General features: G+C 44.3%; 1 protein-coding gene and 1 long non-coding RNA gene across 6 annotated transcripts; one reads left to right on the top strand and one right to left on the bottom strand.

Annotated features, from left to right (window-relative positions):
* Positions 1–49983: 49983 nt before the first annotated feature.
* LOC132326911 (uncharacterized) lies at positions 49984–57218 on the bottom strand. Its single transcript, XR_009486363.1, has 3 exons — positions 57050–57218; positions 51272–51656; positions 49984–50443 (listed from the first exon to the last, which is right to left on the bottom strand). It is a non-coding gene; the product is annotated as an uncharacterized LOC132326911 (long non-coding RNA).
* Positions 57219–69175: 11957 nt separating this feature from the next.
* Positions 69176–140140, top strand: LEF1 (lymphoid enhancer binding factor 1). Of its 5 annotated transcripts, none has more exons than XM_059844239.1 (12): positions 69176–69199; positions 69718–69946; positions 70771–70834; positions 72315–72448; positions 110221–110353; positions 114310–114400; positions 116604–116687; positions 118545–118667; positions 119368–119530; positions 122224–122331; positions 125958–126006; positions 139031–140140. In XM_059844239.1, exons 2-12 carry the CDS (start codon positions 69737–69739, stop codon positions 139108–139110), a joined length of 1239 nt encoding a protein of 412 aa, XP_059700222.1. In that variant the 5' UTR covers positions 69176–69199; positions 69718–69736; the 3' UTR covers positions 139111–140140. The 5 variants fall into 5 exon arrangements, with proteins under 5 accessions (XP_059700222.1, XP_059700223.1, XP_059700226.1 ...); XM_059844240.1 differs by lacking the exon at positions 69176–69199 and adding an exon at positions 126668–126708 and having other exon boundaries at positions 69715–69946; XM_059844243.1 differs by lacking the exons at positions 69176–69199; positions 116604–116687 and adding an exon at positions 126668–126708 and having other exon boundaries at positions 69715–69946.
* Positions 140141–143676: the final 3536 nt, after the last annotated feature.

Raw genomic sequence — 143676 nt, 5'->3', positions numbered from 1 at the left:
ATTATGAAAGAGACTGGAAAGTCCAGCAGCCCACAAATGGCTTGAAAGAAGCTTGCAGCATTAGACACGGTTTAAGTAATATTGTTGAAAACATACAGTAGAGTTGAAATAAAAAACAAACTCAAATGTGCTTAAAAACTTGAACAGGAAGCAGACTGAAAAACAACTGCAAGCGAGGAGGGAAATGAACAAGTCTATTTGATCTTTCCAGTTGACTTAAATATGAACACTAAAAAAAAAAAATAGTGACAACTAATTTGTGATGTAAAATTATTCCTGGTTTAATTAAATTAAAATAAATGAATATAATTAATTATCTAGGTTGGGAGATGTATCTACCCAGACAGAATTCCTCTCTCAGACCCATTACGGGGAAGCAGGTGGATCAGAATGACCTAAATTTCATCCAGTGATCCAGTGCTGGAAATCAAGGGTCAGATTTTCAAAGCTTTTCAAAAGGTTTCAGCTACATACTGCATTCCTGGCTTCCTGACTGCACCCTCTGGAGCATTGCTGTGCCTTTTCTTCCATCCTCACTATTTTTTCCTGCTGCAATAGAGCAGGGAAATCCATACAATGTATTTTTTTTATTGTCTGCTTTTCTCGTAAACATAAAACATTTTTACAGAATAAGAAATTATAGAAATTGATCTTATGTTACTTCCCACCACACCAATCTGAGTCTATCCTCAGCATCCTTTTGAAAGTTCACAAAATGGGAACAGGACAGCTTTCATTCCTCCTGTGTATATTCCCTCCCCTGTATTAAAAATTCTGATACCAAGCTGCTGCCCTGGTTATGGAAGAATAGCATTTCTGATTTATTAAACAAAGACAGCAGATTTTCCAAGATTTTTTTTTTTTTTTACATAATCTCCTGGCCTGCCAAGTGGCCCAGCACATGGTGTATACAGATGCACTAGAAGACAGACAACTTTCATACCATAAATTCCTTTGCTACTCTTCTGCTGTGAATGACAACAAAACTTTCTGCTCATTTCAGTGGCAATGATTCCAGCCATATCAAAGATTGCCAGGCTAGTTATCCAGGCATAACAGTAGTTTGTATTTTAGAATCAAATTTTTCTGACCCTCTTTTTCATTTTAGTTCTTCACTCCCCCCACAGCATTTTTTTTTTCCAAGAAGCAATTTGCTTTCTACCATTTGCTTTCTCAGCAGGGCTGTTATCAGCACTAGTCACTAAAAGAGGACAGCTGGTAAGGAAGAGGCAAAAGTCAGATCCTTAAGAACGTAACCATGGATTTAAGCATACGAGCCTGCACTGTAAATTGTTTTGTTACGCAATTTGTATCAAACTCACTCCATAAGTCAGGAGCATACCCTGCAGCATGTAAAGTTCATAGAAAAAGTGAAGTTGGACCAAAAAGCACACGTTTGAACAGATAAAGCAAACTAGGAGACCATTTGTTGCAGAGCAGCCTTTGTAATTCTGAGAACTGGTCCCACATTCTGAAGCGGATAAAGTTGTTTGTAAAAAAAAAAAAAGATGAGACTCACAGCTGGAGGAAACACAGGTGTCAAAGTCTGTTGTTACTGCTTTTGTTGTGGCTCCTAACAGACAGCCATACTTGATATGCAAGAAAGAACAAAAAAAGAGAGATAATTGAGCAAGTTCAGCCCAGGACTAAATGGGTGCAGGAGCCAGGTGGGTCATGTTTTCCTCTAGCTTATCTTTTCCATAATTCAATCTTTCCTGGTGAAGACAACCAGGTCACTCAATTCAAGGCAAAGACCTGGACTGCTGGTGTGAACCCATCTTCAGCAGCAGCTTCAGAACTGACTTTAGAAGGAATTGCACTTACAATGGAGCTGAATTTGGCTCACTGCAAGGAAACATTTTTAAACCCTTCTGCTGGTGAAGCTTCCTGGATATCACGCTGTTAGTTCTCTCTGACATATTCAGCAGCAAGGTTTCAAACTGAAGACAGTAGTCTAAAGAGAAGCTGGAGAATGCTGAAATCACTGCCTAAAACTCAGTGTGTCCCCCTCACAAACCATCTGATACCATTACTGATTTTTCCCTTTGGTTCAAACCTGAACTGACTAGCAGACCTTGACAGCTGCCTCTGCTCTTCTCTATTAAAAAGCTCAAACATGGCATTGGTTTTAGAGAAAGTGGCAGGGAATCAGACTCTGCACTGGCATTCCAACGGTTTAATTGAAGATGAACACTTTGTTCAACTCTTGCCCCTTTCCCCGGGGTGGCCAGCATTGCTTCAAACGCCTGCTGACTTAAACGGAGACAGCTGCAGGACACAGACTCATGTATCACAAGCTGCGTGCAACAGGAGATAGCTGAAGGGCAGAACTTCAAAGCTGAGCGCTGCAACCACCCGGGCTGCACGGGGCTGCTGCCACTGCCAGCTGGGAGCTCCAAGCTCAAACGTGGGGACGTGGCCTCACAAGCAACTTGACATTTGCCATATCTTGGAGGTGCTGTATATCCATCCCAGAGAGGCCGGAAGGCAGCGGCGAGGAGAGTGCTGATCGCATCAACATTTTTTTCCAGCTAGTCAGGCTTCTCCAAGAGCTGACAGCAGTAGATCAGTGTGTGGGGTTTCCTTCCCTTTCAATGAAAGAGCTACATTTAAAGTGAGGAAGAATTGAGAGGATTTTAGCTTTCTTCCTCCAGCACACCGGCTTTGAATATTGTTTTAAAGCTGATATGGAATAAAAAAAAAAATTCAAAAATTGTTTCTTGATACTTGAAGAGCATCTTGCAATTTTTCCACAAGAAATTATCTACACCCTGATCAGCACTAAAAGACTCAAGGCAGTATTAGCTGGGGAAGACAATGGCCCCTAATACTAATTTGAATGCATGATTTTTTTCAGCCTCGTGCAGGAGAAACTAGCATAGAAGACAACTCAGTGAATTCAGATGAGATGGTCTTTCAATACAGGGATGGGTGGGCACAACCTGTGCCTTATTCCTGCTGCCAATATCTGACACAGCACTGGCTGAGCCTCTCAGAGTGGCTACACCTTGGAATCAATGGGTCAGTTTTAAACATGCCAAAACTTGGACCCATGTGTTAATAACTTCAGAAAGCACCAGAGCCAGTGAAATCCACCATTTCAGCCAAGCTCTACCAAATGCATGAATGAAGTTAAAGAGGAAAAGACTAAGAAAACCTGGGGCATTTTTCTCACCCTTTCACATTAGAATAGACTTGCTAACTTAAACTAGATCTAAGAGGGTCTCCAGTAACCAGAAAGAGTGCAAGGCACTGTAGATTACTGGTTGTGTGGTGGCAGCACCAAAAAAGGACAGTAGACTGGCAGATCATGCTCAGAAGATGCCTTCATGGGGCTTGCCCAGATCACTTTACATGTTTCAGTTGTTGTACAACATTCAGGTCTCCTAATCCACATTCATGTTATGTTTCTAGAAGCTGACACCAAGCCTCTCTCTTGCTCCGTGCATGATCTCTTGTGCTAGCTTCACCTAAAAGGGCCACGAGAAAGGAGACAACGGTGCTCTGTGAGGAGAATTAGTTGGGTGCTACCTCAAAGGAGATGGGTTGGAAGGAGCACATTCCCTGACTACAGCCTCATGTTCAAATCATCACACCCCAAAACCAAGCCCAGGAGAATAACACTAAGCAGCCTTCATCCTCACTGCTTCACCCTCACAAAAAGACTACAGCAGGATGGAGAACAGCCATCACAAATGCATTTTAACTGGAGAGACACAATTTTATGTTCTTAATTCCTTTCTGGCTTCTCTTTCTAGGCTCACACCATTAACAAACACTCACTGTTCAAAAATAAGAGCAAATGAAAAGTATAACCACTACAGCTGATGGCTTAGTGTTGTTGAATGTTCTGCTTAACTTATTAACCCTCTTCCACTTCCCCTGCTGAAAGGGAAAGGCAAATTCACTCAACTACATTGGGCCTGTAGTGTTGTGGTTCAGATGAAAGAAGTTCTCAGGACTCTTCCACAGACCCTTCACCTTACAAACTATTTAGGCACAATTTCTTCAGGAAGTCTTCACACTTTTATTGCAGAGGTACTACATAACAATGGCCATACACTGATGCATGTTTTTTTCCAAGAGAAACAGGGATGCTCTGGCTATGCACCCATATGTTGTTATTCCTGTCACACCACACATCAACCACTTCTTATCCACGCAACACACCGAGCAACTTTCTTTACCTATGATATTTAGACTCAGTGAAATATTTCTCAGTGAGTGTAGCTGTCATAACAAATTAATGGATGGTTTACAACAGATCTGTTGATAGAAAACAAAATCCTTTCACTGTTTCTGTTTGGATAGGAAGACTTCTTTATTCAGGTAGGAAAGGACTATGATTGAAGCACGGACATGAGGAGTCCCCATTATAAAACCAGCATAAGTGATTTTGTTGACTGACACGTTACTAGTGGAGCCTGAAGAACATGGATCTGCTGCTCAGTACAAGGCCCAGCAGACTTAATTTATCTGTTGCAGGGTAAAACTTTGCCTCCAATTACATCCAAAAAATGCTATTTATTTAGACAACACCTGTCCCACTAGCCTTATGTTAACTGTTCAGGAACTGTAGAGTGAAAAATCTCAAGGTGTTGAAAGCACCACACATGTTGAGCCATCGAAAGGGCACTACTCTACAGTAAGAGAAAGTCATGCAAAGATTTCTCAGGACAAGGCAAGTTATCAGGGAGGAAAACATCCCTGAGCCACTTTTGCCTTTTCTAAGAAGTTTCCTACTGTCAGCTGTCTGCCAATTCCACAAGGCTGGAAACAAGCTGACAACTGCACCACTACTACAACACTTGAGGGAAGACCCTACTCAAAACCTGACTACGGTAAAGGAAATCCATCTACCATTATTGATCACCAGTACACTCCTATTCTCAGTGTGAACAGCATAAATTTGAAGGCATACCAGAAATTCTAATAAATGCTTGCTTCTAATTATGCAATGGGGAATAGTAAAAGAATTACTTTTGTAACTGCAAATATTTCTCTGTCTCTTAAATTTACCTTTCATTCAACTGATGAAGAGTAATTTTGGCCCCAGAAATGAAGTACTATGACGCTGGAAATTTTTCTTTTTTTAAAAAAGTGAGCATTAGAGACCTAAATTTCAGGAAGCAAACTACAAAAAAACACCAAAAAAATCAAAATAAACAAAAAAAAAAACCCCAAAAAAACTTTCTACCATGATTCTAAGGCAACTTATAATTTGGAACAACTGGAGCTGGTCATACTGCAACCTGCTGTAAGTATGTACCATTCTGTATTCAGTCCTCAGGCAGCTGTATCAGTAGGGAGGCATGGTACAGCCTTTATTTATTCTTATCTGCTTTGTTGTTCTCTGTAGCACAGAGATCATTAAGAAGTTTTTCAGATACAAAAAAACATAACCCAATTTTTTAATGACCTCTATCTCAGTTCCCCCCTGCACGTGCTGCTGATTATTTTTTGGTTGCACATTTGCTGGGCCTTCCTTTATTCTGGTCAGTCAAGAACATCTAAGAGCTACTAATAAAAGGTGCCCACTTCTCTAAATATTCTGGTACCACGGGAGAAGACATACTATGAATCCAACCTTCTTCTGATCTTAACCTTTAGAATTTTTGAAGGCAGTGGAACAGAGACGGCATGTCCTCTAAAATCAGACTTTCCTGATTGAATTTGGATTCCAAATCAAGGCAGGAAGACCAGAAGCAACTGCTCCTGGGATTTCCAAGCTGCACCTGGCTATTTATCTCCTTCGGCATTCATACCATACACACAAATGAGGAGGACAGAACATGAGAAAGAAGAGGCTCTTTCAGAGCAGAGGGGAATTTTGCAAGGGTTTGGGGGAATAAAAGTCATGAGCACTATAACTCTGTCAATAATGCATTATACTTGAAAGGGTCTGGGTATATCTATCACTTAGCAAGTTACAGTCTACCTTCTAGGGGAGTTTCTGAATATAAACCCCTTACCTGATTTGATGGACCAGCGCTTTCAAGCCAGTCAGCACCTGCTCTCCAACTTGATATACTCTCAAACTGTTTTAAGTGAAGCCAAGGGATCAAAACTTAATTAGCAGTGAAATACTTCTTATACCGATGGGTTTGCACCAGATCTCCTGAGGGACATAGATTTGTCTCTATCTGGAATCCCCACCCTACCCTCAGCTGCTCGTTAGCAGCTCTGTGTTCTGTCACTTGGCAGACGCTCACCTGCCGCACGGCTGAGACGGAAGAGCGCTTTTGGCAGCCGAGGCTGCGTGGCTCTGGGAGCAGGGGAGGCAAGTCCTAGCAGCTTCACCTCTTATGAGCACTCTGGCTCTGCCAAGCCAAACAAGACAAGGTGACATACTTTTCTTGCTGTTCCTCTGTAGAAAGACTCATGAGTTATTTGTTGGTCCCGTGAGAGGGGTTCTATTTCTTTTTCCTGCGGGGATAACAGTCATTCAGGTGTAACACTTTGATAAAAAGGCTTTCCTTCTCTGAAGCCACAGCAGTGAGAATCACACCTCTGCTTAGGAAAAGGGCTTTGCTTCCAGCAGAAGTGCAGAGGTGAAGCCATCGCAGGTGGGATTTTCACAGGTGGTGCCAGATGCCAGGTTCAGTCTCTCATGGGGCCTAAGCAAATGCTTTAGCAGCTCAGGGAATACAAAGGTATAATGAGTTGCTGTAAAGTAATGACACTGGCAAGAATTCAGGTCAAAAGGGTCTCAAAACCTCTGTTGAACAGAGATGTCACTATCAGAAAGAAGAAAAACTCCATCACAGCCTAGAATAGCTGGGCCTTGATGACTTCCTCACTTGCTGTGGTAATGACTGGGGTTTTTGGTCACTTATACAATACAAAACTAACCTTGTCATTCCCTTAATTTTTGCAAATCACTGAACACATCTGTCTAAATATCCATGACCTAGAGGGGAAAAATAATATATTTAAAATACGAAATTGGTGCCAAATCTAACTCATCAGTCTCTGCTAGGATTCCTGAAAGTCTTGGGAGGTGGGACCTCAAGCAGTTTATTTTGGCATCCTTCTCAGCTAGGGAATCTTTTGATTGCAGTCACTCTGGAAAGGACCTGTGCTGCGGAAGAAAGCAGGGTAAGTACTAACATGAGAGCAGAAGAAAGTCTTACAGTGCAACAGCAGGGAAAAAATGATAAAATTGACCTGACTCAGTGTTTTTCATTCAGGGAGGATAAGAAGGCAAGAAGAGGAATAAAACAGTTTAAAGTTGCAAGAAAGTCCTTTTCATCTAGATAATCCCTTTGACCACACAGGATTGCTCTTCCCACAATTCAGGTGTTTTGTCCCTCCTTCCCTTCAGACTTCAAGGGGAAGGAAACAGTAACAATTTATTGGTGCTGTCTCTGAGGTACATCTCTGATATTGGCAATGGAAGCATTTTTAACCATGCTACTTGCACTGACTCCTCTAGCTGTCCCCCAAGATTCAGCCCCAGACACAAGAAACAAGGAAAAGAAATACAAATGTCCTCCTGTAAGTGGAAAGCTTGGTTACCTTTCTGTATTGTCTTCTGTATTAATTTCACAATCCCAAAGTTTTTTCCATACACTGTCTGATCTGACAAGAAGTCCAAAGTCTTACTGAAGTTCAGTTTTTCCTTTCTTAAGCACACAACCAAGCAATCAAGGTAACTATTCATTACCTTTTTCAAGTTGCAGTTCTGACTAGGATGTCAAAAAAAGAACCAGGCTAAGGTTTTTTTTGGCTAACTGTGGTTTCTTGTCTTCCCACAGCTATTTTGAACAACACACCACTATTTTTAGCTTTGTCTAGTGAAAATAAAAAGGAGAAATAAAAAGTTGTTGCTACATTTTTAAGTCTTCTAGGGTAGCTGCAGAGCTGTCCCTCAAGCTGACCTGGGTACCTTTCTCTCCTTTGCCTGGACAGAGTTTGAGCCATTCTGCAGGTGTTAACCCACCTGCCAGGCTGCCTGTCTGTGCTCACACAGTCTCAGTCCCTCCTGCTCAGTCTGTGTGTTTTACATAGAATAAAACCCTCCTCCTCAGGGCCCAGTGAGCAAAACAACTTCACTAAAAATTTTGATGAGTCATGGTGAAAAAGAAGAACAGGATTGCAGTCCCTGCTCCAGGAGACGTTTACACTCTTAAATTAAGTAGCTGGTGCAATGCAGCCAGGAGCACAGATCTTATTCCTCCCAGGTGAGTGCACTAAGCCCCAAAATGATTCTTTCCATGGCCTCCAAAATATTTCAGGTATTTTCTCAATAAAATTACTGCAATAAGAGGAGTTAAGACCTCTCTCCTCCACTAAAATAATGCCCCATATATGAGTGATATCAATTCAAATGTCCTCAAGGTGAGGAAAAAATGTAATCCTAGTCTCCCACACACAAAATAAGGGCCCTAATCACCAAGTTCTTGGATGAAAGAGATTGCATTTACTTTGTCATTTCCTCTCCTTGAAAGGGCCATTAAACAAAATGTTACATTTGACACTATTTTGTCCTGAATAAGAAAAATCCATTTACATCCTTGTTGAAAAAAAAATTATTCTGCAGGAGTAAAACTTTTGTTTAAGTTTTCAGTTAACCTGAGCTAAATTTCTTTTCTAATTCTTCCTCATTTAATAGCCAGCCCAGCTGGAAATAGCTGTCATTCACAGAGGCAGGGACCAAATTGCTGCTAGTCAATGAGATGATTTAACTAAAACCTTCTGTAAACAACCTGTTTGAAAAACTAACACTTTTCTGTGTGGAACATCCAGCCCTCCTTTCTTCGGGACTTCTGTTAGAACACGGGAATTGGAAAAAAAAAAAAAAAAAAAAAAAAAAAAAAAAAAAAAAAGGCAGCTATTGAGTGAATCTTGTCTTGTGCAGTCTCAGCTCATAAGGAATTTTGTTTAATTAATTGGCTAGAAATATATATATAAATACATATCTACATGTTGCTTTAAAAGAGAGATAGCTAGGAGCCTACCTGCTTTCCCTGCTTTCCCACTGCAGGAATCAGACTTTCATTATTGTCCAGACCCTCTATGGACTGCTTACACCTGTTTCACCAGGGAAATGGGCTAAAAACCTCTCCCACCAGCCAACTGGACTTGTACCATCAACTGTACTACTTCCAGCAGGAAAATTCATTTTTTTCAAGAGATGTGGGTTACACCCCTTCACGTTTTTTCTCTCATGGTTAACACTTTCATCACTGTCTCTCAGCTCTTCAGAGACCCTGCCTGGGATCTGTCTCAATTGTCCTCTGCTACTGACCCATCCAGCAAGGCATGGAAATCATAAATTCTTCCAGGCTGGAAAAGGCCTTTAAGATCCAGGGCCTCAGCTCCCACTCCTAGAGTTATCCACTGGAATGGCATCTTCAGAAAGATCATTACTAATTCACAACAAGACCACAGGCTCTTACTGTAGATATTGACATTGTCCACTTCATTGGAAATTTTGTACTTGGATACTGGAAGTTGCTAAAAACATTCCCAGTTATTAAGTCAAGAGGGAATAAGGGCTGGGACAATCGATACCAGTAGAAATATCTGGGGAAATTTGCCTTTTTATGGCTTGTTTTATATTCCCTCTCCTTTACTAGGCGTAAAGAGAATCTGGAAAGTCTTGAAAAAGTTGTGTTCTTTCCCAAAAACAAAGGAGGGTTTCGGAAAGAGGACTGGTATTTTTCTTGCTGTCCTTGGGAAGCCAAAACTAAACTGAGTTATTCAGCATTTAAACAAAACAATTGGCATAGTTCACAACCACTAAAAAGAAAGAACTCAAGCTTGCTGAAAATGGAACTTCCATTCAAAAACTCTTTTGTATTTTAAATTATGAAAAGAGAAAGAAAAAAATTAAAAAGTTTCCTACTCTTCCAGGTTGGTCAGAGTTCCAGGCAGGGACCTGACACCACCAGGGGCAAGATGCTGGGAATCTGGGATGCCAGACTGGCAGGAGCAAGCCTTCCTCCCCCATCCATCTGTGAACAAAACAGGTTCTTGAAAAACCCAGCTAGCCTGTCCTCACAGCAAAATGTTACGTTTGAACATTTGGGCTGAATTGTTGAACCATCCTTGCTTCACAAATGCAGAGTTCTACATTCCCTCTACAGCTGGTTTCTCATGGCCAAACAAGGCACTGCTTGGGGCTGGTAGAGGCAATTCTGCATGCTACCTCTACCTTACAGTACAAATGGGGCTCAAGAGGATGCAAGGTAGTTCATGCAGAGTATTTTAGTGGCAGAAAAAGAATTAGAAATGTTATTGCATACCTAGTCAATGAATTATATCTTTTCCTGGAAGGAATTATCTTGTATTTGTCTAGAGACCTCAGTCAATATCTGATTCAGGCTGTGCTTAACACAACAAGCAGTGTGTGTGCAAGCAGATACAGACTTGTTTGTGTGCAAACAGAGCTGCAGCCTCTGCCCCAAAGAGCCTACATTGCTTCAGTGCTTTTAACATCCTTCATCACACCTATCACATAACTCACCCTCTTAGCATCCTTCTGACATCTGTAAACTCACAAGAGCTGGTCTGCTTCTTCACAGCTGTTTGTTGTGACAATTTCTCCTTCTAGGACTGTGGTGCCAGGCACAGATGAGGATGGTATGACACAGAGATCAGAAGTGCAAAGACACCAGTGAGCTTGTGGGTTTATCAGAGAGGCCTTTGAAACCCAAAGACAAATCTGCAAAGCCCCCTTTTTCCAGCCATGTGTTCCTGTGGCCTATGGTTATTCCCCATTTAGGCCCTTTCATCAGCAGAACTAAAATACAGACACAGTAAATCCCACTGCCATCATCTCCACATACAACACACTTTATTATAACAGAATAAGGGGTTCTGCTCTGCTGGACCAAATCAAGTTGGTCAGTGTTAAGTATCACATTTTAGATTCAAATCCCTGCTAAACCCTCTGCTTGTGCTCGTGGCTAACATTATTTTTATATCTGTCTTCAGAAGTGAAAGACAGCAGCAGCTCACACACAGCAGCAACAGCATCAGCAGCTTTTAAAGGCCAACTCCATAGATTAAAGGGTGATACACTGAGCACCAAAATCCCACCATCCCAGTGTCTACTGATTAGGTTGGGAGAAAAGCTGAGTGACAAACATGTTTCCAATCTGCCTAGCCCATGCAGCGAAATGGAGCAATCTGGCCTGAAAAGGGATTTAGACTTTTGTTGCGCACAAGGGGAGAAAAAGCTGATTTAAATCCATCAACAATGCCCTCCCTCTTGGTGATCTCAGAGATAAGGAACAGAGTCTGGACACAGTTCATATCCTACCTCTCACCAGGCCCCACACTTCCACTCAAAGACAAAAGCTGGCAGATGAGGGCAAACGATGCTGCCTTGTTACTGAGCCGCCTGCTCACATAAAAACATGTTGTACAATGCATGGAACCTGCCCAGAGCATTTGATCTAGCAAATTTTAAAGAGAGAATAAATCCCCAAGCCTGTAGGAAGAGAAATATACAGCCTTGTAGTTCATCAAGACCATTGCTATTAATATTTGTTTAGCACTGCTGTGTGAAAAGGATATTTACAGACACAAAGGTCTTGCTCTAACCTGTTTACAGCCTAAACCAAGCAGGCATTTACATCAGAGAACAGAGAATAACAACATCCTATAGCTGATACAAGTGGGGTAGGCAAAGAAGAGACAAGGCAAAAAAAAAGAAAAAAGGAAAAGGAAACAAGGTTTCTAAAAGAGAGCTATTAGATCCCCTTACAAGGAGAGCAGATCACATGGTTGCCTTTATCCTGGTTATTTAATATATGCCATCCCTGTGCATTTCACTGTGACTGCCATAAGGAGTGAGTCATTACATTCTCTCTTTATCCCTTGTCATAAGGACTGAGAATGAGGTGATAACCCATTTTTCTGAAACCTTTCCAGACCCTTGGGAAAAAAAAAAACCCAAAAATTTTGCCTTGTTTTATCTGAAAAAGATGAAAATGTAAAACAAAACCAACAATACTGGTTGCCTATAAGTAAATCTGCTCTTTGCACACCTTTTTTAAAATAAAAGTGAAATGGAACAGCCATGCAGGGATGCAGGTGGGAAAAGTCAATCTGTGCAAAAAGCAGAGTCTTGTTTTCATGTGACGAAAATGTGCCTGACAACAGTTGTGAAGAAACCAACAAAATGGTTGCTGGAAAACAGCAGCAGCAACAGCAGCAGCCATCACCTCCATCACTCTACGGATGCCCCTCATGATAGGCATAAGTGCAGAGCTTCCTCCTTTTCAATGATTAAAACAGACTTCAGCAAGCCCTTATTGCCACCATCTTTGGAGAGCAGCATTCAGATGCAGATTGCCTTAAATCCCATCAACCCATTCAGGCGTTCGTATGCAAGTGTGTCTGCCCTGAGTGTGTATGTGTGCCAGTGTTTAGATGCATTAATACACACACACACACACACACACACAAAATTCTCCCTCTGCACACACCTTTTCTCCACCCTCTCATTCACAGGGAAAGAGCTAAAATTGCCAAAGATGAGAATGCGTATTTTCCAGGCTACTTTGTCAGATGTTCATGTGTGCATCTTATAAATATTTCATACCAAATATTTAACATTATTCCTTCCCCAATCGGATCAGCTTTGAAATGCTCCTCAAAGTGAATTCTCCCCTAACAATGGCTTGACGCAAAAGCCTTTTTTCTCTCTTAAGAAGAGAAGGCTGCACATGGTCTGCTACCATAGCAGCATGAATAGTTCTTATTTAATGGAAAATAAAAGATACTTTACATTAATTCAGTGGGGGATGGAAAGCTGGGCACATGCGTACCTTGTGCTTCAAACATGGAGGAGCATCATACCTTGACCTCCCCTCTCCTGGTCCCATGATTATTACCCAGCTTGCATTAGAACCGTAATGGGAAGTGACAAGTTTATGTAAATGATCCACACAAGGATTTTGCTCTTGTAAAACAGAGCAGTTACTCTGGGCTTTCTAATTATTTCATGCCTTGTGGTTCTGTGATGGGGCAGAGATGACTATTACTTGAAAAGTATATTGTGATTGACAAGCCACTGTCCCCCTGGAACTCATTAAGGCCTGTGCTTTGCGAGAGCGGGTAAAAAAACCCTACCAGGCACACCACACACACAGCCTCACCCCAGAGCCGGCTGCTCCTTCAGATCATTTGCTGGGATTTCTGCACTGATACAGAAAAGCACAATCTGCATGTATCTCAAACAAGTACCACCTCCTGGCTACAAATTGACCAATTATCCTCTGCTTTCACTTTTTCAGTTTTAAATCTGTAAGATTAGCAGCAACATACCTGTCAAACGTGCAGGGGTGTTTGGATTTCAGCACACTGGATGAAAAAGTCAGTGTTTTACAAGACCCTATTCTACAGAACAGGGAGGAGAGAGGCTGGGACAGGGAATGAGGGCTACCCTAAAGGCTGCCACCAGTGCATTTCTGCTACTCTGATTTGTGCCAGGTGCTTTCCAGGACATCTGAAAGGCCTTTCTGCTGCCTGTGCACGACCTGTTTGTTTTTCTTTCTTAATTGATTTTTCTGGCCTTTAAACTTGGAAAGAAAAATGACCATTTGGCAAAACAGAGCCCCTCTCTTTTGAAACATACACTATTCTGCAAATAGAGCCCCTGTCTTTCGAAACATACACTATTCTGCAACCAGGGAGGGAGGAAGAATCCTATTCAGGCAGCTGCATTGTTTCCCAGTATAGCAGCGGGTTTGAATTCTGCTGCTGGTTAGGGATGTAACACAGTTTGGCATGAAATCCACTCATTGTTAACTCCATTGTGGTTGGATCTTATGGGCATGCAGCATTTCTTACTTTTAGTTATGTTTGATTTGTGATTGAAAGAAATCTTCTGGAGATACTTATGAAAGGCACTTGGCCCACTTCAATTCTTCCAATAGAAACATTGGCACTTTGGTTACTTCCATCAACCCCAATCTTTGCAAACAATTAACAAAACCAATGACCAATCAACTTTTGAGGGCTTCAGTTTCAATTTGACCACTTCAGTACTTCAATCGCAATCTTTCCAGTAACCCACCTGACTGTGTCTGCAAGTATCCAACAGGGGAAAATTGTACCTTTAGTGTCAAACTCTGTAATAGCATTGCATTGAAGTAACAGTACTCATAATCTGTAATACTTTATCATGCCTAATTTATCAGTAGACTTCCCCCAAAACCATATGAGTCACAGATATTCAATAAGCAAGACAAATCCTCAGGATCCAACTTATCAAGCTTAGGCCAAAAACTCTATATTACGGATGATCAATCAGCATAATATAGGAACACATGGAGAGAAGAATAATAAAAACAGCAAATAAAAAAGGTGGGGAGGAAGACATCGAAGTGTTTCTGTGTTAGCTACATTTTGGAGCAGTGGAAAGTGAATACACTGAGGATTAGGGAGGACTTTGAAACACACTCAGCATTGATTTGATTTGCCTCCCTGAGGGGGACTCCATGTTATGAGCACAGACATAGGTTAAGGTAAGGATTGTTGGGCTCTGCCTTTTGAGTATGTGCAGTTTGCAGGCAGCTCAAACACCCCCTCAGGCTGAGGATGAATCCTATGTCCAGGGACACTGCTGGCCATCATAAATCCTGTGCCAGTCCAAAATGGCATTTGCAGTGGGACATCAGCAGGTCAGCAGGGAGGACACAGGCCAGTATTGCCAAGTTTCTCTGACATGAGTTTTTATGCCCTCCATTCCTGAGAGGTCACAGTCATGATCATCTAGTAAACTGCATCCACTGCTTCCCCTTCCTTGGGTCTCCAAGACAGTAGGTTGAATGGCTCTCAGCCATTTGACAAATTTGGTATGCAGCTCATCAGAAGAGAAAAGTTACTTCATTTTTTTTTTTAAGTGCACTCACCTGGTGCATATCTCCATTCAACTGAAGAGTTCTTGAGAATGACAGGAGGAGTGTCATTTGGCATCTGAAAGCAGGAAAATACAGTTTTACATGTAAGCTGAGCAAGTACAAACTGAGGGACTCATTTCATGTAAAGTAAAACTGTCCACTAATCATTTAGCACCAGCACAGTACTTTTCCTACCCAGCAATTATTATCTTATCATTGTTCAACCCATTCAAGTTAACACCCCAGCAGTATCTCAGCTCTCTCCTTGAGTGTCCTTCTGAGGCAGCACTGAGGAACTAGTGCTTTTCATGGAAGCATTTGTATAATAACTGAGCATCAACTGCTTATGCATCTTCAATAGTAAAAAATACACAGGATGCAGATATGCCAGCTGGGTTGCACTGCAATTCTTGTAAACACCTATTCTGAGTCTCAAACTCCTTGGGGGAAAACTCCTCAAAACTGCACTTTTGTTTCAGGAACTTGGACCCTTCTGGCTCCAGGTCATAAGCAGACACTCATCCAGTTTTATTGAGAATGGTTTGTCACCTCTGTGACCATTAGCCTCTGACCACAGAGATGTAGAAAGAGTGAGAAGTACCTTCAACAGATGTTTCTGTAGACAAGAGCACTGTGGTCACTTCTAGACACCACCAGAAATTCAACAGGTAGAAAAAGAGCTGAAAAACAATATGAGGAATCACAGAACCAGCAAAACATGAGGAGTTGGAAGTCAATGGTCCACAAGGACCATTGACTCCAGCTCCTGGCCCTGCACAGGATCATTCCCAAGAATCACACCATGTGCCTTAGAGCATTATCCAAATGCATCTTGAGCTCTTTAGACTTGGTGCTGTGATCGCTTCCCTGGGGAGCCTGTTCCAGTGCCCAAGCACTGGTGCAGAACCTTTTTCTGATATCCAACCTAAAACTTCTCATGCCACAACTTCAGGCCATTCCCCCAGAAAAGAGAGAGAGAAAAAAAACCCCATCAACTAAATTCACCAAATTATTTTGAACTACAGGTAATTTACACAAAAAAGGCCAAAATCTACCAATTATGTTTATATTCATCTGGCCTTTATTTTAACACCCTCTTGGCTATGAGGTTTTATTATCATTTGGAAAAAATGTTGTGATCGTGGAATCCAAGCTCTGGGAGCTCTTGATCATGAACACATAGCATCAGCCACAGCACTAAGTGTGTAGAAAAGGGAACAAAAACTAGCAGTTTACTCAGGAAACATCTTGGAGAGTTGTAAAGAGACTCAAAGAGGCTAAAGCATTTCCTTCAGTGCTGGTGGCAATCAGGCCTGCTAAGCTACACAGGAGCACTGTTGTCAGTGAAAGGCATGGCACAAGTGCCTACAGCCCAGAGCTTACTGAGTTTATGTGACTATCTGTGGAAGAAGTTAAGATGGCTCTGTTCATAAAAGTACACTAGTACAAATATTTATGTAAACTGGGCTTGTAACATCTCAGTTGAAATGCAAGCAATTATACTTCTGGCATGTTTATCTAGTCTCAGTGGAAGTGCCTGACCTTTATGTGGCTTGAAGTGGATAATGCAATCTGCTGTTAATGACATATTTTAAGTTAAATTCTGCTTATTTTGGAATGGAGCAAACCATATGGGGGAAGTTACATATTACATCTTTTCACACTGGTCAAGCCTAACCCCTGCCTTTCACTAGAAAACAGCATACTGCTTATTAAGTGCATCTTCATATGCATCTATTTTTATATAATACAACTATTTTTGTATATTAAACTTTGCAGGCATAGCTATATATTTTAGAGGTGTTCATGGTTTTGAGACATTGCTACTTTGAGTCATGCAAGCTGGGTGATCTTCTACAAATTGTGGAGCTTGGGGGGCTGACTTCTGCTTTTCAATATTTTAGCTAATCCAAGGACTTATTACACAGGGAAAATCTCATTCTCTCAATTCCATAAAACTAGATTGAAAGCCTCCCCATGCCATCTCTACTTGCATTTTTCTCAAGTAGTTTTTCTGCTTTCTGTATTCCAAAAGGAAGAATCAGAGTGTAGGCAAAGAAAAGCTGAAGGGAGCAGAGCAAATTTTGGTTTCAGCTTGGAAGATCTGCCCCCTCCACAAGCCACAGAGAACATGGCAGTGCTGTGAAGCTCATGTGGTCAAAGCCTTTGCCTCTTATGGAAAAAGCTAAACTTATTCAGAGAGCTCAATCCACACAGCACCAGGGAACACAGCCAGAGGAACAGCTTTAAGCTTGAACTATCCAATTAGTTTAAATACATTATTAACAGCAGAGGCCGCAGCTAAATGCATCAATAACCTAAACCTTACCTAGACACAACAAGAGAAATGCTGTCACCTTCAACTGCTGAAGGTTAGATGAATTCAGTATGAGTTACAACTGCATCCTGAAGGTCTCAGTAAAGAACACCCACAAAATACCGGTCTCAAGCACTTGGAAGCACAACAGAGACTGTCCAGAACAAAAATCATGCAAAGTGTCAAACCTAGCTGCAACTAAATAATTTGGATCTAAAATCCATAGCTGTCTTTTCCCTATACATCTCTGGTCTTTACCTTGCCCCCATCCTGCTGTGAAATGTGCAATAATTGCACAGCAGATGACTTTTGTTTTCTAAGAACATGACATGGCCATCATTAATGTGGCCTGGTATTAGTCTGTTTTTCTTTTCATCTTTATCAGACATCTATATCTCTCTGAGAGGTCTTGTTTACATAAAACAGTGCACTTGGATGCATGGTGCTTAATGAGTTTCTGTATAATCAGAAAAGAGTGAGTAAAGTACACTACTCTTTCTAATTATGAATCATTTGACTGTGTTAAGAGAAAGAGTACTTCAGCAAATGGTGCCTGAAAGCTTCTTTCCTATTTTTGTTGTTGTTGTTGCTGTAAAGAACAGCCATAAATTAAAATTTAGGACAATGTTGCTTTGGCTCCAAGCAGAAGCAGCAGGAAGAGAAAAACCCCCGGCTGTGCTCATATTTCATGCTCCCTAATCAGTGAGCGGTTCCTTCCTACACTCACAAGACTCTGCTGAGGATGGTATAATGAAGCCGACCAAACACTGGTCTCAGTGGGTCTGGCTACTCTCAGGGCTCTCTAAGAGCACTTCCCACTTCAGATTCACATTTTCCCTGGGATGCTGATGAGCCTCAAGTGCACTGTCCACCTGACACCTCCCGCTTTCTATCAAAAGGAAACCTGGGTGAAGGGCAGTGATGGAGCTGTGGTGGGCAGGGCTCTGACCTGCAGCCCAGCACAGAGCTTGCTGGTCTCACACACAGAGGCACACAGGCAACCTGTGACATTTGAATGGCCCTTGGCAATTTATTGCACACACCAAAAACTGAAGGTTTGGTGTGAGAGCTTGAATTCTCACTGTCATCCACACACCTAGGAAAGCAGCAAAGCTGACTGGCTCTGTGTCCTTCATGAAAAACAATTTCCACAAAAACCTACATCAGAGGACATGATTTTTAATCACCTTGGCAAAATTTTGCCAATCTAGGTATGAGTGAGTGAGTTCTTCCCAGAGGTAAGGCAAGCAGGGCAATGTCTGACAGTGCAGGTGCCCTTGAATGAGCCCTGCACAGCACAGCCACGCGTTGTGCACCTGCGAGCTCCCGTGAAGCCCCACAGGCTGCAGGGCAGAAACAAGGTCCACAGTGCATGCTCCCAAAGACTGCTCTGGGCCAGCTCACTGGGACACAAAGCATCATGAGATGCCATCAGACTGGCAGGAGCAGCTGGCAAACAGAAGGCATGAAGCTGCTTTCAAGGCTACCTTTATCACCCTCCACCTGTCCTTCCCTTCCCCTACCCTGGGCTGCATCCACAGGAGAGCCAGCTTGGTTCTGCTGGATCTCTGATGGAGTCCAGCACTACTGGGGTGGCCAGGGGCATACTTTTAAAGTATATTTTGCAATACAGTAAAAGGAATGTGTCAGATTAGTTAAAATTGGCACCCTCAGCCCAGAAGCCCAAATTGGATTTAACAGTGAATAAGAATAGCGATATCATCCAGTAAATAATGGAAAGCCAACTTGCCTGAACCAGAAAATTATTCCAGAGTATTATGCTGATACTTACTTTGGGGTAACAGAAAGCTGCCATTGCAAATCAGCAATAAACTTTGCTTTTGTCATCAAAATAAAGAAGGAAGTTTCTCACATTTTGAATTTTTACATGACTGGTAGGTAAAATATTCCTTCCAGCAGAAATTCCTGTTAAAAATCAAAGCCTTGGCTAGATGTGAGAACAAGGTAGATAAACTATCCTGAATTCCTACTTAATTTGCAGAGCATCATGCCCTTGTTAGGAGGTCAGACAGTTGGGAATATCATAGGTCATGCTACATCTAAGCACTCTGGAGTAAGAGACATATTAAAAGATGTCAGAACAAATAAGGGCCAATAGCAGAGAAGGAGTTAACTCAGTCATCTGTGAGAGAATTAAAATGCTCAGTGCTTTAGGAAATCTCTTTGGATCTGCTTATAAGTGTAATTTGGCTAGGACATTGTCATTCCCAGGTTAGAGCTGTATCTTTAATGCTAGTTATTTTGGTTTATTTCTACATGTACCATTTTTTCAGATTAAAAAGTTAATTGTTTTAATTTAACAATACCCAAGTTTTTGCCTGTCTGAAAACTAATACTTTGTAAACATTCAGGATCACAAGGCATGATAAATTCTTGATAAAATAAGAACATGTATGCTTTTTATGTATGTTTTTCTATTATCAAGATATTTTATCAATTCCAGATAGTCACAAAACATTAAAATTGAACCCTATGAGCGCATTTAAAAGACTCGCCTTGCAACCAGGAGTGTCAGCACAGTGAAGATAATTCTTGATGTTCTAACTGAGCAAGGAAGACAAAACTGGCAGTTTTCTGCAGAAAAGTATTTAGAAGGGTTGGAGCTCTCAATCCAAAAGCATGGGAGAAAAAATGCCTGTAATTGCCAACAAAAGTTAGAGGAAAAAAACCTGATGTAGGAAAAGAAGAAGCAAGGCAGCAAAGGATTCAGAGGAAAAAAAGTCTTTCAAAAATCAGAAGATTTTTCAGAAATCTAAATTAGTACAGGAAACATACTAAATAATAAAAATACACAATAAAATGGTCCATTTTTTTAACCCACAGAAATACTTATTTTGAGTATGAGCTGATGTTTGTGGGATAGGGTAAGGCAGGGTTTTTATTTAGCTAATGGTTAATTCAAAAGCAACCAGGCGAGAAAATCCAAAAGCAACTAGAAGAGAAAATCCAAGTGTATTAGATGCTTCACATGTTCATTTTAGATTCAAATGCTCCTGAGCAGTGCACTGCCCATTTCAGTACAGAAAAAGAAAATAAAAATCTTAGGCTTTCTAGTCCAATAGGATATTTATTTCTGCAGCACACAGTCTGATTATTATGGATCTGCTCCCACAGGCTTCATGCAACCCCTTCCTTAAAACTATTTCCTACAGCTCCATAATCTGAGAGACAGCATTCCACAGGCCATCATATAAATGAGAATAAAAGGCAAGGGAAAAGTTTTTCACAGCCTTCCTCAGCATTTTTTCCACATTTCCAATTAAGTCTTTGAGCTACAAATGTAAGTTTCTGATCATATAGGTATATATCAGTAACTCAGCTCTCAACTCCTTTATGAAACTAAAACTGTAAGTCCTGGTTCTGCAGAGGTTAATTACTGCCACAGAGGTTTTGGGTCCAAGTGACATAGGACTCTCACAACAGGTTGCCACCATGAACTCTGTCATTAAAGCTACTAATATTCTCACACTGGACTTGGCACCTCTTGGCACCTTCCTGTACATCATTAGGCTCTGTAGGATACCCACATTTATCTGATAAAATTATACATTATGTTACAGGAACTACTAAAAGCCCAAATTTTACCAGGGTCTTCAAAGAGTTGTGGCAGGGGAAAATAAACTGAAGCAAGGGATTGTAATCCAAGCATTGAGATCCTAAGGAGGAGGAAGTTAGTTGCAGTCCTGCATCACCATGTGCTACCTCAGTGCCCAACCACATGAAATCAGGTTCAGGTGAAGAGGAAGAGTAAAACGAGTTCATTCCATCTTAAACAAAAAATTTGATTGGGGAAAAAAAAATACATTCTGCAGTGTCCATATACTCCTGTTTTACCCATAATGCAAGAAAAAACTTACTCTAGTAACTCAAGAGGGCATAAGAGCAAAACAAAAATTACAAAAGTTAGTTTTGAGAGATTTGTGCAATTTGCAAGTCAAGTTTTCCCTTTGATCAGCTTTATCCAAATTTTTTTCCCTGGTGTTAAACAAAGGTGACATTTGGGGATGAGCCTCACTGATCCAGAGCAACAAGCAGTGGGGACTGCAGCTGTGGCAGGAGTTGAAGCCCACTGGTCCCTTTGCATCAGCTTAACTGAGCTTCTGAACAGGATTTTGCTCTCTGGGAATGAAATGCAAGGATGAGGTCAGGAGTCCTGCCCCTGGCTTTTCTTTGCTCTTCAGTCACAGTTAGGGCGTCATCCACCCACACCCCAAACATGAGTCACAGTGCAAATACAGCCATTGTTTTAAGCTGTCCTAAGGTCTTGAATTGCAAAGTCCAGATTTGGCTCTGAATATTTTTTCCCAAAAATCAGAGCTGTTCTGACATGGACTTTAATTTTGTTTGAGGCCTGTGTAGAAGAACTCAGTCCTGGTACACCACAAAGACCTCACGTCTCCCTAGGGAGAATCCCACCCTTCAGACTGTAATAGCCAGGAAATCAGGAGAAGAGAACTGAGACAAGCCATGTCTTGTGAGGTTGGACATATGCAAACTGCTCGGTCCTTGCTGTGCCTTGAACTGCTTCCATATGGGAGCCCAGTTTCCCCGAATTTTTACTGCCATGCCAAAAACAAGCAGTAGAGTAACAGAAAGAGAACCTGGATTGAGTAATTTGCATCCTTCTGCTGCAGCACAAGTGACTTTATCAATAAAGTGTGTTCTAGGTTCAGCCCTTTGTCTTGGGCAGTTCTGCTTTACACAGTCTGATCACACATAAGCCATTTCTCACCAAAATGCAGTTAGGCTTATCAGCATATGCTGTACAGATACAGATCTAATAATCCTTGTATAACAGGGTGTCCAACTCCTAGATTCCTTGCTGTGAGACGGAAGCTCACCCCAAACACATGCAAGTATTCCAGTACAAAGAGCTCTCTTATTACTAGTGGAATATGTGCACTACAGTACCTTGGTAACTTGCTATATGCTTGGGGTCTGCACTTTGAGATAACCCACAACTATCTGCTATTTTTTCTTCTTTGCTTTCTGAAACTGTCATGGATATTTGGATATTTAATGATGCCCCTAAAAGACAAACAGTGGCCACGGAATTCATCTTAGATAGCAGGCCCCTAGAAAGGGGTGCATGTAAATGGTACTCAAAGAGGCGAGTTCTGACATTCAGCCCCATAACCCTGCAAGGAGCTGCAATTTTGATCCGCTCCGAAGAGCCGATACGGTGCCTGGCTGTCTCTTTGTTGTAAGAGGCTGGGAATTTCCTGCAAAGCATGTAATATGCTTGAGGCATCAAGTTTTTTACATTTATTTGCCAAAAAAAGGGTGTATTATTTGGCATTTTTCCATGGTGACTTAATTCAAGGGCTATGAACAAAATGGAAATGCAAATGGAAAACACCTTTCAGTTACAAAGTGCCACTTGCACGCACTCTGAATCTTGATTGTGTAAACCACAATAAGCACCAAAAGAACCAAGATAAAACACCAAAGAGATTCCTATCTGCAGCAGCAGGTAACTAAAAGCATCATTCAGCTAAGCACAGCAGATCCTTTAGTTCAATAGCCAATGCAACAGGGTCAGGGTGGAAATATTGGGGTTTGTCCCCATAGTGTTATCCTGAGAGGAACAACGCAACTGTGCCTTGTCTCAGCTTCTCTGTCACAGGCAGATGAAATATACCTGCCTTGCTTTGACCACAGTGTAGAATATAATACAGCAGTACTGCAAAATTTATCAAAATTTATTACTTTATCTCAAGTCCTGCACATAAAGTTTCTTATGGCTTTTTCTGAAGTTAAAAGATTCTTTGAAGGACCTCCCAACTAAGAAAGGTCTCAGTCCTCCTTTGTTATAAAGGGTGATGCCATGAGCCTTGAATTTGAGAGGCGGCCACATTATCTATGAACTAATCTGATTTAAGAGCTTGCCTCACTTTGAACACGGAGATTACAATATCACATACAGGAGAAGTAGTTTTGAGATCCCTAAATCAAACCAGGTCTTCCAGCTTTTTTTTTTTTTTTTTTACTTTACCTGTGATTTTTTTGTGATAAACTTGAGATACCTGTAAGCATTAAAAAGCACAGCATCTGAGTGTTTAGCTTTTTTTCCCCTTCCATCATTCTCCTTTAAACAGACCCTATAAAAGGAGAGGCATTGTTATTGCTAGCAGTTTCAAGAAAAGTCTTGGTCACAACTTCAATTCATGTTTTAACAGGCCTAAACATTGCAAATCCAAATCTTATCTACTAGGATTACATGTAGAATGCCTCCAGTTTGTCAGAGACTCACCTGTCCTCAGCAGGCCAAATACAAAAGACTCAGTTCTTGAAGCCCTTCAAAGCCCCACTTCCTTCACATTTTTAATTTTACAAGCAGGGGAAGTTCATTTCTCTCCTTAGAAGGGCTAGTCTTCTTAGACCACCCCCAAAAATTGCTTTTGATTTTTTAGCATCCTTGAGGCTGAGACTGAGATATTTCACAGAAGGGTCTGTGAATATGAGCAAGGTAAAGCCAAACAGATAGTGTCCATCTGCAGGGATAAGACTGCATCACTCTTTGTGAAGTACACACAAAAAGCAATGTAATGAAAACGAGATGCATCTTCAGGCTCCTGGGACCTGATTGTTTGATCTTTAAACTTCAGCCTAGCTCCTATGCTGACAATCACTGCATGGTCAGAACCACTTACTGGATCTTCATGAAGTAACATTAATGTAATTAGGATTTTTTTAAAAATCCTGTGCAGTGTAAGGAATAGGGTGGTCTCACAATATTCCTTCACCCTGGAGAACCTGAACTCTCTTATCTATTCCAATCTTGTTTCTCAGACTGGAATTTCCTGCCTGGGATAGTGAAACCTGCTCAAGTCACCTACATGGTCTGGTGACGTTTTTGTAGCCAAATTTTTGTTTCTGAAACCACAAGCTATGCTCAATGACTTTGAGTGTCTTAAGAAAGATACAATGCCAGTGGGGCAATCAGAAGCAGACAACAATCAAGCTTTTGGAAAGCCAAGATTTATCACATTGTTAATGCCAGAATTTGTTTAAAAGTGATCCTTTAATGCAAATGTTGAGTGCAGATTTCCTTGAGGAGACGTAATATTAAGAGTTCAAATGTGGCAATAGCTAGACTGATCATTAGACAGCAAAGGAGGGAATAGCATCCTCAGACTCCTTACAAATTAGTGCTCTTCCAGTTGCTATTTTTGTTGTGTTACCTTCCTATGGGATGTGCTGTAGTACCTCATCATACACACAGGTGTTTCAGAACCTTGACCAATATGCAGTTTTGTAGCAAAATGCTACAGATTTTTAGGAAAACTATTGAATTGCTGTTGTCGTTGTCTTGACTTTTGTTGTCTTGTATTTCATACAGCCAGCTGATGTTCAAATGTGTTTTGTGATTGTAATCTTCTCCCCTAGGCTTTCCCACAAAACTCTGCCATGTACTTATTCAGCAAATTAACTAAATTATTTCCTTCCCAAAGAAAAGCTTAGATCTGCATGGGGAAGGCTGATGGGTTTTAGCAGAAAAGTCTGAAATTGTAAAGTAACTGACTAACTGCAAATCAGCTACAACTATGGATTGAGGAAGTGTGGACTTAAAGAAGACCATAGTAAGACAAATTCTGATTTTTTTTTAATTATCTGTAGCTTCACTGACATAAGCTGAACTGCAGTCAGGCTCCTCTAGTTGCTCATGTCCCCAGTACACTTAGCCATACACATGCAGCACTGGCTATTTTCACCACAACCAACCCATTAGGTAAACTTCTTCCCTTTTCTAGCTATAAGAGGTAGAGATTATAAGCAATATACATTTTAAAGAAAATGCACAACTTTATGCTTCCTTAGAAGCCACTGATAAAACATCAACACGAGCACCTATTCAGTCCTCCAGAACCAACACTGACCCACACCACCCTCAGGCCAAACCAGAACCTCTCAAGCTAAGAGAACCCTTCCCCTGAGGTTCCCCTTCCCCTTTTCCTCAGGGAGCCAACAGCTCTGGGTAGACCCTGCGGGGCTTGATGGGGCCCATCTGACTGAGTGGGGATCACCCTTCTTTAGCAGTGGCAGGAGGCACTTCCTCACTGCCCCTCATCCATCACAGACAATCAAGGGAAGAGGGAAAGTTGGAGAGCTGGTGTCACAGAGCTCACATGACCCCACTCAGTGCTCATCTCAGTGATGTTCCAGGTGCTCTTGGATGCAGGCTTGTTCCTTAACCAAAATTTTCAGTGCCTATTGCTCTTCAATCCTACACAACTACTGGGTGGCCTTTTAGGCAGTTGCTGGAGAATATCCCCCATCACTTATCCCAGAGGAGAGATTGCCTTCCAGGGCAGGCTGTCTGCACCAGTGCCAGGGATGATGATGGAAAGGGTCTCTGTTTTCTTCATTCTTAATGTAGGGATTTGAGTGGGAGCTGAATCCTGTCAAGTGTTTCCTGTCCTGCACACACCCTTGTCAAAGAGCTCTTTGGAGAATACAGAAAGAGGATTAATGCTAATAGCTATGTGCCTGTCATTTGAAAATCTCAAGCAGCACTTGCTGGATTTTCCTCATGAATCTCTAACACATGATACTGCACGGACACCTGAAAGGAAACTTTGCAGGGAGTGCTCTCACACCAAGCAGCAAGGTGGACAAATGGCCCTGCAGGGTGTGAGTGTGGATCATAGCTCACACACCAGATGTGCAGAAGCCTTTGGAGCAGGAAGAAAGCCTGCATTTGAAGCCATTTTGCCATCAAAGTAGCTTTACCCAACTCGTTCCATTCAATCACGTGCTACAATTCATTCCACTGTGTGTTTTAGACACAGTCCCCCAGGACTGCTCTCATGTGGCATTGTTAGTAACACTGCTACCCAGATAGCCCTCCTCAGACAGCACCACCACTGTGTACCAGAGAGTAAACAAACTTTTTGGATCAGGCTAACAGCTTCATTGGTCAGACCCTAACGAAGGATTCAATCTTTATCCCATTGGAACCCCCAATAGGTGTGACTTTTGTGTTTTTCTTAAATAAGTAAAAAAACCAGATCATAGCTGTTGAGAAGAGCTGGGACCTTTGCTCCCCTGACTGAGGGAAAAGCTGAGGGTCTTTCACCTTGCTGGTGACTGGGGGTGGGGTGGTGTGATGCTCACACTGGCTGTCCTGGACAGAAGGGCAGCTGGCAGCAGCACCCTGCATGCTTTGGTGTGTTAGCCCTCAGCTGGGCTGTGCTTGCCACATCTGCTGTGATACAGCCCTTTGACCAAGTCATTTCATGCCTCCACTCCACTGCCATACCCTCAGCTCTTGCCTGAGATGACATGACACATTTTCCATCCCCTTTAGCTTCCTTTGTCTTTTCCCTCTGCTTTTATAGTTTGTTTTTGACTTTGGTTTTCTTTTTCCAAAGTAGGCAAAACAAGAATTGTTTTATGATGTTTCTCAGCATCACAAGAACGCACAAATGAAGTATTCAACAAGCCAGAGTTACCAATTCCCACACACCTCTGTGTTTCTCTGTAGTTCACAGCTCTTTTGCTTAGAGGCACAGCTTTGTGTGCTCACTCCAGAGAAAGAAGTCATGCAGAACAAGAAGCTCTTTCCCTGGTTGTCAACTTCTTGACTCTCTTGCCTCTAACTCAGCCATCCAGGTTCTTCTGGAGCCCCCAAAATCCAGGTATGACTGGCTCACACATCTGTTGAAGGGCCTGCAGTTCACAGCACTCTGGTGACACAGACCCATTTTTTTGACTAAAGATAGCCCAAGTGAGGTGCAATGACCTGCTCAAGGGACAGCAGCACAGACAGCAAATGACTGCCATAAGGAAAAGGCAACCTTCCTTCTCTTCTGTGTTACTCTTTGTTTTTAAAGAAAAATTTGAACAAGCTATAATCTAAAAAGCACTCAATGTTGTGAGACTACCATGCCATACTTGAGTTTATAATCCTACCAGTGGTGTTTTCAGGTTTTTACGTGCAGTTTAAAAGTGAGCTGTCAGTTTTGCTCACTCATTTTTTGCACCTGCAAGTGTTCACTTTGTGTAAATCAGGCATTTAAATGTCAACACCCCCAATACAATGATGTCTTTGGTTCATCTTCTCTGTGCTGAGGTAACTACAGGGGCCTCTGATTATTAAGTAACGGGAATTAGCAAGACAAATGTAAACATTTGTTCAAAGGGATTGTATTTGGAGACCTTAATTAGAGGGCATGGAGCCATTAAAGAGTAAAAGCCAGCTGGCCTGGGGCTGGTGGGGAAGGCTGGCCTTCACAGCTATAAGACCAGCCAGTTTCTCCACTCTCTGCCATTTTATTTGTTTTTACAGAGACACAGCTGGAATATTCTAGTTTTTTCACAGTTGAGGCTCAGACACTTTTTTTCACTTCATACACAATTGATTACTTTATGCAATGTTTGCTTTCAGCTGTGTCCTAGAAATACATCCACACGCTTCTTTCTGGTACCTAGTTTGGCTGGCACTGAGATGCAAATTTTGTAAAACTTTTTTTTCATTTCTTTGTTAAAATTCATGCAGGTAAATAAAGCAAAAGCCATGGAAATTTTTACTTGTGTTGGAATAGCACTGAAGTTCAGTGGCTGGTGACTTCTCTATTTTAAAACACACATCCTAAGGAATGTTAAGCAGAATATCTTACATTTCTTTTTCTTGATTTTAAAGAGCATGAAAAAAGGGGAAAGAAAAAAAGTCATATGTTTTGCAGGTTGAAAAACACCCAACCCACAAACAACAAAAAAATCCCCAAACATTACAACCCCCCCCATCAAAACTCAGTAAATAAATTCCAAATGAAATGAAGAGGAACTCTTCATTTCACTTGGAAGTTCTTGCTGTTAGTATAATGCAAATTTTAGTTTTGTGGTTCAAAAAGGATGTTTATTGGGCTTGGATGGTCTAGAGTTAGCTGGCTTTGTAGAAGATTGTGTGGGGCTATATTTTGGATCAGTGAGCTCTTAGTCATCATAACAATTCTTTTTGCCTTGTGTTTTCTTCTGCTTCCTTGTTACAAGAATTCATATGCGACAAAGGCATACATTTATTTCCAGTCCACTAGTAGGGCCAAGCCACAATCTTTTCTTCAAAATCATGATGCCCACTTTTAACCTAAGTTGTAATGGGTATTTGAATTTTTCCTTCCTCCTATCTTACACATCACATACCTGCCTAGAGCAAGATTTTATGTTCAAGTATAAAATTCGGATAATGAAGGTTTATTGTAAAAATGCTGGCACATTGTTGCGAACACGGGACAAGCTGGCGCCGCCATAATTGAGCAGACATTTAAATGGGCACTAGCTAATTCAGAAGGGTGGACATTTGGGTGCACAACACCTAAGCCATTTCTCAAAACCTCCTTATCCAGCCACTTCCACAAACTAAGAGCAACAACTGCTTGTTGTAGTAGCAAAAATGAACTACTAGCACTCTCACACTCTGCTCACACGCTCTGTGCCAGGAGCCACATGCTGGCCTTTACTAGGAACAGCCTGACACAATGGCTGTCAGTCCTTGAATCACAACATTTAAGAGTCCTTCCTCTAACTGAAACTTATGTTGTGACTGTGGCAAGCTGGGCCACCTTCTTCTCTGCTCTTTTCCCAAGGGTGTTGTTTATATCTGTTCAGGGCAATAGTCCTCAATTCTGCTGCTTTCAGCAGTGCCTACACCAGCACAGCTCTGCCAGCTAGGACACACTAGCAGCAATACCAAACTACTCCAGATCCAAACTCATGGAGATCAAGGTGGGCTGCTACAGGTCTGCCAAGAAATCCCACTTTTATGTGCACAGCAGGGGCCACAGCTCCTGGTATATCAGGAAGCCAAGCAGCTTGCAGCCCAGTTCTGGCAGCTTGGGGAACATGCATTATTCTGGTGCACTTGCTGTGCTGGCTGAAAACCCCTATTAAAGCCTCTGCTCTCATTTAGCAGGTCTAGGTCCCAGGTCTTTCACTGAAGTCAGACCACACCTAGCCAGTGATCAGTCTGACAGTCTTTTCAAAACAAAAACTATGGCAGCTTTTTGAGGAGGCAGCTTCTAAAGTAATAAACCAGCTATTAACAGCTGTACAAACTGCTTGCCTGCTAGAAGAACCAAGAGACCTTGCACTGCATAAATCCCCTTATTTTTATTACCAAAGTGAAAAGCAAAGGCAAGGAAAAAAATTTACTTGCCTGAAACAATGTCTTGCTCGACTTACATTTTTCTTAAGCCTTTTGATACAAAATGGCAATGTTTTAAAATGGTATTAGAAGAGAACATTCTTTTACAAATTTTTTTTAAACAGCCAAACAGGACAAAATTAAACTCCTATAATATTAATTGGCATCACTGAATGCCATTTTAATGCACACTGTGAAGTACACCCAGCCCTGCAGAGCTGATTTGTTCACTATCTGCCTACATGCTCATTTCCTGCAGACACTAACATAGGCAAGCTCAGTTTGTTCAGACACTGATATTCAATCTTTTTCCAGATAGGTGCTCCAGGGGTTCAAAGAGCCAGCCATCCCTCTGTCTTGAGATGCTGGACCTTTTTTTCTCAAAATCCACTCTTGCATTTGCTTGCTTATTCTTGAGGAGCTCTGCCTCTTTCTCCTTTTGGCATTGGCCCTTACCGCATCTTTTTCTATCACCTATTTCCCTCCATCCCTCTGTATTGAATTAAACAATATCATTATGCAGTAAACAGCCCAATAATCCAGGTCGGCATATGGCATTCATAACTTTTTATTGTGCAGCTCCAAATCTGCGACTGCCTTTGTTGGAATGGCCTGAACTTTGCAAAGGTCTGAACCATGTGATAAAGACAGGACCTCAACAGCAGTAGAAAATCCATCTTGTTGGAGCTGAATAGCCAGCCAACAGAGACAAACTGTGAGGGGCAGGCAGGAAAGGGGATGTCCAGCTTCACTGGGTCAACTCTATGTGTGTAAATCAAGTCATACCCTGCACACGCTCCAAGTCTACTCACACTGCACAGAAAGCAGCCATAAAGCACAACCAGCTTCTGGCTGGCAGGTCACAGCTCATCAGTCCCCCAGCCAGAACATCTGGGCACAGCTGCTGCAGAGCACTGGGCAAGTGGGACAGCAGCATAACACTGCCTGCACACCAGGATCACTGTGATCATGGGAGAAATCCTTACTTGTCTCTCTTCACTCACCATTAATGAAGGAGGAATATTTTCAACCCACCCATAAGAATTATGCAAAGCATTTTGTTATTGATCATTAGATGAAAAAATCCTCTCTTTAATGTGGCCATTGAGTCTGACAGCTAATTTAGTTGTAAACATGCAGAAAGTGGCAAAAAGAACAAGCAAGAGAAGCAAGGCACAATCAATTCCTGTGTTATGCTTGGTGGTGCTACACAGGTTACACTGGGAGCTGTATTAGCATATGACCTACATTTTTAAATTAATTTTGTTCTCAAGTTAGGTGTTCAGGGTTTTTTCCTCCTGCAGGCAATTGGTGTTATTGTATGTGTATTAATATATCAGCTCCACCATGTGTTTCCCCTCCCCTCCAGTGTTTGCAAGGGAAGCTTTAAGTAGCAGGGGGAGGGCCTTCTCATAATCAAGGTCCAAGCATTGCTGACTCTCCTGTTTTGCACACTGCAACACTCATGTCAGCAAAGCAGCAGTAACAACGGATGAGTGTTCACATGGGACCACTCAAAGCTCCAAGGACAAAGAATAATCTGTATTGGAAATAGAGGAGGAGGAAGAAACTAAATGAGAAGGAAGAACCAGTTAAGGTTGGCAAGATAAAAAAAACACCCAAAAAAACCCACCAAACTATAAAGAAATCAAAAGGAGTAAAGATGAGAGTAGGAGGAGGGTTAGAAGAAAGGTTTCAGCAAATCTTTGAAAGAGGTGAAGCACAAATTTTGAGAGTAAGTTGATATGAATAGCTAAAATTATTACCATAATAGATGTCTTTTTGAAATGCTCTAATGAGAAACAAACTTTGCATAAGTGGGAAGTAGTATTTGATTTCTGTTCAGCTATTTTACAGGCAAGGCTACATATGGAAGTGTTAAAAGCTAGGATGACATTTCTTTTCATAAATAAATGGTTTGGGGGATTATGACACAGAGAGAATTAGACAACCTCTGAGAAGCACTTTAAAAGACCCCTTGGGAAGAACAAAAATACCAGGAAGAAAACACTGATACACTAATTTTGAAACATACAAGAACAAGTGATTATAGGAATTGTCACCCAGCAAAGCACTTAAAAATTACTTTAATTTTAGACTCTAAGAAAATAATGACAGGAATTAATGCTGGTGACCAATCCTCAGAGACCACACCATACTCACTGAATCACCACTTCACAGGGCAGTAGAGGAGCTAATACAAACTGAATTAGGACCCGTCCACAGCAAGTCTTTTCTCTGAAGAAGAAAGCCTTTCTTTCTCTCTCTGGGGAACTTTGCTCCACCTACTGTGTTTCGTGGTGCCTTGTGGTACTTGCGTTACCTGTAACCAGCTCTAGGAATTTCCAGTTCCTCATGTTAGGGAATTACTACCTCAGGTGTTAAATAGATGTTAAAATTTTGTCACTGGCCCACAAGATATCCTTGCCACTAAACTGGAGACACATGGATTTAACAGATGGACCGCCCAATGGATAAGAAATTGGCTGTGTGGCAGTTGTGATCAATGGCTCAAGGTCCAAGTGGAGAGCAGTGACTAGTGGCATCCCACAGGGGTTGGTTTCTTGCAATGATTTTTATTTTGCATTTGTAAATTTACACTGCAATTTTTCTCTCCATGGAGGAAATAATAAAATTAATTCAGCATTAGCATAAATACTGAATTTAGTGGCAAAGCTATATTCAAAGTGGATAATTTGTTCATACACACTGGCCATCATATTTATGGGGTCTACAGCAGGACACATCCCTTATGATGTGACCAGAGGTACTACCCAATTAGAGATATTCCCTGGTCCCACCCCAATCATTCCTTAGTCAAAGACTATAAGGACTGTCAGGCAATTCAGATCAGGCAACCTATCACAGAAGGTTCATCATCATATCATCCATTACATGGCACCACACGTGCTCCTCATTTGAGCACTGCTGTCATCCTGTTCAAAGAGCAGGAGCAGATCCCCTTGGTCATGTGACAGGAAGGGATTTGCACAGTTCTAATGTTGGGGAATAGATAAGCATGACCAGGGGACTGCTCAGCAGGGAGCTCCAGCAAGTCATACCCACCACCCCACAGGCACCGGGATGATTTTTCCACTCTGTACAATATTCTCTAAGATGGGATGCCCTCTTGCTCTGCATGGATAGAATTATTTATCTGCTTCATTCTTCCCTTGTCTTTTTTTTTCCCTCCCAATAAAGCTTGAATAATCTCTATACCTTTTGTGGGAACTATGAGTCCTCTTTAATTTTCTTTTCTCAGTTTCATAACTCCAAGATAAATTTAGCAGGAAACTCCTTCTGTAATACCCTCAGGACAAAAAGAAGAAAAGTGAGATTTAAAAGTAAATGGAAGATGACAGCCAAATCTTTAAAATCATAGAAACACTAATCCCTGTTAACTACAGCATCTCCAAATCACATGAGTTCACTGATCAGAGCACACAATTTGTCCTTCTAGGTAGAGAGATGTATTTTGAAAAGATCCAGGGTGAGCCAGTAGTATTGTACTTAGAGGAAATAATTAAAATAACTGTAATCACTACCCAGAAATACTTACAATTTAATTAAAGGCAAGGATTCTTTGTCAGTGTCTAGCTGCAGCTCTCTGTGGATGTGATTTTCAGAAGCACTGAAATTTCAGAGGGAATAAAGTAATTTTGGTTGTCATCTTTGCGAAGCTTCCAATTCACAAGAAACGCTGACTATATACAAGTGTATCTTGTTCTCAGATGGTTTTTTAGGTCATTAAATCCTGTCCCTTGTTCCAGAAGTCAAACACATAGTTCAACATTTTCCCAGATTTGTCCTGAAACCAGTGCCAGCTACAGAGGTGTCCTTCAGCTGCAGCAGAGGAGCTGCCTGCAGCCAGGTGGTGATGCTGGGTCACTCTTGCTCAGCTCTGTGAGCACCTAGTGCCACAGAAGTGAGAAGGCGAAGCTGGACTCTGAAAATGCTCCTTGAAAGGCTTAAAACAAATGTTTTTGTCTGCTTTTAAATGTCATGCTTGGCAACACAAACCAGCGCAAGCAATGCTCCTGCACTCGCCCATTATCACAGCTGTTCTTGTCAAAAGATGATCATTATCTTTGTATATGGGAAGCCAAATGAGCATTAAACAAATTCAAGCTTAGGGCTCTCTTTTTTGCAAGATAGCATCAGATATTAGCCACCATTTCTTGCCTCATCACATGCTGATCTACCCAGTAATCAGGATTTTAATTACAGAAATCTGTCTCTGGGTATTTTCTTGCATAACTACTAAAAGGCATGAGCACACTGAACTTGACTAGAGTAGAGATGTGTTTTAGACAAAATCCAAATCTGTATAAGGTTTTCAAACTCTCCAAAGTTCACCTGTGCTGAGATCCATGGGTTTACATCAAGCTGCTTAAAAATACAGATTTGTGGCTTTATTTTTACTCTGTCCCTGGAAGGTTTTTTAGTAATTGGAGACACAAGCATACATCTGCATACACATACACCTGCCAGCATTATATGAAAGGAGATGTTTATGCTGGCCGTTTGCAAAGTGCTGGCTCTCACCTTTGAAAGCTTGTTGCAGGGAAAGCTGGTGAAGGATCTGACCTGTGACCTTCAACTCCTCACAGAACAACTTCCAGCAGTTCAGAAGTCTGCTTATTTCTGATAAATACTCTCCAATTTGATGGCTTAACTTCTGTCTGGGGAGCCTTCAGCCTGAACCAGGCAACCCCTTGGGTTAAGGCCTTCTCATAGGTTTCAGCATTTTCCCAACCACCCATCCAGTCCCAAAGAGAACCAAAAAGAGCCTGACACTATAAAGATTAGAAACACAGATAAACTCAGTTCTCTTGCAGCTAGGAGCAGAGGCAGTGCTTTAATCCTTGATCAAGCATAAGGATCTTGCAAATCCCTCTACAGTGGCCACGTTCCTATCTCTCCAAGTTATTGGTTTTTACAGTGATACATGGGCAGCAACTACTTAGTTTTCAGCAGGGTACCCAAAATCTGAACTTGACTTTGGCTTTTGAGAGATTAAATTCTTTACCTGATATTTTAACATTTTGTGTGAGGATGGCTGCCTATATGGAAACACTACTGCTTCCATGCTTCAGAACCAGTTAAAGTTATGCTGCCAAATTGCTTCTTTTTTTCTGTTCCATAAGTAGATGCCATACTAAGTAATTTCCTCTCACATTATGTAACCTGTTAATTTACATTAATTTTTGCACAGGTTTAAGTGACAATGGAAAATAATTAAATACTATTTGCTAAGACTGGAGCCAAAATAGTTTCAGTCCTTGAATTGCATGAGGCTCACTAGCATAGCACAAGAGCAGCTGACAGCACCCTAATCTAGGAAAAGCTTGGAACAGAGCTAGACTCTGAATGACCCTGCCCAAGAAAACATGATGAGACACAAACACCAGGCCCTTCCCACTGCAGGAAAATCAGTTCAGTTTAACTTCTTCATTAGCCAGCTTTTACTACCAAATACAATATACAGATTAAATTAAGATCTTTAACAAGATGATTAAAAGATAGATTCAAAGGAAAAAGCAGGCAGTAATGATTAATAGACATAAACACCCATGGAGGCAACAGAGGAACAGTATTTGTGATATAGCATGGTGAGTTTGGAAGGCAGAATGTTGTGACCCAGGGAAAATGGAAGTTCCCAAGCTAACTATTCCTTGACATTTGCAATCTTTTACACTTTACTAGCTTCCATTATTTCTCTCAGTCCCAGCTCCCATCTCTTCCAGTAGTTTCACAAACAGGAGTTTTCCAGGTCTTAACATATTCAGGAGGGCTGTTCCAGATGATGTAATTCAAAACTCAAGAAAAATTTGCAAGAGATAGCCCTCTGTTTTAGACTCTCTGAGTCTGTCTCTGCATCCACTACAAGGGAGATGAAGCTTCTAGCCAACACAATTCCAGAGCCTGAAGCCAGATGATGCAAAGCCTCCCTGCTCCAGCACAACTCCCGCTCTCTTTGGTGCATCCTGCACGCAGCTCTGCACAGGCCAGCTTGGAAGGTCACAAGGAAGACTTTCAGTTCACATCCAAAGACATGGCTTAGAGCAATGCTGAGCACTTGCCAGCCTAAATCTCTGAGGGCAAGGCAGAGGGATTGTTGGAGATAATTCAAAGACAATTTTAACAGCAATGCCGCGCTGCTGAAACTGCATCTTTCAAAACTGAATGACATCCCCACTTCCACACTGAGAGAGCCAAGCAGCAAGCAAGGCAGAAAACACAACTCCCATCAAAACCAACTCCTCTGCAGTGGAGCAGAGCTCAGAGAAAAAGTTGGCTTGCTTTTAATTTTTATAATGTACAGCATGCCCTAGTTTATACATGCTGCAGCATTAGACAATTAGACATGCTGAAGTGTCATTATTCTCCTGACTCACAACTGAACATCCTCTGTCTTTGCTCCCCTTCCCTCCCCTGAGTGTGGACCGTCATCCTCATTTTTGCAATTCTCACAGAACAGCTGCCCCACAGTGATAATTGTTTCACTGTTTAATAGCTGTATTTTCTAAATCAATAATGGCACTATTTCTCAATCTTATTTGCAAATTTTTGCCTAGCACATTTCTTTCAATCAGTCTTCTATTTTCCCTCTTTGTAGGGAAAGGAGTGAATCTTAACTTACTTGAAGTTAAGATCACCAAATTTTAACCTCACAAGCTAAATATATTGTAGAACTATGGTGTTTCTTGAAAATTACTAACCTTTTGAAGAAAGTGTCAAAAAACAGAAGAAAAAGGGGTTGGATAAAAATCAACAGCTGCAAGTACTTTATAAAGCAATCCTATTATAAGGTTTACAGCTTTTTCCCAAGGCATGGAAACAATGGTTCCCCTGTGACCTTGAGTAAGATTAATATATCAGAAGGATCAGAAACCACCCGATACTTGTAAAATGTCTGACTCTTGATGAACTTTGCCAGAAAGACTGGACTTGTAAAGCCTGCACAATATCTAGCAAAACACTGAAAGGCAGCACATACAGAATACTTGAGAATGGACATTGGAAAACCTTTTTCTTTAAATTATTTTGAATTATATGCTACTTGAAGGCAGCATGAGTACCCCACAGTCATGCCGATGAATCAGGTCATGTGATCGTGTGTTCCTATTTATTTACAGTATCAGATAATGTTGGAGAGACTTTGAAAATTGCTTTGCTGTGACTACTTTTTGTCTAAACCTGCACTGCATTAGTTACCATTAATACTGCTCTGTAGCACCAAATGGCAAGAAAAATAGCCACTTATTTTGAAAAATGCCTAAAAATGATGGTACTTTAACATCCATCATCTTGCTCCTTGAAGCCCTAAGGAGTTCTTAGCCTGCTTTGGGTGGCTTAGAAAAGCTGTCACTAATAGCAGACATACCCTAGTTTTAGATCTACCTGCTTGTGACATATAGCTTCCTAAAACTAGTTTCAGTTTATGCTTAAATTTTTTTTCTTTTTCAACACCAGGCATTTGTAGTAGAGGGGCAGGTAGGAGAAAGAAGAAATCACTCAGGCTACAATTTCTCAGCTAGGTACTTGGGTTCTTTTTCTTAAAATTGAACAGGTAAGTTTTGGAGACTTCATTAATGCAATTGCAAAAGCAAAACAAGTGAAAAGAAACCAAAGTGTAATTTACCACATGAAGTTTATTATGCCAAACACTGCAATCTGTGGAGCATTAAAACAGAGCAAATTTGGTATCTTTTAGCCTGCAAATTTAGTATCTTTTCCTATACATTAAATAATGCTAACTGGCAACTAGCTAATGAGCAACCCCCGTGCTAGGAGGAACACAATCATGGTACACCTTTTCTGACAGCACCTAAGGCTCTATCACTTCTGAGGATCAGTATTCCTGAAACTGGACACACGTGTTTCCAAGGTGTCCAGACAGAAAGAGTGAAGAGGAGCTCAGCACATCCAGCCCAGACAACTTCAAGTTCTGCTCAGGGCCCTTGCAATTACTCCAGGACTGGATTAGAGTATGGATTTATCTGGAAAGTTCAGAGCTTTCCTGTCTCAAGGAAAGAGCTCATGTTTACTGTACAGCTCCAGAAGCAGTATCTTCTCAGGCAAAAGCTGGTGAGTTTGCTGCAGCTGAGCTTAGCATTGCAGAGCCTCCTAATTTCTTTATTCCATCCACCCAGACATGGCACAGCAGTACTTGGAGTTGAAATCTGCAGGGATTTCTTCTCCAGGTTGAAGAATTATGTTGCTTTGAATATCAACTGTATTTTTATTCACATTTGTTCAGTAGAATAATCACATTTGAGCAGAGATACTGTCCCAAGAGACCTATTTTTCTCCAAAAAACCCGTAAAATTTTCAGACCATGTGTTAAAATGGGCAACTTCAGAAAACTGCAGCAATTAGTTAAAAAAGTCAGTCAAGTGCATCACCATTCCAATTACCCACAAAGCATCAGGAGTTACATGGAAATCTGTGCTGTCATTCCTACTTTCTGGAAGCTCAGCACAGTGCTGCCACTTGCAGATTCTGAAGGGTAGAGAGCCCAGCAGGCTGCCCTTGCCTCTCCTGTGTGGACTTCCTGCAGCATGAGGGAACAGGATGTTCATCATTAGTCAGCCACCATCTGTAGCCAAAACATCAGATGGCAATGAAAAAGGAGAGGGGAGTCACTCTTCTCTTCCACCCCTATTTTTTCAACAAGATGGAGGCAATGTTCGAGGCATGAGATGAGAGAAAAAGATGACCATGGCAGAATGAAATTCCTATCTACAGATTCAGGTGGCCAAATGTTGCCAAAGATCGTAGATGGACAGACTCAGGGATTCTCTACGTCCTATTCTTGAACACTCCTTGAGAGTCAAATATCAGAAAAGCTACATTTGACAGCAACAGAGGTCAGTGTTTGAGGCAAAATAAATTGTAATAAAGACACATCCCAGAATAAAAATATGCAGACAAGCAAGGCATATTATGCAGGACAGAAACAGCCCACAAAACTGCAACTGTTTCAAAGTCCCACATCACTGAGGATCACAATTTGACAAAAATAAGCCTGCTCTGATTCAACTAGTGCAGATTTTTTTCCATAAGGATCTCAGTAGCCAGTTCATGAAACTGCCACAGGGGGTTAGTAAGATTTTAACTTAGGGACTATTTTACAAGAAAACTTGGTGCAAACGACCAAGACCAAAGAACCTAGGGAAGAGAAAATCTGATTTTGTATATGCCACTCACAGCCTTTTTAGAGGATGCAACACGATGTGTGATTGCAATCCGACTCAAAACCTCAAGTGAACATGCACCAGTATTAACAGAATTCTTCAGGCCCAAAATTAGCCTTTGGGCAGATAACCAAGCATTCAGCAGCTTCAGACCCAAGTTCCCCAACACTACACAAGTGCTCAAGGAATTTAACATGATTTGTATGAGTACTTTTCCAATCTCCACCTGTTGGATGATAGACCAGCCTTTTTTCCAGGTTCACAGACCTCTGGAGGAGAGCAGCCTTGATGGCCTGTTTACCTGACACCATAACCTACTTCACAGAAATGGGCTGGCCCTAATTAGTAAGACATAATAAAAAAAAAAAAAAGATTTGGAAGAATTATGTCAGCTCCAGGTTTACACTGGACTGGGCCACAGAGAGGAGTCCACTAACAGAGACAAGAGATCTTTGAGTACCTAGTTCAGTCTCTTACACCTTTCCTATCTTTAAGTGTTACTCTTAGCCCAATTCTAGGTCTCCCAGACTGTCTCCTGCACTTCTGGAATTCAATCCATCTTATTTAGAGCTAATCTCCAGCATGTGTGTCCCACACAGCAGTGTAAGCAAACCTGGAGTCAATGGGACTTCTCCACGTTCTTGGGCAGGTGGAAGCAACTTTGGATGCTTTTAGGAATCCTTTTATGAAATTCATCCCACAAACACGGAGCAAGAGTTCAGGAAGTCAATGTAGTGCTCTCAGTTGTGCCATTTTGCCCATATTCTTCAATTGATATTGCAGGTTTATCAAGCATTAAAGGAATAGTTATTAGACTTCCAGTATATTAGAATTCCATGTATATGCAAAAGTACATATTAACGAAACAGAAAAATCAACACTTAGCAGAGACTATACATAGCATCTAAAAATATATCACTTCTGAATTGCAATGGAGATGGACAGAGATAGAGCTTTATACAGTATTTAGTCATGGATAAATAATGCAATTAATCATGTGCATGTGAATTTGCAGAAGAGAGAAAGAATATTATCCCTTCATGTTCTGTTACACTGGCAGCCTTAGGTTAAATATAATTTCAAAGTGTTTCCTAGCAGAATCTAGAATTCCACTCTTTTGAGGAAAGTGGTTGGATCCCGCTTAAAAGACCAATAATCCTGCAAAAAGGAAGACCACACTGCCACAAGCTACTAAGAAGCATTCCAACAATCAATTATTAGAAAACATTTACCAACAGGCCTGGCATGATCTGAAATAATTTAACATTATTTTATAGTTTAATATTATTTTATAGTAGTTGCAGGATATGTTGCTGTTTAAAGCATGAGAGAACAGCTCCCAGAAAGAAAAGTCTCCTGAGAGAAGCTCCAAAGCCCTCACCACAATAAGACACTTCAGAATATGTCCCTTACACTTGACTGGCACCCAGATTACAGGAGTAGCTGATTTTTTGGGTTGGCAACAAAACAGGGGGGACAGAGGAGCATCTTGACTGCAACCCCACAAAAACTTGCATTTTTCTTCCAACAGCAAAAGCAAGCCATTGGGCACAAAAGGTTCTCAGCTTCATTTGCAGGTGCTTGGAGGAGAATCAAGTGAAAAAAAGGGCCAGATGCACAGAGCTGCAGAAGGCAGTCCCACTGCATTTCCCACTTCCTCAAAAGTGGATAGAGCACTCAGCCTGTCCCAGGCCTCCTCTGCCTGAGAATGAATGAATGAATAGACACTCATCATCTACACAGCACTAGGATGGCTTAGAAGCCCTTAGTGCTATGCTGGCACTACAGGAGATGGACCCCCAGGAAGGTGGTGCTGCAGGTTACTCACACTCCAATAAAGGAACAAATTCATGGAGGCAGAGACCAGCTCTGCCTTAGCAGTCTCACAGTGGTGGGAGTGGCTGCCTCTGAAATTTTTAGCTTGCAGCCTTCCCCAGATTACAAGTTTCACACATAAAATACTTAGAGAGCAGAAGTAATCAGTGGAATCTGATTTTTCCCTCAGTTCCCCCAGAGATAGAAACTCTCAACTCTAGATATCACTACATCCTATTAGCATCAGGAAGGAGGACTGAGCAGAGTGCCCTTGCTTATCTTCTCAACTCCTCCTGCCCACATCTAGCAGGGTGCTGGAAGGCAGCAGCTGTAGGTTGGCATTTCCACAGCACCATCTCCTACACCAAACAAGATGAACAAAATTAACCCTTTGAGAGCAGCCCCTTAGCACTGACCCCCACTGCCACCCCGACCACCTCTTCCTCCTACCTAAAAAGTCCATTATAAGCTAGATAACAAACTTTGCCTAGGCTATCAAAACCTCCTAACCTGGGTGAAATAGGACCTTTCCTCTGCATTTCCTCCAGTCTGCTTTTGTTGCTCCCTTCTCTGAAGGGGCAGCTAATTTGGAGGCAAACAGAGGGCAGGGGGCCTGCAGGCTTGCCCTGAAGAAAGGGATGCTCACACTTCAACAAGTGATCTAGCTGGGGACTCTCCTGCTTGTGCAGCACCCCAGCCTCCTGAGGCCTTCTGCTTCTGTTCTCATGGGAGAGGAGAGGGGTCAGACTCCCCTTTCTACACTTGGGAGATCAAACCTCAAGGACAAACTGTGTTATTGAAAATATCAGCCTTCCAACTACCACAGACAACAGTAACTTGTTCCTGCTTTGCCTTTCCTAAAAGGCTTCTGTGACCCTCCCTCAGCACGTTCTGCACCCCAGTACTCTGTCCCCTAATGAAAACAAGCCCTTCCTTTTCCTGGCTGTGGGGCAGGCACTGTGACTCAGCACAAGCCACTGTGTCAATAAGCACGCTGGGCCAGGTCCACCTTGACACAGCCAAGCCTTTGGCACCCCTCTGGTGATGCCAGAGAACACTGATGGGATCTCAAGTGCTCCTTATGCCCGATTGATGGTATTTTTGTGGTGCCAGGGACACGCAAAGTAGCCTCGGAATAAATGAAACCAGGCTGAGCAAGGACAGAAATGCTACCATGGTATTTCTGTGGGAACTTTCCCAAAAGCCATCTCCCACTGAAACTTTACTCTAGGCTGATGCTCGCTCTGCTGGTCACATGTGGCTCCCAGATCTTTTCAGCTCATCAGCCTCTGAACATATGTGACGGCGTCTCTGTGTGGTAGAAAAAAATAAAATAAAGGAAAAAAGAAAAAAGGTGACTCCACTTCCAACTCCACAAAGGATATGAGCAAGCTGTGTATGCTTCTGCAGCCCATGTCAGTCAGGAAAATTGGATCCTTACATCCCTCTCTCTCGAAGACAAGGAACTAGCTACACATCAGGCTGTACAGGTCTCTGTGAGAGGCACGAGTCAGGCAGGGAAGAAGAAAGCTGGCTTGGTTCTGCCATTGCCAAGGTCTTTCCAACAGCTGGTCATCTTGGAGAGCAGCAGTGAACAGTCTGCAAGGGCTCTTTGCAGATATGACGGGCACTTCTCAAATTATTACGGTATAAACACACACACATATATATATAGAGAGAGAGAGAGTGTGTGCTCTCTTATAATTGTGACTCTAATGAGCTTTTTTCCCAGTAAACCGCAGGAATAAAATACCTGCACAATTGTGATTGGTTTAAATTATAAATTTATTTTTGTTTGCTTTTATTTGTTTTTGATGAAAGGAAACAGCCCAAGGTTATCCTGAAGAGGATCTAGGCACGCGAAGCTTTTGTTAATTCCACCTACAGGGAACAGGTAAACTTCAAACTTTTTAAAGGATGTTTCATACCATAATAAATGCAACTGATTGATTGCTAGAGAAGGGTCAGATGGGCTAATTTTCCATAGATATGGCCAGTACTGTCTCTGGTGTCTATACTGAAGGTTATATTCACAAGCCTTTTACAGAACTGCTACCATTCTTTTGCAAGTTCTTAGGCAAACTGTGTTAGAAATATTTACTGTGATCTTTTGTCCCTGTGTCCCCAGTAAGAGGGAAGTTGACTGAAAATGCAGAGACCAATGAGCACTTCTATAGAATATAATCTGAGGAGGCCCCAAAGATTATGTCAATCATTTGCTGACCTTTTTCCCCCCCTTTTAAATTAAGTCAAGGGCATTAAAGAAAAAACACAGTAAAAATCCTCCTGAAAGGGTTAAATTTTTCCCTAACAGCTTCTCTAAGCGGAATTTATATTCTTAGTCTGACTTAAGGATATGGAATAGAAAGGCTGCCAACATCTGTTGTGGTCAGAGACAGATAAAAGAGACTAATTCAGGGCTGGAAGAACCCATGTACAGCACTCTGTGCTGCATTCCCCTCTCCATAGAGGCCCACGAAACAGCGTTCTGTAGAATGGGAGATGGGTGCTCGCCTGAACTTCCTCCCTGCAGAGACCCAGGAGCTCCACGTGTTCACAGGCACCCCCATCATCTGACAGAGAGCCCAACGTGAAACCTTTAACTCCTAACTGGAACACCAGGCTGAGAACACTTCAGAAACACTGAGTGTGTCACCACACTGCTACATACGGGGGGTGAATGAAAGAAAGGAGAGAGACAGGTGATTGATGAGCCTGCCAAGCACTGGAAAGGTTGGCAGAGAACAGATTAATGCGCTAAGTAACTTTGGATGTGGATTAGCCCAATCTTTGTTAAGGTGGCCTGGTAAAGAGTATCCTCACAGAGACATGAAGGAATGCTAATGCAGTTTCATTCACACTCTCAGTTATTAAACACACTTCATGCAGACAAGCCTACAACTTACTGAGACCAGCAACCTTTCACAAAGAAGCCCGCTGCATTGTGACAGCATATGATGGGCACACAGTCAGAGCCAGCTCAACAGACTGCAGAACTCCTGTGCCTGTCTCTACTTTTGCCAGAACTGATTTGACTATTGTGAGGGAACATCAGCATCTGAAGTGGATTTCAAACAACAGCTCTTTTACGAAAGGAAGGGGAATTACAGGCAGGTAACTTGGTTACATTACAAGTGAGACTGAAGCCCACTGTTTAGTACCTAAAGGTTGTTTGGTGCATGCTCTGCTGTCTTTATTCCAAGGAAGCAGCCAGTAAAGCAAGTGGAAGCTCTGCCCAAGAAAGGGCAGCCAGCCCACCTCTAGTATCATAAAACAAGATCTATACCTCACCTTTTGTTTGCATCACTAGGGAAGATTCAGGCATAGAACTGAAATTCCCTGGGGCAAAGAGACAAAGGGATGCAACCAGTCAAAGCCTCAGCAGTTGAGATAAAGTCTCCTCTAGATACCACCAGACACTTTAAATTTCACTTTGCACTTCTTGATCTCAACAGCCTGCAGAACTTCATTGAAGATTTATCCTTTGATACAGAAAACTCAGTTGGAATGGATGTGCCACTATCCTCCAGCCCAAGTGCCTGACCAAAAGTTAACACACACGAAGAGCATTGTGCAAATACCCCTCATCACTGACAGGCTTGGGACACAAATCACCTCTCTGGAAAGCTGATTATAGTGTCTGGCCACCCTCTCAGCTCCCTAATGCTAAGTCTGAATGCTCCCAACACAGCTTTATCAGATTATAAAGCACTGTTGGCACCCAGCACTGGATGAATAATTAGGAATCCTTAATAAACACCAATTTCTTCCCATTTGCTGTTAATTGTGCATGCCTTTCACTAAACAGGTGTCAGTTTAAAGGCTGGCTTTTCTAGCTCCTCCACCACATTGTCAAACTTTTTATTAAAATTAATTTTTTTCTACTCAGTAGCACAATTATGTATTAAATACAAAGAACTGTTAGATCATATTCATTGAGGTTTTACCACTGTTGAGAGACATATTTTGCAACACTAAAAGCCTCAAAATATGTTTTAAATTATTTATAAGTATTTGTTTTGTCATATTGTTTGGTTTTGGTTTTTTTTTTTCCAAATATAAATGTGTTTTGAATAACTGATCTTTACTTTAGATGCATGGAAATCAATTATTTAAAACATATTTTGAGGTTTAAACAACTATACCATGTCTACCTCTTCCATAATCTCAGCCTGCATGTATTAAAATCAAGATGAATCTGCCACTTAAAGAGAACTTGCTACAGCTAAATGAAGTATCTGATGCAGCTCTTAGATCCCACTGCCTGTATCCCAGTTAGGTGATAAGCCCAGGAGGCTGATAGCAGCCTTTGTGCAAAACATGATCCTGGAGGGTTTTGCCATCCCAAACCTGCCAGACTCAAGATCTGTATTCCTGGGACTGCCATAGCAGCTCCTGGCAAAAAGGCAGGGTCTGAGCAAGAAATAGGAGACTTTAGCACACCACACGAGCTCTCCACGTTCCAGAGTCCAAGCCAGATTTATCTGGAGGCAATTTCCCACGTGTAATTTAGAGCAGACCCCCGCTGGAACGACTCGCGCCCTTGCGGCGCTTCAGATGTGCATCCAAGAGCGAGCTGCCGCTCCATGGGGGTGTTAGTGCACAGCTCCAAGCATAAAATCCAGCACCCAGACACACCACGGGGCTCTTCAGCTCTCCTTGAGAGAAGCTGGGCTACACATACCCATGGATGGGCCAGAATGCATCACCCCCTACTTCTGACAGGTATAATACAGGTTATTTTCTTCTTTTTAAGATCTGACAGTGTTTCTTCAATAAATAATGAGGTCAAATAGTTGTAATGAGGTTTTCAGCCTGAGAAATTTGGAGTTTTAACTCTTAACCTGGTCCTTAGAGATGCTGAGCATTGGATCCACGTAATAGAAGAAATGCATGAGGAATGTACAACTTATGAATCTGTGAGACCCCAGTAGCATTTCACAGAGTTTATGATCATGGAATTCAGAAGGCACTATCTAATAGTCTTTTATGCGTCTCATACCCAATCTATAAGTTGCATACCTGAGCCACAGCCTATGAAGCAATAGCATCCACCCAGGAATATCTGCCATATTGAGGGAGGGAGAAGTGCTTTGGAAATCACACACTGAAGGCGTGTCCCCAGTGCACCCTGCATTGCAGGGCAGATACCCAGCCTTCAGCAAATCACCTCCCAGAGAAGCAGCCCAGACTAGACAACATCAAGCTCAGCAGATGACCTCTCTATCAACACTGGAAGAGACCCAAAATAAGCATAATTTAGATAATTTTATTGAAATTACAGCATCAGAAGTCCTTAACTATAAAAACAACCTGAAGTAACATTCTTGGTACTTTTTCTTCAGAATGGTAGGAGCAGCTTTTGTTCAACCCAGTGCTGATCTTTCCAGATAATAATATACACAAGGTAGACTAAATTCCTCTGCAAGTACCTCTTAGACCTGTAACACCACTGTACTGTTAAAAAGCAACCTTTAGCAATCTCACACCACCCCTGTATCCTCACTATTTTCAACAGGGAAGCAAAGCCTAACACTGCATAGGCAGGGAGCAGACTGGTGACCATAAAGCTGCCATGCCCTAAAATCACCACCCTAAAATCTAGAACATAATTTTGGCTTGACCAGAGGGAAGGAGCTCCCTCACACTGCATGGGCAGCAGTGCCTGAGCTGCCAAGCAAGACAGCACACCACACTTGCAGGACAACACAAGCCTCACCAAAACTGAAACAAGTAGATAGTCATTAGCCAAGTATGCAAATGCATTATGCCAACAACATACCACATTCTCAGTTATTCATTTTAATGTGCCCACTCCCCTCTGGGAAAGGGCTACAGACCCTTCCTGGATATTTTTTGCTGAAGTAGCAGAAATTGTTACAGCATCAAGTAAAGCATCAGTGTTTAACATTCTCATATTGCAAACACTCTGCCACACACAGCAGTCTCACCAGCTTTGATATTTATCAGTGATAAGAAAGTTCTTTTAAATCCTCACAGCAGTCAAAACATCCCACCAGAGAAAGCCTAGAGGATACCAAGGAGAAAGGACAAGGCTGGATTCATTATTATTTTAACAGCAGCCCACTCTTTCAAACCAGTTGATACTTCTGAAGGCTGTTTGAGTGGTGGAACTGTTCCTAGGCTATTAATTTGGTGTAAGTATTTACTCTGAATAATATTTTTGTGATTCAGCTGCCAGATCTCTTTTATCTGCAGCAATTTCCAGTTAGTAGGTGTCATTTGCACATTGCTTTACATATATTTAAGGTTTTATGGATTAGCCGTGTGTTTCCCAGCTTTGTAACAGATTTCCAAGCCTCTTGCAAGAGCTGATTCAGCAATAGGACACCACAGGCTACAATATCATCAAATATATCTTGGGCAACAGATACATATTTTGACTTTATCCCTCAAACTGCATCAGAAGTATAAAGTATTAGGAATAGCAGCTTTAGGAAAACAGCAGATGTTTTTGCTCCCACAAGGCCACATATTAAAACATGAGTTAGTAATGGAGAACATGCCTACAGCTTTCCATGGACTGTCAGCATTTTAAGTGTCTAAAATAAAGGAATGTCTTTCCACTCTTTAGCCTGTGCATCCATGGATTTTAGGGCACTTTTCACAGTCTGCCTCTAACACCACCTGTGCTTGGCACCAGCAGTCACCCAAGACAAGAACCAAGCCTCACAAGGTTTACAGTTAAAAACAAAAGAAAAAAATTACCTCAGGGAAAAAAACATTGTAAGATCAATAAATATGATGCTCCCATTTCATAGATGCATAGAGAGATCTCTCTGTGCTAAATTTAATATACATAGCCTGCAAAGCAACACAGCACAGGCTTTATCCAGGCTGGGGATCAACACAAGTAAGAAAATACAGAACTGACTCAGGTCCTCAAGCAAGCATTTTTAAAAAGTCCCAAACTTCCAGTTATAACAGACTTACACCAGTTTAGATATTGCTTACCCCCCTCCTCCTTTTTCAAAGGCTCAGCTTTCTCCCTTATGTCTCGAGGAGGGCAGCAATCACCCACAGCAATCCCTGCCCACAGCCCAGCAGGGAAGAAGGGAACCCACTTCCCCAGCCCCTCAGCCCTTTATAGTTTGTTTTGCCACCTGGTGTGAGACCCAGCTGGGATGAATCCTCTGGAACTGCACCACCCACAACACCAGGCTGTGTAATTCATGCAGCCTCATGGCTGTCAGAGCAGAAAAGGAGCCAATCCATCTCCCACTGCAGGAGCAATTCTGTCTGCTAACCAGGGCAGCAGCAACTTCTGCAGCAGGCCCAGAAGAAAAGCGTTGTGAGCTCCTTGCAAAGTTCCTGCAGAAATCTTTCCAACATTCTTCATTTACAAAAAAAAAAAAAAAAGCTACTCCCTCTCCTCCATGAATAACACCTTCCCAAAGAAGTCCTGCTTGCAGTCAAAAGGACACTGGCACTTTGTTGGCACAGACCTTTCACAAAGACCACAAAAAGAGTTGAAAGTTGTCAAATTATAGGGAAGCACCAACGTTTCCCCATGGAAAAGAAAAGGCTATCAGCAGCAGCCTAAAAACAAAAGGGTTGGCTTTTGTTTATGATACTTGACTGTGAGAGCAAACTGGGCCACCCATTTAGAGCTGGATCCTGCTCCCTGACTGTGCAGCTATTTTTAACTTCTGTCTTTTTATAACAAGTCTGGCTATGAACTTTGCTACAGCTCCTCACACAAAGAGAATTCACAGACTTTCAGCAAGACTGCCATGTTTTAGATTAGATGGCAATTTTGGCTGAAAAAATGGCAAGGAAAAAAGTGGCTTCTCTTACTCAGCAGATCTGTGCCTGTGTGTGTTAGGCTATAATGTTTTCATGCTGGTGATGAAACACAGTGCCCTTGTTCTCAGTCATTCAGCCTGCAGAGCTCAGAGAGAGACCATCCATATCCTATGGCTTTCCAGAGCACATCTGTATGAAACTTGAAGGGTTTGTTGTCCAGTTTGGGTTTTTTTTCCTCGGGGAGTGGTTGGGGGGGTGGGGGGGGTGTTGCTGTTTGTTGGGGTTTTTTGTGGGTTTTTTTTATATTTCTGTATATAAGAAGCACAGGTGGGTCTGCCCTACAGCTGCCTAACCGCACTCTGTGTGCCCAGAATCTTGTCCCATCCAGGGCCCTCAAGATCTGTTCAGCTACCAGTAGGTAAAACATCATGGGACTCACATTGAAGTTAAATTCACGGCATTCTCACATGAATCCCCTGCCTCCAACAGCTAGGACTTTGAACAAAACTTGTGAGATTTGCCATAAAAATCACCAGGCATGTGAAAGCGCCACCGAGGTTAAGCAAAAGCTTCTCAAGAGGCAGGTCTGCAAAGCAAGGGTGCCTTTTGGCCACAGCACAGCCTCTGCCCTGTGGGCCTGTGGCCACAAGAGCTTTGCCTGCCCCTGGCAGTGAAGCCCAGTGCAAGCAAAGATGTCCCAAAAGCCATGCTGCTGACTGCCACAAAGCACACTGACTCTAAGGAAACCTGCAAGAGGTGGTGCAACGTCCAGGTCCCCGCAAAAAAAAGCAGGAGAGGACAGGGGAGGAGCAGCCCTCCCTGTCCAGGGATGTGGGGGACAGCCTGGTCTTGAAGACAAGCAGCACTCAGCACTCCTACAGCCTTTGTTCCATGTGGAATTCCTCAAAGCTGGCCACAACAGAGATGACATAGGTGCAGCTGAAAACTCTGCTCCTTCCCAGTGGCTCCCTCCAGAGTCTAGCTTTTATCTTCCTGAACTTTAGGGGAAAGCTTTATTTGGGGGATGGCGAAGGTGTTGATGGCTTGGGGTTTTTTAAATATCTACGTGATTTCATTAGATTCCCTAAGATAGAAAAATTTAGAAATAAAGCAGCCAAATACATAAATAAAAGTAGAGAAAAAAAAAAGAAAAAAATGATGTCACCCTCAAGCAGTTCCATCAAGGGATGACATTTTAAATCACATCATGTCTCACACCCATTTCTTAGTGCAAAATAAATCACTCGAACAGAGTGCAAGCCAATTTTTACTTTAAAAAATGTTGTGTCCTAAGGCTCTCTTCTTGAACTTCAAAAGCATACTTCATAATTACTCTACCTATCAAAGGAAACTCAATATTTCACCTCCAACCTTGCTCTGCTTGTGTTACAATTTTTAATTGTTAATAAATTATATTAATTTTAAACTGGTTATTCTCTCTTGAAATTACATCTTTCAAATGGCTATGCAAACTTATTTTAAATTAACATATTTACCTTAAAATTATATATCAGTAATTTGTTTATGACTTTCCTTGCCTCTTAATTCTTATATTAGGATTTCAGTCTTTGGTTACCTCATTTAATTTTATTTGAAAACTGTTGTCTCAATTTAAGAGTCCAAACCTATTTCATAGAACTTGACATCTCTGGCAAGCAAAAACTTTTATTTATCTGGCATATTTATATGTTTTTGTTTGGACTCATCGTTATGCCCTGCAAGGTCTTTTGTCACAGCTGGAAAATGTGGAGGTCTTGTTAGCAATCTAAAATCTGCTCTTACAGGTGCATGCATTCACTCTTAAAGAATACAACACATTGGTGCTTTTAGAGGGGCCACATTGCTTTATTTAGATCACAGGTGTTTTACTTAATGCACAGTCCTTGCAAATGCATTCAAGAAAGTCAGGCATGGCAGGTAGGGTGTTTTCTGTGGAGGAGAGGGTGCCTCTGGACAGGGAAGCAAGGTTCAGTGTATATCCAAGTGTGATAATGAAGGCATCATTCTTCACAGATTCCCACAGTCAGCATTTAAGAGTCCTCGCTGATTTATCAAGGCTGGTCACACGCTTAAATGGATGAATAACAGTTGCAAAATGGTAGAAAAATTTCAACATGTTGTTGCCAAAATGACATAAATCAACACTCTTAAAAATTCCAGCATGCAGAAAACACCTCCATGGCAGGACCAACCAAAATAGCTTGCAGGATCTTGTGCCTGAGAGGAACCTGTGCAGGGAAGCAGGCAGGGAAGTTCACACCCAAGCAATGCTCAGCTGGATTCTGAGGCTCTCATCTGGACCAAGGCATCCTGGAGCACACTGCAAAGGGAAGAACACACCCAGTTGGTGAACTCGTCTACATGGCTGAGCAAAACATTTCCCCATTGAAAGAAAAATCTTCCCAGAGATGCCTTTGGGATTTCTGGGCAGAACACAGGAAAGAAAAGCAAAGCAGAGATTGTCCCTGGAGAATAAGTTGTCCGTGTTATGTAAAGATCAGTGCCTACAAGATGCTATTCAGTGCCAGGTAGGTACTCTTTAGTCTGCAGGGTGATTTTTAAATAAAAATGATAAGATGAGGACTCTCTCACCATTCCAGTAAATTACATATCTGCATTCAATTTTATTTTTTTTTCCAAGTATCAGTAGATGACTACTTTTTTTTTTTTTGCCAATTCTAGATGAACTCTGGCCACCGAATCTATGAGACAAACAGCCTGTATCTCAGACGGCTGCTCCCCAAACATGACACATTTTATCATCTAGCCCTCACTACTCTTTATGCGCAACAATCTTCCTCTAGGAAAGAAACCTGGTCTTGCTCTTCCTTCAGCCAAGCTCTCTGCTCACAATGAAACCCACAGAGTCAATCACTTTTCTGAGTTCTGGTGACACCCATCACAGGAAGATGGACTAAATCACAGGAAGATGGAAGAAGTACAAGGGCACCAACAAAGAACAGTTTCAAACCAGATTCATGGTCTTGAATAAATCTCAAGGCAGGCTCCCAAATCCCAGCTCATGAAGATGAAAATGCAGCTCCTAATTCTCCCCATGTGTTTCAAACAAAATTTTATGAATGAAAGATGGATCCTCTTCCCAGTTGCTCCCTTCTAGCGCAACCCACCCAGTTCCAGATTAACCCACCTCCTTCTAGTTCCATCTCCTCTGTGTGGTCGAAAATAAAGCAGGGAGCTGCACCAACAGAGACACTGGATTTCTCCTTGCCAAAGGAGCAGGCACATGAGGTAGGAGGCAACATTTGCTGGAAGTCCAGATGTTGAAACACGTGTTTTTCTCCAGAAAAATGAAAGAGGAAAGAATCATGTGGAATGAGGCAGTGCAGTTCCTCTCTTTTATGTTGCGAGAACTTCCAAAAGAGAAGCTTCTTTCAAACAAAAGTGAGGCATGGGTAGTTTTCCAAATGTTCTCGTTTATTTATGATAGTTGTCTTCATTTAATGAGCAACGTGTTTTCTCTCAAGTCTGGCATAGCCACTGGCTGAAGCAACAGATGTGCCACACTGATGATCCTGAAGAACAAAAACACATCTGTCTGCAGTAGTTCCTTGGGACTCTGAGGACCAAGTGTGCAAGCCTGTGGGAACTTCACAGAGACTTGAAGTCCTAATTTATTCATTGTTGATTTATTTATATACCTTTATGCAAGAGCTTTTGTGCTACACGATACTCCATATAGAAAATTTTAAGACACAAATTACATTTTTTCCTTATTTTAGGATATCAAGCAAAAAACAAAATAAAGAAGCTTTAGTCATCTGTGAAGTGGCATGTTGTTAGATCTTTGTGTATTGAGGCAGGCACTGGACATTTTATAATGTAAACAGTTGGCACACCTGGGAGAAAATACATTCACTGCTAGCTGAAATGCCTAATCTCTTCTTTAGCACATTTACGGTTTAATTACAAAACCTACTGAACAATTAAAATTCAGGTCAGCACACTGCAGCAATATCAGGCTTTGATGTGGGGTCAGTATTGGTCACAGTCCTGTACTCATTACATAGGTTAATCAATTTGGTGGAGTAAATATGACAGGACTGGCCAAAAATCGATGTAATTACCATTGCTCTGGGAGCACAGGCAAGCACGGCTGGTTTCTGTGTTTGTAGGTGGTATTTTTGTCTAACAAGCAGAGACCCAGAGCTGTTGGTGTAAAACAGATTTGTTTCTTCTGTGAGCAGAAGAAACTGCCTGTGTGACAGGCAGCAGGGTGTGCACCCCCATGCCAGCACCCTCACACACACACAGTCAAATTGTACAAATGGACTGGTACGGCTGAAATGGGCTGGGAATGTGTGTTTATGACTGCCCCAATGTCACTGTCATATTTTTTCTGAAAAATCCCCTTGCCCAGGATTCTTCTCCCGGGAAGCTGAGAAGCCTCAGAGAAAAACAATATTATCTCATTTCCTTCTTCTGTGTGTTGATGCTTTGGAATGGGGTTGGAGAGTGTTTATCCAACATGTGAATTGTTTTGGCTTAATGGCCAATCACCATCCAGCTGTGTCGGGACTCTGGAGAGAGTCACGGGTTTTTCATTAGTATCTTGTTAAGCCTTCTGTAAGTATCCTTTCTCTATTCTTTAGGATAGTTTTAGTATAGTATTCTTTAATATAATATCATAAAATGATAAATTAGCCTTCTAAGAACATGGAGTCAGATTCATCATTTCCTTCCTACCACATGGGACCCCAAAAATACCACAGCCCCAGCCCTAGCCCAGCTCATGAGACCTCCTGGCTTTGGACACCTTTCAAACAGTAACTACTTAACAGAAATGGATCACTACAGCCAGATCAAGGATTGCTTTCTCTTGCCCAGACATGGATTCCTCTCAATCCCCAAATAACAGAAACCCATCACAATCTGATCACCATAAGGCTCAATGATCGGGTCATTATTTGTCCAGCATGAGGGACGTAAAAGGCAAAAAGTGTCAAACCCCTCTGAACTGGAGAAGAGAGATTGCTGCTGGTTTTGGGTAGGATGCACAGAGTTTGCTTCATGCCCTGAAAGCCAGGAGCTATCGGGTTGTTCAGCCTGGGATTTTTGCAATAGTCACTGAATTTCTGCTGAAAAGAGAGTGACAGTGAGGAGGTTTGAGCTGGGATTTTTGCAACAGTCACCAGCCTCCCAGGGAAATTCAGAGAGAGCTGAAGAGTTTTGATCCCTCGCATGGAAGTTGATAGCAAATTAATATGCATTTCCATGGGGGCAGGAGTAGGTCTGGGTGCCACAATCCCATAAGCTCTTTTGAAAATCACAGCCTTAAATGGTAATATTCTGATATTCCAAATATGTGGGGTTAGGTAATTTTTTCTAATTCTTAAAAATATATTAGTCATAATTTTCTTCTGCCTTTCAGTTCCTATGAGATAAAAGGAGTCTAGCTTTAAAAGCAGCAAGATTTACCAAAGTAGCTCCAGAGAAGTTTTAAACCATTTTCTACAGCATTTCTGAATTTTTTCCCCAATTTTCCTTCCTGTAAAATGTGTGCCCTGCAGGGTGTAGGACCGACCGAGGGCACTGTCCTGGCTGAGCATTTGCCTGGGCTGACTCTGGGGCGTTTGCAGTGGGTGCCACCCGATCCCCGCTGCTCACCCTGGTGGCACCGTCCCCAGGAGCAGCTAGCCAGCCCCACGGGACAAGCGACCAAGGGAGGGGCTGCAGGGACAGCCGGAGGGCACTGCCTGACAACGGGGCTTGGCACCGCAGCGGCCTGCTGGGCTTTCACCAGCGTGTGTCAAAATATTCACACAGGGCAGTAAAGAAGAAAATGCTTTTTTAATAAACCATGGGTCGTCCCTTTGTAAACCAGAAGTTTAGCTGCTGTAGAGACAAGGTCTGTGTCTCCTTGTGCTTCTTCGCTGGTGCCTACTTCATCAGCCCCTTTCTAGACTATAGGAACAACAATAACAGGAGCCTGTAAGTGTTGCCACGGTGCTGATGCTTAGTACTAGGAAAAGGCGTTGATGAACAGATCTCTGCTGCTCATTTTATGTTTGAGTCCTGCTCCCTACAACACTCTGCTCTCTCATGCTCCCCACCCACTGTATTTAAAAGAACAAACCACGTTTTCTTCATGTCATCTCCAGCCATCCCAAGAGCTTTGATCACCAAAGGAAACATGTCAGAGCTGGCAGTGTTCTCATTCTGGGGAAAATCTTGATATTTTGGACTTATTTTTCTTGTGCATCAGAATGACAGCAAGTATTTTCAGCTGGTTTAGTTTTCCAAGGAAGAAAAGCACTCTGGTCAGGATAGCTTATTTCACTTAGCTTTCACATATCACTTATAGGCTGACTTTATTTATTTTTCTTAAACTACTTTATAACTGCCTCCTAGAAAAAAAAAAAAACAAACCACCAAAAAACATTAAAAAAACATCAACAAACAAACAAAAAAAACCTGAAAGGAAGAAATTGCTTGGGGAAAAAAGCACTGAAGCTGCTTATTGTAGCAGTAATCAAAAAGGACGTATTAATATCTTGCTTTTATATTTTCAAATAAAATTCACTAAAATGACCATAAATCATTATACATTCTTTTTCAAAAAAAAAAAAAAAAAAAAAAAAAAAAAAAAAAACGGAATTTTGTGTGGAAAAGCACTGTGAGCTATTTTTCATGGACAAAGTGAAGACATTGTGTTGTCTCCTGATACCAGGGACAAACACAATGTCTTTTTGCTCTCTGTCACCTCCTTATTACCAGGTTTTACTCCCAGCTGTTCTGTGGACCTCAGCTGGGTCACTGCGGACATGTGGGAGCGGACAGTGTGTTAGCCCTGAACCGAGTTAGGGGAGTACCAACACCCCACTAGGAACTGTAGAAATATGTGTCTGTAGCAGACTGGGAAGTGTCAGTCACTGGAGCCCTCCCTCTCACCCTTCACAGCAGCAGAACTGGCCCCACGATGACCTGTCCATTTTCCTCTATCTCCAGAAACCCCACGTGGCTCCCTTTTTTATTCCCAAGTCCGGGAAACAGGGCAGTGCAAGGGCAGCGCAGTGCAGGGCCAGCAGGAGGTGCTCCTATAGCAAGGAAATCTGTCCAGCAGAGTCGGACCTACATCTGTGGCACCAAATTTCCCTTCTGCTATAATACAAAACACGTTTGGCATACTCGAAAAAGAACCTTCGGCATAGCAAGGGAGACAGTTTGGGCTCTCCTACTGCAGAAATCTAGATGGATGAAATATTTATCTATGAATTATTAATATGTAATCAAACATATTGCAAAGGAGAAAAAAAAAAGTGAAAAAATGTTGTTAGGTTCTAGTAGACTTGCAATTTCTGAATTTCTTCTACAAATGCCCATAGAGTATTCCATCTTTATCCTCCCAAGTCACTGAGAAGAACACATCAAAGAGCATGTTTGCATTTCTATAATAGATAACAGCATTGACATAAGCTTCAGGGTTCATACAAACTATAAACTGAATTACCAATCGCCTGTCTCACATATTTATAAACTGTAAGTCGAGCCTGGAGAAAAAAAATTCTAACTACAGGTGAAAGAATTATTCCAAAGCTTTTAAAGAGTCACTTCTGAGGTGCACACTGACTTCTGGTGGATGTGAATTATCTGTTTGGTTTGTACTAGCCTCTGCTTGCATAGCAGGAGTCAAAAGGTAACCTGGGCTCTGCTGATCACTGCCATGGCAAGGTTGACATCACTGTTTGAACAAGAGATTTTGTAAGTCTGCAGGTCTCTGTCTCCCCTGGCTGAGGAAGGAAGGGATTTCCTCCTGTCACGCTCTTGCATTGCCTCCAAAGCTCAGGAAAGCTGGCACTCCCACAGCTCTCTGAGACAGAACAGAGCGAGCCCTGATGGCCCAGAGCTACTGCTTACAAACCTAAAACTATTACAGACTAGGACATTTCTCCTCATGCCTTAAGATGGAAGAAGAAAATTCTCCTGATTTCTGTAAAGCTCACACAGGGAGTGCCCATTTTGGGAGAAACCCGAGTTCTCAGGTGAGGATGTGTGTCAGTGGAACACGATGCCTGCAGACAGCTTGAGTCATTCATGCCACAGCTCTCTGCACAACCACTTCGAGGGGTTTGTGCTCTACTGTCAGAAAGGAAGACAAAGTGAAGAGGAAAAAGGGTTATAGTGTTGCCTCATGCAAATGTGTTGGAAGATAAATTGAAATCCCCAGGTCAATACCACTTCTGGAACTCCGATACTGGTCTGAGCTATCAGCTCCTCACCAGAACTACCCAAAGCAACTCTTCTGCTGCAGCTGCTGCTCAGCATGTCCAAAAGGAGAAGTAACAGCAGGAGCCAGAGGAAATAATGGCATAGGATTTGAGGTGGGATGTTCTTTTTCTGGGTAGTTTGACAAAGACCAACTGGATTCTAAGTTGGACATGTTTGCCTCTAGATCTTACACAAAAAAGAGCAGACCCAATATTTTATATTAACTTCTCAGTAATATGTGGTTCTGGAATATACAACAGCATGCAGGCATTTCAGACATGCAAAATTAGGAGACTTTAGTTATTACAGTTCTGTTTTTAAAATTCAGACCTCTCCTGATCAGGACTTAAGAAACTATCTTGTCTGAAATTACTCAAATTTTTCATCTTAGAGACTTTATATTGCATCAGCCCCAAGTTCTTCTCCACAATACAGATAGGAAGAATCCATTTCCTTGTGGATCCCCTATTGCATTATGCAAACACTGGAGATCCATTAAATCCAATATTATTAACGACCCTGTAACTGAAATGATTACCTGGGGGCTTTTAGCCATATGACAAGAGCTTTTCTTGAATGTGTTGAGCACTTACTTTTTCAAAAAAACCTTTTCTGACAGACAGGAGTGATTCCAAACAAGACCAGATGTAACATATCCAAAGTTTTGCCACGTGGTGACAAAACCAGCCTATAAAATTACCTTTAGGAGAGCCTCTTAGTCCCGTCAACGTGATCGATTCTTATTCACTTTGACTGCACCACAGTTGGCATCAGGATTTGGGGTCAGACCAGCAAAAGGGATTCTGGTGACAATAGCAGCATTCACGAGCTCTGTCAATGCAGCATGGTTTATTTAATTCAGCAAACACTTAGCTTTGGCGGCAGAGAGCGGCACAGCAATGCAGACAGAAATATTAAGGGAAAAGTGCAGAGAAAAAAAAAAAATTCTCCTGGTTAGACCATGTCTAGATTCAAAGGAAAATTGAGGGGGGAGCAAGGGAGTGGGTTTTTTTAAATTTATTTTGTTCCTGGGTTGTTATTTTTCTGAAATAGAGTCCTGCTGTTGTGCTGCAAGAAACATGAGGTGAGGATCATTCAGTGATGAAGGCTCTGCAGCTGACAGATTACAGGACAGATTCAGCTCCCTCTCTTCAGCTGTGCTTCTCTGCAAACTGAAACACTCTCTCCTTTTTCTCTTCGGATACATTATCCAAGAGGATCGATACACAGGAGTGAAGACAGCTCAGCCTTCTCAGAAACAGACGCAGCACTGAAAAGACACTCCAAAGGGCCTTAAAAAGTACTCGACTCAAGAATAGGTTAGTATTTAAAACATTGAACTGTATAAGTGAAAAATGAAAAACTGTTCCAGTAGAATATGCACCAACACTTTAAAATGGAAGTTTACCAACAAGGGACCCTTTGTTCAGTGGCACCATTTCCTTTGGTGTTTGGAGGCTTTTTTGTTCCTTTCTGGCTCCAAACTGCCTCAAAGAAACTGAAAATAAATCTTGCTCCAAAATCTTGCTGAAAAAAAAATACTTCTAGGTTGAAACACAGAAAAATCCACAAAAACTTGATGGGATGGTGTACTTCACCAAATCCTGTCAAACAACTTAAGAATTTGGTAGCAATGGAGAAGTGGGGCAGATCCTGATGCACATAAAGAAAAAGGCCAACACAACCCCAAAACGTGCCTGATAATTGACATGCAGGTGCAATTACTGTTGAATGCCCCTGATATTTCCATGTGACATCATATCCTCAGGTGCCTTACTTTTTCTTTGCTCCAAATGCTCCCAGCTTTTCTGCATGCACTACTCCATAGCCATCACATCTGACAGAGCTGCTTGTGCCAGATGCTATGAAATTTGAAGAAGCAAAGGCTCCAGGGTACTGTAGTTGTTGTGAGGCTCCTTCAGCTTTAAGGAGAGTTCTTCTCACCTTCCCCAGGACAGCATCATGGACTAAACCATGTGTTTCTAGGCTGCATCCAGCAGAGGTGGGTTCTGAGGGAGGAGCTGGGCTGACAGAATTCAGTGAGCAGGTTTGTGGTGTTCTAGCCATTTCACTTGGTTTAAGCTTTTAAAGCCTTACAAACTTAGAGAGCTGTCCTTATAGTTTCTATGTCAATTAAATAAATCAGTATTCCTGAAAAATGCCTACTGACAACACCTTCTGGTGATACTGGTTGGCCAGACCTACTCACCTTTACAAAAGAGATGGTGGACTGTTTACAGAGATGGTGAACTGTTTAGCCCTCCTGGGATAAGCACTTTGGTTCCTGGCACAGCCCAGCACAATAAGTTACACAGTGGAAAACCCTTCATTGCTGAGGGAAAATGCAGCCACCACACCAGCCCAGCTAGGTGTGCTCACACTGTCCCACAGCTACGTGGTCTGAACTCAGGCAGGGCAAGCAGGCAACAACAAATAAAATGTCCTGGTTTGGCTGCCTCTTGCCTTTCCACTTCCAACAATCCTGCTGGGCACAGACTCTTCCTTCCTTGGCCTGACAGCAGCCCGTGTCTCTCTCTGGGATCCTCCTGCCCACAGCAATTTTGAAGGAAGCTCAGCCCTCGGGTCAATCAAAAGCCATGCATTTTCCACATCACCCAGGTGATGGCTGGCATTTAGGCTCTTGATGGGAGAAAAGGGGCAGAGAAGTAAAATGTTAACTATTTCACACTTACCAAGTAACATTACACTAATGTCTGTTATCAGGGAATTTGGATACTGGAATAGCCTGTGTGTGGAGGCGGTGGAGTCACTGTCCCTGGAGGTGTTTAAGAAAAGATTGGACGTGGCACTTGGTGGCATGGCTTAGTTGATGTGGTGGTGCTCAGTCATAGGCTGGACTCAATCATTTCAGAGGCCTTTTCCAATGTCATTGATTCTGTGGCTCTGTGGTAGGGATGGATCTCAGAATCAGTGTGAAGAGTGTTGCTGCTGCTGCCATTTCCTCCTCTACCATAGAGTAAGTGGGTATTTGTGCTTTTGATGGGAGTAAGGCACGAAGGATCCTCTCCTTGCATGACAGATGACAGCCACCACAGGCAGAGACCCTCAGCCTGGTGGGAGGATGCCCAGTGGGAGCTCTTGCATTTGTGCAGAGCCCCACAGAACTGACAAGCAGGCACTGGCCCAAGCACGATGGTTACAGGCATCGCTGCACACTGGGTTATATTTAACACAGGAGCCTAAATTACACAGCAGATCAGGAGAGCTCCCTTTGAAAAGGCTAATAAGGTGCCACCTGTTTCCCAGGTCAGAGCCAGGGCTTTTGAAGGCACATATGTTTGACAAGCCCCAGATCAACCGAACAAAGTGACATTAAGAGGGCCCCCTCCCCTGCTCGGGCACTGGGCAGCTGCCCTGGTGCCTGGCGGGAAATCAGGAGCAGCCCCAGGGGATCTTGCAGGCTTCCCCAGCTGTGGGAAGAGTCCACAGGGAGGATGTGCAGCAGCAGCAAGGGAGACAAAATTCTGACTGAGGGGACAAGGAGCTTCTGAGAGATGAGAATGAGCTAAAGGAATTCATTTCCCCAGATGAGGATAATTCAAATAAGTTCAAAAACATGAACTTCCTCCAGAGCATAAGCTTCTCTGGGGCAGAGACCTGTTAATTTGGAGAGCATACCATGTGTAACAGGGGCTGTGTGAGCAGCTCCACAAACCATGGAGAGGAGCAAGAGGGGAGACCTTCCTGCCCGAACCAGACATTCATTCACCCAACATCAAATCCACAGCCCAGGTCAGGGTGTGGATGAAGTAAGCCCATCTTATTGCAGCCCTTTGCAAGAGTTTGCATAAAGCAATGTACCTGGACATCTCCAAGAGCTGCCCTGCGCCCTCCCTCTGGATCCACCTCTGCATCTGCTGCAGCTGTTTTTCTCAAAACATCCGTAGTAGTTTCACCTTTTTAATATCTACCTGCAAAACCTCCCCATGCTTTGGGTTTCAGTGAACCACAAACTACCTTAAAAAATGCAACATTAAATTAAAGAATTCACTGTTCATAGCTCCAAGTAGGGAACCAAGTAATTAATATACAGCTTAATCTACAGCTTCTGCTATCCTTATGCAGCTCCAGTGCTTTGGCCTGCAGCCCCTTTGCCTTAATTGCTCTCACTAAAGATAGCACTCTTCTAATGCAAAATAATCTGGTGAATCCTATGCCCATATCAGGGCTAAATGCACAGTGTTTAAGAGGAAGAGAACTCAAAATAACAAGGTGTTTGTTTGCATTCAAGGAAAAACTTTACTGAAATTCAAAATAATCTATCCTACATGAAATTAAATCCCATTAAAAGCTGATTTTTCTAGTTATCTAATATTATTCTGGCTATGGCTAATATCTCATGGATGATCCTTTGCTAACTTATAATGGTGAGCCACAGCCTGTCTGCATGCCAAAGATACCCTCTTTAAAGAAAAATAAATACCACAGAACGCTTCTGATCTTTCTTGTATAAAGATTTTTTTTAATGAAACACTATTTAGATGCTTCACAGCCAGCAAACATAAATAAATGTAATAAAAAGTAGCCTTGGCTGTGAGAGAGGTCTGAAAAACTGAATTCCTCAAGGGACAGACAAATAAAGCAGGGAAAGTTTTATTTCATTATCAACATAAGTAGCAGCATGCATACATCAGCTGGTATCAATCTTGGTTATAGCTCGAGGCCAGTGACTGATGGCATGCTGCAAATTCAGATTCTGGCTTTTCCATCACAGCATGCATTTGAGTAATTTTCTGCAGTTTTTGATTTTCCAATCTGCACTCCTGTGCTGCATCACCTTCTGTGTGCCCAGAATGACTGCCTGCAGTTGGAGGTCCAGGGAGTTTTTAGGCTGAAAGTTGTATCCAGCCAGTTGTTTCATAGACAAAATGAATTTGCTCAATCCTCTTCTGAATCCATTCATCCTGTCAGATCCCATAACGTCTTGCAGCAAGAAACTTCATAATTTAATTACACATTGTTTAAAAAGGTGCTGAAGTTAGTAAAAGTTATTAAAGTCTTTTAGGCAGGAAGAGTATTTTCATCTGGAGTCTCTTGTTTTGTTGAAAAGCTTTGCTGCGTGGGCAAGGGCTGTCGGCTCAGCTGACGACTGAGGCTCACCCAGACGTGCAAGTTTTGCAGCTGCTCCTTCCTTCTGACCAGCACAAAGCAGCAGAGGAGGCAAGGTAGAAACAGGAGAGAAAGCAAAGATTTCTGTGGAGATGAACAGGCCAGAAGCTGACTGATCAATCATGGTGTAACCTGACAGATTGGCAGCAAGGGCCACAATCCAAACCCTTGCTTCCACCTTCTGCAATAGCCCAGCCAGCCTAAAGGGTCCCTCTCTCTCATTACTCTTCTCCAGCAGGGCAGAAACCATTCTCCTCCTCAGGCAGGGCTTACTTGAAGACAGCCTGAGCATCCATGCTCTGGCTGAGCTCAGCAGTAACCACAAGTGGTCTGGGAGACTCAGAGCAGCACCACACAGGGAATTTTGGAGTTTTAAGTGGCACCATTCACTTACAGTTTTCTCCTCTATCCCACACTGTCCTTAGTGCCACCCCCATCAGCTCTTTTTCAGCACGGAGTCTCATCTGCAGGTCTCTGCTCCAGCACAATTGTGAGTCAGTTTCTGCAGGATTTGACTGAAATCTCCTTGCATGGGATGTTCTCTTTTGACAACTTGCAGAACTTTTGCTCACAATAATTTACTTCCCTTGGTCTCAGAGAGTCTTTCTGAAACTCTTAATTCCAAGCCAAAACTGCCTGTTTCTCCTGGACATGGACACAAGTAGTCCATGAGACCCACTCAAAGGAAAATGGAGTGAATGTGAAATGACCAGCTGCAACTCAGACTGATCTTGCTCTTCATCAAAAGGTGAGCCCTAACTGCTGTCCCTACAGGTTGTGCCTCTCTGCCTTCTAGTCACCATGAAGACTTGTATTTTCAGACCATTACCAGACCTGAAACTGTGAAGCTGTGATGAAGCTAAGATCACAAAGCTCTGAACAACACACAGACTCCTGCACACTCCTCTTTCTCTGGCACTTCCCTATCAAACAGTGCTGCCTTTGACTGGTATTCAGCTGTTACAGTTTAATACCTCTGTCAGGCAAATTAATGGCACTTACTTCCATGGGAAGTGAGAGATGGTACAGTAAAATAGGACCCAACTCCAAATAACTTTCTCAGCAAGAAGGAAAACTCACCACCTTGTTACTAGCCTTAAACATTTTTCCTGGGGGAGTTCGGCGTGTTCCACCGAGCGCAGCAGGATCCTTGGTACAGCCTGGCTGCTGCTCCCCTCCCCATCCAGCTGCGTTTCGGCAAAGGATTTGGTCAGACAAAGGTCAGGGAATTTAAAAAAAGTAAATAGGAGTAATGTACTGCAAGCACACATTCACTGCATTGCTGAACTGTCTTACTAACCCGGGAGTACCCTCCCACACTCCCATGCCGTTAGTGCACAGCTGCTGCTGGAAAGTTGCCTGCAGAGCCTCTCTCCCCTCCCACCACTTTCAAAGGACCTTGTCTGGAGCTACCAGGCTTCTGCTGGCAATATTTGCCAGGGAACAGAGGACTACTGTCACTTAAAAACAAGCAAAGGATTACAAGATGCTTTGATTTCGTTGGGAGCACAGAAAGGCAACGATTGCCATTTCAAAAGCCAGAAGGAAACACTGGTGCTCAGTCAGCTCAGCATGGTCATTATATATTGGGCACAATATATCAATTGGTGTATGCTGAATTCCAAAACAGGTCTAGCTACAGCCAAGCCGAGGGCTGTTGTAAAAGGGTGACTGCTTTACAAAGCACCTCATATACTTACGGGGCTCCAGAAACTAATTTTGCACTGTACAATCAAGTACAAATAGAAATAAACATTTTCAGCATAAGGCTTCTAAAGACACGTGCACAAAACCCCAGCAAAAGGCCCTTGGGGGCTTTCCCTGGTGCATCCGAGAAGTTGCAGCGTGAGACACTCACCAGCACTTCTGAGTCCAAGCTAGAGATGCAGAAGCAGGACTCGGTTGGAGGGGCCTTTGAAAGCCTGCCCACAGACACTGCCCCTGGGTGTGGCATCCTGGCTCCAGGGGATGGAGAAAATCTCATCCGTTCTGGGACACGTATAACATTTATTTATTCAGGAGCTGAACTTCCCCCTCCAAGAAAGTAGGAAATGTTGACGTAAATGGGCAAAACTGCTACTCTGAAATTAAAACACATTTCTTCAGCTAGAATCTCACATTAATGTGGCGTCCCACAAAACTACTAAAGTTTGGATTTTCAAAGGCCCCTTCAGGGATATTTTACTCCACTCCCTTTGAACATCTCTTTGGTCCTTTCAAAAATGCCAGGCTAAAAATCCCTGCTGGGGGGCAGCATGTTGCCGTGCTCTTCTCAGGTCTTACCTTTAATACAACATTAACCTCAGATTTTGCATTTTTCCAAGCGTGGCTTTCTGGGTTTAGTTCTGAGTCCTGCGTCCCCTTTTATCCACATGCTGTGGATTATCTGATTTGATGAGTCATCAGAAATAATCCTGCAATGGCACTGCTCAATGTAAGGGTTAGTTTGCAAGCTACTCTGTGTCATCATTTATTTCAATAAATCATGCCACTTGCCCTGTATTCTATCTTGCACTTAAAAAAAAAAAAAAAAGAAAAAAAAAAGAAGAAAGTAGACACTAACTACTAACTATTTTTATCTCAAAATAAGATAACAACACATTCATGAGATCTGAGCCACCAATGCCTTCCTCTAAACAAAAGCTCTTACAGTAAAAATGCACTGGTAAGATTTGCCCACTCAAATCTCATAAAGCCCATGTTGTTGCAAGAGCTAAGAAAACCTAGCTCTTTAAATAGAGTAATTCTGGGCTAAGAACATTAATGGCATCCCAGAACTGGAAAGCTGGATGTGTAAATTAAAAAGCAAAAAGCACATATACACTCTTAATATCCTAATACCTATTACATGTGATCTCTTTCAAAGTAGCTTTAAATGAGAAGTGCAGTTACTCTTTGATATAGCTGCTAGAAACATAGCCAGGATGCCCTTTGTTATAAATTTGAAAAATGAGTCCGTATTTCATAAAGGCTCATAATAAATGAGTCTTCAAAACCAGAATATATCATTCCCTTTTTGGTTTTTTTTCTCCATTTAAAATATAAATCTGCACCAAATACAGAATAGTTCCCTTCACTTGGCAGAATGCTCTTGACTGTTGGAAAGAATCCCTTTCAGCCACCATGACAGGAATGATCATAAGTGCAATGAGAAATCCCCTCCACACCACACCCAAGTTCCCTCAAGGCTACCAGGAACTTGCCTCAGCACCATCTGGAGGCCACGACAGGTGACCCACCCCGATAAACAGCTGGATACAGGCCATGGAGTGTGAGCCACAGTGCCTGCAATCCAAACCTGGACCCAAATCCAAAGGTATGCCAGATATCTGGACACTGTGCTTGTAAAAGGAACTGCATCACCAAAGGGACTGTGCCTGGTACAACATAAGAGTGAGGGAGGACACTGGGTTTTCTCCCCCCAAAATCCCAATCTGTTATTTACAGCTTTCCCTATGGCGTTCATCAGAAGACAAGAGTCTCTTTAAACACAACAATGCATTTATTCTCACAGTGTAAAAAAATGCCTTAGATGTATTATCCTTGTTTTAGAGGCACAGGACAGGTCCATATTTCCAAACACATCCATACAACCTGAGGCAGCCTGGGGCTGGCTCCCCAGTGATGCTCTGCAGCAGCGGGATAATTCTGCAGAGCCAGGGATAATCATCACATCCCTGCTCTGGCCCTGTTCACCCCATGTCCTCGGGGAGGAGGATTTTTTAGCTTCAGAAGGAATTTGGGAATTCAGCCTATATATTCAACTTGCACATAAATCACGGGTGTTATCTAAATGGGGTAGCAAACGCAGACCCGAGGAACACCCATAATTCAGTCGCATTGCCTTGAAAAGGCACCGAGAAGGCTCGATTGGAGAAATTTTAAAAGCTAACATTCTTTGTTGTGCTTTGCAGTCCTGAAGGAGCAGCGAGAGCCGAGTGCCCATCGCCGCCGGCCCGGGGCGGGCAGGGCGCGCAGGGCGGCAGCGGGGCCCGGGCATTCCCGTGGCGCAGCCCGGCTGTGCCAGCCCAGCTCGGGAAGAAGCGCCGCTGTCCCTCGGCAGCGCGGTGTCCGCCGGGGAGCCGCGGGGAGCAGCGTGGGCTGCCGCAAAGGGCGCCTGGCCCCCGGGGCACCCACCCCTCGTGGGACCACACTCGGCACCGCTTCCAAGGGGGAGAAAAAACCGCGGAGGGTTTGCCTAGAAAGACTCCCTCGGAACCTCGGAACGGACCTCGCGGGCGGGAGAAGGGGGGTATTTGCCGCTGGTTGCCCAGCGTTTCTCAGGTAGTACGTGGGAGTTCTGACCCGCGGCCGCGCAGCCCTGGCCCGGCCGCGCTCCAGGACGCGCTGTCGGGCGGCTCTTCCCGACGGAGCCCGCTTGGCTCCACAGCCCGGCGGCTTTAAACAAAAGGCTTGGTCTGTTGGTTCGTTGGTTGTTTTTTATTCTTTTTTTTTTTTTCTTTTCAGAAAACAACTGCAACCCCCTTCTCCGAGAATATTTTTTCCCTCCTCCCTCCCGCCGATCCCCCCGACCACTGTGTGCTCCCCCTGCTCCCCCTTGCCTCTGACTGGCAGGCGTCCAGGACGGAGGAATTTTCCCCCCCTCCCCTTTTCTATTATTTATTTATTTATTTATTTAATTTCACTTTATTTCCACTGCACATTTCGGCTCCAGCTCCCCAAACTCTTTGATCTCCCCCGCTGTCTCCTTACCCGGAAGAAAACCCCGGCTCTCTCAGCTGGGAGCTCGGCGCACACGTGGGCGCCCTGGCGCGCCTCCATGCTCCTGCCAAATTTAGTCACACAAAGAGCTCGGGGGGGGAACCGAGGGGGGATGAAAGGGGCCGCCGGCGGGACATCAAAGGCGCCGCCGCCCCGCCCTACTCCCGCCTTTCCCCTATATAGGGGCGCCGCCGGCGGACGCCGCTTCGCACGCGAGTGTCCTGTGTCCCCCCGGCCCGCTTACTGCGCACGGAGGGGTCGGCATCGGCACCCCGGGTCCCCCCTCTCAGCGCCCCTGATGCTCCACAGGCTCGTCCCGCTGCCCCGAGCGCTGGAGCCCAGCCCGCCCCGGGACCGGTTTGCCCTCCCCGGTCGCGTCCCCCACCCCGCCCTAAGCTCGGGCAAGTCGGGCTGGCCGTCGGGAGTGCTTGAGGTGGGGGTCCCTTCAACGCTGCAAATGCAAAACAAACCCAACAAACAAAAACTCCTCAGCTCCCTCTGAAACGCTAAAACCCACTCAAACGACCAAAAAAAAAAAAAAAACCCAGCAAAACCTGTCCAAAATGAAACAACAAAGCAAGCAAACAAACAAACAAAACCGCGAAAATACAAACTCACGCTTATAGCAAAAGAGAAAAAAAGAAGAAACACCTAAAACGCAAAAATCACCCCTGCGAAAGTGCCAAGCGGCGCGGTAGCCGCTGCGGAGCCGGGTACCGGGCACGGCGGCGGGCGCGCTCCCGGTGGCCCGGGGAGGGCAGCGGGTCCCGCCGGGGACGAGAGCGGGGCCACCGTGGGGCGTCCCCGTACCCCGGGCCTTGCCCCCCGCCTCCGGCCGTGCCCCAAGGACTGCGAGTAAAGCGACAGCTTTGTGTTGTCTCCAGTCAAATTTGACGTTGGAGTTGACGTTTCCTGAGTTTATCTTTTTGTCGTAAATCATTACGGTTTCCACACACACATTCCCCCGCCCCGGTCCCGCCGCCCCCACCCCGGCCCTTTTTTGCCTTCAAAATCCTTCCACCAAAAAACCGATCCGGGAAAGATTCCAGCCCACCTAAAGGCACGGCGGAGGGGCGAGGGGGAGGCTGCTTTTCCAGAGGGACACGGTAATGAAACGGAGGAGTGGCCGCGCTGCCGGCTCCTCCGGCGGGGTCCCTGCCTGTTCCCGGGCCGCGCCGCCCCGTCCCGTCGGGCGAGCGGGTTTCAACGCTCAGCCTCTCAGCGAAGGTCTTTTTTTCAGAACGGGAGCGTCCCGGGGCAGCTTTGCCCGGCCCGGCTGTCCGGTACCCGCCGAGCGCCAGGAAAGGGAAGAGGGGCGGGAGGGATGCGGAGATGCGCATCTCCGCTCAGGAACCATCCCCGAGCTGCCTGTCGTTTTCCAAACAACCGCTTCCCCATGGCCTCTCTGCAGCCGTCTCCGGGAGAGAGGGGGTCTCCCTGCATCTGGGGAGCAGTGCACAATTAAGCCCTTTCCCAGAAGTTACATTTCTAATTTCTTCCTTTCTCGATCATTTTTTTCACGCACTTGTTCGACTTGGCAAGTCCACCCCCCGTTTCCCGCTAACTTACTCCCTTTCTCGGGGTTTGGAGGGTCTAATTTCTCAGCTGGATTTTAATTACCCGTTCGAGGACGATTACGCAGAGCCGCGGGCGGCGGCGTGGGCAGCCAGCCTCAGCCCGCCCGTGTCCCGGCCGGCAGTGCCGCCGTGCCGAACCCAGCATCTGCCGAAAACGGATTGAGCATCTACATGTTCCCGTTCCTCCGGCTCCCGGCGCTTGAAGGTTTAGCAACCTGACGGGGCATGTGCAAAGCACAAAGCGCACTTTTCCGATGCCAAAATACTGGGAAGTTGTTTCCTGCAAAATGTGCGCCCATCGTGTTCGCAAAATAAAAGTTGCGGATCCTGACGTTCCCCAAGCGCAGCGTCTGCTTTTGTCTGGATGATTTTTTTTTACTGCACCCGTGCCCTGTCGCCGGGTGACGCCGGAACAGCCGGGAGCTAACGGGGCAGCTGGAGGAACGGGACAGGGTGGAAGGGTGAATCTCCGTTACTGCTCTGGCTCCATTTACCGCTCCGAAACTGGGACGAGGTCACCCCGGCGGGTTTCTCCCCGTCTCTCGGGGGCTACCACTCGTTTCTGCCGGGCACTTGCTGGATTCAATGGGGATGTCATAATTCTGCCCTTCGTCCGATGCGGGAGCGGGCAAGCCTGGTCAACCCCTCGCACACTCCCCATACCGGAGCAGCGCCATGTGGCGATGGGGAAGGCTCAACAAAGCAGCCCTAAAAAAGCAGGTCTGTCCGCCCTTCCCGGGGATGCAGCTAGTGCCCGTGCCCTCCTCGGCGGGCTCTTGGCTGGGAAGGGAGGAGCGGCAGTGCCCCGGCGCACCACCCGCGACGCGGACACGCACACACAAACGTACACGAGTGCGTGTAGGTACATACACGGACACAGAGGCTACTCCGCGCAGCCAGAGCAAAGTTTGCCCGGGGGCAGCCCCGCACCCGCTCCCTCCTCCCTCCCCGCTAGCGCTGGCCCCGGCCCCAGCCCCCTCCTCTCCCCGCCCCCGCCGCTGGGCCCTCCCGGCCCGGACACGGTGTCAGTCACGGCGGCGGTTCCTTTCATCTCCGCCGCCCCCGCCCCGCCCCGACGGCGCAGGGAGGGAGGGCGGGAGCGATGCTGAAGTTGCGCCGCCGCCGCCGCCCCGCTCCCCACCGCCGCCCCCCGTGGGGCGCCGCGCCCGCCGGCTGCGGCAGGAGGCCCCGCGCCGGGCGCTGAGCGCGGAGGCGGCCGGGGGCGCCGTGCCGGCAACTTTTTCCCCTGCCCGCGGGCGCGGAGGGAAGCGGGGCGGGGGGGTCACCTCCCCGCCCGCTCCATCCCTCCCCTCCTGCTCTCCCTCCCTCCCGGGGCTGTTTCTTCCTCGGCCCCTCGCGGTGCCGCCGAGCCGAGCCTAGCCGTGCCCGGAGCCGCGGACGAAGCGGCGGACAAAGGCCCGGTGGGTGCGCGGCACGGGCAGCGCCGGCCCCTTCCCCCGGGACGCCCCCTCCCCCTGCCCGCCTCCCCCGAGCCATTTTAACTCGGTCCCGCCGGGGTGGTGGCAACTTCACTCGGAGGCGAAACGCGGGCAGGCTCCGCTCCCCTTCGCGTCTCCTCGCCCCCGGGGTGAGCCCGGGTCCCGAGGGGATGGAGGAGGGTCGGGTCTCCTGGGGGGCGGTCCCTGGCGCGGTTGGGACACGGGCGAGCGTATTTCGACCTATTCCGGCCGTGCGGCGCGTCGGGGCGAGGGTCCCCGAGACGTCGGCGTCGTACGGAAGACGGGGTACCTCGGCCCCGAGGGGGCGGGCGGACGGGCGGGGGTCTCCGGCTGCCGAGAGCAACCCCGAGGAGTTCACGGGATTTTTCCTTCTTCTCTCCTCCTTCTTCTCCTCTCTCCTCCTCCTCCGCCCTCCTCCTCCTCCTCCCCCCGCTGCTCCGCCCGCTCCCCTTCCCGCGGCGGGCCGGCGGCCGCAGCAGACGCCGCGCTGCCGTGAGGATGCCGCAGCTGCCGGGGGCCGGGGGCGGCGGGGGGGACCCGGAGCTCTGCGCCACCGACGAGATGATCCCCTTCAAGGACGAGGGGGACCCCCAGAAAGAGAAGATCTTCGCCGAGATCAGCCACCCCGAGGAGGAGGGCGACCTGGCCGACATCAAGTCCTCCCTCGTCAACGAGTCCGAGATCGCCCCCGGCGCCAACGGGCACGAGGTGCGCGGCCGCGGGGGCTCCGCGGGGCAGCGCGGACGGAGGGGGCGCGGGGTGCCGGCGGGCTCCGGCCGCCGCCGCGGGGAGGGAGCTTCGGAGGGGCCCCGGGGAAAAATTTCCCATAGGAAAAGAGATCGTTCTACCCCAAATCCAGTCTCCAGAGATGCGGCGGGCAGAGCTCCTTCGGCGCTTCGGCCCGGGACGAGAAAGTTGCCGCGAGTTCCCCGACGGTGCGGTGGTGTTAGACCTCAAGTAGCCATGAAATTTCCTCAGTAAAATCAGCCGGGTCGGAGCGTTAGCTGTAAACTCTTTAAGGGATTTGCATAAAACTGTTTGGGAAGAAATTCCCGACTCTAAAATAACTTCAGGGCGAGCAGGGAACCTGCCTTTTAAAAAATTTTGGTTTAATTTTTTTTATTTAATTTTCTTTCTTTTTTTTTTTTTTTTTTTTCCTAAAGATCTGCTAAGGAGGGCAACCTGATTTTCATTATTATTTTTGGTATCTTTTTACCAAGAGTGTTTTGACCACCAGAGCGCCAAATATTTTCCAGAAATTATCCACTTTCATTATATGCAGGGTGTTTCTGCTAGAAATGCTTTGCAAAGCCCTGTAGTTATTCACGTTGTCATAAAACAATAGTTTACACAAATGTTTCTGGAACAGTTGCCTTCCAAGCGACTTAGGAGGAAAAAGAAAGATGTTAATCTTGTGCTCTAAAAGCCTTGTTTCCTTCAAGAAACTGTAGCAGTGTGTCTGATAAACAAGCATCCATACAATGACTTTTCTTCTTTTTCTTCTTTTCTGATGGTGGATTCCTGGTGGTCAGGTTTCCAGGCAGACTCAAGCACAGGATTCCTACCATGATAAAGGCAGAGAACACCCCGAGGAAGGTGAGACTCGCACTGTCCCATCTTGCAGTTGGGACAGTTGTCCCTCTGTGACCCACCACACAGTCCTCAAACTTGGTTTCTTTTGGAAAACATAAATTTAATGCCTTTTGAGGGGGGAGGGATGCCAAAGCATTTCCAAAGCGTTTTCAAAGCGCATTTAAAAAGGAGATGAACGTGCAGCACGTTTATCTTGAGTGACCAAATGGTATTCCAGTTGTTTAGAAACTGATAAGTAGGCCAAATGGATCTTCACTGAAGAAGTAACTATTTTTAGGATATCACCTTAAATACATCTATTTCTTCACTCATACATTGTACAGTTGTGTTTAGAAACCCTCTGCTTTTCCCCGTAGCCAAAGTCTGTCACTTAAATCTCCTTTTTCAAATCTAAGTATGAGCAGATCTGCATTTTTTCATGTCTCAAATGGTTAATTTCGATTGAGGAGGACAGAGGAAGTAGCAGAGTTCATCAAACATCATTTAGGAAGCTGGACACGCGTGCAAAGAATGTGTGCTGTGAAGGGTGGGAGATTATGTTTAAAATCAAAAGCTTATCATCACAAGTTAAACCAGATTATAAATGCCCTATAAAGACAGGCAGAGTTCAGTCCTGGTGCTTTCCAGGACTCTGTGACCATCTTCCTCCAAATTTGTAACTGAACAGCCTAAAAGCAATGATGTCCATGCTCATAGCATTTGGGCAGCGAGGGGGAGGTGTTCAGCTCTGGGTACTTTTCAGCTCTGCATCTTCTTAAAACCTCACTTCCAAGTAGTATCCTTGTCAGTGGGCATGTAGGTGGGAGACCTGTTCACTCTATTTGCAGCACCTGGATGCAAACACTTTTTTTTTTCCCTACCAAATAGCCTCCCTTACTGGGCTTCCCTTGTGACTGTAGTACCATGTGTGCTTAACAGCCTCCCTCCCAAATTGTTAGGATCTCCTTCCAAGCCAACCCCTGCCCTTTAATTGTTCCCAATAAGCATAGTCAGAATGAACTGTTCACTGCACACACTATCTCAGCAAGAGAAGGAAATTATTATATCTAGTTATCACGGCTTTGTCCTCTCTTTCCTAAAAATGATGTTGGAAAGCCATACTGGCAATAATTCTGAATTGACAAATCCTAGAGGCATGTATAAAATTGGGTAAAAGTGCTACTTGAGAAATGTGATGTCATTGCTGATGTATCTACTTTGATTTCAATGAGCACTAGCAAAATTATTTATTTTGAGGTGATTCTGTATTTTAAACATAAACTCCTCACCGAGAATACTTGTTCCTTAAAGAATTTCCTCTTCCTAAAAAAAAAATGTTTTTACAAATTGCCTCGTATCATTTTCTGTCAGCAGTAATTTCCATGAGTAAGGAAACATTTGCATTAAGAACATTTTTATATATGCACAGTACCTGTTTGAGTGCTCTAACTCATGAGAAATGCATACATGGGGAATAATGTAATCATTGTTTCATCTTCCCTAGGAAAGCATCCAGACAATGGCTTATACAGCAAGGGACCATCGTACTCTGGTTATTCTGGGTATATCATGATGCCAAATATGAATAACGACCCATACATGCCTAATGGATCTCTGTCGCCACCCATCCCCAGAACAGTGAGTTATCTCTTCCAAAGGCTGGTTTTGGCAAGCTGGGTTTCCTCCTCTTTGGTCTGCAGAGCTTGTTTATAGCAGGGTCTTTTGGGAACCTTCAGTTGAAGGTTGAGCGTCTGCTGTTCAGAGCCTCTGTCCAAAGCAGTTTGAGAGCTCTTAGAGGTGTTGGTCGTGATCGCAGTGGAAGAGCTGAGATTAATGTCTGTGAACAGGGCTGGGGGCTTTGTGGGGGGAGCTTTGGTTTACGACTGTAGGATAATGTATGGCAGAATGATGTAAATGCTGTCTTTGTAGTGACTGGGACAGATGTGAATTTTCTGGCTTTAACTCTTCGTTTGTTAGGAGGAAAATCAAGGGCTGGAAGCAGAACTGCTAAAGTTACATGACAGTAAGATGAGAAGATTGGATTTTTTTTTTTTTTTTGCACTTCAGATGTGGCATTGCTCTTTGCTGATTGATATTTATTTCCACCATCAGTTGGTCTGTGTTAAGGCTTTATCTATCTGGCAGCATTGCTTTGAAACATACTCTGTATCTTCAGCCAGAAATTGTGAAATGGTCGTTTAGGAATTAATACCAACCATGATGCAGTGGTTACAGCTTTCCCTTACATTGTGGTGAGCACTGATTCTTCCAGGTTGGTCCCTCTGTTTCCATTGGTGTAGATTCATGCGTAATGGATTTAAATGTACTTTTAATTCTGGATGGCCAATCCCCATTTATTTTTGTAAGCCTCTTGGTATACATATAGAGCAATGGAGAGGCAGTGTTAAAATGAGCTGTGGAAATTATATTAGTAGAACCTGAGTGGAGCAGGAAACAATTTGCTTGTAGGCATCGTGCTGGAAAAATGCCGCTGCCGTTGTGCGTGCTGTGAGAGGAGGAGTTGGATGCTGTTACTTCCCTGTGATAAAGCAGTTTTTCCACTTACTGGCTCCTAGATTTTTTTTTTCTTGAAGGTCTCTGTCATGGCATTGTTTTGCTCTCTGACGTTCTTGATTTTTATTCAGGACTGTGGCATTCGACTTAAAAAACAAAAAGAAGGGGGCCTGATCTGTACTGGTAATTTGACAGCAGCGAAACATGTTAGATTAGTGTATATTTGGAGTCAGAGTGACAGGGTGCTTTGGCACTGCAAAACACATGGATCTGCATTTGAAAGATGCAAAAACTCATGCAATATATTGCTTTCTATAGCTGTGGGGTTTTTATGTGTATAAATTCCAGTTCAGAGGCTTACAGCCATTTAGGGTGAAGCATGATGATCACAGTCTGTTGATATTTGTTGTTGTAAACGTTGTTCTACACAAAACTTCCTTTTGGATGTATCATAGGGAAAAACATGCAGCTTTTCAAGAGGGCATCGAGACTCAAACCTACCCTTTGGAGGACTAGGAAACTTCAGACTTTTTTTTTACCTCCTCTTTGCCTTGTTACTTTCCTAAGAAAGTCCTGAGTGCTGGTGCATGGTTTAGAACAACAAAATCCAATTTAATTATTCACTGAGGATTTTCTCCATGTATGAATGCCGTGGGGCTGCCACTCGGTACAGATCTGGCATCAATGCCCTCAGAATATCATCTTGCAGAGGCTGTTGAGGAACTGCCCTTTGAGGGTGTGGTGGAGGGGAGGAAGGGGGGAAAACATGTCTTGTTTTTAATTGTAAAGCTGCCTGCTGAACATCTGAGGGGCTAATTTAGTTCAGTGCTGCTCTTGCATGTTACAGCAGCACCACTATTTCAATAAAACAGTGCTGTTGCAGGGCTGCAGTGTTGACATAAGCCCGGAGTTCTTTCAGTTTAACCACAAGGCTACACGCTTGAGTTATTAAATAATTTTTTTGTTTAATTGAACTGTAATCTTTGCTAGGCTCGTTGCTGACAGTTGGGTTTTAATGCGCGCAAGATCAAAACGCGGCGTCCAGGAGGTGACATGCTCGCTCTCCCTGTGGCTTTCCCGGCTCCGGCGCCGCGCTCGCCTCCGTGGGGTCCCGGCCGCTGCCCTCCAGGTTTGCTCTGCCTCCCCATTCCAGGGCAAGCAGCAGCTGAGATCCGCAAGCACTGGAGGCAGAGGTCTCCCCTGGGGTGTCAGTAGTCCCCAGCCATTTGTGCCTGGTGTGTACCTGCGCCCTGCTATTTGCATGACAAAGACGCTTCTTGTTGATGCATCTGTTGCCTGGAGGTGTTAGCCAGGATTAAAAAGGCGCCCTGGGGCGCTGAATCTTTTTTTCCACCTTGGAAGGACCTGCTGACTGCAAACTGCCCCAGGGATGCACCCCTGGGGAACGGCATCCAGACACTGGGCAAGGACCATCTATGAGAAGGGAGAGCAAAGCTTTCCTGGAAAGGGAAAAAAGTTACTTTCATCACCATATGTAGAGGGGAGGGGAAAAAGCCTTTCCTCTTTTTTAAAAAGGCGAATGATTTAAAAGCTTGCTTTGTAAAATTAAAAGTACAAATCTATAGTCAGACACAGCTTGCCTAATAAACCATAATTAAGAAAAATGGAAGTCTTAATTTCTGTGCAGCTTTTGGAAGGGAGAGGGTGTTTGAGAAGGATTCAAAATCTTCGAAAATCTGCTGTTTTTAGAGAGGTCTTTTCTTCCCCATTCTCCTCCTCCATTTATTTTTTTTTTTTTTTTTTAATTTTCTTATCTTACTGGCAACCGATTTGCTATTTCCAAGTTGTATTAGTAGGAGCAGGAGAGTGTTAATTGCAAGTTCAGGTAGGAGCCTCCTGCTGCAGTTTGTGTTCTTATCAGACGGGTGGGTGAGTGGAGGAGCAGCAGTGGGTTGGGGTGGCTGCAGGAGAAGTGGCAGGTGAGGGTGCCAAACCACAGGAACACCTGGTGAATGTGCATCCTGTGTGCTGAGATAGCTCTCGGTGGTTTCTGAGCCTCGCAGGGGTACTGAAGATGGGAGATGGAAACAGCTGTTTGTTTTCTAACGCGTGGGGTTTTTTCCCTTTGGTTAACAAGACTAGTTTTGGGGTGGCAAAGGTTTCTTGACTGTTTGATGGGAACGTGGGAACAGAGGAAGTGACTGAAGAAGGATCATTTCTCCATGTTTTAAATTCATCCAGAAGATAATTTAGGATTTATTTCTCATTCCCCATGAGTTAAACTTCCTATGGAAAGATAGGAGATTTCTGCAACCTACTTTTTGTCTGTGTTCTTGGGGTCTGGGTTTCTTTCTTCCGGCCTCTTTGTAGCAGCTGGATGTGTTAAATAGGTCGGAGGATACAATGTATAAACATTTTATGGCAACTTGCACAATGCAGCCTATCTGAAAATGACAAGGAATTCTTCCAAGAGAGTTGGATTGCTCAGAACAGCACAGGACTAGCCCTAATTTTGGATATTCCTTGTGTGTTTTTGTGTGGCGGGGGTATGGAGTTAGTTCCCATCTTGAAGAGGTGATGTCCCAGGAGATTCAGACGATAGTATGGGCAGAAAGAAGGATGAGGGTAGAAATAGCAAAAATGAGAGGCTATGGAGCCTCAGTGAGAGGGTTTTGTTTCCCAAGCTACATCTTCTGTTTCTCAGAAAGCGGGCTGATTCACTTGCTTGTCGGGAAATTTTGCAGCCCCAAGGGGAATGTATGGGAGCTGCAGAAGGACACAAACCTGATTTTTCATTGTATTGTCTTTTCCTGAGAATTAGCTTCTCACCATGCAGTTGTAGGGAATTGCTGGGAGCTGTGGCCAGCTGAAACCTCCCTGGCCCGATATGAAATAGGCTTTCACAGCGCGCAAGTTGTGGCTCGGCTCGTGCTCCCATATCACCCACTAGAAACCTTTGCCCTGATTCCCAAGCTGACATTGGAGCAGGATGCTCTGGGGCTTTAGGCAGCTGTGGTCCTGTCACAGATGTTTCTCTTCTCTCCACAACCCCAGGCCCGTGCCTGAGGAAATGGGCAGCTGAGGGGCTCCACAAGCCAGAGCTGCTTATCCAACACTGAAGCTCTGCAGCTTCACCCCACACAGTGCACGGCTTCGCAGTGCAGCTGAATGATGCCAATTAACTCCTTAGATAACTTTGAAATCAAGCACACAGGAGCACAGAGCTTCCTGGCTGTATGGAAGCAGAACTTGATGGAGTGTATTAGCATTTGCCCAGAGAGGAGTTTTAGCATTATTTTCTGAGGAGCTTAGTGAGTGCCAAATGGCAGCACTGGGAAAGAACAGGAATCTGCTTAGCCCTACTAGTGGCACCTCATTGCTACAAACGTGCCTCTCAGCTGCTCTGACTCAAGCAATCACAGCTGATCAGTCTAAGTTAGTCAGGCAGGCCACTGTGAAACATAAACCCAAGCCATGAATGGTCATGGAAAGAGTTTTGGTGGTGTTTTCTTTCTCCCACTTAATAAGATGAATCCTCCATTTGGAGGGGCAGAAGAAGTTACCACACTGGCTCTAGGTTGTCCTTGTCTGAAGTTTGGTCTGGTTGCTCCTGATCAGAGCTCTAGGCAGTGTCTTAGGTATATAGTTCATTGTTACCTGATCTTTGGCACATAGTGCTGAAGAGAACACCTTTTCAGCTTTTGCTGCCTCCTCCTTGTCATATTGATGCAATTAGCAAATCTATGTAATTGTGGATGGGTAAGGGGAAAACAAAATGTTCTCCTGATGTGTCAGTGCAGAGGCAGTAGTTGTGTGTGTGTGTGGCTTGAGCAGAGGCATTATCAAAAACCCCACCCACTGCAAATCATCAAAGTTGGAGCTTTTGTATAGCAATACGTGTGTGTGTTTATGTCCTAAATATCCTTTTTTTTTCTACACATCTAGGAGCTGATTCAATATAAACTTTAAATGGTAGAGCTGCTGCTTACTTTTTAAAGTGGTTTAAGCAAAATGTCATTCCTGTCTCTTTTCCAACTTAATCCCAGCCCAGAAAAAAATGTTAATAAGAATAGCTTGTTATGGGCTGCAAGTGCCAAGGAGGATATGGCTCAAGAAGAAAGCCTGAAGCTCCACAGGTTCAGGCATCAAAAGAGGAAAAGGCTTTTTCCAGATAGTTGCAGCACTGCATGCCTGCAGGCACTGAAAAGCCTGGGTACCGCAGGCCTGGCTTCTCTTGAGTACTTAACTTCTGTTTATAGTTAGCGAAAATGCCTCCTGATATGGGAAGGAAATAACCCACACAAAAGCATTTTACTGCTGCTTAATATTTCTGAAGTCCTATCAGAGGCGTGTGCTGTTTTTTCTTTTTTGCTAGTAGTAAAACACCGTGTCTCTCAGAAGACAAAGAGACAAACGTGCAAGAGTCCATTTTAATACAGACACCAAACATTCTGTGTGTCTGTCCTGCTGTGATCTCCTGTGCTGCTCTCACGTGGATGGACCCTGATCCAGTGTCTGTCTGGTTCAAGGGAAACACTGCTGGGGGCCAGACAGTCTGTCCTTGACCTGGTCGAGTCAGGTTGTCCTCAGCGTGTGTCCTCCCTGCTGCTGTGAAGGGGAGCCAGGTGCTGTGATGCTTCAGCTGTGCAGATATGGCTCCCATTTACCCCAAACTGCCCTGTGCAGGATAGCAGACATTTCTCTCTGAGCTGGTTTTGGTTGTAAGACATGTTTGGGGTGAGGACAGTTCTCATCTGGCTCTTGGGTTTGGTCCCTTTCTGCAGGACACTGGCATGCTGCTCCTGCACTTGGGGATTAGTGTCTCTGTTGCTCCAGCCCTTCCTAAGCATTATTTTCACTTTAGAAAATTGCACTCAGAATAACTTAATCTAGCAACCCAGTGGCTTCTCTTTGAGACTTGGATCTTGTGGATATGTTTATTTAGTTTGGGATTCCCACTTCAAAGGAATCTGTCCTCTCAGCAAGAAAGTGATTGAGCACTTAAATAAAAATATATTCATTGAATCTTTGGGGTTGAGCTAAGAGTGCAATAGGGAGTTAACATGTACACCAACTGTGCTAATCAGTCAGGGATTGCCTGCTCTCCTAAAGGGGAAGAAAAGGGGCCTGAACTGCCCAAGGAAAAATGGCTGGCCTTCCATGGCTTCTGGTGGTGGTGTTGCTTGCTGGGGCTTCAGATGGAAGATGAAGGAACTAGAATATCTTCACCTGTGATCTTCAAAGTTACTAAATCCCTTGTGTAGAAGAGCATTTTAATGGAGCTGAAAGGTCAACTCAATGATTGTTTATTTTCTTTAAATGGCTGTGGATATAGGTAAGGTTGAGGCATAAAATCAATGGGATGAGCTTAGTCAGCAAAAATTACAAGTGTAAAGTTACGGGGCTTCGATTGAATATTTATAAAATGGGCAGCTCAACTTAAAAAGTGAGTGTAGTGCTGTCACCAGCTGTAACACATAAACCAGAGAATTGCTTTGGCTAGGAGTTATTAAGCAAGCCAGAGAGCAGTTAATTCCCAAAAGCATCTGTCTATCCAAGCACTTTCAGTTCCCCAGCCCTGTACTTCAAACAGCGCCGCATGAGTCAGCGGGCAGGTCTGCTTCACCCAGACCAGGGCAGGGGAGGGAGTCCCTTGGGAGCATGGGACTTGATGCAAGTGTTTGCCAAGGAGCAGGGTACATGGGCATGGTACGTGGTGCGAGGCAGCCCTGGTAATGCTGCTTCGGCAAAGAGCAGCAGAAAGCTGCTTGTGTGACCTTTTTTGTTTTTCCTTTCCCTTCCTTTCTTTCTGAGCAGGGAAGCTTTAAGATAGTTTGTAACGGGCTGGTGCTGCACATCCAGCACAGTGCCAGGCTCTGCATGTAACGAGCAGGCCTGCTCTGAAAAACCTGGAAATTGTGTGAGCTGCAAGGAACCTTACAGTGTCAGCACAAGGAGTGAGATTGCATGGAATAGCAAGGCATGATGCTGAAATCCTGTGGATACTGATGGCAGCTCAGATTCACCTTAGCTGACTTGAATGGAGGAGTGGATGGGGTTACAGTCATTATCCAAAGAAAATCAGTCTGGAAATTGTTTGATTCATGATGTATGTTCAAAAAACAGGGGAAGGGATCGTTGGACTTTGGTTGGGCAGTCTTGTTGGCTCAGAGGTGGAGAGCAATGTGCTCTGAAATGCTATCCCTGTAGGCTCTGTATTTCTGAGTAGGCATCCTAGTGACACTGGCTGCTCAGAGCTCTCTCTCTGTAACTGGTCACTTAGCTGTGCTATAAGGCTCTATTTCTTCAATTTTCTGCCTTTTTCTGTGTTTCAAAACTGCCTCAGAGGTTTATCTTTGTGACTGTCTGTTGTCTCTCCACAGTTCTGGCGTATCTTTTTGCCTTGATCTTTCTTCATCCCTATCAAGTCTTGCATTGGCAAGCTTTGTCTAGCATAAAAAAAGTGCAATGTGGAGGTGATGATTAAAGGTGTCAGCACTTGTCAAACACAGACCACGGTCTGGGAGAAGGCCTTTTGCCTGCCGATGTGCTAAAATGCAGATAAACTGTGTCCAGCAATGCAAATGTGTTTACTTTGTTTAAATGCCATGATCCAGTGATGTGTTGAGGGTCTCTCCTTTCTGAAGTTCGAGTGGTGCCGTACTGGGTTCAGGAAGCTGCAGTTATGTGTGGTCATTGTGTTTTTCCTCACTCTTTATTTTGCTCCCTGCCAGTCCTGTATTTCCTTCATTGCAGTTTTGTATCATTCCCTTGTGCCCTCACAGTGAGCAAGGTTCTTGCCACCAACCCATGCTCTGTCCCGTGCCGCAAAATTCCACTGTATGCCTCCTTCAATTAGTTTTTACAGGCTGGCTTCATTCTCACATCTGTGCCCTCTCCTCAATTTAGGCTTTGTGGCAGCTTGTTCCGTCCTTGTGGTCTGATCAGCAGCACTTCTGTATCTTAAACTGAAGAAACACTTGTGTACAGAAAAGTTATGCTGAAGCAGGAGAATAGCTGGGCTTGACCCGGTGCAGGGATCCCTCCAAACTGGGGGGAGGCTGATTTCTCCCCTGAACATCTGGATGTGAATTAGGCCCTGCCAAGTGTAAAAACTGTCCTTATGTTCACATCCAGGTCCTTGTTTGCCAAATACAAATGTACGTGCAGGTTCAGCCTCTTGGGGAGCTTTTGGGAGTGGGGCGCGAGCTCACAGGTGAGCGAGGGTCAGGTGTGGGAGCCCAGGGTGATGGGGCAGAGCCAGGTCCCCTCCAGCCTGCTGGAGATCAACACGGGAAGGAGCAGTGGGCTCACCCAGCTGGCACTGGGAGAGCCCGTGAGGATCTTGAGGAAATCACCCATACATCGAACATACTGGAATACATTTTTGAAAACTCAAGTGATTCAAATAGTTTACCCCCTTAGAATGCCCCTTGTTTGGCTGCCCTCTGACAGTAGCATGCTGGGCCTGTATTTTGGTCTGGTTTTTACTGCCCGATTACCTCCTGCACACAACTGAAATTCAACTTGAAAAAATAAGTTTCAAATGAACATGTTGGATTTGAAAAAAAATTGTAACTCAAACCCTTCTCTCTTGCGCTTTATTTTGTGTCCTAAATACTCTTGTTAAAGGAAGAAAAGGAAGCTGTGGTGGATTTAAAGGCAAAAGAAAAGAAATAAAACTTTAAAAAGCTTAGCTCTTAAGTGTGTGGATTTTTCAGGTTTTGTGGAGACCTTTTTTTCCTTTCTCAGTTATTTTGAGGATATTTCTAAGATAATAGTGCAGCGATCCTGTTTTAGATGTAAATCTTCAGAAGGAAGGATTGGAATAGGAGAACCACAAGAAAATGCTAATTTATTAGGTGACTCCCCAGACAGTTTGACAGCAATATTGCAAACACTTTTTTTTTTATAACTGGCAAATACAATCTTCTTATCAGAGTGACCTGTAAGAGGATGACTTCATACTTTGTAATAAGGAAATATTAAGAGACTGTAGAAGAGCTGGTCAAAACACTGTCTTGAAACATATTTTAGTTCAAGGGCACTTCCTAAACAACTTGTATAGGGAGCTTTCCCTCTTTCTTTGACGCTTTAAATCCTGCCTTTTATTGGTTTTTCTTTCCAAGGATATGTGTGTAAGTGAGAATAATGCAGGCTAATGGGGCAGAACAATAAAAGTTCAGTAGGGAAATGTGGTTGAATCAAAGCCAGTTCAGAAGCCCCCGTGTTTGGGGCACAGGCAGACTTCCTAGGAGAGGGAGATCTCAGCCGTGGGTTTGTGAAGCTTGTCTTCCAGGACTCCAACTAAATACAGTCAGATAGTTGCACGTTAGTGCTTACTGCACAGAAATGCCCTCCTCCATTGTATGGATCTCTCTGGCCAGCATCTAGTGGACAAATTATTTTTTCAAGTTCAGTCAGCAGAAGAGCCTACAGGTGGGTGTTTCATTTTTCTTCTGGAGATGGCATGTCACAGCCCAGGAGCCCATAGCTGATGCTGGCCTTTCTTGTGTTACCTGTGCTTCCTCTCTCTCCTCTGCTGGGTTCTCCCAGGAGGGGTCGGCTGGTTAAGCCAGTGGCTGAGATTTGATCCTAGGAGGTTAAGCCAGGACTGGCAGAGGTGCCTGTGGTAACATAAGTGCTGCTGGTAAGTTATAGCTATTTTGGGGCTGGAGGAAAAGTTTGTGCCTGTGCAATTAAGCATGAAATAGGTAAATTCTGTGTATAATTGCCCAACCTAGAGTGTAGCGTGAGGACGTGACCCGTGGAAATTGCGGTGCATCAGTGACTGCTGGCAGATTCCCGGGAAGTATCCCTGGTGCCCACGCTGGCAGTGGGGTTATGTGTGTGTTTGTGTGTGTGGATGTCCTCTGCTTCCCCCCACTCCACTCCCAAAAGCAAAGGCACAGTCTGGGAGGAGACTTCTGGAAATGAGGGCCTGAAAAAGCAACATTTGTTCGGAGCCTTAGAGGAAGGTGATGGCAGAGGTGGGAATAAAATCCCTATTTCCCGAGTTCACTTTGGGAATTCACCTGGAAGACAGCTCACTTCCAAACATATGTTTCTAAGGTTGGTTTTGGTTTTAGGTTTTTTAATGAAAGCAAATGAGAAGTCTGAGAAAGTAAAAACCGAGATGTATGTGGTGGATGGAGGGAAAATAAGAGGATTGAAGCCCGTGCAGATAGGAAGAAAGTTTGTGTCAGTGCTGGCTGTGGCTGTGTTTCATACCCAGCCTTTGATAGGAGGAGCAAGCCATCTACTGAAGTTTCTAAATAAAAGCAAGAAGGGGTCTAAGAAAATTAGCCCAAAAAGGTTTTGTCAAAAAACAGACTTTGTTTTTTTCTCATTTCCCCTCCCTGCCACACAATAGCACCCATATCTTCCCACTTGGTTTTCTCTTTGCTCTCTCCCCTGCAGGGGAGCAGGCTGTTCGCCCTCAGCATCATTATTTTCATCCCCCACTTTTGTCTCCCTGCCTCTCAGAAGTTCAGTGCAAACACAATTAGATAACGAGCACGGTGCGCTCCCTCTCCTGGGAACCTGCCATTGATTCACAGCCCTTGCACACAATGTGCTGGGAATGACCAGCCTGGGTTTCTCTGTCAGCTGCCCTGGCACCGGCCTGGTGGGACTTTAGTTGTTTACTGTAGGGATGGGAAGACCTCGGAGCAGCTTTTTGGGATGGCGTCTCGGCAGCAATGGCATCTGTCTTCCTCTTCCAGCCGTGGCCTCAGTGATGTCCGTGCCCTGTGCCTCGGCAGCCTCTGGTGGGAAGAATGGTTTGCAAGGAGCTGCCGGCTCATTTGCAGCTGGAAGCTTTAAACTTTTTCCTGGGCATCCCGAAATACCTTCTATTTTAATACACTACAGTGCAGCCAGGCTGTGTTCACTGGAGCACAGCTCTCAGCTTCCTAGCTGTGCTTCCGAAGCGGTGTGCCCCGGTGCCATTGCCCTGCCGGGGTTAGCCAGGTCATCGGTGGCGTTTTCTTTTGTTTCTTCACACCTCTGTAGCCACAGCTGATACACTGTGGCCACAGCTGTGGCTGCCCGTCCCCAGCGCCGCAGCCACACTTTAAGCTCAGTTTGTTGTGGTCCTGCAAGTAGTCACCTTGAAGGGATTTCAGTTCCCGATTTCAGGAGCGGGTGAGGTTGGCTGTCAGGGTCGCTGGCTCTCTCTGATGTGGTTACCAAGGGATCCTGCATGAGGAGAAGCTGTGCCTCTGCCGGGGCACGGAATGCTGCCTGTGCAGGTTATGGAGCGGACTGCACGGGGTGAAAACCTGGCAGACAGCCTTCAGGTGCCTCTTTTGGGCTAAATAGTGTCTCTTGAATTTCACTGAAGAGCTACAAAATAGGAGCAAGCTTTCGAGAAAAAGTATCAAGTAGCAAGTGAATCCTCTGTAAACGAGCACAAAAGTCCCCGGAAGGGGAAAATTAGCAGTAATTACAGTAAAACATACTTTTTCATCATAGTAATGGTTTGATGATGAAAGGTAGGGTTGCAGCATCATGTAAAAGTTATTTTTCTGCTGCATCTTCATAGTGGTGAGTGTTTTGGAGACCTTTGCAATGCTATGCATGTTACTTGCTCGGTTTTTGGAGGCTGGCATTCGTTTCCAGATACTTGAGACTCCTTGTGGGATAGGCAGAAGTTGATTTAGCTGTCCTGTAGATAATGGCAGCAGATCCCTCTGTTTACAGAGATGGCTTCAGCTCCCTGCATCTTTCCTCTCTTTCCTCTGTGTTGCTTTATGAGCATCCCTCTGCTTATCAGAATGAACACCAGAGCCACAAAGAATTAGTCCTGATTTTAAAAAGCAGGCTGTGCAGAGGAAGCAGTAAATTTGTTAGGGATGGCAGGAGAGTAGAGGGAGGAAAAACTCCAAAACCTTGGATTACAATAGAGAAGACTTCTGTCTTGATTCTGAAAAAATGATAAGCTTTTACATCTTGGAAAAGAGATTGCTACGTTTGACTACGTTCAGCCTCAGTATAGTTAGTGTTAAGGAACAAAGTGAAAATGAGACAGTTTCCCAGCCTTGGAATGACAGGGACATAAGCTCTGTGTCCATAGGGAGGGAGGCCAGATCCCTTTGCTGTTGTCTTTGAGTCGGGGTTTTAATGACTACAGGGAGGAAAGGAGTGTCAGTACAACAGAACAAAAACGATACAGCTAAGAGGAAATTATTTTTATTGCTAATACATGGGTGCTCGTAATGTTTAATTCTTTACAGCTTATGCTTTATTTGCACATTCTTCCTTCCTCAGCACTCCGCACACTGTAGCGGCAGGACCGTATTTCAAAATTACTGCTCTTAAAGGCTCCTATTCAGTGGTTTTACCATGAAGAAAAATATTTGTCAAAGTTGCCCTGGTGCTCAGACTGGGCAGCACATGCACACAGCTTGCTGTGCCCTCCTGGGCTCTGGCTTTTTACATCCTCCTTATCCTCCCTCCTTTCTGCTGATAGTTTTTTAAAGTTTCCTGGAAATATTTTTTCAGGGTAATGTAGGTGTACATTTAATTAAAATTCAGGACAGTCTTTTCTTGATAGAAATTTACTTTTGTTTCCACCAGCAAAGCCAGATGAGGAGAGAGAAGTGTGGGAGCATTTGATGCCCCTGAAAACCATATTGTGGCAAGAGTAGTTTTAAGGCAGCCCAAGAATTGTCTGCATGACTGGAGGAGAGGGAGGCTTAAATGAAGCTTTGCAGTATTTTATACTTTTAGGTCATTATTAATCTTTTTAGATAACAAATGGAGATATAGTGTTTGCCATGTGCTGTGTGTCTGGTTTAAGGTAAGTGAACTACTGTCAGTTTGCTACAAGGAGCTGCAGAGGGGAGACAACAGCCTGGGCATCTGCATTATTTTCCCTTGCATCAGGTGCTACAAGTCACTGAACGTACTGTGAGTCACAATATTTTTTCCCAATTTGACTCGCTTGCCCAATCGTATTTTTACTTCAGCCTTTAGGCTTGAAAAAGCATGTGCATAATCAGTTCATTTTGTGTGGTCTAGGCTATAAAAATGCCCCCTCTGTTCTTTCCATATGAAAAACGTGTTTTTAATTTTGGGGAACTTATATAATTTTCTGTGCTTTCTTTTGTATCTCAGATTAAAAACAAATGCTCCCTTCCCCTAACTTTGCATGTTCCAATTATGGAGTTGTGAAAATAAGTCATCCTTCAGCTTTTGTTACTTTAAAACAGCTATCGGTGATGTCAGAGTCAATACTAAAAGCATTAAGAATGCTGGCAGAATGTAATGCAGCTGCAATCCAACATGATGTTGGAAATGGGGTTGAGAGCATAAAGGCTTTCCATATTCCCAGGGCGCACAACTGCTCGCGGCCTTGGCTTTGATCTCTTCAAAGGCTGCTGCCTCCTCCTAGATGGAGAGACTTGGCTGCCACTCGCTCGCATTGAAAAAAGGCAGAGGTCTCTATTCAGGCAGAAATCAATCACTGTGCAGAAACAATTATGTGTAATTCAACCATCATGAAAACAGGGTGAGATTATGGGTTTGTTACCTGAGTGACTGCGTGGAGATGGGGAGCAGCGGACGCGGGAGTCCTGCTGACATGCCACATCTTGATGACAATTATAGACACATGAATGATGTGGCGGGCGGGGGCGGCAAGATGACAAATGCTGGTCACGCTGTCCAGCAGAGCAGAAAATGAGGTTACAATTGGGAGATAATGTTTGCATATGTAACCATATTTCAGCAAGCTGGGCAACTTCAGGGAATAGCAGAGACTGGCGATCGTAAACAAAGTCCGTGTGTGCCATGCCTGTCGGCTTTCCACGACACAGAAACGTGCATGTGCAGTGAGAAACCCCTGTGCCATGTCCTGAGGAGCTGCTTGTTTAAAACAGCCCGGAGGCACTTTTGTCCGGGGGCAGGGGGGAGGGAAGGATTGTCTGGGAAAAGGAGAAATCTCCAGAGTTTGGCCCTCAGAAGGCAGAGGAAGCAGGCAGAAATCCTTCTCCATCGCTCCGTGTCTCGGGACGGGGTGGTATTAACACGGCAGTGAGCGATGGCTGTTTGCCGGCAGCGCTGAGGAGCGCGGCTCTGTCTCCTGCCCTGCCCTCCCCTCCCAGCGGGGATTTTCGCCGGCCTCATGGCAGCGCATCTCTGAGCGAGAGCATTTCTGCATTTGCATGGTAACATTTTGGCTGCAATAGGCTGTTGGTAGTGTGACGTGATGCTCAAAATATCTTCTGATGTATAATGGCCTCCTTTAATTAAGAACTTTTTTTTTTCCTTCCCCTGAGTGGTAAGCACTAGTTGTCTGTCTTTAAAAAGGGAACTGGCATGTGCACTATCTGCCATGAGAATATTTATTTAAAGTATTATTGCTTATAAAGTCTCAAAATAGTTTTCCTCCCCAAAAGGCAAAATAAAACACAGATGACTGATTATAAAATGGTATCCCTGCTCACTTTGGTACACAGGATGAGCTTTACCTTTTATACTGCTCGGGCTTAGACATCAGAGGCGCAAGAAGCTGCTTTGAGTTACAGATCTTCAAACAATAAGTCAAAACAAAAAATCAATCCCTCCAGTCCCTGGGTGCAGTTAGCTAAAGATAAAAGAGAAAAATAAAGTTATGCTAAAGCAGATAGAGGAAAGGAACAGATATGCCAAGGAAACACAGAGGACAAGTGCAGAGTTGAAGTGGGCCTAGTGTGAGCCAACATCAATGAATTTTTATCTTATCAAAAAGTTTTAGGGTTGCCAATTCTTTTCAAACTGGATCCACTCTGCTCCAGGGCTGCCTGAAGCGTTGTCTTCAATAAAAATTGCTTCTCCCTACCCCCCGCATACCTCCCTCTCACTCCTAAATGTAATCACATGCAGGGATTAGGCTGCACCTCACTCAAGGTATGAAACTTTACTGCAGACTTCAACAGTAAATCAAGGACTCTGATAATCTCTTGTTATTACAAATATGAGCCGAGATTTCTTTTTCAGTATTTGGTGAAAGATACATAATCTAAAATAAAAGTAGAACTGTTTTCTTCTGGGGTTAGTTCTCCTTCCACCCCACCTCCCAATAAATTCAAATTACAAAGGAATTTTTAAAATAGATTTTTTAAAATTGATTGGAGTTCTTTAACATTTTTTCATAGCTCTTTCATGAAAAATTTTACGTCAATTAACTGCCTTTATTGAATCAAGTGTGTGGCTTAAGCCTTAACTTACAAAGAGGAAAGCATTGCACCTCAGTGTTGTGATATGCAACCTAAATCTCTCTGTGTGTCTCTTCAGGACTGACATCTCAGGGTCTAATCAAGCCAAAAAAAGCCTTTTTTTTGAAAAGAGGTCTGTTGGCTTTGACCTTTTTCTGTTTTTGTTGCATCTTTTGGGGTGTTTATAATAGGGATGAGCACGTGTTTGTGTACTGTCGGGAGGAGCTCAAAGTGTCTCTTGGTATCCCTGGATCAGGACAGCTGGTGCTGGTACCTGGCCATGGGCACATAAGAGGCAGACAGGAGATGGTAATGCTTCAAGCAATAGCTACAGAAAACATATCTATCCAGCCAGAAGTGAATAATAGACCTAGGTTGTACACGGCCTTCAGAAATACCTGGAACGAACGGATAGTCAAAGGATTTTGGGAAGTCTTGTTGATGCACTACTTCAGCTCAGTAGCTGGTGTCTCAGGGCCTGTTTCCCTGTCTACAGTGTGGCATAATATCCATTTCAGAGGTGGGGCAACAGAGCAGAAGAAGAAGAATAAAGGGTTCAAGGTATGCAGATTAAAGAATGCTAAGGCAAGGCTATTGATGTTAGGTCTTGCTCTTCAGTGAGAATTTGAGGGGGCGATTTCAGGCAGCTGCCTGGTAAACTGGAGCTGGATCTTCTCACTTCAGGCTGTTGAACTGCTGCCTTTGCTGCTTTGAGAAAAACAGAAGGCACTCTTTTCTACGTGAACAGTTGCATGAGCTGCTACAGAGGTGTTTATGGGATTGTGAACTGATTGGAAAAAGGGCTAGTGAGTATAGATGTTACCGTGAAATATGGTATGGAATACGTGGCCCACGCTGTGAAAAAAAAATGGTATCTCTAGTTGTTTCAATAAGGTGGAAGTTACTGTAGGTAACTGCTTAGAATGGATGTTCAGCCATTTATTGCCTTAAAAAAACCACACAAAAATCTGCAGCTAGATAATTATTCCCATTCATCTCTGGGTAGATTACATCCTAAAGATAATATTTTTTTAATTGCTTTAATAGTTCTCCTTATGGTTGTCTTCTTTGAAGTGAGGAGCAGCGTGGCATGATACAACAGCAGCGGCTGCACAAGGAGCTGAACTGAAGTTGAAGGCTGCCCAGCTACAGCTCTGTGTTGTGGACCTGCTTTTGTCCTTTACCAGTTTTGGTTTACTTCAGTTCAGCTGTAGATGAAGCCTTGTCAGCCTCTGAAAAGAAAAATTAATGTTTTTGGAGGCAAAAATGGGCTTGGTACTCACAATGCTTGGAATCAGATATAATGCCTGGTGACTGGAGTAGTTGTGCTAAAGCCAGCCAGAAGACCAGTGGTCCTTGGGATGGCTGATACAGAGCAGAGATCTGCAAAATAATAATCCTGCCCAAAGGAGGAGGATATGCAAGGGCTGTGGTGCAATGTGATCTTTTGTGTCCTTCCTGAGGAATGCTATGCACAAGCTGCAAAGAGTGTTGGTTTGAGTCAGGATGAACTAGGAGACCTACAGGGTTTAAGCAGCCCCCTCTGAAATGGAAAGTGCCTTAGTTTGAATTTACGGAATATATTTTGGTTTTTGTGTCTTTATTTGAAGGATTTGTTGAATGGAAGCAAAGGTTGGAGCAGAGGTGAGTGGGAACTGCAATGCTCTGCCTGGCCCCTCTGCCCATCCTGCCCTAGGAAGGAAAGCTTGGACCTCGTTGTTTTGGGAAGCATCAGCCATCTCCCTTTCCCATTTCAAATATTTTGATTGAAGTTTCGAAGACAGATGTGTTGCTTGGACCTGGTTCCTCTCAGTGTGAGGCTTTTCCTTCTTTGTCTTTTGATCTGGCCTAGCTGAGCATCGCAGCACCAGCAGCGAATTGACTTACCCTGTGTCAAGTGGCTGCCGCACAGAGACTGGGTTGTTCCAGCTCTCCCAGTACGGCTCGCAGGGGATAAACCCAGTAGCTGAAAGCTGCGTCAGGCCAGGCTGGAGCCCGGGCTAAATGCAGAGCAAGGGCATGGCATGGAGGTGTGTGTGAGGAGCCAGGAGCCCCTGGGAAACCTGTGGGATGGCGGGGCAGGCATGCTTTCTCAAAGCTGCCCTACTTGGCCTCTGAAGTAAACACTAATTTGCGGTCTCCTCGTAGGGAGGGAGCAGTCTAATGACGCTGGGATAACTTTCTTGCCAGCAAGGCTTGTTGTTCAGGGCAGCGTTTAACTCCATCTAATTGGGACACTCAGGTTTCAGCAGTCGGCCTGCAAAAATGGCAGACAGCCTGGAGGTGCAGGTGATTTGCTAGATGCCCACGATGAGAGACACTTCGCTGGGTCCTCCGAGGGTGACACCAGCTCATGGGCACGAGCAGACACTTCTGGTGGAGAGGGGGATGGAGCCCTCCTTCAGTTTCAGTGGGAGCGGGAGCATCAGTGGGTGCCGAAACATGAAGCTGGATGTGGCTGTGGGAGTGAGGAGTGACCAGCCTGAGCTGCTGGGCACACTTCTGCCCCGGGAGCAGCAAGGAGTCCTCCACGGACACCGGCTCAAAGGTCTGTCCTGTTAAGTTCTGTCCCAGTGGAGACGAGCCTTAAATAACAGGCAGATGTTTGCAGAGCGTGTATTATGGAAATCAGACCAGTCATAACTTGACTGCTCTAAAATAATGCACGTCTCTTCTAAAGAGTGTCGGCTCAGTTTTTTTTGGCTCGGGGCAGAGACAAATTTGTGTGCGCAAGGCAGTGGCCTGTGTGGGGCGGCCGGGGGCCAGGCGGGGCCATTCCCCTCCCTCGGGGCACTCGGGCTGTCCCAGGGCGGCACCGACCTGGCAGCACAGCCCCTGCTCCCGTGGGAGGGTTTCGCTCCTTCCTGCTCCTCCTGGCTATTCCCAGTCCCTGCCCCGAGAGAGCTGGGGGCGCCGTGGCAATTAGGAGGCTGCCGAGGCAATTAGGAGGCTGTCGGTGTGGCCCCGCAGCTGCTGATTTGCATGTCTGCCTACATCGGGCAACTTCCATGTTCCTCCAGATTCCTCCCCAGGGCTGCCAGCACGTGGCTGTCTCTCCGGAGCTCCTTCCCACGCCCGGGCAGGTGCTATCCAGCATGTGACACAAGTCCTGTCCCCGGTGCCCCGAGCTGGTGGGTTCAGCTTGGCGGGGTGGCTCAGCAGCGCACGGCAGGCTGGGGACCTGTGGCTGCCTCTCAGAGTTCCTCCTCCTGGAAAGTAGTTGTGTGCTGCTCTGTCATCAGCACTTGCACAGGGTCACCTGCAGGAGTAACTCAGTGTTGAAACTAAGCCTCGGTCTTGTTGGAAACTTGGTTTATTTTTTACATTTCCTGTCTTTCCAAGCCTTGGGCTGATCACATTGCCCTCGAGCAGGTGCTGGTGCTGAGGGAGGAAGGCTGCTGCTCTCCCTCGGCAGCCTCATCAGCCGGACCTGGAGAAGTATTGAATTAGCTTTATTATGCCACTGATTTGAAGTCATTACTGGTGTAAGCCGATGCAGTTCCATTATTGTTGATGGGATTGGGACTCTTCATGTCACAGGTGAATTGGACTCAATTAACCAAAGCTATGGTCTTAATTAGAAGCTTGGCTTTCAGTGGCTCCTCCTGGGCCCTGGAGGTGGGACGTCCCCTGCCACATCTTGCCACCCCACAGGTCTCAGCGAGTCAAGAGGAGAAGGTGCCACTTTTTCCCATGCAGCATCTGCATGGACCATGGGGCATCCTCTCTTGTGCTGCGCATCCCTGCAGCTTTGCTCTGTGGGAGAGGAAACCCAGCACAAAATGTGGAAAGTGCAAACCTGCCCCTTTGGGGCTTGCCAGTGCAGACACCGGTGCCTGTGTTGTGTCAGCTCTGGATCTGTCCCCATCTAAGTAAGTAGTCCAGCCTGGCAATGGGCATTTTGTCCTTTACTTGCGAGACAGTTAGTCAAGGGTTTTGTCAGATACTTGGCTTGAGAGGCAAAGCGGGAGGTTTTGTGTTTTCACTAGCTGACAAGTTTTCAGTGGCCATGCCTGGCTCTCCTGGATGAAGCAACCTCTCTGTAAGCGCTTTATGAAAAACCTGATGCTCATTATTGCACTTAGAAAAACCCCAGCGCAGGGCAGGAATCATCTATTTGTGGGACTGGCCAGCAGCACAGCTCCCAGGGAGGTCTAGGGTCCTACATCCCGCTTGGCCTCTGTGGAACAGGAACTCAGTGACCTCACAAATGGTTTTGTGCACCCCGTCTTCACCTTTCCAAAGGAAAAGGCGGCTCTCCTGAGGCACACTCTTGCTGGGGTGCCAGCACGTGCCGCTGCAGCAGGGCTGGAATGCAGGGGCATCCCAGGGGCATGCCTGGCTGCCTTCCTTCTGCTGCTGGAGGGGGCAACAGCCCTTTTTTGAAAGCATGCACCCTCCTGCTAAATATAGTATCAGTGCAGGCTCTATTTTTAGTGTGAGTTTTAAGTGCTTTTTTCAGCAGAAGCCCTGCAGGATTTCAGCAGCAGACCCCACATCTGGGTGTCCTGGGGGTTTCTGTCCTTTCCCAGTGAGGAAGGATGTGCTGGGGATGGAGAGCTCATGTGGTGCACATCAGTGGCCCCGTGTGCCACATGCTCACCCAGCTGACTGCTGCAGAGCAGGCGGTGTAGCGGCTGATTGCTGCCTCCTGCTCAGGAAGAGCTGCTTCCTCTACCTGGCTGCTGGGTTGTTTTGTCCTTTCTCTTCCCTCCCAAAGCTGGTAGGAGCATAGTAGCCACTTGCAAACCTCTCCTCCAAGCTCAGGTGTGGCTGTGGTTGGCCAGCCTGCTCTAGAGTTAAAAGGAACTGAGCCATAAGTGTGGATGAATATTGGTTTAACCTGCAGCCTCATGTAAATCCCTTTCAGACCAGTCTCCCAATTCGAAGTTAGGATTTGGTACTGTTGCTGTTGCACCCTGTCCTGTGTCTAGCTGTGGACTGGCACTCCCTGTAGTAGCAAGGTGGGGGTGAAAAGAGGAAAGCCTGGGCGGTGAGAGAAGGCTCAGCTCACTGTGGTTTAGGCTTGTTGCTAACTGGGTGGCTGTAAATGCTCACTCATCTGGTGGTACTGCAGGTGGCAGCTTTCCTTGGGCCAAGCAGGAGTTTGAACCCACAAGCAGCCTTGGGGGACTACCCCTCTCTGCTCCACAGCTGTTGTGAGCGGCTGCCTTTTCTGGTAGCCATCCAGAAGGACTCGGTGGTTCCCTAACAAGTGGCTGGAAGATACATGAGGGGAGACCCATGCTTAGCACCTCTGAGTTTGTGATCTGCTAAGTGTGCTTGCAGCTGCACATGCTGTCAGCACTGTCCTGCATGTGGCCTGTGCCCGGGGGAGGCAGGGGAGAGAAAGGTGCTGCTATTTTTGTTCCAGTGGTGGTTTATGATGGTTGTATCATTGCCTAGATAGCTTACAGTGGGTGGCATTCACATCAGACACTACCCCACACCTGAAAAACAGAAAACAAACAAAAGCTGAGATAAGCGGTGCTTTAAGGAAGATCAAAAAGTTGCCTGCATGTTTCTGCTCCTTTGGGAAGCCTACAGTACTACTGACAGATCAAATGCAGCTTTAGGTGTGTATTCATGGGGCCTTGGTGGGCCCCATTTTCCCCCTCTAAAAATGGCAAATTAGTGACATTACTGAGAGGATATGACAAGTTTATGAATCATACCATCAACACAGGAAAGAAGTATTCTCTGAAAAGATGATTTTTGACTCGAAGGAGGTGGTTAAACGTGGCCTCAGAAGTTGCTGGGACAGTGCAGTGCATGGTGGGGGTCAGTAAAATGGCAATGTCTCAGGCTGTAATCACGTGAAGCACACTTCTTGTTACTTTATCTCCCTGACAAACTTGCAGTGGTGCGCAGGGTACTTTGTGAGCCTGTTTTACTCTCGTTTCAGCTTGGCTGTGCTGGAGCAGCCCTTGCTGGTGCTCAGCATACACCTCTGTGTATTTCCAGCCCTGTTACCTCAGTCGGGCTGAGCCCCGCTGGCTGAATGAAAAGCGTAGCATTGCTGAGCTGTGCTCTCCTGCTAGAGGTTTATGTGCATCTTCATTTCACTTGCATAACTTGCATATGTAGGGGCTACTCTCTGCTGCTATTGCTAGGCCACAAGTCAGCCTCTAAACTTAGCTCTGAGCCAAGACATCTTCCCCCAGAGATGCACAGCGCTTCTTTTGGCCGTCACTGCTGACAGGAGGGGGTTATATAATTCAGAGTTCCTCTTTCAGTGCTCTGCAGTGCCTGTGCTTGAGTTTTACCCTTCTCACTCCATGCATGGTGACCCTTCTGCCGTGGCAGGGGGAGCGGTGCCAGGCTGTGCCGGCGTGGGCAGCGGGTGCCTGGCACGCACGGCTGCAGGAGCTGCCACTGGTGTTTCACAGGGCACGGGGCTGACTCTTCTCCCATCTAAGCAAAATCCTGTGCCAGCTGGGCAATGGGGAGAGATTAATGACTGCCTTGGAAGCCAGTTTTCCAGCCTACTGGCTGGAGGGCAAGCATCATGATAGTTGTAGCAGCTGGTTTGGAGAGGAGGGAAATGAGGGGAAGATAAAATTGCACATCCAGAATGCCAGGGTAGCCTGTGTCCATGCTTTGATGTCTTCTCCCTCCACACCCTCCTGTGGGTTAAAAATGAAACTAGACTGCATTTATAATGGGTGTGTGAATATCTGTATTTAGCTGCTGCAAGCAGGCTCCTGGACTGAATCCTTGTATGTGGAGAAACACAGTTTGGCCAAATGCAGGAATTCTGTGCTCTCATTGTGGGGACACTCAGACACATGTCATCTCATCAGTTCAGACATCACAGCCTAACAAATTCTGACATATATGTATGTGCTGGGTTATGAAAAGGGATAAAGGGAGATTAAACACCCTTTAATTCCTCCTTAATGGTCCTGAAGTGTGTAAGTCATGGTTAGGGCTGTGGGAAGAAGGCCGGTTTGGGTCTGCAGTGAGGACGCAGGCACACAGGTTTATTTCCAGTGAAATAAACAAATGTAGCTGCCTCTAAACCTCTGAAATTGATTTGCACATCCAGCGAAGCAGGGCTGAAGATCCTCCCTGCAGTGCCCATTGCAGAGGGCAGGAGCCATCCTTGCACCTTCAGGAAGACCAGGGCAAAAGATGGGGTTCCTCCCAAGTGGCAGATGGGGTTTGCACGTGGAGGCAGGTAGCTCAGAGGAATTGTTTTCCTCCTGTTACTGTGCAACACTTCTGCATCCACTTTTGCATGGCATGCTTTAATCAGCAGCCCTCCCCTCTTGGCCCCCGGGCCTTGAAATTCCACAAAACCCAATTAAGAGAGATGAGAGAGCTCTAGCATGTATACATATGAAATTTCAGAAGGCTGAAAAAGAGACTCTTAATACCATAAAGCCTGCCCTAAAGTAAAATTTGCATCAGAAATCTACATAGTTAACCCCGTGAGGAAGACAGCGTAGCTGAGTACGACTTTTTTCCCCCCCAGAGGGGTAACTTATCCAAGTCTGCTCAGTTTGGCATCAGCCTGCTTGCAGCTGAGGAGTGCTGCAGAGCAAGCCCTTTGCTTCATATTCAGCCTGCAGAGAGCATCAAGGAATTGTAGCTCCCACTTCAGAGACTGTGCTGCAGTGTCCCAAACAGAACAAAACAAAAAACCACCCCAGCCTGAGAAAATCATGCAGACTTCTGTAGGTTGGTAACCAAAAGCAGACTGGGTGGATGAGGTGCTTGTGTAGACTCATTAAAGGGAGTATTCAAGACTGATCTAATTATCACTTACAGATTCAGCACATTCAGCCCAGGGTTCCAAGTATTTCATGTCTTACTAACCTGGTGCTACACTGGCTTGTTTAAATTGCCCATCATGAACTATCCTGAGAAAGACAGCCACCTTTAAAAGAATTACAAGGGAACAAAAAGCCCTCAGCAAATCCACTCCTTTCTGTATGGCTTGAGTGTTGAGAGGGGAACTGGGGATAAAGCTTTATTCCCCTTCCATGCTTTTATCTATCTCTTTTGCTATCTTGTTTGTATAAGATACAAAATTTCTCCTCCTATTATCCTACTTACAGCTTAATCACATACTAATTGGGGACCTCACTTCCATTGCTCTGCTCTTTTTTGAGTCCCTGTATCCTCCCCAAGAACAGTGCACAAGTACCCTCTTCAATTAAGAGAAATTAAACAAGAGCTAAAAACTCTCATCTGAAGGCTTTAGACGATTCCCTTAATTGACAGCAATGGGTTTGGCTGTAAAGTGGCTGAAATCTGGGGAGGACGGTGGTGGGGACTGGGCAGTGTACTGGGAACACAGGTAAGTATTTCCCTGCAAAAACACGAGGCCTCAAAGCTGCTTTTTTTATTACCTCCGGATTCTGCAAAGGGCTGGTTATCTCACGCTGCGAGCCAGCATGATCAAAGCCCCGGGAAAGGTCAGGCATTCCTCCAGGAGTGACACTCAGCTGCCTGCCGGCAGCGCTCCTCCAGCCCACAGCCGGGCCCAGGCACCGAACTGAAATCCTTTATCTTGTTAACGAGTGAACCTACAGATTAGCCAGCCTGGCCTTAGCTTGATGTCGAGAGCATGTAACACCTGGCCTGGGCCTTCTGAAGAGGAAAGGTGGTTGTTTTTAAAAAAAATAGTGTTGTGGGGGAGGCGGCATTTCCTTCCTCTGACTTAGTGCGAGAGAGTTAATGCCGATAAAAGCTGTGCTCTGTCTCTGTGCTGCAGCGAGGGGCTGCTCTCCTCATGTTCTCAGCTCCCAGTGCTGTGCAGTTGGTAACAACGGTGAGTGCCGAAATCCTGGGTAGATGAGAAATCATCAACAGTGTCTTCCAGCGAGAGGATGTTGTTTTCTCACTGGTTTGATAGACTCTATTTGACAGACTGGCATTCAGTTTCTCACTTTGAGCTGGTTGTCCCCCACAAGCTGCTTGTGCGTGGACAGGGAGGTTTGGGAGGGCGAGGGGAAGGAAGAGGTGTTTGAGATGAGCAAATCCTGTCTGTCTCTGCTTCCGCACACGAGGTGCCATAGTTTTGCATCTGTGCTAGTTCAGTGGCATGGGAGAAGTACATCCCTTGAGTAGGGGCGACAAGGATTCACCCCATGGCTCATGGTCCTCTCTCTGGCTGTCTGGAGGCTGACTGTCCTTGTCCTTGTTGGTTGGCATCGGGTATTTGGCATCTTTGTCTTCAGGCATGGATGCTGAAACTCTGAGAACGGCAAGGGGAACTCTGCCTGTTTCATAGTGTGAGTAGTGAGATGGTGGAATTATGTTAACTGCCTGAAATTGGGGGTAATTTTCAGTTTCAGATGAGGCTAAGGTATCCTTATTCTAGGTGTAGGATAGAAGTAAGAGGGACCATAATTTTTCTCCATCAGAAAGGGTACTTTTGCCATAAATAGGAAAATAAATATATTTTTTTAGAGCAGAGCACTTGATTCCTTGATTAAAAGGCTTAAATGAATGCCCCCTAATCTCCCAGCCTCTTTCTTGAAAAAGGGGGCAGTGAAAATTTGCCTCATCTGCAGATAAATGTAGCAAACTGTGTGGCCAGCTGTGGACATGCAGCCTCTCGAGCAAACTCGAAATGTCTGTGTGCAGCATCCATGGGGCCTGCAGCAGGAGTGCCTGTGTCTCCTGCCTGACTGCCAGATGATCCTCAGATCATCCAGCTAAAAAGTCTGCTCCCTCTGCAGGGGAGAGGTGAGGGTCTGCTCCTTGCCTCTGAAATGATGGCAATGGGGAAGGAGTCTGCCTGGTCTGGTAGGAGCAGGGGGAAGCCAGAGAGAGCGGGAAGGAGTAGGGGAAAGAAAAAACCCAAATAAAAAATTGTCTCCGGTATGTGGTGGCCAGCCTTGCCCACGTTGCTGGCTGGGCTGGCAGCTGGAGGGGTTGCTGGGTGGGAGCTTTGCTGGCAGAGCTTGCCCAGCCCCAGTGCCAGGCCAGGCTGGACACTGCAGCAGCTCCAGGGTTTGCTGCCCCACAGCAGCCGCTGTAGGATGGGCAGGTCTCCTGCAGATCCCTTGTGTGTCCACACCCAAAAAGAAAAGGATTAAAGTTGCATTGGGGCATCTGTGGCACTCTTGACCATTTGCCCTGTCAGCAGTGGAGGGGGGCGAGGGCCTGAGTGCTTCCCCAAGCTCTCCTGGCATGAGCTATTTTTTTGCCTGATAAATTGTTTAGTGGTGTTTTTCAAGACTCTAACACACTGTGTTTCTCCCAAGCAGAGCCTTTATTGCAGTGAAAAGTAGCAAGGAGGGATGTAGTTATGATAAGAAATTGTCCATCCCGGCCTCTGCCATGCTTTGAGGGGGGAGTTAATTGCACAGGGGAAGACTAATTGAATGAAAAATCAAACTGTTGGTAATGACAGGGTGATGGTAAACTTCGGAAGTGCCTCTTTAATGCAGTCGATCATAACTCTCATGTAATGTTGTTTGAGTTTAGTAGGATTGAAATATAATTGCAGGGTGACCCATTACTACTAGTGGGGCTCTGTGTGCAGCTCTAAGCCCATCTGGAAGGGTGATTTACTGGAGGCTTGGGCAATCTGGCAATTTAGGCTCTTTTTTATGATGTTTATACTTCTACCCATGTTATAAAGCATAGCCCAGGGCTTTTATGAGGACATAGGTGCCTGCTGCACAAAACTTAGGTTGTGGGCTGGGTGTGGGGTTTTTTTTGTTTTTAAGAGTAATTTTTAAATTTTAAAGGCAGCTCTTGAATTAACAAAAAAAAAAAAAAAAAAAAAAAAAATTCAAGTCTAGCAGCAGGCAGAAATATCCTGTGCAGGATTTAAAAGGCATCACGTGTCTTGTGCATACCAGCAACCTTTTTTTAAGCCCTGTGGCCAAGTGGGTGAAGAAGCTTAGTGGTAACAGACCAGGTTGCCTGGGGTGGGAAGAGGGAGTAGGTGAGCCCCATGTTTCTTCCTGTCTCCCCCATCTCATGGGCTGCCACCCCAGCCACCAGAGTGTCTGCAGGTCAGTGCCCAGGACAGCCATGCACCTGCATGGGTAAGGCTTGAAAGCTGAAGGAAGTGCCTGGTTTTGGGGAGCCTGAGGGTGCTGTGCAGTTGAATGAGCCAAGCAGGGCCGGGAGGCCCAGGAAGCTTCCCAGGGGTGAGTGGAGGGCCATGGAGCAGAGGCAAGGATGGGTGGTGAACAGGGCTAGTGAAGAGTTGGAGGAGAGCCAATGCCACCAACACAGAGAAAGATGCATTTTCTTAGAATCATAGAATATCCTCAGTTGGAAGGGACCCACAAGGATCATCGAAGCCCAAGTCCTGGCCCTGCACAGGACACCCCAAGAGTCACACCACATGCCCGAGTTTGTGTCCAAACGCTTCTTGAACTCTTGTCAGGCTGCTGCTGTGACCACTTCTCTGGGGAGCCTGTTCCAGTGCCCCACCACCCTCTGGGTGGAAAACCTTTTCCTGATATCCAACCTAAACCTCCCCTGACACAGCTTTGCTTAGGGTCCTGAAGACTCCTTGGGTCACAAATGTGTGTTTCAGTGGGGATAGGCAGCTCTTAGAGGATGATTTAACTCCAAAGCTGATGTAGGAGCATCTCTCCAGAGCTCCTTTGTTGGTTTCCCTCTGTGCCTGGAGACAGGGCTTGTCGTGAGGTTGCCATATCTGCTTTTTGGGGAGCAGAAGAAAAATGTTTCCTAAGCTGCCCTGGGAGAGATGCACACAGGCACGAAAGTGGGGTGCTCTATTTTATCTGGATATCCTTTTTCCACTCCACCTGCAAACAAGCAGCTTGCACAGATCCATTATAATTACAGTCCTCCCCTTACCTCAGTCATCTCCCACCATCAGCCCATGGCTGGGAGGCATCAGTCTGGATTTTTTTATGTCTTCTAAGATGCCATTTGGCAAACAAGACTAAAAATAATGAGCATTTAGATTTTGTGGCAGTTGCTCAGCATCCAGCTGTGTTATGTGGTAGGTTTATTGCTCCTCCTTATTTCAAGAGTCCAAATGAAACATTTGGCATCAATGGTTTGGGCCAAAAAAAGTGTTTCCAGCCCTGCTTCTTTGAGCACATGCCTTCTTTGGGTCATTCATTGCTCATCCTTAGCTGTGTGCTGTGATTTTTGTATTTTTAGCTACATAAAAATGTAATTTTAGGGCATGTTTTTGTGTCTCATTGATGTGACAAACCCTCGTGGGAATGATCTATAAAATTAAGTTAGTAGCTTTTCAACACTTTTGTTTGTACTGAAATAATCTTGCACAATGTGGTAGAGAAATAATTCCTGTTGTGACCTTCTACTGATGGTTCAAATAACCTGTCTAAGAAACATCCTGTTTCTGGAGGGCCCTATTGCTTTAATTCCTGTTAAAATTGGTTTTGTCTTCTGTGGAACAGTGCTGCTGAAATTAAGTACTTGCAAATGCGTTTTACCTCCAGATAAACGTTGCATTTTGCATTTTCAATCCCAGTGAAGCTTTAGCAGACTGCTACTTTTGGCCTAATCATTTGTACATTTTTAGGGATTTTTTTTTTTTTTTAGTTTAAAAATGAATATTTTATTTTAAGCCTTTGGACCATCTTGCCCACATCCAGTGATGGATGTCTAATGAGATGACTTTTTGCCTCCACTAAATGGTTATATTGTTTGCAGTGATGTATGCTAAGACTTGATGCATTAAATCTTTGGTCATTAGCCGATGCCATTAGCAGAAAAGTCCAAATCACTTAGAGCTGGGTCTTAAGACTTTTCATTAAAACCTGAATTTGCATGTTATTGGATAAATCTGTTAATACGGTTTAGCCGGACTCAAGGAAGTTACTTGAAAACTTTTTACAGGGCTTACGCAGGGTCAGTGATGCCTGAGAGCCTCGAATTTGGAGAAAATGTCCCCTCTGAGGGCATGGATGCAGCAGCCCCTGCATCCATCCCACCCGGCCCTGCCTGCCCCTGCCACCTGTAATGCTGTGCACGCAGCCCCAGCTGTCAGCCCTGCACTTCATGTTGGGCTCAGCTCTGCTCCACTGCTGCCAGGAAAGCCCCCTGAAGGAGCTAAAATCCCAGCAGCAGGCTCTCCTCACCTCATGGCTAATCGGGGCAGCCACCTTGCAGACAGAGGGGGTTTGGCCTCAACACTGGTTTCCCTGCAGGAGTCTTCAAGCAGCATCAGTGTGATGGGGAACAGGGCTTGCCAGGAGCAAAAGCCAGCTGAGAGGAGTCACTGATGTCATCCAATTTGTCACTCCTCTACCATCACATCCGTTCCTATATTTTTTCTTTTTGTCCCCGTTTTTTTAGAGGGGGGATGAGGCAAGAGCACTTCCAAAAACATCAGTCAGGCTGGGTAGCTTGACCAGCCCAGCGTGATCTCTGCTTTGCTAGAAGTAAGAAGATGTTGCCTGGTCAACCTCTAAGTTGCAGACTTAGCTGTGGTGGACAAAGGTTTTGAAAATGTAAAGGCATGCCAGGTGCTCGGACAGATGTTGAGCCCTTGTCTTTACCTCCTGTGTGACAGAGCTAAGATGTTTTCCCAATACATGTCATACTCTTACACTTCCTTAATTGAGAACATCTCTATTCAGTGCACCTTGAAAACTGCAGCTCAGAGAGAAGTTGACCCATTTCTCAGTTTTCTGGGCCTCTGATAGTCTTTGTTATGGCATATGGTGTTGGATAGGCTGTAACTTAGACTTAATATAAATACTTTTAAGAGAGGTCCTATTTCAAGCACTTTTGATCCACTGTGTGTGCAGTGCCGAAAGGCATCTTCCTGTCACCAGGGTGCAGGATGGATTTTTTTCTTGGTTCCCCCCAGGAGCCTGGATCTGTATCCTGTGGGACTTGAGGAGGCCAGTGAGGAAAAGTCATCCCATCCTGTGACGCACGTTGTCTGCCAGAACAGAAATGCTGGGCTTCAGAGGTTGTTGTGGGACAACCTGCTTTCACATAACGTTTGTGTGCTTATGTGGTAGATGGAGTTTTGCTTGCCTGAGCCGTTTCCAAGGTTTGAACGTTGGACTGAAGCACATCCCTCTGCCTGTGAGAAGCACATGATCTTGTGGGTCTGAGTACGCCAGAGAAAATGCCAAAGTCGCTGTGAGCAGGGATCCTGATAACCTCAAGGCAAGCCAAACAAGCTCGTGTCTTTGTCTTAACTCAGCAGACAGCTCTGGTGACAGAAACCAGAGCAGCTTTGTCTCCAGGAAAGAGCTGAAGATGGCACAAGAGGTGACACCAGGATAGACTCCAACCCCCTTCCCCCCACTCAGAACCCGTGGGGGTCCCTGGTCCACATTCCTGGTCACATTCCACGTTTCCCCCCTGGCAAGCTGCTGGGCTCTGGGCACTGGCTCCTCTGATGTCCGGTGGGCTTCCTCTGGTGACTTAGGACAATTGTCCTTATTGTCCAAGCAAGAAATAAGCCAGAACTCTGCAACCCAGGGGCTCAGGCTTGGGTTTGTTAAAACATTGCTGGGCCTCTGTTCTCTTTAGCCACTAACGAACTGAAAGTGTCCTGGACAGGTCAGGAAACAATGGGGAAAACATCTTCCCAGCTGATGGAATTACTTGCATGTGACAAGGATGCACGAGGCTGAAGAGGGGATACTGTGCAGGGTAAAGGCCCATGGGCTGTGTCACCATCCAGAGCATTTGCAGTGGCAGCAGTCCCATTTACCAGGTTTTTGGGGGTGCTAAGAGACTCCTGGGGTTGAGTGTATGATTTGATGATGCAGGTTCCTGCTTGTTGGATGTGGGGCTCATCTTTACATCAGGAAAAAGAAGAGCTGTTCAGGATGTCCAAAGTTAAAGGACCTTCTTGCAGAAATCAGAGCTTAAAACAAGCACTGGCGGTCAAATTGTGGAGTGTTTGCTGGCAGCTGATGTCCATCTAAGAGAACTCATTTGTGAGTTTAGAGAGTGAAATAAGACATTGCAAAATATTGTAACAGAGAAAGTCTTTTCTGTGAGTGTGTGGCTTTTCTGCTAATTAAATGCCCTATCAGTGATATTTCCCAAACCAACGGGCTGTGTAAAACTGGGTGTAATCTCTGCAATTGTGAACTCGCAGTGCAGAATTGGCATGGGCTTGTCCTCCCCTGATCAGAGCCTTACAAGACCTGCCTGGCTCCCCACATGGCTCACCAGCACTCCAGGTCTCCCGACAGCCTTCCTGAGCAGGCAAGAACAAACAAATTAAGAAGTCATGGGAGAGAAGAAAATGGAGATAGCAGGGGATTTCTAATCAAGCTATTTTAATACTGGGTGTGCTTTAATCACTTACTTAATGGCAGTGCTTAATGAACACTTGAAATAAAGCATGTTTCTGTCAGATATTCAACACCCGTGTTTTTAAAGCTGTCTTGAGGGAACTCAAATGCTTATTACAACTTTTTGGCAAAAAAAAAAAAAAATCACAGTTGTGCTATATTAATTTCCATGATTGAAGGGGAGGGAGGGGTGAAAAAGTTGGAAAAAGACAAAAATGTAGACAAGCCAATAGTGGTGGTTTCTCACTAATGTTGCAATTAACCTGAATTTAGTGACTGATTATAATCCATCTATCCACCTAGATCCTTATTCTAGGCTTTGTCAAATCACATTTACACTTTCCTTTGCCATGCTCCCCTGGCTGTTGCACTGAATTTTGTATTGCACACCAACCCTTTGGGCTTTCAGCAGAGCAGATTTCTCCAATTCCTCTTGCCTGTCCTTGTATGCTTCCTGGACTTTCAGCCGTGTCCCCCCTTTGCTTCAGGTGCTGATCTTTGTGCCTGTGGACTGTGCCATGGTCCTGTTGGCCATGAAGCTGCTTTTCCATGCATTGCAGACACAGCCACTTGCTCCTGGGCTTCCCAAAAAGGAAAGTGGTGTGAGCAACTGGAAAAAGGTCACAAACTTTTCCTGCTCCCAATAACCATGGGAAGCTCTAGCACGTATCCTGGGTGCCTCCTTTACCTGCTGCTGATGTACTGGCAACTTCTCTCCAACGTCTGAGTGCTCCTGGCATGCTCTGGCTCTGGTTTCATGATGCAGTGTGTCCTTGGGAGATGGGGAAACTTTTAATAACTGACTTAGAGTAACTTTCTTGTTCTGCCTTTTCTTGACTCCCAGCACTAAGTGCAACTTAGTTCCATGGTGAAGAGTTGAATACAGTACATGAGGAAAAAGAGGACTTTTTTTCTGACCTCGTCAAGCCGTCAGTCTGCCCCCTGAAATGTGTGGTTTTGATTTTAGTTTTGTTCTGAGTAAGTGTTAGCAGTTGTGAAGCTGAAAGTTTCACATCAGCATCGATGGCAGCATTTCAGCGCACCTCCTTAAAATGGCGAGTCCCTGGGGTGTCCCCCCTGCTGCTGGTCAGCATGAAAGGTCAGTGAGATAAATGGCCTCCTGCTGCCCAGTTGTGAAGCAGGGTTAAAAGCCTGCACCTTTTTTATTTGTCTTCCATAAATCACAGTATTCCTAAGCCCCTGTTTCCTGTGAGCAGCGTGGTCCTGCGGGCGTGCTTTCCTATCCCTGTTCCTTTTCGCTTCAGGTGAGGCTAAAAGTAATGCTGCAAGCCACCCCCCACCATAGCCATTCTGGCATTTTCCCAACTGCACTGTCCAAGGATTGGAGAAGGTTTTGAAAATTAAGCATAAAATTATCTCTGCTGTCAGAAGCCTAGAAAGAAGCTGGCTTTGGACATAAAACTCTCTTTTCTAAACAATGGTTTAGGGACAGGGGAGTAACCTGAGCTCTCTGTATATTGACCTTGCTGCATCTTTGCGAAGTTGTCAGTGAAAAGGGATTGTACAATTGCTCCCAGGGAGGCGGCAAACTGTGATTGCTATTACTGCTGGTGCTGATGAGCTTGTTTCCTCTACTGGTAACTAGTTTTGGCCAAAACACATTACTGTTGCCTCTTCCTTTTCCACCCCTAGTATTTTACTGCAGCCTGTCTGTGATGAACCCAGACATGGGCCTGGTTTTGACATTGCTCCAAAATAACATTCTTCTTGATCTTGCATTTTTATTGCAACAGCTGGTAGGCAAAGGCATAAATACAGAGTTAGTTTAGCCATTAAAATGCTGTTGGTATTTTGACCGGACAGCTGAAACTGCTGTCTTCTGGGTTTGCTGAAACCTTCAGCCAAAGGATGATTTCAGGGCTCCAGAAATGAGAATAGGGTAAAAAAGGGATGATTTTTTTCTTGCCTCTTTAGATCAAGGTAGCCTCAAATTCTCCCATAATAACAGGACCATTTAGTCCTTTTATTGTGAGGTACTGCAATAGCAGTAGTGGGAGGGTTTGGATTCGTTTTGGTGGTGGGTTTATTTTTTAAGGAGCTCTCTGCTGTGTTTTCCCCCTAAACCTAACACTTGCTATCAAAAAGTTGAAGCTGTTTCTTCAAATGACCCCCTCTTTCAGGAGTGAAAGGGAATGCATGCAATTATTCATCCTTAAGTTGGTTTGTTTTGTTTTTTTTTTTAGTTGACTTATTTTAGTCTTAATTGAGAAGACCATCTGCTAGTATCTGTAACCAGTGCATAACTTACTGACAGGATAGGAAGAGTGGACAGGCTGGGGCCTTTTTTTTCTTTTTAGAAGCGACTTTGTGTTTAAAGAAAAGAGGAAACATAAAAACCAACCCAGCACCTCTTTGGATGTTGACGAGGGACGCTCGGGTCTTGTGTGCAGGGGCTTGCTTGCCTCATGGTTCTCTGCAAGCTCCCTGCCTGCCTGCGACCTCCTTTGTAGATGTGTGTCCTTTGAAGGGTCATTAATTTAATATCTTTCTCTGTGCAGCAGCTGGAACAAATGGTGGCCCCAGCTCCAGCAGGAGCTCCCAGCTGCCCGCCTCGCCCAGCGCTGACCTACAGGCATTTTTGCCATGGCTGTCTCAGGCTTTTTATAGTTTTTGCACACTTGTTGCATATAAGATACCTTACAGGTGTGGGCCTTCAGTGAAGCATTAGCTGGCTGTTTATGCAGGGCTTGAGGTATGTTTTTTTCTGGACTCTTGCTTTTCTTCAGAAGCATTTCAGAAATGAGGGAAATCTTACTGGGTTCAGACTGAATTTGTGCCGCAGCACTGCACCATGAACTCACCAGAGATTAATCTAAACTGTCTCACAGTGTGCTCCTCGGATGAGAGGGCAGGCACATGTCTGAAATGGTGAGTGGCTCTGTGAGTGCAGGTGCAGCACTGCCAGTGCAGGGCACTTGAAGGGGTCACCCAGCCATGTGGCAGCAGCTGTGCCAGTGTCGCAGCCAGGGGATTTCTCACTCTGCTCCTTGCCCTGGCCAAAATTCCTGAGTAAGTTCAAGCTTTACCACTTGCAGACTGTGATTGCTGTTTGCAAGGGAAGTCTTTGCTGTTGTCCTGACCTGCTCCTAAGTTCCTTGAACACAGCCATAGCTTTAAACAGGTGTCTGGTGCATAGCAAAGCTCCTGCTGGGATAATGCCGACTGCTGGGTCAGGGCCCTCTTCCCTGCAAGCTCTTACCCTTTGCCCACCAACATTGTACTGGGGATTTTGGGGTTTTATTTCAGGTCAGTCATAAAACTGAATAGTAGTTTCATCTTAGCCCTAACTGGCCAAATAATTTGGCTCCTGCTGTTTCCAGTACAGTTGTGTCCTCCAGGGGACTGTCCCCTGCCTGCACTGCCTCAGTTCAGCCTGAGAGCACATGCTTGGGAGAAATAGAAGATACCAAGTGGGAAGGCCAAGCTGATGAGGAAAAGTGCCCCAGGGAGGGCTGCACAGAGGCCAGCTCCCAAAGGATGCTGGCGTGGTCTGTGCTGCAAGACTGTGCTCTGGGACTGGAGCCCTGGTGGCCGTGTGGTCTCTGAGAAGGTTGAGTCACTCAGGAGTGTCCCTTTGAGCTGAGTGCTGTGGGGCACAGCTGTGTGTCCCTAGGCCTACAGAAATAGGCTGTCCCTTTGCCATTGGCCTTTAGTGCTTGTAACAGGTAACACATGCATGATAAGGTGTCCTAAAACAGAACAGGAGGTCTTCAGGTGGTAAACAACAGGTGCTCATTTTTAGTAATTTACTTTTCTAAATTGCATATCTTGTGCTGAGCTGTATGTCCCATTTCCTTTACTTTCCAGGTTGTGTGAAGAGCCTTAGGCACAGAGATTGGAACTTCACTGGTGTGGTAATACACCATTTATGTGGCCTCAGAGCTGTGCTAGGGACAGCTTCAACAAACGTTCAGCTTCTCCAGATTGTCTTGGAAATGAGAGTAGAAGTGGAAATTTAATCCTCATTCACTTTATTGTGGTTTTAGAAACTGCTTGAGTACCTACTTGCACCAAAAGGCTATGTTTTGGTGGGTGGATGAAGTATAATTTCTGTACTGAAATACTGAAGAACCTCACGTAGGACAGTGCATAATTATGTCATTGTCTCGTTGAAGGCATGTGGACTGATTGGGTTTTGCAGATTTTCAGGCTGTGCTGAGGAGAAAAGACACTCTGGACCATGCCTGAAATAGATATAAATGTCACCAGTGTGCCAGGGAGAGCTGGTTGTGGGCTTGGTCAGCAGGTGCTCAGCAAGCCATGGGGAAACGAGTTCCCCGTGCATGGAGGTCATGTTGACCAAGACTGAATCTCTGTCAGTCTCTCAAGTGTTTCTGCAGCTGTGTGCATTGTCTTTGGAGGATTTGGGGAGACAAATGTAGTAGGGATGCCATGTTTGTGGGAGGAGGAAGCTATTGGGTAAAGACTGGGAAGCAGGAGAAGCAGTCTCATCAGGACAGTTTTGTACCTCAGTGTAAGGTAGGATTTGTCCATGGTTCACAGCCCTGGAGAGCAGTAGTGCCCACTGGGAGCAGTAGATGGTGGAAAGGGCTTTGGCAACATTCCCAGTCCAGGTGTCCCCAGGGAAAGGGTGCAGGGCAGTGTCCATGGGACTGGATGGGGTGCCTGGGGCCAATCCCTCGCCGCAGCAGCAGGTGGGAGGGTTGAGAGGGTGGCAAGAGGGGCATCCAGGTGTCTTATATGACCTCTTGCATATGAGGTCTTGGTCTCCTGCCCTGCACCCTCTCTGTGAGGAAGGCCCAGATAACTCACCTGGGTTGCCTTGTAGGACAGGTGCCGTGGCAAAAACCACTTCAAGTCCATAGGACTTTTGGAAAATGTGTCATCAGGCCTTTCTCCTCCTGGTTTCATTGTGCATGTGTCACCCTGTGTGTCCTCCTGCTGTCGATCACTGTGGCCATCTCGGGGAGGCTCAGCCTGTGCCCAGCGAGCCCCCTGGCTCTGTTCTCTCGCTGGGGCGACCAGCAGGATCTAGCTGCCAGAGATCCCCGGGTCTTCCCAAAGCAGTGTGGGGCAGGCAGGCTGGGAAGCTTTGAATTATTGCTATTTTTTATTGTTACTTTTTTTCCCTCCCAATTTCTGGCTCTGCAGACCCCCAAATGCTCTTAATAGAGATATGGCCTGTTTATATGTTAATTTTAAGCCCGCTGACAAGCGGTTTGCTTTTCTCCTGACTTCTCACGGTTCCTTTGCCCGCTGAAAGCCGCAGCCACAGGCTTAGGGGATAAGGTGCCGAGAATTAGAAAATAAAATAAAATCTGCAGGATGCTGGAGAGCGAGGGGGTACAGGGATTGGCATGCTCCAAGTATAAATGGGTGATTTCTGAAAGCAAGGAACCCTGATACCAGGGGCGTGCATGACAATTACATCCAGTACAATACAAAATGTTAATTACTAAATTTTGAGAAATTAATGCTGATTAGCAGCTGTGTGTGTGTGTGACCTAAATACATCTATTGCTTATCTTTATTCATAATATACAATTTTTTGTTGATAAAGTAATGGCTGAATGGTGGGCTGGCCCACAAGTCTCATAGCTAAAGACTGAGGCCTGATTTGTAAATCGTCTGAAATTTGTTGGCATCTGTTTTTTGTGGAATTTATACGGATGAGGAAGATGAATAGCAGTCTGAGCTATCCCCTTTACAACTCAACTCATAGATATTATTGAGAATTCATATTGCTTTTTATTATTTGGTCACAAAAATGGACCTAATGCTTGTTGGCTTTAAAACACCTACTAGCGCTGCTTTCTCTCTCCATCTTGCAAAATATAAGACAAGGCCGAAGCTTAAATTAAAATCCTCAGGTTCTTATCTCTTTCCCACAGGAAAGCAAATCTGTGTTGAAAACCGTAAAATTAAGAGGAGAGCAAGGATAGCATAATTTAGCAAAAATTCATGGCACCAGATTCTGAGCTATATGACTGGAGGGATAGGTCAGACATTAAGAAGATACTGCCTGCTAATGCAAGTTCCTTAAGGTGGTGCTCTGGAAACAAGGAAAGCAGAAAATGCTGCACTGGTTCCCGTTTGCTTCCTTTCCTCTACTCCTACCAGCCTTAACAATAAATTGAGTTGTCCATTTAATAATCCATCTGCTTCCAGAAGTCCAGAAAAATCATGGTCCTGTGCATGGAGCTATGTCTTAATGTCTGTTTTGTGCCAGAATTTCAATAGTGAACTCAATGAAAATTAATTTCATTGGCCTCTTTAATTCTTTTTCTTTTTTAATTCCTTATGTTTGACAGGCTGTCCTTGCTGTCAGTGTGTCTGTCTGAAGGATAGCTTTATTTTTTGGGGGGGGAGGGGGTTTATTAAAAGCCTGTTTGTTCCATAATTTTTTGTGCTAAGGGGCTAAGGTAGAGTCGCAGGCCACAAATGAGAAGTTCCTCTTACATGCTGGCATCATCACTGTGGCTCGTCCCACAGTGGGAAGAGCAGCTTGAGTTTTAAGCAGCATTAATAATGAAAGATTTCATTGGGATTGAGTTCTGTTGTCTTGCAACCGTGATCTTAGGGGGTAATTTTGGACAGCATCCTTCTGTCACGCTGCCTGCCTCCTCCCCAGTGCCTCTGAACTCTGGGAAGTGCTGGTGGGAAGTGTGCATCTTGCCCTGCAAGGACATAACCTTATGGCACCCATTTCAGGACCCTTGTGGGCGTTTGTAGTGCTTTCAGTCAGTGGCCTCCCAGCTGCCCCGTGCACTCAGCAGGTCTCCCCTCCAAGTGACCCTCTTGAGAGGCCACTGCCAACTGCTCGTATATGAAATCAGCCTTCTAAGGTGACCCTTTAGTTACCCAGTAGACAGACAGGACAAGAGTTTTCAACCAGACTTTGTAAAACTTCAAGGGAATTTGCTGTTCTTCTGGTGATGGCAGGGGTTTGTCCCAGCTGTGCCATGCCGCGGCCATGCAGGAAGAGAAGTGGGAAGGAAGAGGGAAGCTGATGAAGCTTTTAAGGCTGGAGATACGGCAAACCTGTACTTTAAGCCTTCTTTTTTTAAATGCTGTTCCCATAACCAAAGGGTTTCTCCAGCACTGCTGCTGACTCTGCTGTCCTTGGGTCACAGCCCTTGGTGCACAGCGCCTGCCTGCCCAGCACGTTGCTCCTCCTGCCCTGCAGCTCTCCATTTGCCATTTCCGCAGCCCTGTCTCCATGTCTCCCAAATGCCTTTCTTCCTGCTCCCGGCCCCCACCCATTTCCCTGCATTTCCTCAATATCTGCATCCCTCTGCGGGTGCCAGTGGTTTGAGGATGCCGATTCTGGCAGCAAACCTGCTTTCCATCCACTAGCCCCAATGTCATGTCTGTCCATCTGTTTCCCCCGCTTCAGTCATGCAAATATTTAAAAATAGCATTTTGGAAATGTTGGGTGGTTGTTTTTTTTTTCAAAGCAGAAGCTTCACCTCGCTAACACAATTAAATTTTTGTTCTTCTCTTGCAGTCCAACAAGGTGCCCGTGGTACAGCCTTCTCATGCGGTTCACCCCCTCACCCCTCTTATCACCTACAGCGATGAGCACTTTTCCCCGGGGTCACACCCGTCGCACGTCCCTTCTGATGTCAGCTCCAAACAAGGTGAGCCCAGCCTTTCCCAGCACAGTGGGGATGCAGGGTGGCCCTGGTGCCCTTTGTGCTGCTGACAGAGCCAAAATTACCAATTTGTAATATTTTAGAGGGCAGCTTCCAGGTGCATATGCCCACTTTCAGAGATGGTAATTCTGACGCGATGCTGATGCTTAACTTGGCTGCTTACATTTTTATGTTCCTTCTAATGTGATAATTTGTGCTTGCTTTTCTCATCAAAGTCTTTCAAAATCTCAGTAAACAGCAGCCAGTCTTCACCATCTCCTGTAGTGCCTAAGGCTTGCAGCATGCAAATCCAGAAAGGGCAATCATCCCTCGCCTTCTCAAAAACAGGGGACAAGTGCTTCAGTAGTAGTGTTATTGAAAGCTTTTCTTTCACTTTATTTTATGCCCTTGTATTCTGGCTGTCCATATTCTTCTATATGTCAGCATAATTAAAGCATGGCCCATAAAACTAGTTTTGAGCCTGTGCAAGTAAAAGCTTTACAAATCTGACATTTTCTTGTGCTGGGTGCCTTCTGCAGAAAGCATCTTTTTAGGTGTCTGAGTCATGGATGTCAGTTTTCTCTGCACCTCCAGGACCCCTTAAGGCAAACACAAAAGCCTCCTAGCTCCACATCTGGGATTGTCAGACCAGCCCTGCTCAGGGTCAGTCTGCAGGCCCCCAGGGAAGAGCAGACAGTCTCCAAGGTGTCAATCCCAGCCTGTGCCAAGAGCTGCTGCCCAGTATCCAGGAGAACACAAGGGATTCCTGGGAAGGGTGTGCTTGCTTGCAATGGGTTGCAGGAGCTGGGGAGGGATGTGATGGAAGTTGGGAGGTGCAAGGGGAGGACTCGCCATGGCCATCACAGGTCTGAGCCAGGGTTTGGTAAGAACCTGAGCAGAAAAAGCCTGCATGGGAGAGCTGGTGGGCAGGAGGGAAGGAGGGAGAGCAGAGGCTTTACAAAGGCATTCACTGTAGTCTGGATATCTCTGCATGGGCAGGAAGCCTGTCAGTGCCACGACTGGTCCTGAGGGTGCCTCTCTCTGCCTCTCTCTGCGCTCGCGTGTCCCACCATATGCTGTGGCACCTGTTTGACAAAATCCTGAAGCTCTGCTTTACCTGGGCACACATCCATATGCCCAGTTGTCCCATTTATCTGAAGAGGCTTTTAGTCAGCATTGTTCAGGGAGAGAGACTTTTTTTGTTCTGTCTTTCCCTGAATGCCTAGGTTTTATTTTGGCTGTGCTATGGAGTTAATAACATGGGCTACATCCAGAAAATACTATGGCCTGGTGGCTCTGTGTGGTTTTTGCTGTTTGTTGGTTAGGTTTTGTTTTTTTCTAGGGAGGGGGAATACAAAAAGCACTCTGCCTGGAAAGCCTGTCCTGTAAATACGTATACAGTATCTGTTTCAGACTTGGAAGAAGCCAATGGAGACCTCCTGTCCTCATTTGTCTTCCTCCTTTGCATCAGTGCTCAGGAGAGGGATATTCACACTCATTCCTTGAAATCCCAGGGGTGCCACGCGATAAGAGAATGGGATTTCCACCTCTTGCAGAAGCTGGCTGTGACAGCTGGGGCACAACCCGCTGCTGCAGTTTGTGAGCTTAAGAGGTTTCTGCTTACTGCATGCTGAGTTTGCCCTTCTGTGCCCCATCTTTTTGTCTTTACCCCAGTTTATTTTTGTATTCCTGTACAGCAGACTCCAACTGAACAACATCTGGTTTGTTGGTTTTTATGTTTTTGCTGCACATCCTCTCTTCTGCTTTTTCTCTACCTTCTCCCCTGTCCAGCATCCCACCAGTCACGAGTGCAAGCCTGCTGAGGGCCTCTGCCAGGAGGCACAAAGCTCATTGCCCTCTGGAGTTCCTGAACGGGCTCTTGATCCCTTTGCTCAGTGTCTGGCAGAGATGGGGATGGATGATGTGGATAATGCAGGCTGGAGACTACTGGTTTTGTCTGGGATGGTCTCCTTGATGTGTGTGGTCCTTCCGTCCATACTCCCTGTGTCGGCGCCACCGGCGTGTGGGAGCAGCCGCAGTGAAGTAGCCCATGCAGTTGCCTCAAAGAGAGGATTTTTTTTTTTCCTCAGGTCCTCTGCCAAACGCCTCCAACCATTGTTTCTGTCCTCGCCTCCCACTGTGGGTCTGGAACAAGGCACTGCCCTGGCGCCCTAGCCCTGGTGCCCTCCTCCCACCAAAATCCTCCAACAAGGGGGTCCGCAGCAGCTTGCCCTCAGGACCAACTCTCGCACCCAGGACACTTTGGATGGACACACAGCACCGCCTTCCTAAAGGCAGTGGCTTCTTTATTTTATTTTTTTTTGTTTTAATTTTTATTTCGTTTTAATTTTTCCTTAACCCTCTCAAGAGAACTTGCTTTGGAGGGCACTGGCCATGTGGTAGCTCTGTGTGCTCCTGAGGGCTCTAGGTGCTGGTAGCCCTCCAGAAGTTTTGGATCAGCCACAACAACTGTGCATTAGTTGAGAGAGAGCAGTGTTGTCTCCATGGGTCAGAACTGCAGATTCTGGGGAAGGAGTGGCCCAGCTCCTTGTGCAGAACCTGGCCTGGCTGGGGCAAGGTTATATCATCACTTCCAGGAGCAGCAGTCATCATCAGAGATGTGAGAGATGAGACGCTGGGCTTCTTTTACACCTTGTTTGGTTTTCTTTTCTTTCAACCACTCGGAAAGTGTGTTCTCTCTCTTGTAAAAGCCCTGGGATATGTAAAGTGTTTCCTTTCCTGTCAGCTACCAGCTGTTTTACACCTTTGAAAAGACAGCTGGCCAGAAATTCGATTCTCACGTAGGTTGTGGTTTCCAAGTGTGAAAATTCAGGTTTTTTGAGACAATGATACCACTGGTATTATTTTCCATGCTTTCCTGTACACAGTCCTGACAGATATTCTTCAAATCTTGTAATTAAATTCAGAAGATTTAAGTACAAACTGGGCAGGGGAATAAATCAGTAACATCAGTCTATAAACTAAGTCTCAAGGTAGCACGCGCTCAGTCTTGGACCTTTGGAGTGTCACCACATAAATATTTAATACCCTTTTAAAGCAGCTGATTTAACATGTGAAGTAGACTTAACAATTCCTTCTGCTTCACCCCTCTTCCCCAAACACATTTAAATAAACCAATGTCTTTGTGGCCTCTGCAACTGTAATTCCATTTCTCCTGGGGACACAAGGTTTAGGTGAAGAATGGAGACCACAGACCCTTTTGGGATAAGGATTAGCTTTAATCTTGAGGTGATTCTTGCAGTTGTAGGACTCTGTGTTCTGGGGAATGTGAGCTGATGGATCATTCCTGATGGGACTCTTATTTTTCCATGAAATACTACCATTGCAAAACAGATTGACCTTGGAGCCCACAGGAGTCAACTTGATGAAGAGCTTAGTTGGAACTGGAGTGACAATTGGAAGCCAAATGAATCATATCAAGTGTGACCATTACAGGCCTGAAAATGATTCTTAATTAACCACTGATCCTCTGTGGTAGCAAGTTTCCAAAATCTGTGAATCCATAAGGGAACCCGTGAAAATATAAAAGTAGCAATTTACCTAATCTAATAGCTCTGCTGTGCTCCCTCTTTGACAACGCTTTATTTTCCCCTTGTTTCATGATGGGTTAGAGGAGGTCCTCAGGATCCTGTTGGGTTTGGTGAGACCATTGAGAGGACAGTAACACCTAATGCACTTCACAGGAGATCTAAACTTGCACAGGTCCTTACCCATACATTTATTTCCTCCTTCCAGGTTGTTTTTTCTGATATCTCCCTTTGAATTGCAGTACTGTGTGCAAATTGCTTTAAAGGTGGCCCGTGGAGCCTTTTGCTTTTAACACTAACCAAGAAGGTGGTTATTCCTTTTCCACAGCACTAGTTCCAATCAGCTGGGAACTGTAGGTCATGTATGGAGTATTTTGAGGGGAAGCTCACTTGTTCTTCTGTGCTTTTTAACAGGCATGTCCAGGCATCCTCCAGCTCCTGATCTCCCTACCTTCTATCCCTTGTCTCCAGGGGGGGTTGGACAGATAACACCACCTCTTGGCTGGTAAGATTTTTTAGCTTCTTTTCAGACAGGTGCATGTTCACACCATTCGCTATTGTTGAATCAATTGCAGCAGTTACAATTGCAGCAAAATAATAATATTAATGTCATTCCAGTAAGAAATTGCTACTTTATTTTAGTTGAAAAGATGAAAAAAGTCGATCTTTGAAATTAAATGAATCTGTTTTTTGAACACGTACAGGAATTGAAGTGTGTAGATTTCACTTTGAAGTCTGTATGTTTCTTATGGCTCAGATTTATGGCTCTTAGCTTTTAGAAAGATAGCAGAAAACAGTTCTCAAGTAATTAAATGTAAATTTTAATAAAGAAAATTTCAATTACTGAGGAGAGGAGAGGAGAGGTAAGAAAGAACTTTGAAGTGGGTGGTGGGGAGGGGTAAATCTTGAAACTGCCCCAAATAGAGAACAAACTTTTGTAGCCTCCTGCTTTTTACAGTTTCTATATAGAGAGAAGCCTCTGTCACTGGGAGATCTTGCTGCTCTTGCTAATGCTCTCATGATCTCTTGCTGCCACTCATGGTGTCATTTTCCTTTTGGAGGAAATGTGGTATTTTCAGAGGAATAGATTTGGCAGGGTGCTTCATGTCTGCTTGCTTTCATTTCACTTGGAGCAGGGAATAAGGCAACTCAGCCACAGTTTCAGTGCTTTAGAATCTGTATTGTGACTAGTCTGTGCCCATTCAATGAGGGATACAGATTTTTTTATTTTTTAATGTCTCCATGGGAGGGAAACATGATCCGGATGACAAAAGGCAGAGAAAGAAGAGAGCAGAAGATGCTGAAATGTTGTATTGCTGGCATATCTTTCAGGAAAGGCCACCTGCCTTTTTGGCACAAATAATTAGTAGATATCAAACTAAAATATGGAGATATCTGACCATCTATTTTTTTAATCTTTCACCCTCCCCTTTCCCCATTCTTCTGCTTAGCTGACTCCTCACTTCCACTGCCACCAGGCAGTTACTAGCATGCATTTTCCAGATGTGGTCAGTCATTTCTTCTGAATGGTTTCTCGGTGAAGAAACTGGGGGGAGGGAAGAGGGAAAAGAGAAAGAAGAGGAGAGACAAGATCCAACCTTACAAGGCTCAGGGATGTGTTCAGCAGCACTCACCAACAGCGGGACATACTCAGCTGTCCCTTATGCTATGGCTCCCTGCTGTGAGGTAGCACTGTTGAGACTTCCTTCTACTTTTTTTTTTTCTTTTCATTTCCTCTTCCCTTTGAGCACTGTTCATTTCCAGTAATGTGCTCCAAGAATGAAATCTGTGTCCTGAACCTTACAAAGTCCAGGTTCCATTTTTTTCTCATCTGAGAGCTGATGGACCAGTCGATAAGTGACTGTTTGAAAAGGATTGATGTGTGTGGTGTCCCTCTGGCTGGTAGAGGTGTTTGGGCTGGTATTTTCTCACATTACCATCGCATGCTACTTCAGGGGGTTCACTGTAGCCATCAAATAATCAAAACATAGTGATGATGATGAAAATTAAAGACCTCAAATGATGGACTGGTGGCAAAATATTCTGTATGTGTGGGAGTGCAAAGGAGACAAAAACTTCACATAAGCTTCTCTTACTAGACTGCAAAGTTTGATCTTTAAGTAGTAAGATAGGCTTGTGTCACTGTGGGCTTTTATGTCGTTGGGTTGGGGTTTTTTAATGGAATCAGTTTCTACTTAGAAAAGCTGTCCACTTGTACCTCACTATAGCATATGCTAATGGAGAGAGTCCTAAGTTTTCAAAGACTTAATAAAACTGTTCAAAAGGCTTTTTAGCTTAATAATTCACCATCTGGTGTTTTCACTCTGATCTACAGTAGAACTATTCGGAATAAGATGCTTCTTTCCTAAGAGCTTGTTTGACAAATCTGATTCCAGTGCTTGTAAAACTAGGTGAGAGAGGGATGGAGATAGAGAAGTGTGCATGAATATGTGTGCCTTGGGGGAGGAAGGCTGGTTGTTTTGCTTTCCTTCCCAGTGGAAACTTAGATTGGGAATCTTTCAATAGCAAGGGAGAAAGTTCAAAGCATTTAAGCATTCATTAGTTTCATTAGCAGAACTCTTGAAAGTGTTAGCTCTTACTATTTATTTGTGACTAGTACTGAGTTCCCATCAAGAGCTTGTAACTCTAGAATAACCATTGAATACCATATCATATGATTGATGGGTTCCTTTCTTCTGTGACCTCAGGCAAGGTCAGCCTGTATATCCCATCTCGAGTGGATTCAGGCAGCCCTATCCATCCTCACTCTCAGTCGACCCTTCCATGTCCAGGTAGGTGTAGGAGGTGAATGACTGACTGGGGAGTAACTGCTGGCATTAGAGGGCAAGTTGCTCTTCTGCTTGCATCTTGGTCTGCCTTTGCTTGCTTTTCAGTCAGCTAAACCCTTATGCATACATTTTTATTTAACTTTTGTGTGTATATGCAGTTTGCCTGGATCCCACACTGGTCTCATTCAGCATTTCCTTGTCAGTCTCTGAAGTGTTGCAATGAGGAGCACCCAGTGAATTGTCAACAATTAATTGAGCTGTTCCATCTGAAATGAGTCATTAGTTCATTTCTAGATGCAACACATGGTGTTGTGCATAGCATCCTTGGGTTTTGCTCATGTCAGTATGCAACCAGGTGGATTGTCACTCCAGTCTGTGTTCTCTAGTTCCAATTTCAACGTTGTTGGTAATTAGTCTTGAATCACATAGGTAATGCTCTGTGTGGATTCTTGCTCACAAGTAGGTATTCCATAGCCCAAAGCCACTAATGGCAGGGGATGCCAGCACAGTAATTGTACTGGTGTGTGACTCAGGCACTGTGTCTTTATGTCTAAGTGCAAGCAAGCAATGCTAATTGAGACTTGGCCATGACACACTCCAGACCTCCTATGCTCTGCTTTCGCATTCTAAAGACAGCTTCTGCATCCTGTGCTTGGTGTACAAGAGGTTGCAATATACAATTCTTGGGGGGTTTTTCTGTCATCTGCAGAAGAGACATCCTCCTGCACAGGGATTTAAGGCAGGCCACTTGATAAGTGGTAGGTCCTCTTACCTCTTTGTGTGTGGGCTCCTTTGGATTATCACTGTCCCTTCACTTCTTTACAGGGGAATGATAAGCATGTGCCTGTCAGGGTGATTGGAAAGAAAACACATTCTTTCTCCATGATAAAATCACTTGATTTGGTTACAGGGCTTTGTGTTTCCTTTATTTTGATCACATGAAGGAAAAGGGCAGCAAGGAGACTAGGGAATGGTGAAAGGCTGGATGGCATTCCTTAGCTATCACTCCTTCAGCAAAACTTGGGAGCATAAGCTTTTCATGTTAACAGTACTTTCCACCAGTTTAAAATACAGCATGCAGGTTTTCTGCTGTGCCAGAGCTTGCAATGCTCAGCACCTTCAAGACCTGTCTCAGCTGTCCTTGAGAACTACTGGGGTTAGTAGGGTGGGATTATTCAGTTAGTGGTATTTTGGTTTTATTTTTCATTTTCCTTCTTGTACAAATGAAAGGAAGCTTTAATTAGGACAACAAAATCTCTCCCTGCTCCCATCCTTCATCCAGGATGCAGGATTTTCAAAGTTTATTTTAAGCATTCGAGGTAAGAATAGTGGGTTGAGATGAAATGATGTTAAAATCTTTTACCTTAAGTACCTTGAAAAGTAAAGAGAGCCATCAGGGACTTCTTGAAAAGACTCTTCTTTCATTTTATTTGTTTCTGCATGGCAGTTTCCTCCTTTGCATTGGCTGGTGGTGGATATTTCAAGGATGTTTATATCTTGGTGTGGAAATACCTTTTTTTGGTTAAGAAATGTGTATTTTTATTGCTAGACAGTGCAACAGTACAAATATTAAATATTTCTTGTGTGCATTGCTAAACGCGTTTGCCTGAAAGGTAATAAAACAACTTCTCTACAACCAAAATGTTGACTCGTTTGTTTGTTTGTTTGTTTGTTTGTTTTTCTTGAAAAATTGGGCTACAATGCACAAATCTTAGCCAAATATTTTTGGTGTGCTTTTTAAGAGTTGTCTTCATTGCAAGCTCCATAGCATTTGCATTCTTTGAGTGTCGTGCTGCTGTCATACATGCTTGATGCCTGTCTTCAGTGAGGTTACAGATCTTGCCTTGTTTTCTCTTTTAGGTTTTCACATCACATGATTCCTGGTCCTCCAGGCCCTCACACAACTGGAATCCCTCACCCAGCTATTGTAACACCTCAAGTAAAACAAGAACATCTGCACAACGACAGTGAGCTAATGCATGTGTGAGTCTGCCTTTCTGCTCTAGCCCTTGATGAATAAATGTTTGAGAACTAACTCTATCTGAAGAAGAGTCAAGGATGCTTTAAAAAAAGTGCCTTTCATGACCTCTTTGAATTTTAACTCTTCTCCCATAACTAAAACAGGGACTGTGGGCTGCTGTTTGATAAGGGTAATGAGAAGCCATTTTTTCACTCCAGTCCAGCACTTTTAAGCTGTTGGCAACAGCCATCTCAATTCAGCCATAATCATGGACCTGTCCAGTTGTGACTGGTGCTTGAGTGTGAACTCATCAACTTCTGCTGGAAAAGTTCTTACCTGCAAAATTCACTAGTAAAAAGCAGTCTCATTGCTTAGTACTCAAGGCAAAAGACCTAGAAAAGAAGAGGATGAGAAGCTATTCTCCTGCCTGTGGCAGTGGTCTTTTAGGGTACCATGGATAGTCTTTCAAAAAGAGAGTTGAGACAAGTTTGGAGCAGATTCACAGATTAAATGTTACTTGCTAGGGAATTTCAACCTGACGTCCTCCCTGAGTATTAAGCTATAAGATAGGAAAGTGGATGGGACATGACCACTGAAATTCTCATTCCTACTACTTAAGTGCTACTGTAACCACAAATTAGTAAATTGCCATTGGATCTTTTTAGGTTGAAGGCAAATTAATGCTTTTTTTCCTTTCCTTTCCCTTTCCCAACCACGTTTTAGGAAGCCTCAGCACGAACAGAGAAAAGAACAAGAGCCAAAAAGACCTCATATTAAGAAACCTCTGAATGCTTTCATGTTGTACATGAAAGAAATGAGAGCAAACGTTGTAGCAGAGTGTACTCTGAAAGAAAGTGCAGCTATCAACCAGATCCTTGGCAGAAGGGTATGTACAGCAGGGTTTGTGAGCGCTCACGTGTGCTGCTAACTTGTGTTTCCCTTTAGCTGGGTGTGAAGACTGGTTTTCTGCTTGATGTGCAACTATCAAATTAGCTATAGAAGACAAAACATGCCACAAAAATAAAAGCAGTATCTTGATTTTCTTTTGTCAGCATTAGCAACATCATCAAATTTGTGTTTGTTCCACTCACGTTATGGTTATGGTTGACACATCTCAGACATTAAATACCCTCACTCACACATAGAAGGAGCATTCTAATCACATTCTGGGTCCTCCCTTAGGATAGTGTCCATCAGGGCAGGAAGGGATCATTCAGAGATGAACACTGGATGCCACCGGAGATGAAACTCAAAAGTGAATATAACGTGGTCCAGTTGTAGCCATGCAGGTTGGGAGGACCCACAGAGGTGATGTAGTCCAACATCTGCACAAAGCAGGTCCAGTTACATCAGGTTGCTCAGGAACCTTCCCAGCCAAGTTTTGAATGTCTCTGAAGTCATCAGCTGTGCACTGATGATGCCAGTTCATGTCGCAGAGCCATGCTGAGCGCTGTATGCTTCTGTGGCATGGTAGGTGTGTTTTGTACTTTCCACACTCACAAAAAACCCTGTGCAGGCCAACTCACAGCACAGCCTTTGTGTTCTCTGCCAGTGTTGTTCTTCCAAGTGAAGGCAGCAGTGGTTAATGCCCATTTTGCAGTTGACTCCCAGAAATGAGGAAAGGGGTGACTTCTGTATCAATCTGAGTTTGAGTAGGGATTATTCAAATTCCCAGTGCATACCTCCTTTTGATCACTGACCAAGGCAGTATTGAGAGGCACTGTGACTCTCTGAAAACCCTGTACTTTTAAGTGGGAAATCTGTACATGACCTTCAAGTGCTCCTTTTATATTACAGTTGGAAGACTTTCCCCTCCAAACAGAGCAGAAATCTACTGGTACTTGTCCCAGTTCATGCAGTCTTCTGCTTTCTGTTGTTCTTGTTACCTCCCCTTAAAGGACATCTTGGTACTTGCCTTTTCCATGCTTTCATGCAAGTCTCTAGGATCATGTATGGGCCACTTGCTTAAGAGCTGGACTTGATGATCCTTGAGAGTCCCTTTCAACTCACAGTGATCTGTGAGCTACCCTAACAGGTGATGGCAGTCCCAGGTGACTGATCCTAGTTGCTTAGTGTTGTTAGCCTTGTTTTCTTGGCCTGAACCAGGGCAGTGGCTTATTTATCTCTGTTTTGGTAAGGAATCAGCCTCAGCCTTGTGTGCTTTTTCAGCAGCTTGGACTCCTTTTTTCAAGTTATGGTTCTCCATGAAAGTACCTCACATTCCACTTTTCCTGTGGTGCAAACAAGGCATGAGTTATCCAACACAATTGCTTGGACATTAATTATTGTCAAGTGCTTTGTGTTCAGTCGTCCTGGTCACTATTTACCTTGTGCTGTCCCAGAGGAGGAACCACTTCTGTTCTCTTGAGGTGACACTTTGCATGCTGCTGGGCTCCCTGATGCCACAGCATTGTGCTCACCACCTTCCAGTTTTTGAATGTGCCTGTGGAGTTTGAGAGTTGCAGACAGGCTGAGCTGCTCTGCTCTCAATAATACATCCAACTTGCCAAGACAAGGCAGACAAGAGCTTTAGTTCACATCCTCCAGTGTGAACCAAACAACATATTAAATCATACAAATGTGATCTGAAATCTTAGTTCTGTATGTTAGTCTTGTATGAATGTCTTAATGATTTCTTAATGATTGTTTGTCTGGTTTTTGTATTTTTTTAAATAACTTCTTCTCCCCTTACTTCCCCATGGATGTTGTCAAACAAGCAGATGCATCTTATGCTGCAGCAGTGGAACTTAATTCTAAATAAAAGGCCTTTACTCTTTCTGGTTCAGGTCTATGATAGGTGTTTCAACAAGAACAAAATTATTAGATACTAATGTAGCTGGTATCTTTCCAAATGTGCAGGTTGTGAGGTTTTTTATTTGCGTTTTTGGGGGGGAGGGGTGTTTTTATTTTTAAGTACATGAAACCAGGAAATTTATTCCTGCTTGGCTACAAAGGTCAGCTCGTATAATTTGTAAGACTGTAGTTCTGTGATTTCTTTATTTTTGAAACTTTTGTAGTTGTCATTTCCTTTTTCAATCAGAAAGCAGGTACCTTAAAGTTCAATACTTAAAAGTTGATTTTGGAACAGGGTTGCTGGTGCACAGAAAGTCTTCTGTGTTGGCATTGAAAACTTTTATCAAGGGGCTGCTTGAAACCAAGACAGCAGACCCTTCTGTTAAAGGGAGATTGCTGCCCTTTAAAAGCAGCACAAACCCCCTCAGTTCTGTCAGGAGCTGAAGGCTGGGTTTTGTTGCTGTTTTCTTGTTGGGGTTTGCTTTTGTTTGTTTGTTTGTTGTTGGTTTTTTTAAGTAGTGTTGGGAGAGCACGGTTCTGTGAGCAGATTATTTGGTGAGCCTGTTTCCATAAATAATTTTGTCTTGCTCAAGGCACTTGGCAGTTGCAGAGCTGACAAATGCCTGAAAGTCGTTAATAAACCCAGGTGCTTGTAATTGCTAATGAATTTCATTTTTGCAGTGGGGAAGGACTGAATCAAAGTCACTAAAACACTTGCTCAAGTCATCTGTTGCCTAGGTATAAGTTAGTTCCTAGTCTAAAGGTGTGTGTTTATTTTGTTTGCAGTGGCATGCTCTCTCCCGTGAAGAACAAGCAAAATATTATGAACTAGCTCGTAAAGAAAGGCAGCTACACATGCAGCTTTATCCAGGCTGGTCTGCAAGAGACAACTATGTAAGTCACTCACTTGAAGGTTCTTTTTTAACATTCACTTTATTTTTGGAACTTCTAAAATTATTATTGTTTCTTCTTTTTCTCTATAACTTATGGAAAGTTCTGGATGAAGGGATGGTGAACATACATATAACATAAACTTTATATTTGTTTTCACTTCAAGCACCCAGAAAACTTGGGATTTTTTTTGTTGTTCTTGAGATGCTTCTTACAAAATTCACAGTTTTTGAGGGGAAAAAATAGCATGGAAAGTTTTTTTCCTAACAGAGTGGCTAGTACTGTCTGGAAGCTCATGTTGTACTTTACAGCTCTGAATTTTCCCTCATTTTCTATCTGATAACTTATTATCCAGAAATCTTTCTTAGACCTGAGAAAAAAAGGGATGTTTTATTTTCAAAAGAACTGCAAGCCCAGGGGTCTCAAGGCAGACTAAACTTCAGCTGAAATGAATTCAGAATGGGTCCATGTGTGGAAATCTTGCATAAGCAACCTTCATGATAGAGCCTGCTATAATACATGTGTGTATATATATATATATATATATATATATATGTATGTATGTATGTTAAGAAGTTTTCTTACAGTTACTCTTGTTTTATAATTAAACATCAGCTAGCCTGCACTGCATGGTTACACTCTGGTGCCTATGGTGAGCTGTCAGTGTAGCCAAATGTGATGATATCAAATTCAGAAGCTGCAGTCCTGAGAGACTGATCCTAACCTGAGATCTGAGCTCCTTTCTGTGTCCCTCTGTTAGATGTGACACCTCTACTGGGGTAGGCAATGTACATGCTATATCTGGCTCAATTTTCCTTTTGCTTTAGGGGGACAGTAGTTTTTCTCTACTTCAGTGATGTCTTTGGACATTAAGGATAGAGGTATCTAAACACAATATTAACAAAAACTGCAGAAACTGGCAGAGAATGCATTGACACAGAAACTATGTGATTGTCTCTGAAGGAAACGCCCTGGTCTTGCTGACATGCATGCCCAGTTTTGTAAGCACAGACACAACTGAAAGCCTTAGCAGCTTCTTTCTGTCTGTTTTATACGGTGATTAAACTGTCCTGACACTGCACAGGTAGGGTTTACTTCCAGTAGCCAGACCGTATCAGCAGAGCTGCCTTGAAGTACAGCTGGGAACAAACAGGGTCTTGGGGAAAGATTCCCCAGAAACAAGGGGGTTTAGCTTGTCTCAGACTGACTTGCTAGAAAATCACACCACTTTGGAGTCTTGTCAGCTCATTCTTACTGGACATCAGGCTTCAAGATGGTCCTGTGATGTTTGGTCATGTTGGCTTTGAGAACCCTGTGTTCTGCCCCAGCCTGTGCCACACAGCACAAGCAGCGGACCTGTGGTTTCTTAAATGCCTTGACAGACATTTGGAGAGTGTGAGGTGGCACGTATGAGTTATCTCTTTGATGTGCTTCCAGCCTACATCCTGTGTGGAAGTATAGCTCTGACATACTGCAGTGCTGTATGTTACAATGAAGAGCTCTGCTAGCTTCCTCTTGCAGCCCTCCCCTTTGCCTCTCCAGGAATGCACACATTCTGCAGTGGTGGTCAGACAGTGATCATAGGAGAGCACAGTTTATCATGAAACCTTTTCAAATATATGGCATCCTTTTTTTTTCTCTTCAGTTTTCCGAACTTTAGCAGTCAAAAAGTGAAATTGTAATTATTTATCACAGGTATAACTCCAGTATTTGGAGGGTTGGAAGTGACTTAGGGGTGGTTCTTCTGTTTCACAAAACAGTACAAGTAAAAAATTCGTACAGTTTTAGTTTTCTCTTTTAGTTTGCCTGGTTTTAGGAATTTTTGCCTGATTTTAGGAATTCGAAGAAAATGTTAAGCATTGTTATTCAACTGTTGAAACTATCTTTTTCATATGGTTTTATTATGGAACACAAAGCAGTCATGCAAAATTGTGTGATAGACATGAGAAGCACAATGTTTTCACAACATGAGAGTGTCTGTGTGCTGCAGTTGTCAGAAACTATCTTACTTTTAAATGCTGACAACTAGCTTTCAGCCCAGCCTTCTATCAGTTCACTTGTGTTAGGTAGATCTCATATCAGCTTTCAGTTTATGTTTTAGCACTTGAAGTCAGCCTGACATACACAATAAAACAACTTTTCCTCCCATGACTTTTCCATGTTAACATCTGCACTAATGCACTTTCCTCTCTAAAAAAGCATTGCCTTGGTGCCTAAGTGATAAAGCATATTGCTGGGAGCTCCCCAGAGCCCTTGAAATGTGTTTTCCAACTTTTAGTCTTGGTCCTGACTTTGGAATCTTGCTCACACAGCATTGCCCAACCCAGTTGCCAGCCTTGGGATAAATAAGGACAGGAGCTTGAGAGTCAGGCAGGCCCAGACTGTCTGAGCAGAGTGGAGGCTGCTGAAGTTCATGTGCTGGAGCTTCATCACAGCCTGTATTTGGAGTCCTCCCCTGCTGTCTATCTATCAGTGAGCACTGCAGGGGTTTGGGCTGGTTTCTCACATCAACTGCTGTCCATCCCAGCACCTTGCAGAGCCAGCTTGTGGAAAGATGTGTCCCAGCACCTCAGCCCTTCCCCTCTGAGGCCACTGTGTGTGTGGCATGCTCTGTGCTGGGACATGCAGTGAGAGTGGGGGCCAGAGGATGGGCAGCAGGCTGCAGCCCTGCTCACAGCAACTGCACCAGCCTTGCCAGAGCTCATCTGTTGCAGCCTGTATGGAGGCTTCTTTAAAATATAAGTGGATGTGATTTTTTCTTAAAACACACAGAAAAACCTTTCATAAAAGCTGATTATAGAGGGCAATAAAGACAAGATATATGGAGGAATATCAGTGGTGGTTAGGGTGATGCAAGATGATTGAGGTTTAAAATTGTGGGTCTGAGCTGACCTTTTGTTTCAGTTGACAGACTGTATGAAGCAGGAGCTGTGGCCATTTCCATAGATGGGGGTGCAGGAGAAGGCTGAGTGTGTAGGTTGGCAGGCTGTGGCCAGTGTGGTCTCTCAGAAAGACAGCTGCCAGGCATTCATGTGTGTTCTGCACTTCAGCCATGTTAAGGGTGCTCTGCTGTACAGTCTCTGCTGTTTGGTTATTGCAGAGCACACTCTCTGGGCACAGCCACACCAGACTTGGCTTTTGTTCAGGTACCAGCATTATCTGAACAGTTTTTGTTGGCTGCTTTGCACCCTGGGGACAATTCATGGTCGTCCTAGGTACTTTCAACACCCTGTCTGCTCCTACCGTGTATGACAGTGTAAGTATCTGAATGTGTGAAGAGTTCTTGTAAGAGCCATAAATTATGATATCAACATATGTGTCATCAGATTATTGAGCGTGAGCAGTCTTTTCAGTGCTTGCGGCTGCCAGTGTTAGTTGAAAAACTGCCAGAAATTGTAATTCCATTTGGATATAAATAGATGTATTGCTGATGTGCATATTTCTCCATAGATGCTCAGAGCAAACTTTGTTACCATTGAACTAGTTAAAAGTGGGATAGAAAAGCTACCCTGAAAATAATTGGGTTTTTCCATAGCATTTTCAGTGTCCAGATGACTTTTGCTGTGAGGTAAGTGACAAAAAAGAAGTTCTGTGAATGTAGTGGCATGATAAAATATCCTATTTTTCAGGGGAAGAAAAAGAAGAGGAAGAGAGAAAAGTTGCAGGAATCAGCATCAGGTAGGCCATGACCACCTCTTACTTGCCATTCACCTCAGGTATATTTTAGAAACCAGGGCTTGCGCTATTTAATTTTTACGAGCTTTTGTCTAACACTTGCTTCTGATGGATGTTTTAAGATATTTCACTTGGAATGTAAGCTTGTGAACATGCACACAACCCATTCCTGCTTTCTCTTACACCTTTCTGAGTAGCAATCCTGATGGCATCAACATCTTTGGCTGAACTTACACATTGCTGCAATCACTGTCCTGTTTTACCTTTGCTTTTCTCCTCAACCCGTGTTGTATCATCTTTAGACTTAACTATGGCTCAAATACTGTGTGGTATTTTTGGACACTGGAAACTTTACACAGACCTTTTGTAGTAACTGTATTTTATCTCACTGTATTTTACGTTTCTTTGTACACTAACAGCTGCCTAGTAGGTTGGCTAAAAGCATCAGTGAGGTCTCCTCTTTGCCTTTAAAATATATATAAAGAAACACCCTGTTTTCCCCAACAAAAAATGGCTGGTATAAGAACCATAAAAAAACCCAAACAACAAAACCAAAAAATACACACAAAAAAAAAAATTCCATGTAACACTGTAGCAAACAAACTTACTTGGAATGTGCAAAAACTGTAACAGAAATTTGTTAAAGGAAAACAATCTTCTACAGGTACAGGCCCCAGAATGACAGCTGCCTACATCTGAAGCATGGTAAGAACATCTCTAAAGCTTTCCTGCTGATAAAACTGAATTGTAAAATAAGCCTTCTTATAAATTTTATGCAATAACATGAATTTAGCAAAAATTGCAGAACTACCATATCCCAAAGCTAATGTTACTTTGATTACTGATGGTTTTTATACCGGCTATCTATTAGGTGTTCACCATTTCACTGCTTAACCATAATATTTTCAAATTGATCACACCTCACTGACTCAATGCAAGTCTGCCTGTGAACCAGGGATGGGTTTATTAAGTGGTGCAAGCCCTCCCAGACTGTCACAGCTCATAAGAGCAGGGTAGACACTGGCTTTGAGGCACATTTTATGTCCTGACATCAACAAGATTCTGGCTGGCTGGGTACACCTTTTAAAAACAATTTATTCACCTGTATACTAACAAAACACCTGCTAAGAAAATGGAACTGTATTTCAGTTGTTTCAAGAATTTCTCCCACAGCTGTAACAGTGGTATTTCATGTGTGGTGCAGGTTGGGGTTTTTTGTGGTTGTTGTATTTCCAGCATGTGTTTTCTTTCTTTATATCATATTACCTGCACGGAGGGTGGAATGACTAGTGATTACACATGTGCAGTAACACCATCTAGTCAGCTTGTGAGTGCACACAGTACCACAATGAGATGCTAATTTCTCAGTGTCTGTGTTGGAAGGCTGGTCCTTCTCTTTCTCAGTGTGATTTGTTTTCTAGTAGAAATGGCATTAATTTGAAATAATAGTAGCTTCTAAGCTGTCTAATTAACCCATATTGCACTTGGGAGATCCCAAATAATTCCAGGAATCATGCAAAAAAAAACCCCTGAAACCCCGACTTTTCCAAATCACCTATGTGCTGTATGAGAAATGGGCTCTGTCCTCTCTTCCTCTGCCTTGTTTGGCCACGGGTTCCCTGTGGCACCCAAGAGCAGTCAGCAAAGCAGGCTCCTGTTGGCCTTCTGCTCTGCTTGGACTTTCAGCCTGAGAAAGCCAACCTCACTTTCCTGTGTGCAGTGTGTCAGTCAGCAGTCAGCATGATTCAAGCCCCTTCTGAAGTAATGTCATTATGCTGGTTGGTCTAAACTTGGTTAAGACAAGACTTTAGTGGTTTGTTGGGTTTTTTTAAGCTGAAGTAAAGTGAAAAGATAAAATGTGTGCTTTTTTTTCTTCTTAATAAGCAGAAGTTTTTCAGGCAAGCAGGCAGCCTTACCCTTTGCAATGTGCCTGAGCCATGCTGCTTTGAGATGTGGATTGCAGTGTTGGGGTTCTGTAGCCTATACAACAAATGTAGCTGAAAAATATTGTTACTTAGAGCATTATACCTACTGAAAAATAAAGTGCTTTAACCTTGAGTTTTATAATTGATATTTCAGCTTAGTTGCCCAGGTCCATGACTGTTGTGAATATTTTTCCCTTTGATCTTAACACAGTACCACTAGGCAAAATACCCATAATTTTATCTGAGCTCATGCAGAGTACTTGATTGGGATTGGAATACAACTAAGGTTCAAGTGATAGCACAAAACCAGGAAATACTTGGTTCCTTGGATGCCTTACAGTCTTGCCCATGCTGACCTACTTTTGTTGGAGTTTCTCTGCATTTTCTGTATTACAGAAATTTTTCTCTCCCTTTGACCTTTACACTCCTGCCTTCCTGTGTCCTCTTAGGCTTTGTGACAGTGTGGAAACTGTTTGCCATATCCGTCTCTCTGTCTTCAGGCAATTTGTAACAGAGTCTGAGAACAGTTGTATGTTCTTCAGGGAAGGGGAAGTGTGCTGTTGACTCCATGTATGCATGTGAAGGCAGCCTCTCTAAGTGCTTCATGCTGAGTGAATGATCTGCATTGGAGATGCACAGATGTGCTCTTGCTGGAAGTAGATGCACAGAACGATTTAGGGAACCTGAATCAACCAGACTTCAAAGTAAACTTCTGAGGGTTAAGGCTCTTGCCCTCTGCAAGCCTAATCCAAAGAATGTTTTGCCCACAAGCATAATATCTTACCAGGCCCACAGCAGAGCTGTTGTAGTCTTGACTGGATGGAGATAATAAGTTTGGGAATAGCTTTCTTACTCGCATGGATGGTGTAAGGAAGAGGGAGAAGGAGGGTGGGAGGTCTGGGAAGGAGACAAGCGTTCTGTTATCTGAGAAGAATCAGAAATGAGTAGGTGGCAAGACCAAAGAAAGAATCTCAAGATCAGCACAAAGGAGATCAGCCAGAGCTGTAATTACGGTGATGTAAGTGAGAAGGATGAAATGGTGGGAGGGTTGTGTGGTGGGATGTTCAGAGGAAAGTAACGGAAGAGACATGCAAACAGACATGATTTAAGATACTGTGAAAGTTTTGGGTGTGGGGTTTTTGTTGGGTTTTTTTTGTCCATGAACATTCAGCAAGTAACTGATTTTTAAGGTGGACCTCTAATCCTGCTTTATGACTTGAACATGATTAGAGTGGTAAAGTCAAGGTGGTAGCATTAAGTTGCCCCCTTTCCAAGAGTTGTACACAGCAGGAGGCATCTTGTTTCTTCACTGCTTAGGGTTTAACTGAGTTCTGTGAACTCCAACCTACTGAATGGCCAATTTGTAAAACACTTCAGGATGCTCTAGGAATACTGTGACCCTCTGCACCAGTCTTTGCTATATTATCCTGGGTCACTCCAAAGTGTGTCCTTCAAGAGTTGTGGAACTGTCCCAGGAAGGATTTTGTTTGTAGTTGATGTGGCCCAACACACTGTTTGAAATAACTTTGATGTATTGAAGAAATACATCTTATTTATTCTCTTCTTTTGAAATCCACCGAGTGGAATTAAACCTGATAATACTAAAAAATAAATTGAGGCGAGGCCAGGGAGGGAAGGGGAAATGAGGAAAGCTAAGATAAAGGACAATGTAGAGATCACCCTTTGAGCACCTTTCTGAAAGGTGAGTGGTGGTTTTTTTACTTAAGCACAGCCTTCTAGGGGATTTGGAAATAGAACCAATTCTGTCTTGGAAGTGGAGATTTCCAATTTCCTATCCAGTCTGACTTTTGGAAGAAAAAAACCCAATGATTTTTAGCATCTCATAAGTATTTTGAAATCAGCAAGGAAATAGAAGGATACTGAGAAAATTTCCTCATTGTTCTGCAGCATGGAAATACTTAACTTCTTATGACTTGCTCTGTACAGAACTCTAAAAGGCTCATCATTCAACATATGGCAGGATGCAATTGGGAAACTACATAATTTAACATTGTGTTTTGGCATATCTTCAAGGGCTAAAAAGAGTGATAGAGAAGCTTAATAGACATCTGAAAACCTGTGAGAAGTTTATTTGTGGCTTGCAAAATTCCATGACAATTAGCATCTACATTAGCAAAGCTTTCAAAACCAAGAAAACTTGACTAATACTGATTTGCAATCAGAAGTACTTAAAAGGATCAGATTAAGACCATTTAACTTTGAACAATGAATTATCTAAACATTTCAAACTTCCTATGTGGAAATTTGAGCCAAATTTCAGCACAGAAGTGATTCTTGGGCAGTGATTTATGACTGGATTATGTTTTCCCTATTACGCAAAAATACATTGGAGTGAGGCTGTGAAAGCAGACTATAAAATGGACCAGTCCACAGCCAGAATAGTGTGGAAAAGAAGTGTCTGATGACTGTGGTTGTGGTTTACCATGGGTTTCTGGCCAGCATCTGAGAAAGGAGATGCAAAGAGGATGTGGTACCTTCCTTTCTGAGGCATGTTTTCAAACCTGGGTTGTCTAGTGCTCTTGAAATTGCTGCTGGAGTAGTTCAAATTGAAACAAATGCTCCACCCCTTGCCATAGCTCTTGACTGCTCAGAAGCTTTAAACAGAGCTTGGAGAACTTGCACAGAAGTTAGTCTTTGTGAGAATGTGTGTGATGATGGTGGTGCAGAGATTTGTCCTGATTTGCTTTAAAAATTGTTTCCTGTGTGACCCATATTTCCCTATTCCCCCTTTGCCTATGAATAGTGGCCTTCAGCACAGGCAAGAGGGACAGAATGAGCAGAAGAAAATTTTCTGGATCAAAATATTTGTATTATTTCAGACAGGCATAAAATTTCCGTAGAAAACAAATATAGCCCTCCATACAAAATTATTATAGCCCTCAGACAGATCCTGGCAAGGATTGAAAGGGACCTTAAAGATCATCTAGTTCCAATGCCCCCCCACCATGGCCAAGGACACCTTCCACTAGACCAGGTTATTCAAAGCCTCATCAAATCTGGCCTTGAACACTTCCAGAGATGGGGCAACTTCCCTGGCCTCACCACCCTCTCATTAAAGAATTTTCTTCCTGATATCCAATCTAAACCTATCCTCTGTCAGTTTAAAGCCACTCCCCCTTGTCCTATCACTACATGCCACTGTAAGAAGTCCCTCTCCAGCTTTCCTGTAGGCCCCCTTTAGGAACTGGAAGACTGTTGTAAGGTTTCCCTGGAACTTTCTCCAGGCTGAACAAGCCCAACTCTCTTAGCCTGTCTGCAGAGGAGAGCTGCTCCAGCCCTCTGAGCATCTTTGTGGCCTTCTTTGGGATCAGCCCAACGAGTCCATGTGCTTTTACTGTTGGGGACCCCAGAGCTGGATATAGAACTGCAAGTGGGGTCTCAGCAGAGCAGAGCAGAGGGGCAGAATCCCTCCCTTGCCCTGATGGCCGTGGTGCTTTGGATACAGCCCAGGATACAACTGACTTTCTGGGCTGTGAGTGCACATGGCTGGGTTTCTTCTACCAACACCTCCACAGAGCTGCTCTCAGTCCATTCTCCACCCCGTCTGTATTTGTGCTTGGGATTGCCCTGACCCAGTTGCTGGACCTGGCACTTGTCAAACTTCATGAGGTTTGCACAGGCCACTTCTCAAGCCTGCCCATGTCCCTCTGTATGGATTCTGTCCCTTCTGTGTGTCCCTCCTGCAACTTCATTCTGATCTGACATTGTTCTGGCTGGGGTGAAAGACAGAAGCCCTCCTCTCTGTCAGGCTCTCTGACATCAAGGAAAAGGTCAGAAGAGCAAACCCGAAGAGAAGCAATGGGTTTGCTCTTCTGACCATGCAGGTGGCAGGTACAGAGGGGCACTGACACCTGCTGGGAGAGGTGCAGCAGAGCAGACCCAGGTCCCTGCTTCCCGTTACCATGCTGGTGGAGGTCCCTTGTGAAGGGAAGGAAGGAAGGCAGGAAGGAAGGAAGGGCTGTTTTTAGTGTGATCACGCTGTGGGAGGCATAAGTGAGGGTAGTAGCAAAGCACAGGTTTTACAAATTAAAGAACACAGAACACTTTTGACTAGATAATGAGCATAGATATGGGATATAGATAGAGAAATAAGAAAAAATGTTAAGGATTTTTACAAAATAAGTGCAGTGTGGTCAGTTATGAAGCTTTTCATATTTTAAATTTACACTGACAAATGGAAAAAATAGGTAATTCAGGAGGCTGATGTATATGTTTGTTTTGTGGGAGATACTCAAGTTGCAGAACCTACTGTGAAATTTGAGTTGCTTAATGAAGTTTGAACTTAACCACATTTACAACTGATTAAAAAACCCCTTATTGTTTCACTTCTGAGGTGTTAGCAGTAGGTGGCTTGGGCTAGAATGAAAGGAGAGCAGTGGGACAACTATTGTTCTAACTCTTCCTGTGGGATAGGGTGGGGACAGGGAGTTGACTGCTGGTGCACCATTCTTCTCTGGATAAAAATGGTATATTTTGGTGGATTTAGTAAACTCACCACCAGACTGAGAAGTCTAAGGTCATGAGAAAAACTCTGTTGAAAAAAACTGTTTCATAAATAAGATGTAAGGTTTTGAAACGTTGTTTCATTTCCAATTGGAAGCAAACTTCAGAATGTTAGTGTTTTTCTCAGGTCTGCATTGCAGTTTCACTTTTTTTAGTGTATTTACATGAAAAATTTCAAAATGAGTTTTTGATCCTGTGTTCCTGATGAGCTAGAAATCAAGTTTTTATGGCACTGTCAAAGTCTTTTCCCTTTGTTTCTGGAGACTAAGCTTGGGTGAAATCTGTCTTGTAATTTCAACAGAATTATATTCAAATGCAGTTCTGTCAAAGCTTAGCAGACCCTAGCATACCATAACACTGAGTTTTGCTTCCATTTGCCTCTGATTTTAGAGATTATGATTCAAGAGTTCTTCTGATATACATGAATGCAAACCTAGTCATCCTGAAGACAAAACTAACCCAAAGAACAGAACAAAACCAGAGTGTTAACCATGATATTGTGAAAGTCACTGCTAATAGATCAAACCTTCTCATACCAGTCAGTTCCTTAATCCTCTACTTAAAGAATTTTTATGCATCTTTTAAATCTCTGACCCTTTACCTGCTTGTTAAGACTGTACCATACAGACAGTTTTGAAAGCGTGCAGATTGGAAAGCTGTACAAGGAAGGAAGCTTATAGCATGGCCAGCTGAAGCACCACTGTCTGGCCAGTTAAAACATGAACCTGGTGAGTCAGTGAGATGTTATGGGCTTTGTGAGAGCTTGCAGGACAAGAGCTTTCAGCTCCTCCTTCCAGGGGTAGGAGCAAATGTTGGAAGCATTTGTGCAGTGAAGGTGTCACTGGCACTGGGGTGTAATGTGTGAGCAGGGTTAGAGGCAACTGAGGAAAATGGTACCAGCAACCATCTCTGAATTGGTGTTCCTGCCACAGGCATCAGTGCAGTGGGATCAGGCCTTGAAGAGAGTTAAGTAGGCTTAAGTGAGCAGTGAGACACAATTTCTGAAGTTGCTTCTTCCTTGCAAAAGTTACAGGATATGTGTTCCCTCATTAATATTAAGTTGTATCAGAGTTAAACCTAGGAGTTATGAGAGCCTTGTATCTATCCTTCATCTCAGGGGTACCTGAAATTGCACGTGGTAAAATATTACTGCCAAAATAACTACACAGATTTGGTTTCTATGGTGTAAAGGCAAATGCACACGCTAGGTGGGACTACATTTTGATGAACAGTTGGTTTTCTTCACATATGTGGGTCTTTTGAGGTACACAGACTTCCTGTTGTGTATTTTGAACCAGTAGAGATTTTATGATGAGATGAGTTAATTGCATCAAAGTGAAGTTGGTATGTTTCAATTCTGTAGTGGTTTCTGTGTACTGTTGTCTTATGCTTAGTGTTGTTCTGAGGATGCCTGTGTGTAGAAGAGTTGATGGAAGCTCAAGAAGATATTCAGGTTACATCTGACTTGCCTTTGGTTTCATGAAAGCAACTATTTAAATTATTCCATATATCAGAAGATTTAACTGTTGAGATTGTCTTTCAAAGTACTGTAAATTCTAACCTATGTTTAATTGTGGCAGAAAAAAAAGATCTACAAAGGAAACTGTACCCGTGTTATTTCTTTCTTCTCAAAGAATCTTCACTTATTGCTTTACCAATACCTCATGTTCTTCTCTGTTACAGCAGGTGAAAACTGAAGTAGCAATTTCAGTGCTCCTAGCTCTCAGTCTAGAAAACAAATAATTTTAAAAATAGTCTCCTGAATATTTATTATATGCCATAAAGATACAGAAAGGAGACAAGCCTGTTTCTTCCTCCCTCTTCCTCGCCTTTAGGATACTGTTCCTCTTTAAGAAGCTGCTAGAGACAGCTGTCTAGAGGCAATCTGGTTCTTATTATAAACATGGAGCCTCTCTCCCCTCCCACACCCAACAGGAAAAACATGTCTTGGGTCTTCCAGTAAGATAATTTAAAAGATTCTAGCTAAGTGATAGAGCTTGTAGTTCTGTGCTGCCTACACTGAGGGTGTTTGATAAGAGCCACACCTGCTTGGCACCATTGCGGTCAGCTGCACAAAACGGGAACCTAAAATACCTGGGCATTTTTTGTGTTGAAACTTATCTGCTCTGGAAGAGGTCTCTGGCTTGGGAAGGCTGGGGAAGGAATATTCCTGCTGCTCACTTAATGCATCTAGCTGAGGTCAAACTATGAGGGCAGAAGTTAGGACTCCAGGCTCCACCTGTAGTTAATAGAGAGGTATTTTCAGGGGCAGCTAATTCAGGGCATTTAAAACAACAGTGAATAATTTGCTGTTGGAGTTTCCATTCACAGTTAGCAGCAATGGACAGAGGTTAAAAGTAGCAAGGGGGATGAGGGGGGTTAGACAGACCAAGGAAAACTTCATACTAACATAGTTTCAACATGGCAGCATCTGTTACAGTTTTATGGTACAATTTTATGTCATTTCTTTGGATACAAAGGCAGCTTAAAAAGTTTCCTCTGCTGCCTGCTGGTATCCAGCTCTTACAGAGAGGGCTTTTTCCTGTCTCCCGTAGGTCTCTCCATCCATGTTTTGTAACAGCTTGTGGGACCCTGCAGCAAATTGGATTACTTAAATGACTGGGGTTTTGTTGGGAGGTGCTTTTTTTGTTTAGAAACAACAAGGGTTGTGGAGTGTTTGTTTGTGTTTGCCCTGAACATCTCAAGGATCTGGTTTGGGCTAAACCCACAAACCATGGCACAGCTGGGCAGGAAGAGGAGCAGACTGCAGCGCCGGCATCTATCTGCTTGTGCCTGAAACCCTCTCCAGCTCTGCTGTTAAAGAAAATACAGAGGGACTTCACAAACACCATGAACCGCCCTGATAAGTAATGACCTGGTTTTGCATAGCTGGGTTTCTGGAGTATTGAATAAACCATGGCTGGCAGTAAGTCGAACGTGTCCGTTTTGGACTTACAAAGAAAATGACAGTTTCAGCTTTTGGGTCCCTGAATTTGCCATGTTGTTTGAAGCACCGGATTAAAAGACAGGTTTGGATATGAACTTTTTTCTTAAAAAAAAAAAACACAACATGTAACTGCCTGTTATATGTAGTCTTGTCTCTCCTTAGAACTGTATCCAAACAATGTGATAGGGAAAGGTGAAGGAAAAAAAGTACCTAATTTAAAATGTTTAATATCCCTTGCCCTCTGTGAAGGGTTAGGTATCTCTTTTACTCAGTACTTATTCCTGTACTGATCCGGACATTCCTGACTTTCTTCAATAACCTTTTCTGATTAGCATGACCTGGATGAAGCTGCATAATTCTCTCCCTTGTTCTAGAAAAGTTAAAAGACCAGAGGAGGAGGACGAGACCTTTGCAGACCCACCCTTCATCCATCTCATTCTGAAGCATGGGGAGGACTTCAGATCCCCTTGTGATCCCCTCAGCCACTGAGCCCAGGCTTGCTAGGAGAATTTCGTTTTACTGCAGCAATTTCTGAATTAGTTTTATCACTTCGATAGTAAGGCTTTTCTTTTTGCACTTCATTATTCTTGAATCTTGTGTCTGTTTCTTACTCGAGGTGTTGTTTTCTTTTTCTTTTTCCCCTTTCCTCCTGCAGTCAGATGTACACTGCAAATGGCACAGACAGTGCCTCCTATTGTGGCTCAGGCTCAAGACTTCACATATGTAAAATGTGACTTGCAGCACTTTCTTTGAAGCCTAACCACAGCCAGGGAGCTGTAATTGCAGTCTTTGATTTGTGCCGACTTCACTTGTGGATTGGGCTTTGCTAGGGCATGCCTCGCCTGGCGAGACTTCAGCTGCAGCCCCCCAGTGAAGCCTTAGATGTGGGAAGTCTTCAGTCTCCTTAGCACATGCCTGTGGTTTCTTGAAAAGAATCCTGATTTGACCTGTTTTATATCTGTAAGGCAACACCATCATCACTCGTATTTTTTAGGTATTATTTGGTTTATCAGCAGTAGAAGCAATTTCCAGCGTGTAGCCTTAATGTGCAGCAGGGGAAAGGCTGGGTTCTAGATGCTGTTTTCAGGATAGCTACTCTATAATTTGCTGTACTGCTTGGAAATAAAAATACATGGGGCTTCCCTGTGCCTGTCCCCTTGCAGAATCACCATGGTGTCTGCAGCCTCTCTGGAGGAGCTGGGCATAGTTAGGAGCTATGGAAAGGAGGCAGGCACTGCAGTGCTGCCTCTGGATTGAGAAAGAAGCAATGGCTGCTGTTGGAAAAAGCTGAGGTCCAGAGCAAGGCCACGGTCGTTATTTTAACCTCCTGACTTCAAAGACAGCTTGCTGGTAAGGGAAGGGGGGAGGAGGCAGGGAACCATCTCAACAGAAGAGCATTTCATTTCCTTCAGCGAAGTAGACATTCCTGGCTGCTAATGGGGAGTAGCTCTGAATCACAGCGCTTGTATCAGACTGCTGTGAACTACTGGCCTGGCGCCTCAAGGCCATTCCTCAACAGGAAGCTGAATGTTTTCATGTAAGACTGAGAGGAAAACCTTCCCAGGAAGAGCAACCTGGACCAAACCTTTGAAAATCTGGGATGAAAAGGCACAAAATAAATATAAAGCTGCAGGGTGCTCTCCCCAGTGTTGCTGTGCTGTTTGCTTGGCCTCTCTTTCGTGCTCCTTGGAAAGGTAGAGCCCTTCGCAGCTCTTTGATCCGCACGTGTTACGGAGCACTGCGCTACTTTATAAAAAAATTTTAAAAAGGCAGGAAGCTCAGGAGGCTTTTTTTAGTTGGGACATGGGCTGGTTTTATGAGGAAATAGGAATTGAATTAGTCAATACAGACCACCTCTGTTGAAACTGCTGGTTTGCCAGTGGACCTTTAGCTGTGCTATTTAAGAGGCCTCAGTGATTTTAAATGTCCCTTTGTGGCTACCAGCAACAGGTGTAAGTTATTCCTTCTGTATCAGGGATGGCACTATGTAGGCAACAAGGGAGTCTGCATCAAATCTAAGCTGTACAGAGCAGTTTGCTGTCAATTCATGCTGTTCTTTTCTACCTTAGTCTGCAGCTAAAGTTAACTGTCCTGAACTTTCCTTTCTGCTGCAACAATAGCCACAGGCGTGACCTCTGATAAGGAGTCAACTTGTTTAATAAGATTTTGGGACCTCAGCTTATGCTGATTAAATTCAGAGGGTACAAAATCAATTTTAGAGGCTTTCTAGCCTGGACTACATGAGGCAGTGTAACTCTTTACTCAGGAGCTGCCATGCTACTCAGCCACTATGAGTGAAACACTTTGTGTGGTAATGGTTTACATGGAAGCTGCAGCAGATGGGAGGTGGGTGCTTAGTTATAAAAGGCCCTGTCTAAATACTGCTGAAATGTAATGTAATGTAAATTTTGCTGATTAACTCAGCTTGTGGCTCTTGCAGGCTTAAGCAGTCTATCTATCATGATTAGTCTAAAAGAAGTTTGACTTGTGGTTTAAACCATTTCTTCATAAACTTGTTCTGTCTTGCCTTGTGTGACTCAAGGTGCTGGCAGTGTATCTTTATGTGACTAAGCATTTTGTGTTTCTTCTGGTGAAAATTCGTTTACCTTCTCCACCGAACTGCATTCTTGTGCTAATTTTGATCACTCTCAAAAGCTTTGCTCATTGAACCTTCTATTTGTTAGGCAATTGAGTAGTACATGGAGACCTAGAGGTTAATGTTGATTTTTCTGAGATACCAGTAATCTCCAAACAGTTACTGGAGAGCATGTGTCCATGTGTGGAAAAATGTCTGACTTGTTAGAGAGATTTTGGGTGGAGACCCTGATATAACCCACTTGTCTGGATCAGAATGGCAAGGGGGATGGTTGAGTTGGCAATTTCATAAATCAGCTGATGTAACCCAAAGACCTAGACTGTTCCCCTCTGGATGAGCAATTCCTATTAGCCCTGTACTGTGGGCAATTTCATGTGCTCTAAGAATATAAATCCTTCCAAGATCTAGTGAACTTTTCTGCTAGGGAGGAGGCCCATGGTTCTCACACGGCTGGAAGATGTTCCTTACCCCACTGAAGAGCAGAACAAATCCTCCCCAGTCATGAGGATGGATGGTAGAATCAGTGTTCACTCAAGCCTCATCCACCACATTCCTCTACCAAACTTCTTGCAGAAGACAGCATTTTTTCATGTCTACAGGGAGTAGAGCTCGAGGCTCTGAAATAGAGGTTTAATTGACCTCAACCACTGCACTGCAGTACTAAAGCCCGAGGATGTCTAATTTTGTAATGGTATCTGGGTCAAATGTTGTAGATAAATGAAATCCACTACTAAAGGGGAGAAATTCTGTAATATGCTGATGTTTAAAACCCCACCTTTCTAGTTGGTAGCTCTTTACAATGCAAAGTACTTTCCATAAGTATAGTTGCAAACTTCAAGCAAAAGCAAGTAGTAATAACTTCTGCATTTAACTTTGACATTGTGATGCACATTCCACTAATAGAGCTGTAAGAGTTACGGTGACCCATCACCAGCTTGTTTGAAGAATTATTTTTTTTTTAAAGGCTTCAGATAGTCTTTATCACACACAGTCTCTCTCTCTTTCTCTCTCTCTTCCCCCCCCCCTTCCCTGTAGGTGGGAAAAGAAATGCTTTCTCAACTTGCAAAGCAAAGGCGGCGACACCAGGACCCCTTCTGGAGATGGAAGCTTGTTAAACCCTAGGTGTGTCCTTCATCCGCACAGACCACCCCCAAGGAGTCTGTCTAGGATGTCATTCACCCTGATGTCACTGCTAGAGACACTGAATCATAAAGACAATCACTGCCAAAATCCTTCACTATCACGAGGTCCAGCCCTGATATAAATAGAGCAAATGAGCTCCTGGGTCAGCAGAGCAGCTTTTGTCTTCACCTCTGCCTTGCACTCTTAAGCCCCCGTCTCATCTGTGTCCATATTGAGTCAGCAAACACAGTAGCATGGCTGTCTGTGCCTGCTTCAGCCAGAATTCCATAGACCACAGCTGCCCCATACAGCACATCGAGGGATGGAATTTGCCTGGACCGGGATGACGCGCTCAACCTTCTTTTTATTTAATGGTGCGACAGGATCAATTTTGGTTTTAGCTTTTTTTAAGAAACTTGAATGCTTTTATATTTTAACTTTTAGTTTGTAATTTCTTTGGTGTATATTTTACTAGGTATGAGCTTAAACAAGTGTCAAAAATCTGAAATACTTTTTAAATAAAAGGAGTTTTTCTTTTTTTTTTTTTCTGCCAGAGGAAAAATCTGTATGGAAAAAGGTGGCTGTTTTGTTAAACTATTTGTAACAAATAGTGGCCTCTCAGTCTATATAATACAGTGTCCTATAGAACTAAATAAATGTAACAACAGTCAGCTGGTCAGTAGACATGTTAGTCTTGCATCATCTACTCTGTAAACATAAGCAATACATCCAGCAAATCTGACTGCAGTGAGTTCTCCTTCTCACCCATTCCCCTTCTCCTTGTAAAAAGCCCAGCACTTGAATTATTACTTCAATTGTTCTGTATTTGTATCTGTTTTTGTTAGCCTGTTAGTGGGATTTTATGCCAGTTGTTGAAATGAGCATTGATGTACCCATTTTTTTAAATAGTAAGGCACAGCCTTTGCCAAAAATACTGTCAACCAATTTTTTTTTTTGTCATTCCAGTTTGAGTTAATGTGCTGAGCATTTGTTTTTTAATAAAAGCTTTGTAATAAAATGAAACTTAACTGTCTTTAAAATTGGCTTTAAAAAAAAAAGGGGGTTGGTAGAAGCAAGCTTAGGAAGGCACAGTCACTTGAAAGGCTGAAGACTTTTGGCTCAGTCTTCTGTTGTAGGAACTACAGTGTGTCTCTTTGGCTGTTTACTCACCTGAAGTGATTTGAGAAAATGACCTTCTCTTTGAAAAGTGAGCAGAAGTCTCAGATCCATAGCAGGAATAAGGAATGGGGATGTCCCTTGTGCTGCTCAGCTTTGGCCTAAGTGGAAGTATTAAGGATCCCTCCATCATCATTTTCCTAGCAAAATCTTAGGGAAGGGAGCAGTGGTTTTAAGCTGATGATTACAAATATGGATTTGCTTCTTTCTGAATGCGCTCCATGCCCACACAAGAGGTAGAGGCCTACAGTTAAATTTCTTGTAGCTGTATAAATTATTCCTCAGTCAGGGACTGAAGCTGGCTGCACAATCAGCTGTGCAAGGCCTGGTTTCATGGTCTGAGATCCAGAGTCAGCATGGCCTGCCTACTGCCAGTGGTGCCTGGGAGATGTTCCTGCCATAGCAAGCAGCACAGCTGCCTCACCTCTACTAAGGGACGTAAAAAAACCCAGACATTGGAGCCACAGATAGAACTACTTCACCTATTTTTGAGAAGAAAAGAAATATTATGAACTGTACATTGAATCAGCAGTCTTTCTATTCCAGCTCCCAAATCTTGTTTGGCATGAGACTGGACTGAGTCAAGCTTCAGCTACAAGAAATGACATAGGTCAGTTACTGCCTAAGGAAGCTTTGGAATTGGATTGTTTATAAATGACCCTTTAACTCGGTTGCATAAGAAATTTCGTAATTAAAAATGTTATAAAACAACTTCCTCTTAAATCAGTGTGCACTGCACACATGCCCAGTTTTAAGGCTGTAACCAGCATATTAGTTCTTGCAATATTTATTTCTAGCAACTGGTAATTACATTAAAAAAAAAAAAAGAAAAAAGAAAAACAAGTGACCAGGCTCTCAGATGGCAGGAGAAAATATCTCTTGAGAGAATAGCAACTGTATACTGGAGTTTTGCAAGACTTGGCTATGTTTCCATTCAATTATCCCAGCCTTTGCTGGAAACCTGTCTGGCTTTTGGTTTGGGGTTTGGTTTTGTTTTTTAAAGGGGAAAAAAGGCAAGTACTTAGTGCTGTAATTGTTCTAAATCAAGGATTGCTGCAGTGAGATTTGCAAATTACATGTTCCAAAGACAACAGTTCTCTTTAGAACTTTATAAAACATGACTACTGTTTAGATTTTGTAATGGCTATTTAAAGAGCCATTTATCCATTCTGAAAAAAAATTGTTCCAAATGGAAGCTTCATGTAGCACATTGTCCCTAATACACTGTTGTGAACAGTTGCCTTAAGGACGAAAGGTCTTTCAGCTCTAATAGTGAAGAAAAAGAATTTGGGAGCTAAAAATAATATCTCTGCTGTTAACATACAGTGAACAAGCACCATGTGTTGGGCTCATTCATAGATCAAAGACCTTTCACATACAGCAGCTATGGGAAAGGCTAACTAATATGCAAGGCTTAGCATGCTGCCATGAGAGCACCTGTAACAGAGTAACCCTGCTATCCTGGAATACCCCCTGTGACTTGGGTCTGTGTCCACTCCTGCCCCCCCCTGCTAACTGGCATTTGTTCCTGTGGGACTGAAAGAGCCCTCACTGTGCTGGGCCAGCTGTCAGTGGAGACAGATGAGCTAGTAAAGATGGCCAAGCGATGATGGTGCTACCCTGGCAGTAAGACTAGGTTTAAATCCTTGTGACATGGAACAAATTATTCCAGGTGAGACTCAAAACCAGCACCTACATTCCTGACGTGCAATTTAGGCAGACATCAGAATCTAACCTTGTCTCTTTTGGGTGCCTGAGGAGATGATTATCATGTATTTCCCACAGAAAATGTCTTCAAGGATTGAAGTGCTCCTACCTAATGGCTGAGTTAATTATCCAGACACTTCTGTACAAGCATTCACAAACCACTCTCTGCCCCCACACTTGGTTCTGTGCATGTACTTAAAGCAGTTCTTGCACGATCACAGCACAGGTAGTCTAGTTCATAAACACAGAGCTATCCCAGTACCTAGGAAACACAGAGCCTTCCCCCTCCCCTCACCAAACCCAGCAGATACCGAACAGGGGAGTTGAGCCAGGATTATTTACAACTAATCAGGCCAACATCACAGGATGGTCTGGCTCCTCAGGCTTCTGGATCACCTGGACCAGAGCCATTTTCCCTGTGTTGCATAAAAGAACAATGCTTCAGCTAGCTTTGGCTTCTTATGCAGCAAGTGATGACAGATTCACTAGTTGTGCTTATAGGCACTCACCAGCTCTACTGAATTATCTTCTGTTGTAGTTTCCACTTTGGATTAGGCAACCGAAAATGCAGTCACTTAGTTTGATGGCTGGGTCAATTTGCAGAAAATGTAGGACCTTAAGGACCCAATCCTTGCTCCAGGCTCTAGGACAGCAGAATCCACAGCATCAGCTGTCTGCACTCCTTTGAAAACCACTGCAGTGCAGAAGGCTTTGAAGTAACTATTCTGTTTCCTGGTGGTCTCCTGCTCTGATCTACATGGCAGCTAATCAGGCTAAAGCAAGACTGAAGGCAGAAAATGAGGGACACTACTGAGACTTAAGAAATGCTCTAAAACCTCTCCCAAAGGCAGCTGCAGTTTTTTCCCTTCATTTGCAAGGGGACTAACATGCAAGGAAGCCTTTCCTTCAGAACAAGGACCTAACACACAGTAGAACAGTAGAGGGGAAATAAGTAAGTACATAAATAGCCAGAAGTCTGTCAGCTATGAATACCTTTCTCCTAAGTCAGGTCAGTGAAAAACTACTGGGCTTAAAAGGAAGTCAAAAGGAGAAGCTGTAACAGGAAAATGGTTGGCTATAAACACATTCCAAGATGAAACCAAAAACCTAGAAAGTATGCCCAAACACATTCATTTCTCCCCAACACATCAGGAAGAGAAACTCTGGATTAATGTGTGAATTTACCCTTTGAGTCTCCTCATAGATATGAAGTTCAGGTTTAGAAAGCCAGGCAAGCAAATGGGCATCTGCCCAGGAAAAGGAACATATGTGCCAGAAATAGGAGAAACGAACCCCTTAATCACCAGTTTTTGGCCAGGTCACAACCAGGACTGAAATACTGCCCTCCATCCTCCTAGATAAACAGTCATACCTTCAGGCCATGGATTTTAAATGACGGCTTCTCTTTGGACACTCCTCTTGCAGCAACCATGCCTTCACTGAATCACAGATGTCTGCTTGGCTGAGATAACAGTCACTGCATACCTGGTCTGGGAACCTTAGAAAACCAAGGTTTTCTTCTTGTGAACGCTGTTCTACAAACCACATTTTGATAAACTCACCCATCCTACCTTCCAGAAACCCAACAAATACAAATAAGCAACAGGTTCATTAACCTGTCAGCTATGGAAAATCAGCATAAACCAGCAGAGCTAGGAGAAAAATTTCTGCTTCAT

The sequence above is a fragment of the Haemorhous mexicanus genome, chromosome 4, assembly GCF_027477595.1.
Source record: "Haemorhous mexicanus isolate bHaeMex1 chromosome 4, bHaeMex1.pri, whole genome shotgun sequence".
NCBI lineage: Eukaryota > Metazoa > Chordata > Aves > Passeriformes > Fringillidae > Haemorhous > Haemorhous mexicanus.
This window is presented reverse-complemented; position numbering and strand designations above follow the sequence as displayed.

What these genes read in the sequence shown, in the direction of transcription:
- LEF1 (XM_059844239.1), top strand. Translation starts at nt 69,737, where the DNA reads ATGCCGCAGCTGCCGGGGGCCGGGGGCGGCGGGGGGGACCCGGAGCTC. An exon ending in CAGAGAACACCCCGAGGAAG is followed by an intron (nt 70,835 to 72,314) that starts GTGAGACTCGCA and finishes CATCTTCCCTAG; the next exon opens with GAAAGCATCCAGACAATGGC. An exon ending in TGATGTCAGCTCCAAACAAG is followed by an intron (nt 110,354 to 114,309) that starts GTGAGCCCAGCC and finishes GCTTTTTAACAG; the next exon opens with GCATGTCCAGGCATCCTCCA.